Genomic DNA, 144,179 nt, shown 5'->3' on the forward strand with positions numbered 1-144,179 from the left:
TTGGCTTCCCCCACATAGCACCTAAACTCTGGAATTCCCTCCCCAAAGCACTCAGAGCAGAACCTTCCTTGCTAGCCTTTCGCAAATCCCTCAAAACCACGCTATTCATGTAACCCACATTACACCCTAGCGCCCTAGCTCTCCACGCCCGACAAATTCATAGGCTGCACTGTATATGCTATCTTCTATGTACTATGTAACTACAAGATGAACCGTAAATGCAAATATTAATGTAACTACTAAGCCTTCCTTTGTAACCCGCAAAGTATATCTGTAATAGCGTCGCGATGCCCGTGGGCTGATGTGCGCTTTAAAAATACGGATACAAATAAAATGGCGAACATTGGCATAAAGATTGTTTAATCAGCTTGTGCCAGTGAGATCCCTGGATGGCTTGCTTCCGGTTCAGTATTTGATGAGCAAGCCCTTCGAGCCATGCTTGAACTGAATCAGGCCTTTTGTAAATTGGCTTGCAAGACATTGCAATGGCGGCTCGACTAAATCAATCTGATGCTGGCCATTTGTTTAAAGTGATCACACTACAAAAGAGTTCAATACTTTAAGGCTCACCGATTCCTATCTCATAACATTACCATCTTGCTCAACTCTTCTTCCTACTTAACTGCATTATCTCTTTCCCAAATGTCCAAAGCCTGAATCCACAAAACTCTCTTGCCTCTCTGTACGCTGCCCATTCTGCATGAAGTACAACCATATGGCCCCTTCTAAAACAAGCAGGTGCAAACTTTTGGATCAAAGCTTTCAATCTTGATTCTAACAATTTGTATCACCTGAACATCGGTGTTTCAAAGCCAACACTAGTGAATGGTCTTGAGGAAACTATTAGAGATATAGCTGAAACACTTTGCAGGCTCTTTTGGATAAAAGCCATGAGAAACTCAGAATTTGAACTGTTGACTCTGACCTATAAAACTGTGCACTGGCAAACTTGTTAATACAATACAACCAAACCAGTCTGCACGCCTAAAACCAGCTCAGAATGCTAACTCAAGTAAAATAAGGAATGTTTTAGTCCTAGAGTTGCACATATGAGAAGGCCAAAAAGCAACCTCCTCCATTACTGAAAAATCTTTCATCTGGTTTTCAGAAAGGAACTTATTAACTGGCAGTTTGTGGAGGGCATCATTTGTTCCAACAATATATTGACTGCGGCTTGTGACCAGGATAGTGACTGCTTGCTTCTGAGTGGCGAAGAGCACGATTCATAAAAGGTTTTTCACTCTGCAAAAGCATTTTGTGATGAAAAAGTGTACTTTGTGGTGCAGAAAACGTAAGTTGCAGATTCATGGATTGGACTTTGCGTGGGTCCTTCACTACTTTGCGTGGTGCTGAGAACTTCGTGCGACACACACTGCACAAAGTGTGGGAAGGGCCAGTGCACAGAAACAAATAGGGGGCGGAACATGTTTATTCCCCATTCCTTGAGCAAACCGAGGAAGAATGATGAATAACATAGCCATGTTGCAGGATGTTCCACATAAAAAAACTAACATGCCCATTCAAGCGCAAACATGACTCAATTCATGGATTACTACCAACCACTTCCCGGATAGAAAAGGCACATGCAAACCTTGTGATCTTACCGCCACATTATACACAATGCAACGTACAAAGCCCAAAGGGAACTTAAATAAGCATGCAATGCACACCATTTAAAAGTTTCACTTCCAGGATGAATCCTGCTGTAGTGGCAGCAATCATACAGGTTCATGGAAGAAGGAGGAGGTAGAGGATGGTGAGGGATAGGATTTTTCATCCTCGCACAACACTTTTTGGGATGCCAGTTGTATGCAAGGTACAGATTCCCTCCCCATGTCATCCTAGCCGTGGTCGGTGAGTGGGAGGAAGACCTTGCATCGCCCACCATCTGCTGCCATGAACTCACACTCCTGGAGAGGGTGCTGACAGTCCTAGATGTTTAGGCTATGGGTTAAGTCCAGCACACCTCTGCCATTGCTTGGGGCATATCGCAGACCACGCAATCCTGGTGCCTACACTAGGTATTGCTCTGCATTACATTGCATGTTCATAGGCCCATATACATGCCACGTATACCGCAGGCCAGGCAGTGAGTGAGCCAGGAATTTTATGCCATAGGACACTCCCCAGGCACTGGGAGACATTGATTGCACGCATGATGCGTTACAGCCCCCCGAGCAATGGATAACATGTACCGCAACCGGAAGCATTGGCATTCAATCAATGCACAGGTCATCTGTGATGCAAAGGGAGTTATCATGCATGTGAATGCAAATTTCCCTGGAAGCACACATGATAGTTTCATTTACCGCTGTTCACCACTTGACCAGGCCATGGCATTGGGAACCTTTGGCAACACCTGGCTCATCAGTGAGTAACATCCATCATGCACATGCAAGCAGTCACATGACACACATAATTACAGCCCATGACAATCAATGCTAACAGCAAACATTTCCACATTTGCAGGGCACAGTGCCTACTAGTTCTCACAATTCCTGCTCACGCCATTCAGGAATCCTGCCACCTCAGATGAGCGGAGGTATAACACAGCCCACATAGCCACTAGAGTCATAGAGAAGTGCACATTTGGGGTGCTCAAGTCATGCTTCTGCTCCCTTAACCAATCTGACAGTGTGTTGCTATATGCCCCCGCCCCCAGTAGTATGGAAGATCATTGTGGCATCTTGTGTCCTGCACAATGTTTCCACACGGCATGGCATACCATTAGTATTGCAGGAGGGATATCGCCCTCAACCTCAGGCAATACCCATCCCCTTAGCAGGCCAAAGGGCACAGAGACAGGATGCACACAATCAGGTTGTGTAAACCTACTTCACCTAAATAGCAGCTGCACACACAGAAAAGCCACATCCTTGGTGCTCTTCAGTGATGAATCAGGGCCAATCCACCTTGCCCATAACAACACCATGAGAATGTGAGTCTGGAAGAGGCAAACTGTGTGTGTCCATAGCCATCAAATCAAGTGCACAAACCACTGACACAGTCATGGCAAGTGGAAACCACAGTATACGTGTCACTCGCACAAAAGCGTACAATAAAATCAATGACATCTGTAATCACTTTCACATGCTCACCACCAACAATTGTGCACTTAGACACCCACAAACACACAGGAGAACACAAGTCTCGGGAGGATAGCTCAGGGGCAACATGCTCGCCTTGGAAGCAAGACGACACGGAGCACCACAGGTTCGATCTCCGGGCCCGCGCTTAGAAACCTCTGGGTATTAAGCATGTTATAAATAACCTATCATATCATATCATATCATATCAATTATAAAGGAGCAGTATATAATGTAAGCAGGAACAAATACTTGTGAGGAATGTGCTAGCCACCCTAGGCATGTCTCATCCCACCATACAGGTGGAGTGGTTACTTCATTCCCTGCCAACAATACAGCACATAAAACACATCTACATAAAAATAGTCATACAGACTGAGAAAAGTGCAAGTTCAGTTCAAGAAAGAATCCCATCTCACCTCAGTTATTTTCCCTTGAGAGTCTGTATTAGCTGTCCTCAGTCATGTAGGAATGCACTTCTCTTTGGTGCTGAAATGTGCCTTGACTGTTCAGGTGTGGTGTGCCGGTCAGCCCTGTGTCCTTTCAAATCACTCAACACAGTGACAGCATCCCTGCCAACACTGACAAAGGGTGGGGTAGCACCCCTGTCCATCCATGTATCCATCCATGTATCCACAGTTCCCTCTGCATACCTGGTGTGTGCCCCTGGCCCTCCAAATCTACAATGCATGTAGAAACTGCCTGCCCTGCCAAGGTACCTGCAGCCATCCACCTGCACCATAAACCCACTCCTGGTGCATTGCAGAGGGTTTGTGCTGTGTCAGGATGTCTGGGGCTGTGTCTGCTGATCAGGCTGATTGGAATAGCTATCTTGTGCCCTGGCCTACGCTCCATGATGGCTGGGGGTGCCGCCCCTCGCCAAAGCACCTGCCTCATATGTGGGTCCTCCATTTGTTTGGCCAGAAGTGGACCTGGGGAATCCTGCTGGGGTCTGTGTCCATCCCTGGTGGGAAAAGCAGAAATCTGCCCTTGCCAGAGCACCACTTCTGCACCTCCTCACTCCCGAACTATGTGACCCTGGAATGCATAAAGGTCCACTGTGACCCATGACCAGCAAGCCCGTCTGTCCCTTGGGTAGGGGGCCACATGGACCTTCCTGCCCAGATCCACTGGAATTCATTGTACTACCAGATGGCTGGCCTCCTCTGGAAATCCAGATTGCTGTCAATTGTCAAAATTCCATTTCAATTTGGGTCGAGAAGGAAGAAAGAACTTTATGGCCAGAACTCCCCCTCTGTCGTGTGTACCTGATACAGGATAGCTAAGTCACCTTCCTCTGGATTACTGTGCACAGTGTTAAAGGGACCTGTCCAATCCCCACTTCGGTCTCGCTGCCCCACCTGTTCTTTGTGGTGGAAACACTGCGCTGGTAGACAGTACCAGCCCAACACAATCCATGTGGTGTGCCCTGAACAAAAGGACGTGGGCTCCCTGAGTGATGCTGTGGAGCTTGTATTCTGTACCCTGCACACATTTTCTTAATACGCTGCTGAACGTGTAGGCAGTGCTGAGATCTTTCCTCCCCAAGTGCTGTTACTGACGGAATCCTGGTCAGTTACCTCATCCCTGCTTAGCTAGATGGTCACATTTGGCATCTACCCACATCTGTTCTGAGGCCATATTGGGTGAGCAGAAACTCGTGTGAGTTGGCCTGACCCTGGTCCTGTCTGGGTGTTGCCCCAGCATGGTACCTCTTACACTGTCAAATGTGTGGTGTTTTGATCTGCCACAAACACCACCAGGGGAGTGCCTGTTGGATGAATGTGGTTGTGAGGCCTGTGCCCCAGACCCATCCCATGCTGGCAGCTGAGGAACACCACAGACAGCCACATGTGCCCCAGCCAGCTGCCTATGGGTAGGAGAATGTGCGTGTCAGGATTCAGCCACCAAAACCAGGTGCATGCTGTGGGCGTGCCTTACCTGACCCCATGAGGTGTGAAACTGGGAGGCCAGGAGGCCCCAGAAACAAGTAACTGCACCAGGTCCATAGATCCACTCATGATGCTGATCTGGTTTGGAGCTTAGTGGGATAAAGGCAATGGGGAAACTGACAGCCACAGTTACACCCTAGGGAGGACCACGGGGCAATTGATGTTAAAGAGACCTTCTGACCGGTGTAGCCTTAGGGGGAACACAGAGCTGCAAGTTGAGATTAAAGTGATGATGATCAACTTGTTCTGCAGATCACACATGCAAATTGCAGCTACCTGCATTTTTTATTGATGCGTGAGCTGAGACATCTACCAACAAGAGTCACAGACAACTTTCATCCATCCAGATGTTGGACAGAACCTGCTGGTGCAGGAGAGGTTGGGGGGAGGAAATGCCAGACATCCTGCCTGCATGGTGATATGGACCCATGCTCTTCTCAGCATCCATATTTGGGAGTCCAACAAGACCATTGTGGAACACACCAAATGTGTTCCTTGTGCACTGCCCACTAAGTCTGCTTGCTGGCCTCTGTGGCAGCATGACTGGCCTTCAAATGGTGATGGTGGTCAGGGCTGCGACAGGAATGTGTGTGCCTTGTGCAAGACCACCAGCACCATCACAAGATCCAAAAAAGGCCAATTACAAGTGCAGCAACTGTAACATATACATGTCGACCTGTACTCAACATGGCTGCTGCCACCAGACCTTCCCTCAATGATTCCCCACTAAAGGATGTGAAGTGAACACATGCCATTCCTGTGGAATCATAAGAATCCTGTAACATTGATTCAAGTCACTACCTCCCTCAATTGGGATTGTCCAATTAGCATGCCTGCTGTTTTCCCTGGATGTGTTGGCTGTTTGTCAGGCTTACTCACTTGAACTTAAACATAATTCACCCTTACCTGTGAACACCATGGTCGGCACAGGAAGTTGACTGGCCAGACACCACTGTGTATGTCTGCCATCCTGAGGAGGTTCAAACTGACCAGGTGCAGCTACAGTCACTGAAGCGGGCATGATATGCCATATTGTTCAAGTTCTGATTAATGCATGCTTCCCAGGAGATCAGCATCTGATGGCAGTTATTAGCTGGCATTCAACATGGAAATCTACATAACTGAGCCATCATCACTAACTCAATGGGCCTCATTACGACCCAGGCGGTCCGGAAATAACGGTGGCGGTAATCCCGCCGCCACTGTTGTTTCCGGACCGCCTGAGTCCAACCCCTGCAGGCAGGAGGTGATGTTCCCACCAGGTCTGACCTGGCGGGTTTAACACCTCCCGCATGCAGGCGGACGAGGAAACACCGGCAGCATTACGAGATGCTGCCGGTGTTTCCATGATCCCCATTTCCATCGAGTCCCATAGGACTCAATGGGAATGGGGATTTACACCATTCCGCCTCCGTGATTCCCGGAAAACCGGGGTTGTAATGCCCCGGTAATTCCCGGAATCACGGAGGCGGAATGGTAATACGAGTCCGGCGTTAACCAGGCGGTTTTACCGCCTCGGTTAACGCCAGACTCGTAATGAGGCCCAATGAGTCTTTAGCACCCTCCGCGTACTAGCCATTTGTACAAACATGTGTTTGGCTCACTCATTGTAACAAGCACATGCATATGCCACTGGCAGGATGCTCACAGTAGCTACACATGCCTGAGCAAAGCAACAGAGTTGTCTTGCACCCACCCTGGCTGACCTGCACGGCCACTGAAACTTCTGTGAGACAGAAGCAAGAGAGCATGCAAAGCCCCAACACTTGGGGTGTGGACAGGTCAACACACATGTGCCTACAAGCCAGCCTGCATCGGGGTGGTGGTGGAAGGAGGGAGGCCAGCTGCAAGCACAAGTGAAGTAGGAGGAGTCATGCCACCCGCCACCACCAGTGTGGCGACAGGAGGGTTAAGCGCCTCACAGAACTGTCATGCTGAACTGCTGCCCATACGTCCTCAGTGCAAAGGCCTAACAGCATGGCCGAGAGGGCCTGCACTGGGGCAAACAACACCCAACCCTGTCCACTCTGAACTGTCCACCAGTGAGCTTCCAGGATGCTCAGTCTCTGCTCTGCCTATATTCGGAACACTCGCATGTGAGGGGTGCCACCTGAAGGGGAAGACACTTTGCACAGTCCAAAGGCGGGTGGATTCCATTTCCTAAACCTGTGGCCATGAATGTGGGAGGTGCACTAACATGGGGAAGGCTGTGTGCGTGCCCCCAGGTAGAGCCACAGTGCAGGACCAGAGATCAACCAAGATGATGAGGGTGCGTTGCATGCACAGATGGAATGGATCCCCTTCTGGCAACAATATTGAGCACCAATGAATGCATCAAAATCAGAAATCAGGAACAGAGTAATCACTGGCAGTGAAGTAAACAAATTGCCATCAGAGTACGTTATGCACTTTGGACACAGGGGTTAGTCTGCCCTGGGATGTGGGCTCAAGGTGTGACATTATTGGCAGGCATACAAGTTGCGAATACCCACTGTCAGTTTGCCCTGTACTATGGTGTAGTCTTAAATACATGGAAGGGAAAGGGACACAAAGGGAGGAATGGAAGGGCTGTCAGGTGTCAACATGTGCGAAGCAGCACAAATCGAGGTGGTGCAATTGAGCTAGAACGATCCTGTGAGGTGCAGGGAGAAATAAGGGCAGGCTGCCCTGCCATCTGTGTGAAAGTCAACTGATGTACTCCTTTTGGCCAGGCACCCTGCTGGCCAACAAAGCTGTACTCCTGAAATCCACCACAGGCATGGCAAGCAGTACAAGATTGCCATGGGTGACAGGGTGCCCCCAGCAGGGCAATTTGTGCTGGGACATTGCATGGGGTGCGTCCTTTGTTCGTCTTGGGGAAGGAAAGAGCTAGGTTTTGAGTGCTTTCCGAAAGATAAGGTGGTCCTCCACTTGGCCGATGCTGAGTGGGAGTTTCAGAGTGTGGGAGCCTGGCTAGAGAAAGAGGTACATTCAATTCTAATTGAATTGAAGGAAGGGATAACAAGGTTGAAGAGTAGGGTGGATAGGGAGAACCCCAGCTGGACCCCGTTGGAAACAGGGTGGGGGGGAAGAGTGGCTGGAAGAAGATTTGCAAACCGCCTTTAATGTAAGTGGAGAACCATCTTAATACAGAGTCCATGAAGCTTAGAGATTTGATTTGTTGATGCGGATGCTGTTGTTGATTGTGTCAGAGGCTGCCAATGGGTCAAGGAAGATAAGTGCAGCACAGCCTTCTGGGTCTGATGTCCCTTGTGGAAGTGCAACCAGAGACCCAAAGCACATGCATGGATGATCAAGGGGATGTGCACAGACAGACATCTTACACAACTCACATCTTTAGTGACAGTCACCATCAGCAAATCACATGATCCATGAAAACCCTATGTGTAGAAATCTGCACCTGTATGTGTGAGGCTGTTGAAGTCCACTTACCCATAGCAGTTGACTCCACTGCGCATGGCTGCATGTCCAGTCGTCCATTCAGGAAGGCCTCGATTGGGAAATGGCACATCACTCAAGGTGACAAAACGATAAATGAAAAAGAGTCCATCCTGAGGGGCAGAGGGGGTGATGAACGGGGGAGGGGAAAAACATAAAAATCATACTCTTGGGTGAAACACATCAGGGCACAGGTGGTATAGGTGGCATGGGTGGTCTGGGACTGCCATCCTGTGGTTGATCCTCAGATGGTGGTGGGAGTGGTGGTGATAGTGCATCTTGTCCACATAGTGCCAAAGCTTACTATTCCTTGGCTATGGCCACTCTTGACACAGAGGCATGAATGAGTAACCCAGTGGCAGAGAGGTCACAATTAACTTCCTCCCAAATGGTTACAGAGTCTGCATGTGTGATCACTCGTGATGCATCAGAGTGTTGGAAGAGCATCTGCCACAGGATGTCCATCTCCTGGTTGAGGTGGTGCCTTGTAGCCAAAAGCTCATCATCATGCAATAAAGCCCACAAGCTCACCATCTCACGGCAATGGGCGGTTTGAGATGCTACCATCTCCAGCTGCAGGCCTTTTCTTTGTGCCGATGCAGGGAATCCCGCAGAGACATCAGATCATTCTGCTGGCTTTTGATGTTGGCCTCCATGCCCAGATTGCAGGAGAGACTTGAGGACTGTATCTCAGCGTGCAGTGTCCTCCATCAACCGCTGATTCTGTACATCTCGTGCAGCTGGTGAGGAGATGTTCTCAGCGAGGCAATGAATGTCCCTGGCCCTCTCCTGCATGACCTCGCCATGTCGGATGGTCACACACAGCATCTGCTGCTCCCACTCCCACTGTCCCCCATGCACACATCCATCATGTGTGCAGGGATGATGGTGGTGGGATGCTAGGGTCCATGCCCATTGCAGTTGGACCCTTTTTACTTGGCTGTAGGTCTACAACCCTCCATTGGACAACTGCACCTGCTGGTGTTTCCAACACAGGTGAAAGCGATCTTGCAGCCATAACCACCGTTGATGCAGGACTTCCCACTGACCGGACCATTGACTCCTGGCTCACCTCCTCAGACTCAACTGCCCCATCCAGACTGCCCATTGAGGAGCCCTCCATGTCCCCCTGTGAGTCCTCCACATCTGATTCAGGAGCTTCATGTGAAGAGTCAGGAGAAGCATGTGCATCCCTACCAAGGACTGCCTTGCAGCACCAGGGGATTCTTACGGAGCACTAAACCTTTGCCCCCACTGGTGGTCTGTCATGCGGCCCCCTCCTCTTCCTCCACCTCTTCATCTGCTGCACCATCACCTGCACAAAGACAGACAACAGCATTCTGAAGGATGAGCATCTGGCAGAACATGCAAATGCACAATACAATGCATACAGATACCAAATGGCCAGCCACAAATACATCATACATTGTGACTGAGCACACTGTGACCTGTACGGCACAGATGAATGGCATTTGGTGACTTGTGCAATCATGGCTGGGCATATCAGGCTGTGCAACATGGCATGGTTTTTGGGAACAAGAGTACATACATACATACAGACATAATTGAGAGTGATTTGGAGGTCTGTGCATCACCAGTGAGCCCCTACTCTACTCCCACCTTTTCTTGTTGCAAAATATCATGCAGGCATATCTGTTGTCATGATATCCACAACCAATATTGCAACATTTCCCTCCGCAAGATACGTGGTTGGTCCCAATAACATGCATTGCAACCATGTGTGAGGAGACTGCGACATGGAACATACCAAGGCACACTTGCAGGGCCACTGCCCCACTGACTCTCCGAATGTTGAATGTACTACACTGAATCTATTGGCCATTCACATCTCATCCCGCCTCATTTAGAAGACGGCTTCTATGCACAGACATTGTTGCTCATCCATGTCCACCGGCAGCCAGGACTAGGGAATGGATGACTTTAACATCACAAGCACATTGCTGTGATTCCACGTGAGTCCTGATTGGCATTCACAATAGACGACACGCATGCATGACAACTGTAAATGTGAAAAATGTGATGTGCGTTTCATGCCATTGCCACATATACAAGTACTGGCACAGCAATGACAGCCAGCAGACAGTGATGTGTACTATGACACCAACATGTACCACACACAGAAACCACACAACCACCTCCCTGAATGCAGGTCAGATGATGGAAGTGTACACAGTAGCCTTCATTCAATGCCCAAGGATGGCTTCCAACTGCAACCAACTGTACTCCAACACATGTCATTCAAAATGTCACCACATACGGTACGCAAAAGCCACTCACCATATGTGTCGAAATAGACGTCCATGCCTCCCACACCATGCACCTGCTGACTGCTGATCATTTAATTTGCAACCTCTTCGAAAGGAGTCAGATCGTCCACCTCTGGTGGCCCACCTCCAGTGGCCTGGGCAGAGGCCAGGTTGACACTGAGTCCTTCCTTCCTCCTTCAACTGAGGTCCTCTATCCACTTGCAGACCTTTTTAGCAGTGTGCCTCTCCACAACACAAGCATTGATCCTCATTCTCTGAGCAGGAGTATGGGTGCTGCCAGCCGAGGGCTAGAGGTCCACATGGGCCGGGAGGATAGCTCAGGGGCAACGCGTGTGTCTTGCAAGCAAGACAACGCATAGCAACACAGGTTCAAATCCCAGGCTTGCACTTAGAGACTGGTCTCCGTCATTAAGTGCGTTATAGAAGAACAATTATAATTATAATGGTGCTCCTGCGCATAGTCCATGGGGATTCCCAGCTCCTCATTGGTAAAGTGCTTCTTCTTCAGTGTGCCTTTCTCGTTCACCTGTGCCTAATCATGGGGTGGTGCCTCTTCGTGCTCTGCAGGGTATCTTCTCTTGGCCCTAGTGACCGTTGGTGGTGCTGGGCCACCTGTGGGCATCAACCATGTCCTTGTACTGATTCCTGGTAACGTGTGGGCTGAGGGTCACCATGTCCTGGGGCTAGTGCATGTGTCAATAATCACCATGTCTTCCTCCCTGGACAAGGTCATATGTGTCCAACCAAAATCCTCCTCCTGGGGCAGGGTCATGTTTGTACTCACCACGCCCCTGTCCTCTCCCTTTTAGAGCCTTCCCACTCATGGTGCCAGCAAATGGAGAAGCACACCCCAAGCCCTTTACAGGCTATGTGATGGACTAACTAGAGTGGTCCTGCAATATCTATGAGGCACCCCACCAAAAATGTATGTTTTTTGCAATGCGGGGAGGGCACCTGAGCCAAGCAAATGTGTATGCAATGCCATAGAGACACCCCAAAACCAAGAAATGCATTACACAACGTGTAGACTGCCGTAGAGACAACCTAAACCCAAAAAAGCACATGGGATGCGTACAAGCACCCCCCAAACAAAACAATGCAGTACGTGTAACATGAAGGCAATGGCTTGCGAACCGCCCACAAAAATGTGCAGTGCTAGAAAGTCCTCTGTACCTTGTCATGCACAACTGCGAATGCATGTCGCTCTTCTTAAATTGCCCCATCACAGCTGTGGGCCACAGAGGTATATTGCATGTAGTGTGTAGCATGTAATTTACACGTTGAGGCCCTTTACTCTCATCTCCACTCTGCCTTGTGAGTCGATGACACATCGTTTTCCTCCTACCTTTGTGCCATTTACTTTGCCTCCTCCTACCCTGTATTGCTTCCAAACCCCACCATATGCTACTGTTTAGTGCTTGTGAGTGTCTACTGCCGACCAGCACTGTATTGGAGTGCCTGCTGTTCCTCCATTGCCTGTTCTCCTGTGGCTCACCTGTGAGGCTCTGGGACCACCTATACTGCTGACAAGAGATTTCCACCTCTCTGTTCTACCACCACAGGGAGCAACAGAGCATTATAACAAACTCGAGAGGCTCACCTGAGGTACAGGAGCCCGGGAAACCCTTGGGGTTCAGTGCAACTAATAAAGTTACTGATATTGATAGGCATGGCGAGCAGAGGTTGCCATGTTAGAGAGCCACTGAGGAGTCAGTAAGGGAGGATGCCGCCAAGATCGTCTTGCATTTTGGAAAAAAAACTAACAAGGGTGGACAGATTGACAGAATCGAGGGAGGCTGATGAACCTATGGACTCAGAGATGCAGGAAGGTGGGGGGAACCTGGGAGTGACATAGCCGGGAGTTAATGAAAATAATGGAACAACCAACTTCCCTGGGCCTGAGGGGCATGTTACATTATCTGCCCCACCAGAGTGTGGGACCCAGGGGACATCTGAAGAGACCCTAACCCAGATATTGACCTCAGATATGCAACGCATAAACTATCTCCAATGGGCGAAGAGGGCGAAATGTATGCCCGATGCCTCAAAAGCACCAATATTTCAGAAAGTGATCAAGAGTTGGAACAAGGGATGGAAAGGAGAATGAAACAAGGGTAACTATATTTGAGACCTGTTATAGCAGAATCCCTGCTAGAGAAGGCGGTTGATGGATCAGAGGATTCTTCAGAGTCAACAAATGTGGGGGAAGAGAGGTTATAAAGCCCTGGTTACGGGCCACCAAGGAGAATACCTAGATTTGTAAGAAACAGATATGATCCCTACAAGCAGGGAAGTAGTAATGTAATGACAGCTCTAACAAGCACTGTTGTCCCTTTCATTTTATATGATTATATTAATGACAATCTCAAGGATCATGCAACATTATTAACAATATTGCATTCAAAAACGATATGTATTATGGGGTTAATTACTGAAAAGAATGAGAGGTGGAACATGACCTGCCCACAAATAGAACATATATCACACTATGATAGACGCATACAGCACTGCCTGTGAATGGTAAATAAAGATAATGCAGAGACGATGAATAATCCCCAGGAAACTACTATGGAGATTTCACACCCTGAAGATCGGAGGGAAAGGGGGAAAAGTTGCGATAAAAATATCAAAAGACAGAAGAAAAGAAGTTTAAAGGATCTAAATCATACCACAGATACTCATCCAGGGGGATGGATATAACCGGGAGGAAGAAGAAGGAGACAGAGAAGCAGAGGGTTATGGAGAAGCCCCAAAGGAGGGGCAACATGATCCAGTGAACTTGGCAAATAAGGGCATTCTAACTCAGAAAAATAAGCAAAATGAATTTGAAATTCAACAACAGGAGTAATATCCCATATTTGAATGTATTGGACATTTGTATGGCACCTATACACAGGTGTTTCCCAGCGCCACAAGACATGAATGTGGGGTAGGGAGACAAGGGAATCAAAAAGTAAAGCAAACAAAAAATGGTTATATTGGCCTTATGACAAGGCTCCCGTGCACTTGCATGAAAGGAGGTAAGTGCAATGATGGGGGGGTGAGGGAGCAGAGCAGGCTTGGGGTGCCTCCAAGGGTGGGGGACTGGCAAGTGCTAGGAGGGCCAAGGCAGCAAGAGCCAGGTGAGAGGGGAGTGGAGGGGAGGAGAGTGCGGTGGAAAGGGAGCACCAAGTTGGCCTACTCTGGGAAAGGGGGCCCAGGGCAAGTACTGAGAAGGGATGCTTGAGGGACTGGTAGGGGGTGGTCTGACCCCTGTATAGCTCAGAAGAGACCAGGCCCCAGTTGCAGCGGAAGATGCAGAGTTAGCATGGGAGGGGGTGAGGGAAGGAAAAGGTGAAAAGGAAAGTCTTGAGAAGTTTTCAGAACTTAAGAAGATCCAGCTCAAGTATGAGGGGCAGGGAGGCTGTTAGAGAGGGAGGAGCCAGCAGAAGAAAGGGATCAACCTCCCATTCTCTGCTTGGAGAATCGTTTGATCTGCAGAGATTTGGATCCAGAAGACCCAAGGACTGTGGCCGGGAGATAATTAGGGAGGGAAAGCTGGATGTAAAGAGGTCCAATGCCCCAGACAGCCTTGTGGGTGATGCAAAGGGTCTTGAATCTGATCCTTGCAGTCACCTGGAGCCAGTGGAGAGATTTTAGGGCTGGTGAGATGGGGTCCCTGCGCTTGAGGCCAAGGATAAGTCTCACTGTCCTATTCTGGATTAGTTGAAGGGGGCGAAGGGAGGAAAGAGGCAGGTTGAGGAAGAGGCTGATGAAGTAGTCTAGCCTAGATGTTGAGCTTCTGGGGGAAGGTGAGGAAAGGTAGAATGCACATGAGGAGATGCAACTGGAAATTGGACTTCTTGACAAGGTCCTTGCTGTGAGGAGAGAAAGTAAGAGGATTCAAAGATGGCACCAAGGTTTTTTGACTCACAAGTGGGTGAGGGGAAAGATCCAGGGAGACTGACTAGTGAGAAGGGGGAACATATTGTTGGAATTGAAATAATATTATGCCTCCTATCGCAGTATTTGAATGTGTATTGGCCTACGCCAAGTTGTCTAAAAATATCATGTAAATAGACTCCGCGGCAAGGTTTTGACCTTAACGAAAAGTTATGTAAGTCACCATCTTGGATTTAGCCGCCATTTTAGGTTCTCTTGTAATGTGGAAGTCACCCTGAACATCAAAATGGAGGCAAATTGACATTCTGAGTGAGAATCTGGCCGTTGTGACCTCCACACACACGAAATAATTAATATGCCTGCAGGCCACTTGTCGGGGTCGCGAACTGAGACCTTGTCCTATCCCTGACCTATGTGTAAATGAACAACTGTATCAGCGGAACTGATCAAAATGCATACATTATGGGATTGACCTGGCAAGGAACCCTAGGCCTGGTCTCGAGAATGGTTAACCCGTGAGGGGGTTGGCCAAGGGCTGGATAAAGGATATAAAAGCCCACGTATTCCAATGTACGGTCTCTCTACTAATGCATCGAACCTTCGTTGAAGTTCGTTACATTACTCTGAGAGCCGAATAGCTATCCGTTTGTCAATTGACTTTGGTAACTGTTGTATCTTTTAAATAAAGCACTTTGTATGTCCTTTGTAACCTGTGTTGGTGTGTTTCCTTTGGGCTTCCCATCCTCATATCATTTTTCATGTTTTCACAGTTGGCGCCCGAATAGGGACCCTCAAGATTGATGCCGGATCATTGAAGGTTGACGCAGACTATCGAACCGGGATCGGGCGGTGTGATTCTGCGGGCCCGACCAAACGAGACACGATACCTCGGCAGCGCTGCACGATCCGATCCTTGGACGATAGTCGTGTGGTCTGACACGGCATCTTGACGAGGGTCAATTTTTGAGGCGGGCAGATTTGTCGAAACCACCAAACACAAGGTAAAATTCGTTAGGTAAGTTCTTTGATAAACCGTACGGTCCTCCTTAGGTTTGGTCAGGTGCAGTCGTGACCCGGCTCTTAATTTAACCCTGACAATTTGAATTTGGCGTATTGTATCTGCAGACACAATTATTGACCAGGTAACACCAATTTCTTTGTGAAATGCCTGGGAAATTGTCTAGCTGCTTTAGGGCTCTGTTCTGCAGTGATCGACAATCTTTGGAATTTAGCCGCCCGGCACCACAGGAGGGGTCGCCGGCATGTACTATGTATTGTAAGTATGGCATTGGTAGTATAGTATTTAATGATATTTGGCACAGACAGACCAGAAATGCCTCCGAATTTCAGTGGCCAATCAACGGCAGTTTTGAGATCCCCCGGATTGAATACCTAGAATCAGTCTTTCTAAAAAAGAAGGCTAGACCTGCAGCCTTCGATGTTTTACAGAATTGGAAAAAGAAAGCGTTACAGCATCTTAAAAGTAGGGACAAACATGCACGCCGTCATAAAACAAACGCCGAAAAAGCGTTGTTGTATGATAAAGAAAAACATTCAGAATCAGTTAAAAATATGGATAGGGCTTTTTCACTTGGAATCCAGAAAATTTACCCCTCTAAAGATTTCCATGTTTCCGAAGAATTTATTGAGAAATTGTTAAACGAACGCAGGCCTGGTGCCTCTGCGCCATCTCCGTATGTTCCTATTTTGGGCGCTCTGCCCATTCCTGCTGTTGTTCCTGCTGTTATTCCTGTTCCCCCTGTACAACCTATTGTTCCTAGTCCTCTAGTTGTTGTTCCTCCACCTATCGCACCGCCCCTTCCTTCTGCACCGATAGTTGCACCTTTATTAAATTTACCTGCACCTCCGCTCTCGAGTGGCCCCGTATTGACTGAAGTTGATCCAGGTGCAGGATCAAAGATCGTCACTCGTAATACTGTTTCTGCAGATAAGAAACAGGAATTGTTTGCATGGGCTAAGCACTGTATGGAGAAAGGTGATCAAGTTAATGTTTTTTCCACATTATCTAATTTGAATAGTTTTCCCGAGAAAAATGTTTTTATCGGAGGTTTGGGGACTCATTTATGTGTGATGTGGGGTAGATTACAAAATTCAGATCTTCCACAAGGAGTGAGAGATCTGAATGCTTTGGCACTTTCGAGGGACACAGAGCAGAAAGTATATGGACATGTTGAAAAATTGTTTGAGTATAGGAAGGACTTTGAAAAGTCACGAGATGAGGATGACAAAGACGATAGTATGTATATACAGAAACAGTTCCTTCCGTGTCGTAGATCGGCACCTGAGGAAATACGAATTTGTACCAAAGATGCGATTCGATGGATCTCGGATTCATCGATTCCGCCAGATGAAGTATATGACACGTATAGTCAGTATACAGTAGAAATGCAAAGACAGGTAATTCAGGTAATGGTACAGTACCTGCAAGAAGAATGTGTAAGAAAGAAGGTTAGTTGCCCCATAGAATTATTGGGGATTTGTAAAAGGGCTTTTTCGCCCGACACTTCTTCGGCTGCCTTAGCGCTTGACCTGGCTCTGTTGCTTAGTAAGCGGCCGGAGGTACCTATATCTCAGTTGCCTATGAGAGAGGTTCCTCCGACCTTTGTCCTAAAAGTTGAGATTCCAGCCAAAGCTGGGACTGGTTCCCCCGCTGTGGATATCCCTGCACATTAAGTATCACAATTCGTTCACGTCCCGTTTTCACGACAGGAAGTGAACACTATTCGACAAACAGTTCCCGATATCAGGAAAAACCCGACGGGGTTTTACAAAGAAATAGAGTCCATCTTGCAGTCCTCTGTGTTCACCTTAAGTGATATTGACTTGCTTTTTCCTGTACTCCTACCCGTAGATGTATGGAAGCAGGTTCGGACAATAGACGATGTGCCAGGGTTGGGAGATACGTGGGCTAATATGATTAGGATTGATGGGGAAAGACCAGCAGGTGAGAAACCACCACAGGTAATACTTACTTTGCCTGATAGAATTGTCGCAAAATTAAAAACTATAATTCCAGAGAAAAGAATTATTTGGGACAAGCTTACGGCCTGTGTTCAAGGGAAAACGAAGGCGCCACCGAATTCTTTAACAGATTCGAGCAGGTATTTTCTGACTTCAGTGGACAGGATTTGGGTACAGAGTCTGGGAAAAGGTTGTTTGTGGACATATTTGTACGTGGATTGTTGCCTGACATCCAGTCACAGATTATGTCCTCTGAGAGCACTTGGCAGGCAAAATCTCAATCTGAGGTTTTGCACATGGCTCACTATTATAAGAACCGTGTTAATAATGAGAAGGACAAAATTGAAAAGAGGAAAGGAGATTTGAAAACCAAAGTATTATTACAACAAATTGTTAGAAACCCCAGAGGAGGCACGACACAGACCAGAGGTCAGTATTTCCCAAAAGGAAATGCACCTTTGGGTCCTGTGAATATTAATCAATGTGCTTATTGCCGCCAGGAAGGTCATTGGCGAGCACAGTGCCCCGTCCTTCGACAAAGGTCAAACAGTGTGTTTGGGAGTATGGGTAGACGACCTAGGGGCCGCCCTGGAGCAGGGGGCTGTCACGCTCACCTGATTCCCACAGAGGCGCAGGTCTGGCTTCGAGTGCTGATGCTTCTTCAATGGTGAAGCGCAGGACTCTGAAGATGGACAGGTAGGGCCCCTCTACTCTGGCTTCTCTGGCTCGTAGGAATATTCCCCTGTGCGTGAAAAGGGAGTATTACCTACTGACGGAATAATGCTCAAGCCTCCCACTTCCTTCCAACCCTCCACGATACCCTTCCACGATTCCCTGTGAAGTCTCACCTTAGGGTCTGGAAGGATGAGTTCTCCATCCTGCTTCTGATGCAGGGGCACGTTGAAACCCAGTTACTTCACTGGATTGAGGTTTGATGGAAGTTCAAATAAGCTTGACTATTCAGGTAAGGCGCTGTAAGAGTTCTGTTGCAAGTTCAAAAGTTCAAGCTTAATAATAATGTTCATAGTCTTATTGCAGCAAGCGCTAACGCTTATGTCTTTTTCCCCTTAGGGGCCGGGGTCCGGAATGCCAGGAAGCGGCAGGACCCGAAATGAAATGGGAATGACCCAACTGGTAAGTCGTAGAAGGAAACTGAGCTTTTCCTATTCTCTTCCTTCTCTCACCTTGTGTTCTTATCTTTTTCTCTCTAGGCACTGGGAAGTGGCTGCGGATCCGGATGATCGCTGCTGAAGATGGAGGTGCCCAGGAAAGGTGAGTGAAATGCAGCGCTGCAGCGATCGAAACGAAATGCTTTTAAAAATGATGTCTTCCCTTTCAGGATCGTCGGTGTAATGTCTCTGTGGTACAGCTTTAGCAGGTAAGGTCTTCTTTCTATCCAATTCTCTCTTATCTCCCTTTGTAGGTGACCCAGGATGCTGACAGGCGTGGCTGAAGTCCAGATGCAGGAGCTGACACAGTGAGCGTCCAGCTGCGAGGAGCAGAACAACGCGAAGCAAGAGTTGCTGATCGGGTGTGGTTTAAATAGCTTTGGAAGAAGTTCCAGGTACGTATCCTTCCACCGATCAGGTATGTATCCTTCCGGACAACACCCAGGTGGAAAGTAGTCCCACAGGTAAAGTAGTTCCATTCAGGCCTCAAGAGGGCCTGGATGTAGCAGCATGGTCTGCATCAGGTAAGTGCACATTGAAGCACTTGAACACATGTCTAGCTTTATGAGCCTGGCGCCTAAGGCGCCAGGACAGGGGTCCAACATGAGCCTGGCGCCTAAGGCACCAGGACTGTGTCCAAAGGGCCCCAGCTTGGATCCGCTGGCACTTCCCTGGGCGGAATGATGCCTGCCTCTGGGGTTGCTGGGTCGGACTCGGCTCCTTGGAGGTAGGCATCATGACAGGGGCCCTGATAGAGGTCAGTTTTTACAAGATCCTCAGCAACCTTTTTCACTGAAAAATCAGACCTCGAGTGTGGACTCGAGGAACATATTTGATCACCCTTCTGCTGCCTACCTCTCTGAAGAGCTTCTTTCTGACGATACTCTATTTCATTAGGACTGCCCGAAGCAGGGTTTGGAACTTTACCTATTCCCGTTAATCAGAAAGGCCCCTACGTTGAATTATTAGTTGGGAATAGGAAACACCAGTTTTTGGTAGACACTGGAGCACAGAAGTACTCCATTGATCATTCTCGGGTTCCAAACATTCCACTGTCAGGGCAAACAAATGTTTCCGTAGGGTTTTCTGGTATACCAATTGTCTGTCCGGTTTCTTCACCGGTGTCCATTTCTTTGGGTCACTTTACGGACCATTGCCCTTTTCTTCTCACTTCGAACTGTGGAGAGAATTTGCTGGGGTTGAATTTGTTAAAGAAATTGAACGCAGTAATTCATTGTTCCTCTGATGGAGTACGGCTGATGGTTTCACCACAGCAACTTCCTAATTCTCAGTTCCTGATTCGACCTTTACCTCCTGAGTTTAGCATTGTCCCGGAATGTTTATGGGCGGTTGACGACAATGATGTCAGGGTATTACAGATTGAGCCCGTTAAAATAGTTTTGAAACATGGAGTGAAACTAACACGCATTCCGCAGTATAAAATATCAGTTGAGGGCGAGCGTGCTTTGAAATGCATTGTCTCCGATTTTGTGCATCGTGGGGTGATCGAGGAGATTACAGGTAGTTTGTGTAACAGTCCGATCTTGCCTGTATATAAGAAAGGCGACAATGCAATTCCATACCGGTTCATAATTGATCTTCGTGCTATTAACAGAGTTGTCGCCCCACAATTTCCAATCGTGCCTGATGTGACAACGATATTGACAATGATCCCTGCTACGGCTACGCACTTCAGCGTTGTGGATTTAAAAAACGCTTTCTTTAGCATTCCTATACATAAGGAAAGTAGATATTTGTTTGCGTTCACCTTGGGGGGAGGCTCATTTACATTTACCAGGGCACCTCAAGGGTATACTGAAAGTCCAAGCATTTATAGTAGAGCTTTGAAAGAGCAGCTCGACACCCTTGAATTGCCACCTACTTGTACGCTGCTTCAATATGTTGATGATTTGCTTTTGGCTGCAGACTCTGAGAGTGCTTGTAAAGAAGGCACTGTACTGTTGCTTGTTCATATAGCTAGAAATGGTCATAAAGCTTCGCTCAAAAAATGTCAATATTGTTGTCAGGAGGTCGCCTATTTAGGCTACCTCCTGTCAAAGGAGGGGAGAAGATTGACACCTGAAAGAATAAAACACATTTCTGGCATGTCTGTACCAAATACACAGAAGGAAGTCAGAGCCTTAATAGGTATGGCTTCTTACTGTAGGTTGTGGATCCCAAACTTTTCGCTAGTGATAAAACCGATGTTGGCTTTGACGAAGAAGGGCATTTCTCTGCCACTGCCATGGAAATCGGAACATCAACGATCATTTGAGCTTCTCAAAACCGCGTTATGCTCTGCACCGGTTCTGGGTACTCCAAATCATGACAAGGCATTTGTGTTGTTTGTGCATGAATGTGATGGATGTGCTTTGGCTGTGTTAACACAGGAACACGGAGGGAAGAATAGGCCGTGCGGCTACTACTCCTCCGCCCTTCTCCTGTCGCATGCGCTTTGCCAAGATGTTTGCGAGCTGTCGCTGCTGCTGCCGCGTCTGTAAAACAGAGTGAGGGAATGGTCCTAGGCCATGATTTGATTTTGATGGTACGTCACTCTGTAGATATCCTATTGAATAAAACCCAAACGCAACACCTCACCTCTGCGCGGTTAACAAGGTATGAATTAATTCTGTTTGCCCCTCACATTCAAATTAAGAGGTGTTGTGTTCTTAATCCGGCTGAACTCTTACCTTTCCTGCAAAACAATGTTTGCGGTGACGAAGAATTACATGATTGCCTGTATACCACTGAACAAGAAACGAAGGGCAGGATAGATCTTATAGATACTCCTTTGGACAATGCAGAAGGGGAGCTGTTTTGTGATGGCTCCTGTTTCAAACTTTCAGATGGTACATCTACAGCTGCTTATGCAGTTACTACATTGAGTAAAGTTGTTGAAACTAAGAGAATTTTGCATAACTCTGCGCAGGCCGCAGAGATTATAGCATTGACCCGAGCTTGTGAACTCTCCCAAGGGCGCATAGTAAATATATATACTGATAGCCAGTACACCTTTGAGTGGCTCATAACTTTGGGAGGCTTTGGTCGGAAAGAGGGTTCCTGACCTCACATGGGACCAAGATCCAGCATGGCCCCTTGATAGTGCAATTACTCTCGGCACTCTCACTCCCTAAACAGTTAGCAATCATGAAATGTGCAGCACATCGTAAGGTCATAGATGATGTGGGGAAAGGGAACGCTTTTGCAGACCTGATAGCCAGACAAACGGCCACAGACCTTAGCATGGACATGTATGCTTTGAGGGAAATGAAAGATGCTTATATAATGGATGAAGGTATTGGGTCTGTGCGAGATATTCAAACTGATGCCACAGCAGAAGAATCCAAAAGGTGGGCCGAAGGAATGGGGAAACTAGATGATGATGGGTGTTGGGTGGATACATCTGAAGGAAAATGGTTGCTCCCTGATTCATATGTACTGGCAATGGTTACGATGGCACACGGTCCTACACATGTGTGTGCTCAGCAGATCACGAAAATGTTAGAACAAGTTTGGGTGAATAACAAGATTCCGGAGACTGCCAGACATCATGTCCGAAATTGCATGATCTGCTTACAGCACAATGTGGGTAAGGGGACAGTAACTCCAAGGGGAAGCTTTGGGCCCCCTTCTGTTCCCTTCGAGGTCATTCACTTTGATTTTATTGAGATGGAACGGTGTAACAATTTGAAATATGTTCTTGTAATTATTTGTACCTTCAGTAAATGGGTCGAGGCTTTCCCGTTAAAGATGCTACTGCCATGACCACTGCAAAGATTATGGTAAAATAAATCTTTCCTCGATTTGGGCTCCCAAGGGTAATTTGGTCGGATAAGGGTCCTCATTTTGTTGCAGCAGTAATTTTGCAGATATGCACAGCCTTACGTATTGAGAAACGATTTCACTCAGCTAGACATCCTCAAAGTGCTGGGTTGGTGGAAAGACACAATGGTATCTTAAAGAATAAGCTTGCAAAAACATGTGCCGATACCAAACTGAAATGGCCAGATGCCTTACCTATTGTATTATTGGCTATGCGTACCACACCTCAAACTAAGACTGGGCTTTCTCCATTTGAGGTAGTGATGGGGAGACCTGCTAACATTTGGGGTCTCCCAAAACCTAAAGCACTGAGAGAGGTGGAACATGTATTGCTTGTAGACTACTGTAACCAGTTAACTAAAAACCTGTATTTCATTTATCACCAGGTGCACTCAGCTTTACCTGTACGGTTCACGGGCCCAGAACACGATATACAGCCTGGAAGTTGGGTCCTAGTGAAGGCCTACGAAAGGTCTTCCTGTCTCGCGCCTCGCTGGCGGGGACCCTACCAGGTGCTGTTGGTCACCCGGACAGCAGTGTGGGTGGCTGGAAAGAAACACTGGATTCACGCGACGCATGTCAAGAAACTTCCTCACCCGACGCCACACGTTACAGAAGAAGCAGAACCCCTCGCTGATGCTACAGTCCCTGATCCTGGAGTAGCAAACAGCGCTGTGAGTGCGTCAGAGAATTTCTCTGAGCCCGTGCAGCTTGGGGAACAGTCCATTTCGTCTCCGCACTCTCTTGAAAAATCACTTCCGGAAAATTCTGTTTCAAGCTCTGCGACTTCCGTCGCCTCCGATACGTCGCTTCCCTCAGGAAGTGACGACACCTTATTTTTGGACCAAACAATCTTGGGTACCACCAGGTACAACCTTCGACGAAGAAAATAGAACTACGGCACAGGTTTTTCGTGCATCTGGAAAAGGGAAGTGATTGGAAGTTTTCTTTTGTATAAGAAAGTTCTGTTGAACAAAAGCGATTCTGCTGGCTAGGTTTGGGAAGGACTAAGAAATCGCGCGACCGTAGCGTCGCCAGCAACGAACTTTGGGGTCGTCGATTGAGGAACTACAATGCCTGCCACCTCCACTGCTGCTCCCCGCACTGGACTTGTGAATAAAGGGGTGACCAACTTGGACAATGAACAATGTGCCTGGGCCCCGAAAACGTACTGCTGTGTTTTGATAATGATAATTGTTATTTTTGCAATTACTGCTGTAGGACTTTGGTACTTTGAAGAAATCTATCCTCTAAAACCTTTACTACCGACCGAGATTGTACCAACTGTTTTGACTCCCTCTGTACACCTTCACACTCTGTCCCCTAGAGACTCCCAACATAGACAAAAATATCATAATAACACTCTAATGATAGTAATGAATGCAACGCATGCCATTTTTAATAAGAGTAATTGTTGGATTTGTACTCATTTACCGCAACATGGGAACAAGGGACTGGGATGGTATATTCATCCTTTACCTTTAACGACTGCTTGCTATGCCTCTCTTAGAGCACTATTCTTTGCCCGTGGAATGATAGCATCTCAGGGAACTTTGATGGAACTAATTTGAATGATTTCGAGAAACGTGAATTAACTCCCCTGGGATGCTCGCTATTTGCAAATAGAAGTAAACCTAATGGCCCTCATTACGACCCTTGCGGAAAGCGACTGACCGGAGCGCCACAGCGTAAATAGCGTTTCCGCCATTGTACGAAGGAGCAAAGTGCGGCCCATTCCGACCCATCGGGCACGAGCACCACGCCACGGCGGAAGTGCAAAGTCCGCGATGGCGGAAATGACCCCAAAACGGCCCACACCGCCGCCGTACGGCGCCCTAGGTGCAATACCGCCACCCCTCTTAGCGGTCAACGCAGCGTGCGCCTACCGGAAAGTACGGTGCCCGGAAATATACGGAAACGGAAGTTAAAACATGGGCCCGGAACGGGAAACATCCCGGCGTACACCTATAAAAACACCAAAACCACACAACCACTAAAATCACTACCCTGAAACACACCCCAACCCGTCAACCACCCTAGCGAAACCAAGAAAAATGGGAAAAGTAGCGAAGAAAGCGTGCGACCGCAAGCGGCAGGTCCACTTCTCCCGTGAGGAACTCACCGTGCTAACAGAGACCCTCCAGGAGAATGCTGCCGTCGTCTTCTCCACGCAAATGACCAGGACGGCACTTGCAAACAAGAAGGCCATATGGGCTCTGGTGGCACAGCGGGTAAGTGCGGTGGGGACCGCACCCCGCACCCCACAGCAATGCCGCAAGCGATGGGACGACCTGCGGATACGCGTCCGCAGCATACTCTCTGCCAACCGCAACATTGCCACAGCCACCGGGGGAGGTCCTGAATCACCCATCAAGTTGACCCCCTGGGAAGAAATCTGTGCCTCCACCATCGGAATGGAGAGCATAGAGGGAGTCGGAGGGATGGAGAAAGGAGTGCAGACATCCGAAGATTCAGGTAGGTGGGCCAGATAAAACAATGCCAAATCCACAAAGTCCAACCATGTGAAGTACCATGCGTCCACATAGTGCAACAGAAACACATGTCCAGGAGAACGTCCACACACATCGGCCTGAAAGCGCACGTCAAAACCCACAATAAATACATAAATAATTAAAAACCCCTAATACACGCACTACACGTGCAGCAGGCACACCCTAACTGCAGGCTGCCAAACAACTGCACCCTCACTCCACACACAAATCAAAGCACCTCCAAGACCCCGACCCAAATCACCCTCAGGTACCACCCCAATGCATGTGATACAATGCCATTCCAATTCCCACTGACCCATCAATAACCCTCGCCCTCCTTTACTCCACCACAGGGTCCAATCCAAACGACGAGCTACAGGACACCCCTACCAGCACACCTGCAAAGAGGGCCAAGACCAACGGCCAGAGACCCTCCACCTCAGCTGCACGCATCAAGACACGGCAGCAGCACAAATCAGGTGGCAGCACAGAGGAGGGAACATCAACAGGCACCCCAGCAGCCAGCATGGCCACAACACCACCACCACAGGTCCCCCCAATGGATGCCACAGAAGGCACTGCCTCTGGTGGCAGCAGCACCATAGGTGACACCCCATTGATGGCAGCATGCTCGGACACAGAAGACGGGGATGTCGAGGTCAGATCCATCCATGACCTGTCCCAATCCCCCTGTCTGTCCCATCCCGTACAACATGAGGATACCACGCAGGTGCAGCCACAAGACGACGACTGGCCATCCCCCACAAGCCCTGTGGCAAGGCAACATGAGGACAACAGCCCCTCTGTGACACCACCGCAAATGGCCATGGCCCAGCAGAGGCAACAGTCCCTCGACAAGTTAATCGTCCAACAGCAGAAAATGGCCACACTCCTCAAGGGCCATGCCGATGAATGTGGGGGCACCAAGGCAGACATAGAAACATCAACAGAGACACTTAGGGCAGAAATGGAGAGAGGTACAGAGACGCTAAGGGCACAAATTGAGAGTAGCACCGAGAGCCTGAGAGTCCAAATGGAGAGTAGCAGCGAGAGCCTGAGGGGGGAACTGCATGCGACGTCCAAAGACGTATGTGCCGAACTTGCCGCAGTGCGCCGTGTGCTCACTGAGCTCTCGCAAACCCTTAGGGACATGCATGGACGTGAGCAGGCAGACACATCATCCGTTGCAAGTTCCGTCCAGGGCAGCCCCCAACGTAGATCTGGAAGGAACCTGCGCTCCACAGGCAGGGGTGCCCCTGATACCCGCAGAGGGGGCATGCAATAGCGACAGCCCACTGACAATGAGCATCTTTGGACACTGGTGTTCGGGGGGGAGGTAGGAGGGTGGAGGGGGTGTGTTGGGCTCACTTGGGTGGCGGGTCGATAGGGTGTTCAACATGATATCACATATGCCATAAAAAGTGCACGATCAACCAATGAGAAGTGTGGACATTGATCTTTGTGTACTAGGCCATCATAGGCGTACAGTCCATATTGTGCATGTCCCAGACACACGCAGTGCCACGAGTCCCGTGTCCATGTATCAGCCACCAGGCGTGAGTGCTAGAAGCATACATCAATGAGATGCTGACGAATGTCACGGCCCTCCGGTGCCTCGCAGACTCCATGAGGTGCTGCCACATCCCCACCCTCATCATGACCATCATCAGGTGCTTGCAGTTCTGCGTCAGGGGGCATGGGCACATTTCTACGTACGCACATGTTGTGGAGCATGACACATGCCATCACCATCTTTGCAACCTTCTCATGGCGGTACAGGAGTGCCCCGCCAGACCTGCTGAGGCAGCGGAAACGGGTCTTCAGTAGGCCGAATGCCTGTTCAATGACTACACGGGTACGTGAGTGGGCATGGTTGTAGTCCTCCTCATGCTGGTCCCGTGGGTTCCGGACTGGTGTGAGGAGCCATCTCTTCAGTGGATATCCAGCATCACCTGTATGTGGACGAGAAACGTATGATGTGGAATGCCATTGATACGTACGCACACCCCCCCCCCTTCCTGGCAGGTCATTGACAATTCACATACCCCACATCATCATGCATGTAATGAGACTCACCGAGTAGCCAGGATCTGTTCCCTGCGTGTCGCTCCATGTAGCGTGGTATTGTAGAGTTCCTCAAGACCATAGAATCATGGGTTGATCCAGGGAATCGGGCACAACAATGTGTAATGATCCTGTTGGAGTCACACACCATCTGTACATTCAGGGAATGGAATTGTTTTCGGTTGCGGTACTGGGCCTCCATGGCATGTGGGACGACCAATTCAACATGGGTGCAGTCGATGGCACCAATGCAACCCGGTATGCCGGCAAGTGCATGGAATCCCACTTTTGTGTTGGTTATTTCCTGCTCCGAGCGTGGTAGAGAGATGTAGTCGTCTGCGTGCTGCAGGAGGGCATCGAGCACTTGCAATAGTGTCCGTGAGAACAGTGGCTGAGAAATGCCATGCAACTGTCCGACTGTGTGCTGGTAGGTGCCTGTGGCCAGGAAGTGGAGTACAGACACCACCCTCAGTAGGGGTGGGATGGCGGTTGGGCTATCTATCATGCTGACAAGGTCAGCCTGTGTCATGTCCACAATGGCGGCTATGGTGTCCCGGTCCAGACGGTAGAGGGTGTGGATCTGCTCATCAGTGAGGTTGAACGGATGTGCTCGGAGGCGTTGAATTGCGGGCTGCCTGCGTGGTGGTAGTGGCTGTGCTGGTGGGCCTTGCTGGCCCTGCCTCCCCCTCCTGCGTCTCCTCCGTGCGGCTGGTTGTAGTTGGTGTTCGTCTACTTCTTGGAGTCGGAGCACTTGCAGTGCTATCAGGTCCCCCAGGGCCAACATCGCGAGTCCTGCCGGTAGCATTTCGGTGTGGTTGTGGGAGGAGACTGGCTGTGCAATTTATGTGTTTTCAGGCTGTATGGCCTCCACCTGTGGTGATTGATTCCACCTGTGCAAACTGCTCTCCCCTTTGGCCGAGCACGTCCCGCGCACAACGCTGCAATTCGGGGAATTGTATCTTGCTATTGCAATCATGTATTTGTACCCGATGGCCGTGTAAGATTGGTTGATATGTTCATTCTGCTGTGGTCCCATTGTTTCACATACTATCTGTGCAGTCGCGAACAGACTTGTGAGGGGTCAGTGGGACGTAGTACTCGAGTAACGGTGGGCCCTCATGCATCACTGTACCGAGTTGCAACGACGGGCGGGGCGTCCCATTCGTGGGTGAAGGCAGTTGCCATTTTCACACACAGCCGCACTCGATGGAATAATTAGTGATTTCAAACGGCCACAGATGCCTTTTCGACGTGATGTTGCAAATGAGGAATTCGAAGGGCGGCGCTTTCGGTTTCCAGCTAGCGGCGAGGAGATGCCCACAGGTCTGACTGCAAATGTAACGTTCTATTGTTCTATGTCCTTGAGACAGGGCCCATGGCGAGGGAGCAATGATTGATATGAATAGTTTGGGATGCGCAATAGCTACGTGGGCGATGAGGCCGTCCGTTCCCAAATACATGTTACTTCACAACACTGGAATTACGGGCTGGGGCACTGTGGATTTAGCAGGCTGCATAACGCACAGACTCAATGGATGTTTCTAATGTTATGTGAGTAATTATTCAGGCATTTTGATCCCGGGATGAGGGAATGATGGATGGATGCATGGGCAGGTGATTTGATACAGAGTTTGCCATGTACAGGGCTTCTTGGGATCTATCCGCCTCCCCTACGCTATGTGATGCAGGGCTGCCATAGTGGGACCATCGTCCATCTGGCCTTGTTGAGCCCTCCCTGTCTCGAGGCGCCCTCAGACACTTGTTTGTGATGGTGTTTGCACCTCGATATAGATGGTTATGAGTCGCAAGTGGTTTTGGGGTGGTGATGTTCCTTTGGAGTGGGCTAGCATGCATATGGCTGTGGATTTCGTGTGATCATTGAAGTGAGTTGTTGGTATGTAGTTCTGATGGCCATTCTGTTCTTTTTCTTTTCTTTTGGTTGACAGGTATCTCCTCCCCTTTTGCCACTGCCATCTGTATGCCACTCCTGCAGATGGATTTTACTCCCGACACCTGCTGCTTCGTGTTAATCAGTGGAGCAGCATTACGATCTTATGGGACGATCGCCAATGGGCCACATGCCCTTACGCAGTACTGGTGGCTCGGAGCAACATTTCGGCCTTTCAGCTGGACTAGTGCCTCCCCATTGGGACGGCCCTGCGGTTCTGTGCGCTTCCATGTTGCCTTTTCGTACGTGAATGTGGCTCTGTGTACCATGGGGGAACAGGGCGACACACAGGTAGTGGCTGGTCATTTCTTGCGGAAGCAGCCCACAATGGTGATTAGTGTTTTGGAGTTCATGGCCTGATGGCTGTATGTGCTTGGTGATTTTGATGTGCATAAAATTTCTATTCTGATTTGGCCCGTGTAGCGTTTTTCTTTGCAAGTGATGTGGCATATGCCTATTTGGGGGGCGATGTATTGTGAGGAGATCTGCATTGGGTTCCAGCTTCGGGGTTTAGTTGCGTGGTACTGTGCTGTGCGCGTTTGCCTACGAAGCCCAGTGAGGTCAGGGATGGGGGCTGCCAATATGCCAGTTTGAATGTTGTCATGCTCAGGGGCGGGGGATTGGGTTTTGTGTAACAGATGCCGGTCAGCCAGGTGGACTGGTTGAATGATGTGGTTTTCGGAATATTGCTGGTCACAGGTGCCTGTGTTTGCGTGCGTTTCTTGGTGGGGGACTGTGGTCATGTCCATTGGGATGGCTTCTGTATTCGTGCCATCTGTGCCCTGCAGCTCCCATTGGCCCCTCTTGTGTTTCTTTTGTTCGTTGGCATGCATGGGTGACTTGTACATTTCAATGGTTGCATTGTGGCTTCATTGCACCTACGGGGAGTTGTACTTTGTGGGCAGGGAGCGGTGTACAGGCACTCAGTGGGGCCGTTTACGGTTGATTCGCGATGCCGTACTTCTCGCCATGGCGGAATGGTACATTCCGCCATGCCTGATGGCGTTAGGTACATGTCCGCTAGGGTCGGAATTGGCGTACCGTTGCACCATGGTGGTGTTTGCGGTTTGGCATGGCGCGCGCGCGCGTGCTTGGTGCAGTTAGCGTTGGCGTTCACTACGGTGTCGCTAATGGCTTCGTACTTTGCGGTGACGGGTCATAGTCGCACCGAGCGCTATTCGATGGCGGTATTGCATTTCCGCCATCGTTTTTCGATTTCCGCCAGGGTCGTAATGAGGGCCAATGTCGCTTCTATTAGGCCGTCTGATAAACTATCTCTTCCTTTTCAAACTCTAATTTCCTTTAAAATGGCTCCGATAGGCAATAAGGACGCCGTGCCTCCTTCTTACTCTATAAATCATAGCCCCGACTCGGTCCCCTTTTGTGTACAAAGAAATGGCACTCGGCCAATGGGAGATTTTGAAGGTTGTAAGAACATTGTAAATTTGACTGGAGAAAACAGGCCTTTGTATGTAGGGGGGGCCTGTTTATTTTGTTTGTGGTAGTTTAGCATATCCCTGGTTACCCAAGGATTGGCAGAGAACCTGTTATTTAGGAATACTATTACCCGGGGTATTTATAGCTAGTACATTGGAGGTTTCTAAGGTTCGCCCACGGCGGGACAAGAACGGAGATACCCCTGGGCAAGTATTGGGAGATATAGCGAAATCAGTTGTGCCCTTTTGGGGACAAATAACAAACTCTGAGAACATTAGGGGATTAGCAAGGGTACTGGAGAGAACGATCAACCGGCCCACGGACATACTCTACAATATGACCTTAGAACAAAAAGCAATAAGATTGGTAGCACTCCAAAATCGGATGGCATTAGATGTTATTCTGGCAGAACGAGGTGGAGTATGCAAATTAGTGGGGTCCGCTTGCTGTGTTTTCGTACCAGATTCCTCGCCGACAATTTTTAAAGCAATACAGAACTTGCATACTCTTAGTTCTGAAGTGCATATCCCTGTAGGAGATTGGAATCTTAGCACCTGGTTCTGGGATTCTTTACGATCTTGGGGTTGGAAGGTGCTTTCTGTTATTCTAGTTATTTCGGGGATCCTGCTATTCCTTTGTTGCTGTTTTCAATGTCTTCCAAGTATATGTGGAATGCTAGGGGGATGTTGTGCCCAAGCAGTGAGCACAATAGGGCATAGAATATATGCCCCAGATACAGCATCTAAAGAGTTTGTGTTGCAAGAGGTTCTGATGAACGACCTAATGGCTATAGATGTTACAGACAATGATTCGGGATGTATGGATGACAACACATGGGGTTATTTGCAAAAGTATTAGAAATGATGTTAGCACTTGGAATAGGCCAAAAGGAGCATCTGTTGGAATTGAAATAATATTATGCCTCCTATCGCAGTATTTGAATGTGTATTGCCCTACGCCAAGTTGTCTAAAAATATCATGTAAATAGACTCCGCGGGAAGGTTTTGACCTTAACGAAAAGTTATGTAAGTCGCCATCTTGGATTTAGCCACCATTTTAGGTTCTCTTGTAATGTGGAAGTCACCCTGAACATCGAAATGGAGGCCGATTGACATTCTGAGTGAGAATCTGGCCGTTGTGACCTCCACACACACGAAATAATTAATATGCCTGCAGGCCACTTGTCGGGGTCGCGAACTGAGACCTTGTCCTATCCCTGACCGATGTGTAAATGAACAACTGTATCAGCGGAACTGATCAAAATGCATACATTATGGGATTGACCTGGCAAGGAACCCTAGGCCTGGTCTCGAGAATGGTTAACCCCCGAGGGGGTTGGCCAAGGGCTGGATAAAGGATATAAAAGCCCAAGTATTCCAATGTACGGTCTCTCTACTAATGCATCGAACCTTCGTTGAAGTTCGTTACGTTACTCCGAGAGCTGAATAGCTATCCGTTTGTCAATTGACTTTGGTAACTGTTGTAGCTTTTAAATAAAGCACTTTGTATGTCCTTTGTAACCTGTGTTGGTGTGTTTCCTTTGGGCTTCCCAGCCTCATATCATTTTTTATGTTTTCACAATATGGGGCAGGCAAACCAAAATGCGAAGGATCTCTGTCTTACTGGCATTCAGGCAGAGATCATTGGCAGAGCACCATGCCTGAATAGCAGTCAGGTGTAAGCCAGGAAGAGGAGGAGGAGGTAGGGGAGGGCAGCTTGAAGGAGACCTGTGTGTCACCTGTGTAACACTGGAAATGAGGAGAGAAAGTGGAGATCAGGTGGGCCAGATGGGCCAGGTAGATATTGAAGAGACATGCCAATAGGATAGAGCCCTGAGGAACGCTACGGGCAGAAAGTGAGTTGGAGGAGAGAAAAGGACCCATTTGCACTTGGGAAGGTCTGTTTCAGAGGAAGGTGGTCAGCCATGCCTGTGACCTGTCCATGATGCCTAGGGTATAATGCAGATGGTTTACGAGGATGGAGTGGTTGACTCTGTCAGAAGCAGAAGAAAGATCGAGGAGCATCATGACAGAGTCAGCAAGAGAATCCAGGTTAGAGAGTATGTCTTTGCGGGTGTTCAGTAGAGTGGTTTACGTGCTTCTGGATGCCCTGAAACCAGACTGGTGGCCATGGAGGCCGCTGGCCAACTCGGTGTGGACCCACATTTCCCATGAGTTTGCCCAAAAAAAGGGTGATATAGATAGGGCGTTAGCCGGAACAGAAGGGTCAGCAGACTGCTATGTTAGGAGAGGGTGCACAAGAGAGCGCTTAAGGGGTTGAGGCAAGGAGCCAGTGGCAAATGGGTGATTGCAGAGGTCAGCCAAGGCTGGAGAGAGAGAGGCAATGTTGTCCTTGATGGTTCTGGAGGAGAAGGATAGCACCTGTTTAAATGAGACTTTCATAGAGCGGGCCACTCTAGAGATCCCATGAGGTGCAATGAGAGAGAAAGAGAAGAGTAAAGGGGGCAGGGGCAAGGGAGACAAGAGAAGGGCAGGGGCTTAGGGAGGAGCAGAAGACAGAGAGGACAGGATGTCCAGAGTTTTTGAGGGGAAGGATTTCACCAAAGAACTAAGAGAAAACAAAGAAATAAGAGCAGTAGTCAGAGGAATAAATGAAAGAACATGAAGCAGGTCGCAAAGGTTGAGATCTAATGGATCATGTATATTTCTGTACATTCAAAAGCAACCCCTTACACCAGTAAAAAGGAATAAAAAAAGATGAAAAAGAAGTGCCAGACTCAAGAGCAATAAGATCCGGATGATAATATGCCAGAGGAATGAATTAATCCCTCTATATATTCAGATGTGAGGAAGGGAATGTAGAAGATTGAAGAAATAACAGAGGGCCCAGATAAAGATAAAAAGGTGAAAGAAACAAAATGATTTGAGATTAATGACTGTTTGAGTATCGAAGAGGCAGTACGGGATCCTCCTACATTGCTTTGATGCCTTATATTCTGGACATTGGAAGCGTAATCGAGAAAGGAAGACTGAAGTTTCAAGGGGAATCAAGGTTCCCAACTACTATGACCTTGAAGGTCTGACAAAAGACTAATCACAAGGGAGATGGGAACAAGGGTAGAGTGGAATTGGATAAGTGTGTATGGTTAGAAATTCAGTTGAGAACAGATGAGGAACTGATATGGAATTGATGTAACGCACTAAATTTAATACATATGGTGCGGAAACGTAGATTCATTGAGTCTAGAAATATAAGATTGCCAATAAAAAATAACAGATTGGGTACTGTTACATCTGGAATCGTGCATGGTGAAACAGGCAATTCCAGAGGTGGCAGTGTGTTTCTTACTATTAGGCTTTGACCTCACTAATGCTACAGATATATGAGGTGATATATGGCATTTATAACACGCCTATACACAAGTGTTTCAAGGCGCAATGAGGCAAGGGAGGATCGACAGAGCGAGGACAGAAAACAACAATCTTACTAAGCCTTGTGATGTTGAGATTGTGCAAGTGCAGGTGAGCGGGGAGGGGAGAAGTGCTGGGGGGGAGGAGGGATGTACAAGTGCAGGTCATGGAATGAATACAACAAATATTGCAGCCAACAGGTGACAAGTGCGAGTGTTAAAAGTGCAGACAACAGGTGTCAATAAGTGCAGGAAAGGGACTGTAGGGTTACAGATACAAACCACAGCAAACCACAGGGATTCCAGGAGGCCGTGCGTGTGTGTAACTGGACAAGCAGGGAACTGGGCACAAGTTCAGAGGGTAGCCAGGTGACCAGTGCAGTATTAGCCAGGAGAACAGCAGGGTAGAGGAAGAGAGAAGGCAGAAGCAAAGAGGACATCTTGAGATACTTCAGGAACCGGAAATGGTTCTGCTTAAGTTTCAGAGAGGCAGGGAGGCTGTTGCATAGGGAAGCGCCAGCTGAAGAAAGAGATCTGCCCCCAACTTGTTGCTTGGAGAAGCGACTGGCCCTCAAGACGTTGGAGGTGGAGGAGTGAAGAACTAGAGTAGGAAGATATTTACAAAGTTAGAGTTGGAGGTATTGTGGTCTCAGGTGGGAGCAGGAATAGGGCCCAGGGTGCACAAGCCTAGAGAGGAAAGAGAGATTGAGGCACGAAGGTTGATGCAGTTTGAAAGGAGGGAAAAGGGTGATAGGGGAAAGGACAACAGTGATGGTGTTCGTATTAAGGAGAGGGCTTCGGAAGAAGATTAGATTATGTTACAGAAGGACAGAAGCGTTCATGTCAAAGTCACCTGTGGGGGTATAAACACAATGGAGAGAAAGGTGGCTGTGAACAATGAGACTGTGTCTTTATCTACAGAGAAATATTCATAGGCCTGGCTACCAAAGCTCTGACAATAAATAAGGTGTTAGGGAGAATTCTCAAAAATGTGCTGATTCCCTTCACCTTATAGACCCCCATCAACTTTGCTGGATTTTGATGACTTGATTTTGTTACCTGGAGAGAGTGTGACCCTTTTTCCCAATATCTCATGTGTTTTAAAATGTGTTTACTCTTGCGTTTTCTTTGGTTTTGGAGTCTAACCAACTCCATTGGCATCATCTTTTCATTTGTGTCACACAGCACCCTCAGTGCAGTGGCACAGGGAAACGTGTTCAGGCTTTCCCAATACTTTCTCTGCGATTAACTACTTTTTCCCAGAGTAAGTAAAGTGAAATTGACTTTAAATTCCTAGACCCAGCACACCCAATCTTACAATAGAGTGCTGGAGGGGTTACTTAGTATCCCCTGTGTCTAGATACTCTTGCGGCAGTCAAATGTTACCCTTTCCTCTCAGAATAGCTGCCTGGCAGTGGTTTTACAACAAACTACCATGATTTTTTCTGACCGCGAACACCGGTAGAGTTAAATCGCGGGAGCCATTTTTTTCAAGATAGCGTCTGAGCCCCCTTTGTTTAAACAGGTCCCGGTCTTCTTATTTCGCCATTTCTTTGTGGAATGGTCCTTCTAGAGTATTGCTCTGCCCACCAAACCAGGTTTGGTTCCTTTGTTCATTCGCCTTTGGCGGGCTTCAGGACTGAAGACCGCCTCTGGCACCTGAGTGTCTGGGGTGGTCAGGAAGAGAGGGAGGTGCCCGAAACTCCCTGTGCTTAGTCTCCTACGAGACGCAAATGCACTATGGTATGATTGGCTGGCTGACTGTCCGACAAGGACAGCCACCCTACAGGGTGAGTGACAGCTAGGCTGGAATTAATGGGAGAGAACTGAATAAAAGGCGAGTCTCTTGGCTTGGAACGCAGAGTCGACCACTGGAACGAAAGAACCAAATACGAGCTTGAAGAGGATGGCTGCTGCAACTCATGGAACATTGGTTTGCCCGGTGAAGCTCTGCTGCAGGTCTGAGTCACCAAGTTCACCTCGACAAAGAAGCCCTTCAAGGTCGACTTCTCCATTTGAGTTGGTGGGACCAATCAACTCGTACCCTAACCCACCTGGACACCTTATCTCGGAGCTGCAGTGCTGCAGGAAACCGTATAACCAGGGAGAGGGACACCAGTGTGCGTGCTTTACTACAGTTACCGGAATTGAAGATTTGCCAAGTGCCAGCTTTGTGACCAGTCCCAGTGCAGTGCAGAAGTCCTCCGACGTCCTCCCTTTGTCCCCATGACTGAGGCTCAGGAACAGCGAGATCTGCAGGAGAAAGCAAGGAACATAAGTCTTCATCTGCATCTTTTTTGTCATGTGTAAGGTACTGTGAAACGAGACTGAGAGTACTTACCTCTGGCGGTTAAAGTCCTTGAAACTTTTGCAACTCACAGGCCTAATCAGCTTGTGACCCAACATATAATTCTTCTTTTTACAAACTACTTCTAAGAGCTTCTACAGAGACTTTACTGTTTACTTACCAGAACCATTTTATCCTATCCAAGCCTTTAGCCCATTGACTTTGGCCTAGCCTATTGAATTGAATTGACTCTTCTGGTGAACTCAAAATATCTGCACTGTCTAAGAAATTGTAATCCTTTTATGTTCTGAACCTATTTCTTTTTGCTCCTCCTTCAAAGTATTCTGAATGCCATTTTGCTCCTTCTTTAAAGTAGCTTGACTGCTTCAGAAACTTAATGAGTATACTACTGAAGTATATTTGTGTGTGATATCTAACTGCCTCCTTCTAGTGAATGTTTTATAACTGACTGTTGAATAAATTAGTAAGTGTTTAACTAAGAAACTTTGAGTCTATGAGTTTATTTGAACACATGTGAATGTTACCTCTGTGTAACATCATTACTGCTCACATTCCCCTCTTGATATAAGCCTAGCTGCTCAACCCCGTTACCAAACACTGGTTGGTTTGCTTACACCTGTAGTCTTAGTTGTGTGTAGTGGTCCCAAAGGGTACTGCATACAAACTCTGCCTGACATAAGGTAAAGGTGCAAGGAAAAAAGGCTGGGAGCCAGGATACGACATTAGGAGTGTGGAATACACAGGAATTTATGCATCTTTTTAGTGAGGGAGGAATGAAGTTTGGTCAATACGATACAGTGTGTCTGCAGGAAGCCCAGCACCATTATCTGCTTAGTCTAGACAGTTACACAACTCTATTAAATCCAGCAATGGAAAGAGACAAGGGACGACCAATGTCAGCACTACTGACACTAATAGAAAATGGGATAGGTATCTACATATTGGAAAATAAAAATCGGAACACATTTATTCAAATTGTACAGCTGAGGTGGAACAAAGAGAAACGTATAGGGCGAGATGGCACACTGGTGCTTAATCTATGCTGGAATCCAGAAGCCATTGCAGGGATAGTGTTTGTGAGTGCAGTGATGAATTTAATTGACGATTTTATGCTGGGTAAGAATGCCTCGGGCCTAGTAATTTGTGGGGATCTAAATAGCATGTGTTTTAATAAAAAAGAGACCGGTTATGAACGAGATATCAGTGTGTCCTTGCGCTTCAGAAAAAAATGGGGATCAGTGGTTTAGGGAAACGGAGTTGAGCGATCTGCTCATAGTGAATCGCCAAGTAAAAGGAGATATACCGGCTAGTTCAACATGGAGGAGTGGGACACAGAGTTTAATTATAGATTACGTGTTTGTTAACAGAAGGACATTTGTAGAGATAGCGCTCCTCGAGATTACGTTTACAACGTTGAGTCACCACACAATTCTATAAATGAAGTGGGACAATCCACATGAGAAAGTAATGGAAGTGTATATATGAGCCTGACTTAAGAGTGGCGAAATGGAGAAACATGTTTATATCCATTCCTGAAAAAGTTGGGAATTTTGTGGAGAAGTTTAAAAATGGATTATCCTGTGCTTTAGAATCTCAATCTAATTGTGAATTATGCTTCAGTATTATAGATCTCTCTGAAATTAAAGAATGCATGTCGAATAAATTAACATTTTGACTTAGATATGTATATGAGTAAGAGGTACAAGGGGAAAAGGGGCGTAAAAGAGGGGTAAAGGCTTTACAATTAGTTAAGACGTACGGTAACCAGACAAATTGAGAAAAAGAAGACAAGAACTTAAAAAATGGCTGAGGTCTCGAAAGATAATGCTACAGAATGATGCAGAGAATGTTGAAAGCAGCAGGGAAAAGGAATATGGGTGATATCTGGCAATCACTGAGTAATGTGGAGTAATGTGGATGCTCCACAAATGGCTCTACAGATCAACCCTATCCCTATCTCGAAAGATCATAATTCTACAGAATGATGCAGAAAGTATGTTGAGATCAGTAGGGGAAAGGAATATGGGTGATATCTGGCAATCACTGAATAATGTGGATGCTCCACAAATGGCTCTACAGATCAACCCTACCCAGAAGAGGTTTAGTTGGAGCATTTTGAGACCTTATTCACTAATGTAAAGCTCTGAAGGGAGTAGGAAAGCAATCAAAAGGGGGGAAGACTGGGAGCTCCCATATGATTTAGAAATGATGGTGGAGATGATAAAAACATCAAGTGACTCCAGAGCACCGCGCCCTGATGGCCTGTCAAAATGTACTAAAGGAGCAGCCAGAATTATAGACGATTTTCTTGTGCATGCTGTGTGACCAGGTTAAGAAAATCTGTGAGATTCCGAATTCATGGAAATATGTTTAAAATGTTTACTTATAATGACTACACAACACACTCTTTTGTTCTTCTTAAAAACTCATTCTGAAACTTAGAACTGCATGAGAACAACATGGAGATTCCTGAGCAGCATGATGGGTGACATGATGCAATGTGCCAACAACTATGGACATAAAGTTAAATATTTCCAAAGTACATGTTCATTGTAAGACCTGAACACACAACATATAACTTTCCGTGGGAGAAACATGGAGATTCCAAGTTGATACCAGTGCACTTGATTGACTAGCCTTGTACCTTGTTGATCATGATACCGATTCCAGCCTGACCAGGTACTGAATGGGATGTCTGTCAGAATGAGTAGAATATGCAGGGGATGAATACATCTTGTATTTTTCCCTTCCCTTCAACACTGTCGCTTCAAATAAGTTGGGCAGAAATGTTTTAACGCACAGCCTTGTTCCATTACATAGCCTAGGTGGGTCGGGATTGCAAAGCAGCATGACGGGTGACCCAACTTTCAGTCGAAGGTGCGGTGGTGGCATTCCCGGGCGGTCGAGTGAGTTGAGGAATTATGTTGGATATTTTTCAGCTTCGTCAGCATCCACCCCTGTAGCGATAGATTTGTACTCAGTAACTGAGCCTGATTATGAATTTCATTGACACAACATTTCTTTGCAGCAAAGGTGGCTCATTCATTTTAGCACTATTCGTAAGAGAGTAACAGAAATGCCTGTTGCACCTCTTTATATAGAAACAATTTGGTAACTTCTGGAATGCTACGGGCCTACACCTTCGCTTCTCAGCTACATTCACCTCCCATACACCTCGCCTTCACCCTTCATATGCCTTCGCCTTTCAGCTCTCATACACCTTCGCTCCCCATATGCCAATCCTTTGCCAAGGCACAAACAAACCATTTTGACTTTTATGCCTTGTAGTTATGGTTAAGTTGCTAAACCCATAGGAAGAACAGTTTTCGGGAGGCTTATTATCCCTCCCAGACTAATCCTCACAAAACTTTCCAATAGAAGTATATACTCCCATCATATTGATTCTGTGCAGTTTGCTGAGGTTTCGTGGAGGGGGCAAAGTTCTGGGGGTGGTCCCAAGTGTGTGGTTTTTCCCATAGACGCAATGGAAAAAAACTGTGCTGGTGCCTACTGTCCAAAGCACTGGACAAATGTGCGCAGGATTGGCGACATGGTCCCGAAAGCCTGCTTTTGTAAATTTGGAGTAAATCCGTCCAGTATTTTTTTTAGAACAGGCAAAAAGTTATTACAGATAAATTAGTGATATCTGGGTTCGGTCCGCGGATGGGCCTCCGATTGGTCCAGAGGGTGGCTTGATGTTCGTGGACATTGGACCTGCCTGCTGATTGGATGGTGAAAAGTGTGAGGTACGTCACATTTTCGGAAATGGCCGTCATGTTGGATTTGCAGGCAGCGACCGTTATCCACGAACATCATAGTAAAAACATTGAAAAAAACACAACATTGCACTTGTCTAACTAATGAAACAATCTCTGGGGAGGTGAGGGGTGATGATGATGGGATGGGATATGGCCATAAAAAGCCCAAGAATTGTTGGTTTTCCACCTTCGAAGTCAGCATTTGGGAACAGCCCAATACATATTTTTCATTAGAGGGTTGGTGAAAAGCAGTTTTTGGATGGCGTATAACTGTGGCGACCCTCAATGAAACTGTATGAAGATGTGTTATATTATTCCAGACATGACCTTTAATGGTTCTACAAAGTTGGGTGCTGTTTTCCCAAGAGGGAACAAAATTAGAGGAGGGGGTCACAAAATATTTGAAAGGCTTATATATTTGGTGCTGTTTCACAAATCTGCACAAAAGTGTGCAAATAGTTTTAAGACCCAGATTTTAATGTCTTTGCAAAGTTTGGTGGGAGTTTGTGGAGGGGGGACAAAATTACAGGGTGGGTGTTTAACATTTTTAGATGGGTTATAACTTTGTGACCATTGGATGAATGTGCATAAAACCTTTTAGAAATATTATAGACCCAACCTTGACATTTTTTGCAAAGTCTGATTGGATTTTGTCAACTGGGAGCTAAGTTATATGACTAATGTATGTATGTACATGTTGACACTTTTCAAAAAATAAAACATGGGTGGATTTGCAGGAAAGTTGTGCAAGGAGCAGTGGCTCAAATTCTGTCCATGGCTACAGCCCAAAATTTCGCTGCATACACTCTGAGACAATGCTAATCAGCAGATAATTACCAAACATGCCGAATCAGGTGCCCACCTGGTCACCAGGCTACCCCTTGAAATCATTACCCACCCTTATTTGCGGCCATAGTGGGACAAGATATTGGGATTGGATGCTGAACTTGTTTCCACAACCATGCAGCAAGCACTGGCCCACAATCCATATGCCTCGAGAAAGGCTCTAAAGATTTGGATTACGTGTCGGCTGAGTTATAACAATACATATAGCAAATAGTTCCTTAGCTTACCATAACTGGAGAATTTCCTGGGTTTCGGCTTTAATTGTAACCATAATGTCCCTTTAACAAAGTTATTTAATTGAATTTCATAGCTTTTTGTTAGTCGAACTTAACCATAACATCCCTTTAACAAAGTTTTGTCATTGAATATACAGATATAGAGAAGAAATTATGACTTCTGAATTGTGTTATGTATTTTTGCAATGGGAAATGCAATGGTGTTGACTTCGTATGATGTGAGAGCAAAAAGGTTTACATTAGCCAAAATTGTTTTAAAAAATGCTTGAGTCACTGGCATGAACTTTGCCACCCCTACCTACCTGCCTATGTACAAGCTGAAATGCACACAGGTATTCTTAATAGCTCAGACCAATCAGTGATTCCGCAGACTTGGGTACCCCAGCGCATTCTGCTACAGCACTGTGAGGCCATTGCAATGCCACAACAACACTATACAAATTTCAAATTGCTTTTCATTGCATTACTATGTCACATGTACATGGAGTATTGGAAGTGTAGGTGGCGCAACAGTATGCTTTCCTGTTAATGGGAAGCTGAGTGTGGTGTACAAGGGAGTCTTCGAAGAAGCTACAGTCTTGGATTCAACATCAGTGCTACCAGTTGATCGTGTTGGTGGAGGATAGGTGGTAGGTTTACATCATGGTGGAGGCAAGCCTGAGATGTTGTGGTAGGCTGTTGCTCCACATTTGATTAGTAGGTGTGTGGATGAGCAGGAGACTGCTTGGGATTGGGGTGGAGGTGAGTGGGGGTGGTGGGAGTAGGGCGGTTTAGCAGGGGGCTGCCTATGGTTGAAGTGGGGGTGAGTAGGGGTGGTGGGAGTGGGGTGAGCCCAGCAAGCTGATGCCTGTGTTTTGCACAGAGGACGGTGAGGTTTGTGGGAGTAGGGTGGACTAGCAAGGGGCTATCTGGGTTTGGGACGGAGGTGAGTAGGCATAGTGGGAGGTGTCAGGACTTGAGGGGGCTGCCTGGGTTTGGGGTAGAGGTGAGTGGAGGTAGTGGGAGGTATCTGGACTTGAGAAGGCTGGCAGGGGTGGTGGGCATGCATTAGTGGGGGTAGTGGGAGCTGTCAGGAATAGCAGGGGTTTGTGACTGGGGTTGGGCCAGAGGTGAGTGTGGGTAGTGGTAGGTGTAGTGACTTTAGGTGGATGCTATGACTTAGTGGTGACCATCCACAGTTTTGCTATGGTGCTACTTTGACGGTCCACATTTTCGTTGGGGTGCTGGTTTCAGTTAAAAGGGATGGTCTGCAGTTTTGCTGGCGTGCTGCTTTCAGTTACAGTGGACAGTTTGCAGTATCGCTGAGGTGCTGCAATACATTACGTGTGATGGTCTGCAGTTTCACTGGGGTACTGCCTTACGTTATGGGGGATGTTATGCATTTTCACGGGGGTGGTGATTTACGTTATGTGTGATGCTTCGCAGTTTTGCTTGGGTGCTGTCTTGAATTACAGGGGATGTTCTGCAATTTCGCTGGGGTGCTTTCTTGAGTTACAGGGGACATTTTGCAGTTTCACTGGGGTGGTGGCTTGAGTAACAGGGGACAGTCCACCATTTTTACGCAGTGGTGGATGCTGGTGCAAGGGCAGATGCAAATGTTGTTGGTGCTAGTTTACATTATTTATAGGAGCATGTTGTGGGCGTTTCAGGCCCAACACTGCGGTTTACTTTGGAATCCATGAATCAGCGAACATTGCTAAACTTTTCGCACGTGCAAGATGGTGCAATATCCTTTATGGCGCAAAGTAGTTTGCATCGACTTTTTCTATGAATTTGGCCCAAAGAGCGGTATAGTGGGGAGCTCCACTTGAATAGGATTGGATTGAATTTCTCTATAGAATCTCTGGAAATATGCGTTGATATCCAGTGTCATATTTTATCACTTAATAATCATATTGATTTTGTCATTACGTTTTACATGTTTATATGATTTCAACTTTATGGAATTAGAAACATGAATACAGAATAAAAGTACCTGCCATAGGTGAAAAGCTGGGATAGGCACCAATGCCCCATTGAGGAATGGCTCATCCACTGCCCTGGCAGAAATGAAGTCATGAAAAGCCCAAGCAATGGCATAAACTGCGTTGTAGACATTGGCAGCAATTCGTGTGTCAGATACATCATTGTAGTCACTATGCAAGGTGTCAAGTCGTTCTTCACCTGTGCACCAATTTGATGTGTTATCCCAAATGCCCATTTTGCTTTTCGGATCCCTCCACTTGCATCCAAATGCTTCTTCCCAGAAAAGTGGCAGGAAGCCATTCTCAGCTGATCTTGAGTAATGGAGACTGTTGACATGTTCTTCAAATCCCGGTACCTTTCCATTGTAGCTTGCAAACCCAATAGTGCCTAGCAGCACTTCAGAGTACATGTCCATGGCTAAGGGTGACGATATAGACCAACCTTCGGAGGCAATCCATATCTTCCCAGTAACATTGTGTTGTACCATCTCACCTACTAATGGGCCCAGTCCAGCATCACTAGAGAAGACAACAATCACATTGGCTGTTGACTTTTTGATTACCTGGATGATGTGGAAGGCATTCCTGTCAGCCCGGCTCAGGATGATGTTCTCGGTGAAGGCAATACAAGCCCCAGCATCTTCCAGTTCTTGCTTTAAAATGTGGGCACCCTGTTCACCATAGTCATTGTCTTCTGCCAGCAGACCTACCCAGATCCAGCCAAAATACACCAGTAAGTGGGCAAGGCCTTTGGCCTGGAAATCATCATTAGGGATGGTGCGGAAAAAGGATGGAAAATGGATCCGGTCACTGAGAAGCGGACTCGTTGACACAAAGCTGATCTGCAAAAGAGCACTATGAAAATTACAAATAATGTATTATCTATGGAGAGGACATTTTTGTACACTAGTGTAGTGCTTGCATACATTTTTGTAATTAAATGTTTCATCCTAAATCAGTGCAGTTTGTTGCTTTAGCATTTCCCTACCCTATGCTCTCTTTAACAATGGTGATTGTCTTTGTGAACCATTTCTAATCCATTCAAACAGCTTTCCACAATGAAAACCATGTCTCTCTGCATTGTTCAAAAATCAAAATGAATTAGCTACTATGTCTCTCTGCGTTGTTACAAAAAAATGAATGAGTTGCTTAGAAACCTACCTGGGGGAGTCCATAGAGGCCGAGTATCCGTGCCATGACAATGGAGCATGATGAGCCAGCATCACCAATCACGCCAACGAGAGGATTTTTAGGATGGCAACCAAAGTTTGGGATGGGCTCTATTTGCCCAGTTAGTATTGCAAGAGTCCCTTCGAGGGACCGCTGCATCATCCTGCAGGAGTCATAGATCCGGAATCCCAGCGAAATGTTGGGCAAGAGGTCGGGGTCCTTGTTAATTTCCTCTACGGCAAACACCATTGCCTGTAGGGATTGGTAATTCTGTAGCTGGAAACTGAAATATTAATGTGTCACTCATAGGCGTTACATTTCTTTCATCATTTCAATGGAATAAGAAAATACATTATATATTCATATGTGCATGTCCAACTATACATAGAATGGTAGAATACATAGTAACACAAGTACAACAATCAGCAATCAACTATTGTGGAAGTGTAATGAGACAAACACTATTGTCTGTGAAAAGAAATAATGGAGCTCATTTCGAGTATGCCGGTATAGTTACCTTTACCGGCACTCGGTCCAGAGGCATTGCTGCCAGTTTACGAGTGCCAGTGGGATGGGGTTCGTCCCCATTCATGATGTTCCATAGGACACCATGAGGGGATTTGCCATCATTACCGCCACTGGCAAAGCCGGTGGTGGTAATGACGTCTTTTATTGCCCGTACGGCACCTGGCTAGCCTCCAACTTTTAGCTGGAGGTAACCCCAGGTGCCCCACTGGCAAACCCATAGTCGGGCGGTCCGGTATAATGCCGCATCCATGGATACCAGCACTTTTCTACCTGACCCCCGAACTGCAATGAGACCCAATTTCCTGCAGTGGTGGGGTGACTATATTGCTCTTAAAATCCACGGCCTTGTTTGAATTGTAGGAATTAAATGCATCTAGAGGAGGTAGTGCTTGAGGCAAGCTTTGGATATGTTGATGGAGGTGGTCGCCTATTGGGCAAGTAGTGGAGCATCCAGTTGAAATGGTGCCAAAGGAGGAACGGTCACAACAGAGCAAGTGTCGGGAGTGAGGGTGTAGACACCTTACAAGCAAAAGGGGGTGGTGATGGTTTAGAGCACTGATTATCATTATCAGGCCTGGGGGATAATACACACCACTGGAACATTTTGACTTTGTTGACTAAGATGGGTGTTAGGGAGAATTCTCCAGAATGGCTAATTTCCCTTAAGTACTGAATCCATCAGCAGCTTTGCTGGATTTCTAGGATTCATTTTTTTCACCTCGTACCCTGGTAAGAGTGTGAGCCTTTTTTCCCACTCTTACATGGGTTTTGTTGTGTTCGTTTTAACATTCTTGTGTTCATAGACTGTGGAGCCTCACCTACTCCATAGGCATCATCTTTTTACTGTGTGTTACACAGCACCGTCAGTGCAGTGACTCATGGTTGTCTTTTAGACTTCCCAACTCAGACACATTTTCTGGGACTGACTACTGTCTCCCAGAACATCTAAAGTCGCCATCGACTTTATTAGTCTCTTTAAAAGCCACAGACCCAGTGCAAACTATCTTACATAGAGTACTGGAAAGGGTTAATACATATCCCTTTTTGTCTGTTTCTCTTGGAGCCTTGTTTTGCTCCCTTTTCATCAAGACTTGGCTGGTGGCAGTGGTAACTACCCTATTTTTCCTACCGTGGTTATCTTAAATAACCTTGGATTTGTTTTAGGCTATCTTGGTAGCCTCGAACTTAAACTTGCTGGACCATATACGTTTTTATACGGTTCTGGCTGGGTTTATTTGCCATTTCTTTTTGAAAATGTCTTTCTTTTGTTTTACTCCGCGCGCCAAATCAGGTTTGCTTCCTTTGTCCACCGTATTTTCGTGGGCTTCTCCGCAGAAGCCCTCCTTAGGCGCCTGAAAGTCTGGGTAGGCAGGATGTGACAGAGGGGTTTTAGGACCCCTGCCATGGGTTCCGTTGGTAACCCAGGTCACACTCCTGTTTGATTGGCTAGGTGACTTTCCCGCCAGGACAGCCACCCTGATGTGTCATTGATAGCCAGGCTGTGTGAATGGGGGAAAACTGCATAAAAAGCAGGTGTCTGGGATTGGAAAGGCAGAGTCGCCACTGGAACTAAAGAGAAGGAAAGATAGATCGAGAAAATAGAGCTGGAAAAATATAGGCAGATGGCAAAATGAAAATATGAGAAGGAATCACATTGCTATTAATTAAATGTAAGTCATTGTAAAAAGTAGAACGATGATATATGATATTTTATTTGTATCACACTCATACCCAGGTGATTCACAGTGCGACAAGGCAAGGGAAGGGAAAGAAGGGAAGACAAAACAACGATCTTACTAGGCCCAGTGAAAATGAGAAAGTGCAAGTGCAGGGGAGAGGGAAAGGGGAAAGTGCATGGGGCAATGGGAGTGGAAAGTGCTGAACACGTGATATAACAATAACAGGTAGTGCGGCCAACAGGTGGAAAGTGCGAGAATAGGGTTTGGACAAGAGTTGTCTGATAAGTGCCGGAAGGGGACCGTTGGGTTGCAGATACAGACCCAAGTGCAGCAGCTGCCAGGAGGTGTCCGGTGCCAAAGTAGGCAGATTAGCTTGGGAGAAGAAGAGCGAAGGCAGAAGCAAAGAGGAAGGTTTTGAGGTGCTTCCTGAACCATCCGAAGATGGTTCTCCTCAAGAGAAGAAAAAAGTGAGTACTTTAACAAATATGTACTGTAGCACTTGCTAGCACAGTTGCAATTAACGTATCAACCAGGTATCTACACAGCGAACACAGATTTCAACATCGAGTGCGTAACTCACTGAGCTATCTGACCAGCCAGGAGGAGGTGCAGTAGAGATAAGCAGACATTTAAAAAGTGAAACATGTATGCAGAGGTTTAGGAACAAAGAAAGACAGCAACCCAATTGTTATGTAAAAGAAAGGATGGGTGTGATAATCTCGGTGTGCATAGAAATAAGACTTACACGACTTTGCCAGCGCGGCCTACAACTAACTTGACACAATGGAAACTAGGAGTTCATGTGAAGGGGAGATGTCCATAGCTGTTTGTGGGAGTATGGAGGCTTGTCATACACATTTCTGAGTTTGGGGGATGGGGGGCTCCATAACAGTTAGCGGACATGAGGAAGCTGCCCGTGGCAGTGGCAGTTTGCAGATGCCGAGCATAACTGTTACCATGCATACGGATACTGTACGTTCCTGACACTGCAATTATGGAGACTGGTACTAACATGAAGTTGAAATGTGAAAGCTGGTCGTGGCTTCTGCAAGCTATTTGGAGGTTGGACATGTTAGGTAGTGGGAACGTGTTGTCTCGTCGCTCCTGGTGTAGAGCGTGGGGAGGGTACACATGCCTGATGTTAGGGATGAGGCATGAACCATTGGTGTGGATTTGGAGGTTGGCGTTAACGGTTGCTGGCCATGCGAACGCTGGCCAAAACTGTTGACAAGCATGTGAAGGATGGGCAAACCTAATGTTGGGATTGTTGGAACTGCCCTTAACAGTCAGAGGACGTGTGGAGGATGACCGTGCCTTTATCTGGGCATATGGAGTGGCGCTCAGCAGTTGTTGCTGGGCATTTGTAGACTGTGTATGCCTAGTGTTGACTATGTTAACTGACCTTTCAGTCTCGGGGAGGATGCCCAGGGGCAACGCGCTCGGCTTGGAACCAAGACGATGCAGAGCAACACAGGTTCGATCCCCGTGTCCATGCTTAGAAACTTCTGGGTATTAGGCGAGTTATAAATAACCAATTAAAATAAAATAAAATACAATACATTCCTGCTAGTTCAGCAGCTCTGAAATCTCTTTATGGAAATTGCAGCAGTGGCCTCTTCGTGGACATATGGAGCGGTGCCATTATGGTACTCTGTAGGCTGTCTGTACTTGTTCCTAGGTAAGTGATGGCAGATCATTGTCACCATGGGCATGTCAAGGCTGGCATACCTGCTGCTGCAAAGGTTCACCCTGGAAATAGCAATTTGCTGGAATATAGAAACTGGACTCATATCCTAGGGAACATATCAACTGTGGTCATGCCAGATACATGAATTGGGGAGGGTAGACACACCAGATTCTGAAAATGACAAGGCAGGTACATTCTTTGCTAGGCACGTGGGGACTGGTTGTTTCTGGCTTTGTGACTGCTGGTCACATCTGGTTCTGGGCATGGGAGGCTGGCTATTCTTAATGCTGGTCAGGCTAAGAATGGCAATGTGTGCTACTAGGCATACAGATATTACCAATAGCTGTTGTATCTGCAATTATTTCACTGGCCCAATGTTCTTGAAGTAATGCATGATTTTACAATTATTTTCTAAAAATTACTTTGTGGACATCCCCAGAAGAAGTTATTTGTGTTATGTTCCTAAAATGATAAGGGCACCAATGTGCCATAAGAGGAACCAATTGCATTAGTATTCCAACAATTACATTGAGGAGTACCCTAACGCCCTATGCCAAGATTTCTTGGAATGCCCGCTTGCTTTTCTATTTAATAATAGCAAACCATTTTCTAGCAATCTAAAAAAGCAAAAGAAAAGCAATGCTTGTACTTTTATTGGCAGAGACAGGCCAATAAGCAGTCATGATTGTGAAATTTGGTCAAATACAAAAAAATGCATATTTAGCAAACCCCTAGGGTTTGCAAACCCCTAGGAGTAGGTTACCGTACAACTGGATTAGAGAATGATGCTTTGGTAAAGGTAGGTGGGCACAAGGGCATCATTTAGCTTGAAATCTAGGGTTAGGAATCAGAAGAAGGCTCTGTTTGCACTGATTAACAGACTGTCATATGGTTATAGGTGGATGTGATGCTTTATTTGTGAGGGTGCGCAAAATTTGCTAATTTGTTGGGAACTTTTTTTGACAACTTCGTGAAATAACTTTTGAACAGAATTTAACAGAATTTAAAAAAAACTTTGTGGAAGTCGAGGAATCTAATCAGTCAATATGAGAAAAACTAAATCTGTAAGACTGTTTTTTTTTTCTTTAACTTTTCAAATCATAAACTATCCATGCAAAAATGGCAGCAAAAGGACTGGTGCTGGAGATTTTGCAGCCAACGTAATGCAAACTCACTATATGTAGCACAGATGGAATACAAATTTCGCACACCCCTAGCTGCAAGGTATATAGGTTTTGAGGCTGACAATGTTTTAAGGCTTCTGAAGGGTATAGGGGAATGGCTAGAGGAAGACTCCTCTGTTACCACTAGTTATATCTGATTTACTGACCCAAATTTCAGAGTGGTACATTTCATTGCGGCCATAATACCGAAAAAGACCAAATTTCTTTTGTGTTTTAAAATTGGGCGGTCTTCCCCCTTTCTGTTATTCTACCCTTGCAACGCCACCCCTTCCGACTCATTTAAACCCCTTGCCCCACGACCCCATATATATTTAATTCATATTTTCAGTGTTTTTCGGTATTATATTTTCGGTAAAATGACTGGGTACCTTGCCACCTTGGGTGAATGTCATGGTGGGGAGAGGGTCAGATGGCAGATGCATCACCTCAGCGTTTTAAGGATCAGGTGTTCCAGTTTTGGATAACGGAGGTGAGATCCTGGATGGCAGCCTGGGTTTGGGATTGTGGGAATGGAATATGAGAACTATCCAGATGTCAAAGAGGTCATGGGAGAAGCTGATTAATCAACTAAGAGCCTCATCAGGGGGTTTGGCTGCAATCTGGTGGGAAATCTGCAGAATAACCACTAAATTCAGTTACTGTTACTATGTATCGGTCCCATGGCATTACCACGAGACTACAATTGGTGGTAAGTCAGAATACATCAAAATGTTGGGAGCCTGTAGGACTCTGTGGGAATTTAAAATAGATCTACTGAGAGTGGTCATACTGCATGATAAATCCACCAAGATATTTGGGTAACGGGGAGGATTCACCTCCAGCAAAATGCATTGTAGTAGTGTGGTGTGGTAACGGCATGGTAAAGTGGCGTTGAAGAAATGACCACCACTTTGCTGCCATTTTTACCACACCACCATCCTTGTAATGAGGCCCTTAGTAGAATGGACAGCCGGAATAGATCCTTTGAGGAACTTTACTGCACTTTCACCTGGAGATCTGGAGCATCTGAGAAAACTCTTATTGTATGCAGTATAATTTGCATATTTTTCCCTCAAAGTTATCGATGCAATGAAGCCCATATACTGCACTTCCGTCCTGCAGAAACAACCAGAACCTTTCAATATCACAGTCCTAATCGTCCGCACCTGTTGCCACTCTGTTACAGGACTATCAAGACTCTGTACACCACCTCTGACACAAAGGAAACAAAGCTGATTCCAAAGGGGAACTCAAGATGTTTGGGGCGCAGCATTGGCAAAGAACCTCAATCATGACCTGCGGCATCACCATACTTCATTGGTGCTATGACCCCCACACAGCATCAATTCTGCATCACCCCTGCTTGCTCAACACCTTACCCTGAATGCACATATTTCATAAGAATTGATGCACAGTAGCAAAATCGATTTTCCAAGATCAGGGGGTCACACTGTACTCTCTAATCATGATCTGCATGACCACCTGCCATTCAAGTACCTTGACCGCAACAGCTCTGCCAATTCACCATAGTTGTGTACTGCAATAACCCCTGCTACTAAAATACTAGGATCCGCATACCGTAGACCATGCACCTCATCAATGACACGTTGAACCCCGAAACTCATGCACGTTGACCCACCGAGCCCACTGCTAAGGCACCTCAGCCTGGAGCTGCAGCACTCCCTGATACTCTAGCATATAACGGACAGATACGTCTTCCACGTCACTATATCCTGACCTGCAGTATCCGTTGATGGTACGGTCTATCAATGCGACGGTTGCCAGTTCACCTCAAATGAGAACTGTACCCCTTTGTACACAATTTCTGTGGCCCCAAGAGATCTGTGCTAACGCACTTCATCCTTCATCTTCAACACCACATGCTCCTCCAGTCATGCGGCCAATGCAAGCATTAGCTAAGTTCCAGCACAGCAGAGTGCATGCTATCCCAATACAGGGAGTCCCAGAGAGCGCTTCCACTGCCTGCACCTCATCGGCTATGGTATGCAATGCCCTCGGGTGAACTGGTCTTTCAAACCACTGCATTGCTCTAACAAATGCATGCCTGACACACAGCATTTGGCCAACTTCTCTCCAGAGTGTGGGGGCTTAACTGAAGCTGAGAAGCCCCATCCCACACCATGCCTTATCATTCTCTTTATGGTGCCGCCCGAGGTATGGGCTGAACTTGATGTGTATTGTCGGTACACTCAGAGTAATGCTCCTCACAACCCTCAACAAAAAAAATACTCATTATGTTAGGGAGCCACCCATTGTTATTTTTCTAGGATGTATTGAAGGATAGCAGTTCTAAATTAATTCATGAGCCAGTGAAAGCAATCAATACAGGAACCAGTATATGGCAACTACAGAAATCCAAGTCATGTATGCAGTCTGGGGAAATCATGGTAGCAAAATTGGGAACACGTTTGCATTCCTAAATGAATAATTTAACTCTTCCTTAAGTCTTTGTGTCACACAAGTATCTGTGGGGAGAGAAACCATCTAACACTATTTAACAGTAATTACCTCTGGCAGGACATGGGTGCAGGTTTCATAGTGAAGGTGCTCTTCTCGAATTCGACGTCGTCGTGGAGTGGGAACACCCCCCCTAGCAAGACATCTCCTTCCCTGGAGAGTCCAACAGCCTGAGAAATGGGAAGGCGGCAGGACATGTCCGCCTTCTCAGCTGTGGATGGCGGCATCAGACGGTAAAGCAGCAGGCACAGGTGGACCGTCTCAGCGATGGACTGGCCGAGGTATCTTCTTAAAGCAATGCTGCCTGTGATATGGGGCTGTACACTACACATCATGCAGGCTCTGAACTTCTTTCTTTGGAGAAGGAAAACTACTTATGCTCCTGCTCAGAGAATATGGGCTGCATAGTCTTTGCTGTCTGTGTCTCAGGAATGCAGGTGCTTGTTATCTATTCCTGCTGACTTCCCAAGCTCCCTTTAAGAGCACCTGAACCCATCAAGAAAAATCCTGCCTAAACCCACTCTCACGATAATTGTTTGACACAGAGAGAAATAGTATTGCTGAAATGAGCACAAGTTGGTCAACATCAGGCAAGATTAGAACCTAGATCCGTAGGTGGCAATTAATCCAGGACGTCACTACTTCCTATGACTATGCTTTCACCCATGCAATACTCTACCAGAGTAATGAAGCAGCTTAGGCTGGGTATCAGGTGTGGGGACCACTCCTGATACCAGAGCCTCTATCCAAGACCGAATAACTTTCCCTCTGCTGCTGCAACACCGATTATCTAAGATTGCCCTTATTTGTTAAAGGTGGAACGTACAAGATCTCGTGGTACGCTCTCGGTGTCAGTGGCAATTTCCGAAGAGCGTAGAGATTCATTGTCTATATATACATTTTTTTCTTGGTGGTGTGATGAGAAGGGGTCCTTTGGAGACACTAAATTAGGAGGAGAGCATCTGCTGTTTGTAATGAAGAATAAACAACTAGATTATTTTAATTGCATTGAATGGGGCAATACTTTCACAATTCCAAGAGGAAATAGGACCAGCAACCCAAGAGGGACCGCAGATAAACTACTCCCTACCTGTATTATACATCAAAGAAACCTAAGAGGGAGTATTGCCGCTGCTCACAACCCTTAGTGATAGAAGTGTACCAAAAAAAGTAGTGGAACTGTGGCTCCGGCAGGGGACAGAGTAAGAAGGAAAGGACAACTTGACACACATTTGTCAAGGTTTGCAGTCTGATGGTAAAGCAGAGAAGTGTTCTTTACCTTCATAAAGAACAGTTTCGGATTAGTGAAAATGGTTGCAAAAAGCAGTGTAGCTGTTAACAGTAAAAAATAAAAGTAGTGGAACACCGCTCCCGACCGTTCCCACTCACTTCGAACACTGACAACCCCACATTATCATGTAGGGGTCTGCCATGACATGGAAGGAAAGTGGACCATGTTATTGGACACTTTTGCGAATGACAGCAGTCTGCCCTAACTCAAAGGGGCCTCACCTTTTAACCCAAGTGAACTTGAACTTTTCTGTACAAATCTCTGGAAAAATCCTGAAAATGTGTGGCCCTTTTTTTTTTTGTTTTGACCCAACTACCTTCCACATCGCCCACCTACCCCCGTGTAATTAGGCTCCCCTTTACTGGACCCTGATACAGTCCATTGCATGCAGGCATTTGTAAGCCCCCATTGTGGCATGCCAAGAGGGTGGGACAGATGTGACCATGTGGCCACAGTAAAATAATCCACTGCTCTAGGAGGTATATTTGAGTCATGAATAAAGTGGCAAGCACAGTTTTTTCTCTCGCAGACATAACACTCCAAGATGGCTGACTTGTGATATATGTGAGGGCACACATGTAGAGACAGACGCATGCATATACGTGAATAATGAAACGCACGCGATCACAGACATGATGGACGTACAGTGTTGATAATGTCACCTCCTGTGATTCTTCATAACGTACATCCATTCTTACCACTTTTAACTGAAACGTCAAGTTGCAGGAAACGTCGTAGATGGACACGTTAAGACTGCTGTCTCTCCAGCGTTAGAGAACCCTCTCATTTCTGAATTGCATTTTTCCTGCATCCGGTGCTATCTAAAGAGCCCATTGGTGGCCCTGAACGCAGCTTATAGGAACATCCCTGCTCGTACACCCTAGTTCTGAACAATTCAAGGTTGGTTGAAAAGAAGGCAAATAAATGAGCAGATTTGTCAAATTGCAGCATCTCTGTCAAACACAGCCGTTAAGGGTGGTTCTGCAGTGTTGGGTGAACTGCAGGTGAAATCAGTGCTTAATTTGTGGGGGTGGTTGCTGGTGCCCAACACCGGCACTCTTTTTTAGGCACCGGAACTCATGCGGGGCCAGCGTATGTGCCATTGCTTTGTTTGTTCTTCTACTTCGCTAAGCTTCGATTATAAATCATTGTGATTTATCATTCAGATCTCGATCTCTCTCATGCTTGCAGGTTGCAGGCCATGGCTGGCTGGGCCTGAGAGGGGCCAGTAATAGCAATGAACAACAAACTGTTATAAACAGCCAATGAAAACTACCATTCTGTTGTTACTATGCAGTATTTGATACATTCCGTATAGTAACACAGAATGTGCAGTTTTTATTGGCTGTTCTTCTGAGCCAGTGAAATTACATGGTGATGTGTTGTTGTTGCCACAGGAGGCAGCGCAGCGCCACCTTCATTTCAGGAGTTACTGTGAAGTGAAGGTGTCGAGGCGTGGTGTCGTCGGTCCTGACTTGTGAGAGAGAGAGCCTGCACTGCGTGGTGTGGTGTTGGGTGTCCTGACCCACGTTTGAGCTATCATGCTGCAACATTTGGTGCTGTGGGCTTAGAAAATCCAAGATGACCAAAAAGCCCACATGTGCGCCAGAATCCAGGAGAACCACGCAGTTTGTGCGCACACCAAAATGGTTACCTAACTTGCCACCCACCAGTGTAAAGAAAGATCTTTGTTAACAAAATCCACTGTTACTGATGTCAAAAAGTTGCTGAAATCGTGGCTCATCGGACCACTTTAAAGATTCAACCCTTTTGTGGGGTTCCACATAACCATTTTACTGTAAGGAGCCCCATCAAAACAATGTTAAGCAAGGATTATTTACTACCATGTAAGAACCATTCCTGTTTGGAATGCATTAATCCAAGAAACATCCCAAAAATGGATGCAGTACCAACAAAATCCTCAAGGCGGCACTAGCGGTCTAAAATGTGACAGGAGAACTGAGTGCAGTTGCTGACAAAGGAATTTGACTCAACTGACTTCAAAGGCCACATTTTAATAAAAAAATAGCCACCTGCTGTTCCCAGAGGCCAGAAGCCTGGGATACCCTCTCACCTCAAGAGCTTCACACCACAGCCCAGGATATCACATGGTTATAATAACCAAATGCAAAGTGACCCCCTGATCTGCTGACCTCAGCCTCCTGGAGACCACACAATAGGCTCTTGCACTTGAATAGAATATGTTGATTTTGACTGTCTCCTGTCAACAAAGACCTGCCGGCCAGGAGACACATGTGATCACTGACCCACCCAAGTTTTGGAGGCGGACTCCAACACTCTGAGAACTGAATTGAAAGCAAAATATATATTTTACGGAAACACTGATAACTCTTTGTAATCAAATGACAGGAATGTATAACTTTGTGAGCCTTAATTTAAAAAATGTACCTTCGATTCAAGTCCAAACTCCAATTTGTGTGATGTTCTGGGGCAAAACCCCGCTATTTATTGACACCACATACTCTGTGTTTAAGCTAGAGATATGGGAATTTACTGGAGTAGGTATGGACAGCATGTGTATATGTGTATAACTTTTAATGAAGAACCAAGGTTGCATAACCCACTAAAATCGAAAATAAGTTGCCATTTTTGAATGCAAGCCCTCAGGAAGAGCAGAGTTTGAACAGAGTATACCTCATGTGATATGTGATGGGTGCATGTAATTTTAAACAACTGTGTATCTGGGCAATATGTATTTGAATCAAATATAGATTTGTGGGCAAACTGACCAGGGGAGGATCCTCTGACCCATAAAACCTACAGCATCACTCTGACTCACATTTCCTTCCCCCAATCATGGGAGAGGGGAGAATTGGGCCAATGACAAGTAGAAAGGGGCAGGCTTAGCTAGGCCCAGGCACACACCAACTTTCAAAACACATAAAAAGAGACTGCTGGGACAGGTAGAGAGATTTTTACTTTTTTCTTTGAAAACCTGACCTTCCGTGGGGCTGGTGGCCGGAGCCCCACCCCACGGAAGGTAGGTTTTAAAAGAAATAACTTATTTTGAGTGGCGGCTATGCCCCATCACTTTAAAAGTGATGGGCCCCATCCGCCCAAATATATGTTTTTTCTTTTAAAATCCTACCTTCCGTTGGGCCGCTGCGCCGTGCACCTATTTTTGTCATCATCAGGCTTAGCATGGCCGTGGTGGCCCCACGGAAGGTAGCCTAAGTGATTGAGGCAGGGCAGGGCAAAGCCCAGGACCGGACGGGGCACGGGCGGCTGCGTGGTCCCACTAGTGCCTATCACAAAAGGAATGAATTGTTGTTTGCAACTTGCCACTTTTTCATTCGTGCCGAGCCCGACTCGAGACAATTGTATGCCCCAGTATGGCCTTAGATAGCATTCATCTAAGCGAAACATGAACTGTGAATTTTTGCCTGGGTGTTTCCGTTCTTCCTTTTAATGTTACTGGCCTCATTAGTTCACAAACGACCTTCAGCGAGGGGACCCGGAACGGTGCACGTATTGGACCAAAACCGAACCGGCTGCCCTTCGTGAGAAAAGCCCATGCAAAGACAAACTTCTGAAATGCCATTTCAGGCAAAGATACACACATGGAAACTAGACGGGGATAAACATGGTGCATGTGCCCAGTAATCTGTCATCATAAATAAAAGCACTAGTTGTTTAGTTGTGTATAATTCTCACCCGTCTTTTGCTGTCATTTTTTTACATAATTCCAACGCATGTTTTCTATCCTGATGTGTGGTTTAAACACCAGATGTGGCCCCTTAACCTGGGTACAATACACTCCGAGAATGTGCTCCGAATGAGAGCAGATGCAATCCTCAGATAGGAATCCTCAGATAGAGATGGGTGTCTGTTACACCCCGCAATAGCGAAGTATGTCAAGGACATGTCAGTGGGAAGGAGATATCGGAATATGCATTCTCTGGCTCCTGAATATTGGGTGACAAAACATATTTAGTTTTTTAATATGTGTTAAGGTAGAAAGAAGCCCTAAAGCAGAAGTAGCACAGGCCGTTGATTTCACAACAATGTCTTGCAGAAATTACTTTTACAAGTTATACAACACCATGCTCACACTTGAAGGAAGGGTGAAGGGGGATGCATTCATGAGATGTGATGACTAATAAGGGCTTGAGAGTAAATTGATTACACAAAACACTTGGATGAGATGACTGAAGAACGGGATGAGGGGAGGATGCTCTTCCTGGAGGTAAACGATTAACAAAACTTGGTGTACTTTAACAGACTGTCAGATGGGGCAGAAGGAGTAGAGACAAATACAGTGCAACAGTGACTGAAACAGAATGGTTTTTTATTTATTTGCATTTTTAAAGCGCTCACACAGCCCAGGGGCATCGAGGCGCATGTTACAGGAGGAGCATGTTTTAGTTGCGTATTTACTACTAGCCTGTGCCAGAAGTTGCTGCAGCGCCAAACATGTGACAATGAGCAGCAGCAGTGTGATGGGCTGGTGGTGGGGCGATCTAGATAGGTCTAGCAGTGAACTGGCACGGCCGGTGCGCCCGCGCTGAGGGCGGCGCCGCACCCGGCATCATGGGGCCAATATTTTTTGGGCACTGGCACTTATTTTTTTACAAATTAAGCACTGGGTGAAATGCAACTTACCATCTGGCCGATGTCCTGTGTTCTTACTTTGTATGTTGCGACAAGACTCATAATTATACATTTAAAACTAATACCGAGACAAAGGAAGAATACAAACGCATGCCCTATTTGACTCCTGGACATACAATAATCGACAAAGATATCGAGAGACATATTTATGTAATTACAGGGAGAGTGCGGGCTACAGCTGTGAATGAGTTGTCATTAAGAAATCTGAAGGTCATGGAAAGAGCATACATGATGTGGTGCTGGCAGCACACAGAGTGGCACTGCCTATATCTGTGTGAGATAACATAGTGACTTGATGTTCTTACACTATAAGTCTTTGCACAACAATCATGTCAAAGGTTTGAATCTGGGCAGCCTCACCTCAGCTTTGTATCCTTCACAGGGTGGCCAACTCCCAGGGTAAGAATGTGGCTTAAATGTGATATGATAGTGATATCAGGATATTCTACAGTCCTTATTTCTAAACACTTCTTGCTTGCAAGTACAGTAATACTAGCTGGTAGTATTACTTGTTTGAACGGTACTCAATGTAGTCACCATCAAAAGAAGGAAGGACTAATTTGCCCCTGCAATGATCAGAAACTTAAAATGGCTGCAAATTGTCAGATATGAGTGCTGGACTGGGCAGCCGTCCGAGGTGCTAAACGCTAGAGATCTTTTGCTGGCAGAATGATAGACATTGTTTCGCAAGACTGTATTGGCTATGTGTCTGCAATAAAGTGGGGCCACTATAGTGGAACGACATGGCTACATCCAATGGGAAAATGTCAGTGGCTTTCAAGCTTAACAACCCTCTTTATGCTTTTGCGCCCGAATACCTCCGGGTCTGGTGCGCAATATAAATAATAAAACAAACAAACAAGGCTGCATAAGCCATGTATCTGAGATAAATATATGACAACACAGGGAGATCTACCTTTAAGCCACTAAAGAAGAATGATATGGATGATATCAGACATAATCAGGCCCTACCTTTAATGAATAAACATTATCCCTAACAATCAGTATTGTGTTGGAGACAGTGCAGAGAGTAGGAGACATTTTATCACATTTTATGGGATTTTTCCTGAACTCTGAGATTTTTGTATGGAATTTAGATCTGTCATAAACAAGAGTATGGCTCAAACCATCTCATATGAACCCCTATGGTTCTACTGGAACAGTGCACTCAGGGAGTGCAAGCGAGAGGCTGTTCAGAAAACAGACTTATTTCTCAGCTCCTATGTCAGCAAAATGGTGCATTCCCACATTATGATTGAAAAACAACCCTCCTGTAAAATCGATGTGGCTAACACAACTCTGGGGTCTACTAGTGCTGAAAAAGATTTATAGATTATATAGGCAAGAGAATGTGTACATTTTATGCAACCTGGTCACCCTTATTAAGTTATGCGGCTGACCACTGGATGATTCCACAATGTCCCTAGAGAAGGTGTTTTCAGCCTTTGGCTCTTCCGATGCTTTGGGGTACAACAACCATTAACCGTAGCCTGAAACGTCAATGATGAGGGATAATTGGAGTCCTAGTCCAAAGCTTCTGTGGAGCCGAAGATTGCAGACACCTGATCTAGACTTGGGGCTCTCAGTTGGTTTGAGGTTTTACAGTCTTTTAAATGTGTTAAGTGCACATTCGTTCAATGCGAAATGGTGTGGTTAACGGGAGAGACGGGATTTCGAATGATTGACGAGAAATTGTCATTTTTCTAAGAAAATTTGCTATGTGAACTGTTCATGAATGATGGCTTGTAACATGCCACGACAAATCTTGAATAGAGTTCATTGGAGCGATTGTGCAAATGTTGCTGTTATGTACAATGTATTGACAATAACTGGGTATAGCATTTATACAACCCTTTAACCCTGGACAAAATCCTTACATTTTTGGTAAAGCTTGGAGTTGTATTACATGGCATGGCATTGCAAATGTTCACAGTTGCACGCTGGTCATTCATGCTTCTTCTCAAGAACATCCAATAGAGGCTATTCAAATAGTGCATGTTTCGAGAAGTGATCATATCTCTCTAGCCCTAACCTGCTTGCACTGACTGAGACTGAAGGATCATGTGAAAAGTAGGCCTTGTGAATTCCTACCAAGGCCATTGATTACAAATCCCCCACTTTCCGAAATGTAGGTTTAAAACATGTAATCTTATTTATCTATAATTTTCCAAGAAATCCAATCTTCTACTTATTCAAAGATACACAGAGATGAATATGTAGAAGGACCTTCTCAAAAGTGGTAACCCATCTTTATAAATCTATCCCAAAAGGTCTTAGAACAATCATAGATCATATCCCTTTGGACAAAACCTTGAAAACGCATAACTCTATACAAGTATAGTAGGTCTCTGGCTTTCAGTGTTAAGGTTGTTGGTGTTGTGAGGTCTCCATGGAGGCAAAACAGTGTTCTATAAGCATGCTGTAACATAACTACCAGGAATCAGCTCAGGTTCTCAAGCAGACCGCTGACCCCACCAGCATCCTTGCTTATTAGAGACACTAGAAGAGTTAACTTTGTCTGATGCTTATGCTTATTTACTGTTATCCAGATCTCATTAGTCGACAGTTTTTGTAAACGACCAACTTTGATATCTGGCACCATGCCAACAACATTCTCCTCTGAATTTCATTGGTGTCTTATTAGCTGTCATGTAACGATACCAGTCAAGGCCCTCTTTAAAACATGTTTGTCTTCGTAGCTGGTACCTAGTGATATTTCTTTACCAAGCTCTAATTGTTTCTATTAAGTTCATTCCCCTGTGGTGGCCACCTCCAGGAGCATTCGCCTTGGTCAGTGTGGGGTTCTGAAGGTGGTCAGTAGGGATATCTCTGAATAAATCTAGGTACTAATTACACTTCCCTTCTCTTACAGACCCACTGGCATTCCACTGCACAGTTATTTGTCTCAGCCTGTCCTAGCTCTGCTCCAAAAACTCCAGTTAAGATGCCTGCTACTATCTCACCCAGATGGTCTCAGCCCACCTGTCTTCTTAATGCATCTCTTTATCTAATGAGGGTGTGTTTGGGAGGCCAAATGTTCATGCAAGATGACATACAATACCTATTTGATACTGTAGAGTTCAAAGACTGCCAATTTGTGAGACCAACCTATTTCTGTAGCAGAACTGATGGACCTTTCTCTGTGTTCCAACAATTAATGGCCAACCTGGGTCTAGTTCAAAAAGTGGTTGCAGCCAGTCACTATGATACCGCTGTCATGTATGAATTACTGAAGACCCTGAAGGAAAAGGTTTTGCTGGCAAAAGGTATGTTTCTCATTATCCTTGGTGCCCAGCCTCAATACAGTGCAACATATAAATATTGTGCCTCCCATATCCAAATATATATTTGTGAAAGTGTGTTTGTATGTTCGGGATTCACTCCAGCCCCATAGCAGTTGGTGGGCTGAAATATTGGCCCATGGTTGATATACCAGTCAGGGTTGTACTGGTGATGGTGATATTTGACCAACCCCACCCATTCACCCTGCACAGAGCTGGGTGGCCCTTTGCTATCAGTATAGGCGATTCGGGAGATGGCCGATTTTGCGATTGTTGGCTCCAGCCACACGACAGTGACTGGGCTAAAGTTTTGGCCCGAGGTCCGCATACCAGTCTGTTGCGCTGGCGTTGGTGAAATTTAACAAACCCCACCCATTTGGCCTGTGCTATCAGTATAGGCAATTTCAGGAGATTGACGATTTTGTGACTTTTCCAAAAATAGGAAGTGAGGACATGAGATCGGTGTACCAGTCTGGGTGTATGGAAGATAGTGAAATTTGACCACCTTCACCCATTCATCCTGCACAGGGGTGGAGTGGGGACCAGCCCTGTGCTATCAGTATAGGTGATTTTGGAAGATTGCCGATTTTGTTGTTTCAAAAATAGCTAGTTATGGCACAATAAAACATACCCAAGGCTATCGAATACCACCGCGTGCATGTCAGCTACAGACCCGTACAACGCCGGGTGATACCGCTAGTCATGCTATCATTTTCCTGGTGCCTTACCATATGTCAGCTATAACCTTGCAGATATACCAAGTGCAGCCTCAAATGCCCCAATAATGTCGGGTACATATCCAGATGTAAACTATACCATCACATTTGAGATTGCTACCCCAATAATACAATTGTGTGCATGCTAAGTCAACAAATGTAAGGAATGACATCACATGTGAACATAACGCATTTGCACATTGTGAGTTTTTGTGTGAGATTTCAAATGGTTTGATGCAATTAATTTTTCAAAATGTATGCATGTGCTTAGTCTAAATTCCACATTACCGTACCTTTGATGCAAAAAAATGAAAGCAAAAGGCCCATTATGAGGCAGTATTGGGGACAATAGGGTACAGCATGTGTTTTTAAGGCTAAGGGTTTGTCCTTGTTATCTCCACACCAAAACAATTAAACAGTGATGGTGCAGATCATGTATGGCACACACTTCATCACGCAATTCAGATGATTAGCCTGTTATGATATTTTATGTTTATTAGTATATATTTACGAAACTAAAGATTGATTGTTGGAAGGTTTTGAATTTGTCCTAGGCTCTACTCTGGGCAAACCTGTAAACCATTGTTTTGCAGCCTGCCATGCCAATACAGAAGTGGAACATCGATTTGATTGCATCTGAAATGGGCAGTTCGGGCCAAACTGATTGGTCACATCTCTATTGCAGGAAACCTCAAGCAATCTCAGACATGTTACGTCCTGTTTGGGCATCACCTATTGCATGTAGCTTGGGTCTCTAGTCATAGCCAACCCGTGGCCCACGCATGGGCATTTCCTACCCCCTTGTGTTGATGCTAATGAGCCCCAACAAGGACAACACATGTATATGGTTTCTTGTGTTTCCTTCCAACCGGGGATATGGCCGGGTAGAATACTACAGTTATAATAATTGTTCTTGTTTTATAATTGTTCTTTTATAATGCACCTGAGTGCGGGATCTGAATTCAAATCTGTGTTGCGCCGCATTGTCTTGCTTCTGTTAGTGCCCACCCTGTCTAACACGTGTAAAATGAATAAGACAGACACTCCCTGGACAGGGACTAAGGCACAGGACTGACCACATCAAAGTTGCAACACATTTATATAGTACATCTACATTTTTTGACATATGATGCTACGTTGGACCAGGATTGGTCAGCCGTGGGGGTGACTTAGGCGTGGGCATCATCTCTTCCTACGGGTTGGTTGGTTGGCGGGAGGATTGACGTCAGACATTGTGCTGCGGATGGGTGAAGGTCAGGTCGCTGTGAAACACAGTGGTCACGCTAAACTAAGAAAATACATTCTGAATAATGCATGCACTAAATAACAGTTGATAAAAAGACTCTTAGTAGTGTATCATGTCCTTATACAAGGGCTTACACCATCCACACATTTGGGTTACACAGGTCACAGGCTTAAGAGCCTTGACCACTATAATACTGTAATTGAACTATAGGATTAGTCTCACAAGAATCTCAGGTATGTGGCATTTGTTAGTACTGGGCACGATATACTGCACCGGGGTCTAATGTTAGCTGGGGGGTCTGTTGGGTGGGCTTCCTAGCGAGGTTGGCAGTCTGGCACATGAAAGGGATGCCTTGCAAGGACACAGGGTTAGAATGGTAATAAGTTTCAACTGGCGAGGGTAAGAGGGCAAGGACACTTTTGTGGAGATGGACGAGCTCTGTGCTTGGCTCATGTCGGTTCACATGCAGGACAGTGATCTCACAGGAAAAGGGATGTGTTACATTCATTATTTGTTGCAAGCAGCTCCGTCCTCAGCGTGAGAATGGAGCCGCAGAGTTTTCCAGTTGGTGTGGGGACGAGGGTGGGGGCTATGTGCTCCGAGCTGCGGCGGCGGCAAAGGGGAGAGATGCGTTTTGTACTATCGCAGTGAGGCCTAGTTACCAAGATGGAGTCGAAAGGGGAAACAGAAAATGGATGCCTTGTGTCCTGCTCGGTGGTCCCATCTACGCGAATATAACTAAAAGTTAGTATCGCATAAGGGCAAGGGGCGTACCCACCACTTAGAGGCACTTGGTCCAAGTTCGGTACTGAGAAGTGACAGTATGGAGGGGCCCATTGGCCCCTCGCTCCCACACATTCCCCCCTTTCGTTACATCTAAAGTAACAAATTCTTCTACTTTTTATTCTTTTCATTTTCCCTTCGGTAGCACTCAACCTCTGCCACCGCCTCGTCCCACGCAGTGGTACCTTTTATGGGCATCCAAGCTCTGCAGACGCTTCTTAGGCTGTTCCCTCTTCTGGCATATTCATCTGGGGTACACATTAAGTAAATACCTCCATCTCCATCTAGATCTACCCATACTTCTTGGTACCACTGCAACTCTCTTGGCTCCTTTATTGTCGTGTAATGCAAATTATCCACTATGTCCCCATACTGCCTGTAAATTCCTGTCATTCTGTACTGTGGTGTGGTGTACTCCCCTGTTTGCATTTGTGCATCTATCATGGTAGTTACCGTTGTCGGTCGGCCCATTGTCACCATCATCATAGCCGAGGTTGGCATGCTTTTCTCAAAACACTGCAGTCCCAGTTGGCACACACAAAAGTACAAGAGCACAAAGACGATGATGGGGACCAGTATATTCATTGCCACATTTACCCATGATGGTATCCAGCTGAACAAATTATCGAACCATGTACTTTCCTCTGCTCCTCCTTCCGCTCTCATCCTCTCCCCTAGGTTGTGTACTGCGCTTATCACATGGGAGAGTGTCCCGTTATCAGCATCTTCAGTTGACACGAATGTGCAACACGCCCCCCCCCCAATTTTTTGCCAAACACCACCATCCATCGCTGTGAGGAGATCAAGGACATATCGATTTTTCATTGTCATTAGGCACAACGCACGGCGTTCTATCTTTATCACGTTGAACCCCTCCTCAGTGTCGTTAGCCAATTGAATGAGCTCCCAGCGCACGATCTGCAACCATTTGTCGTTTGCTCGTGCTTGTAGTCCAGGGGCGAGAATTGAGGCAAAGAATGTCTCTGCTGATGAGAAGAGCTTGTATTTCTGTGGGATCTCAGCAAGTAGTTTCCATGATTCGGATGAGATGTAATTGGAGGATCTTTTACTTCGTGTCAATCTTTTCTTTAGTTCATATTCTGATAATAGTTCATATGCTGGAGCTTCTGTACGCGTTAGTTGGGGCGCTGCCGATATGTGAGCCAATTGCCCTTTTGCCGGTATGCCAGCCGATTGTCCTGCTGCCGATATGCCAGCCGATTACTCTGTTGCCCCTTGGATGTGGCTCTCCGGTATTACCATCAGGGCTGTGTGGAGGGTCGCTAAAGCACAAGTTCCTTTCCTTTCCACGATGCGGGGAGGTGCAGGTAAGCTTGTTTACCACAAACCCAATACATGTCCATTAGTGCAGCTGTGCATTTCTTCATATCGGGGATTATTACCGTCTTGTTACATTTCCTTGCTTCACCCACGTTTACCTTTCCTTCCCCGCTGAAACACAGTTCATGTGGCACTTCTTTTTGTATTTTCTAGTGCTGTGACCCATGTTAGCTTTGCGACGTGTTGCGACCAGATGTGGTTACATGCCCCTTATATCCATTGCAAAGTGTCATTTGGTAGGCCTCGAAATGCTTCTGCTTTGCATTGCATTGTTTCGTCGTGCCATTTATTGTCTGCAAATCGTGTCTACTTGATGACAAGAAATGGTTCTTCGAGGCATACTACTCCTTGGCATCGGCTTGTGCATGTTTTCTCGTTCTCCAGCTTTTCCAGTGTGGCAGTGTGTGCCTGGAATGTGCTCCTTATTCGGCATAGAACCAGATGAATCAAACATTGGGCCTCCGACAAGGGCACTTCCTGCGGTACTAACATTTTCGGTGTTCCTGATGCGTGCGGGATGAGTGAACAGACGTAGCAGCTCTCATTTGTTGCTTGCTTCGCCGTGGCACTCATGTCAGAATACCATTTATTTGATTGATCAGGGTGGCGGGGATCTTCTATTTCATCTAATCCCAGGTTGTGATAGATGTCGTACCTTTTCCCTCCCGCACCCCTTTTCCTCCTCCTGTTCCCTTCCTGATCATTGTTTTTCACCCTTTTGTAATGTATCGGAAACATCCCAGTCCATGTTGTATCATTACTATTCAATATGGCATATGTATCATCATCAGTAGCAGCAATTTTGTGCGAGGTAGAGTGGTTGTTTGTGCATTAATACTAGTGTTAATTAAATCATTTGTCTAATAATAATCTCCATCATATTCGTTATCGCCATGAGCATCACTCGTATTTACATTGAAACGTAACATTGACACACTTGTTGATTCCATAGTAATGTACTCCGAGGGGTGCATTCCATCTGTTTGGTTGACATTAAGTCCATGTGACTCCTGCCATATTGTCTTTACCCCAGTCCATATCATTTGTGATCCTTCTCTTATAAAGTTAGCCCCGCTCCCTCCCCTTTGCATGTCATCAACAAGAGATAAAAGGGTGTAATACCATGCTGCAAAAAACACCATTACCGATATAAAAATTTCAGCACACTTCAAAATGCATTCAACATCACTGAACCTTTTAGCCTTAATGGCGACCCTATCGCTATCTAACATTAATTCGCTCTCTCCAATCGTGGGTCGTTGGGCCATTGTTCACCTGGAGGGGCGATATAAATTCGTAAGTCATCATAATATATACAATTATTTACAGTCTTGTTCAACTTCACATTTAATCATTATTTTCAGTCAGGCTTGTTCTGTTACTCTTTTGTTCATGTTCTTTTACTGTAGAGACAGCCATAAAAAAAAAAAATGAAGGTGGGAGACAGAGGGGGAGAGATAGGTGAGGTATAGATAATATGCTTGGCTAATTGAAGAAGACAGTGGGGAAGAGGCAGTAAAGAAGGAAGCAGGAAACAGGTTGTGCAGAACAAAATACATATCATTTTTATCTCTGCAGGTTCTTTTACTGACTCTTTTGTTATTTTCCTACGACCTTGTTTGTGGTCCCAATGGCGCTGTCTTGCTCCTCTGGGGGGATTGTACTACTGTGTGCCCTCCTCACATCGGATAAGTGCACCCAATACTTCAATCCCTTCACTTTCACCACGGTGGAGGTACTATAAATGACTTCGTAGGGGCCATGAAACCTGGGTGAATTCCACCTTCTCACAAAGCTGAGGACATACACATGTGCCCCCGGCATTAGTGGCCCGCTCAAACTGTCTGCGGCCGGTGTAGTAGTATCAGTCGTCACATTTTCAGTAAAAGGCAGTGCTATTTGTCGAGCTATGCTACGTACTGCACGTGTTAACTGAGTTAGGTATTCCTTGAACTCTTCCCCCAGCACTGTGGCAGCCCTGTGCGCATCTGAGGCTCTTCTGATTGGGGATAGTGGTGTGTGTATTCGCCTCCCAGTCAAAATTTCATGGGGGCTTAGGTGGTGGTCTTTGCACGGCTGCGTCCTGAGTTGGAACAGTGTTAGGGGCAAGCAATAAACCCATTTCTTCTTCAATGTGTTACACAATTTAGACAACTTACTCTTCAGTAACCCGTTGATATTTTCTACCATCCTATTCGCCATTGGGTGATAAATCAAGCATAATTTGTGCTTCACTCCCAAAAGTGATGTTACTTCCTTAAAGAGGTCATTCACAAAATGCGTGCCATTATCTGATCTAATGACGTTGCATATCCCCCATCGCGAAAACACCTCCCGCACGCGGAATTTGGCCACACATTTCGCGTCTGGGTGGAGACATGGGGAGGTTGATGGCACTATAATTCCTTGTTTCAGGAGTGCATTTATCGTTTCTTTAATTCCCTCCTCTGCTTCCTTTGATATGGGATACTGTTTTACTCTTGGCAGCATTGCACCTGGTTTGAGTTTTATTTTTATTGGTGTCACCTCATGCAGCAGCCCTACATCGTGGGGCCCGGTAGTCAAAATTTCAGGTGCTACCTTTGTCATGTCTTCCTCAAATATAGTCAGTGGTGCTTTAACGCTAGCCATCAATGGGTTATGTACCTCTCTGTATTGGACCATAATATCACATGGTATGCTTATTTCCATTATTATTTCTCCATCATCCTCACCATCAGTGAACAATTCCTCATCTGTTATGTCTCGTAGCATTACATTTGGGTCTATGCTTAACACAGTCCTCCACTCACACCCCTGCGCGTCCAGTCCTACGACCACAATACGTTTACTGGATACTTGAACTGCCTCAATGTCTATGGACATTATCGTGCCTGGTAGAATGTCTGTGTGTGCTATTGGGCGAAATATGAAATCTGATGGTGTTCTCCATTCCTTTCTCGTTATCTCTGGCACTACCCGTGCCAACACCTTGATACCATATATGAACATGCTTATATCAATGGGTATCCCTCGCACCACAACTTCATTCATCACTGTGCTGATCATCAACATTGCTCGTACTGGGCACACTCCCGGTGTTGAGCACACTATTCCTCGTCTGTAAAAGAGATCGTCATATTCAATTTGCTTAACAAATCTCTACCCAGCAGGTTTATTGGCACGTCTTCGTGGTACAGTAAGGGTGCGCGCACAGTTTTACCCCCCACCGTTATATCAAGATCTTTAGTGTAAGGAACTTTTAAAATAGCCCCAGAGAACGCCTGTGCCTCTAAATTCCTGCCTGAGAGCGAAAACCGCCCTTCCATAAGGCATGATATCTCTGCTCCAGAGTCTACCAGGAAGATAAACTGCTTATTTCCAATCTCTGCCCCCACTAGTGGTTCCTCTTCTGCACATAGGGTGGCGGATAGGACTCGACACGCAAGTGTTCCCTGTGGGCTGTCCTAATCTGAATGTCTTTCTTGCCCTGGCACGGAGAGGACATTATCTCCGATCACTGTCACGCCGCGGTACGGTGCAGGTGCACCGTTCGCAGATGTTGCATAACAATTACTGGTCGCGCTTCCCACTGCATTTTGCATTACCATTGGTTGGGGTGGTGGTTGCTGTCCTTGCTGTACCTGAGGTTCGTTATAGCAGTAGTCTTGTTGTCTCCCACTTCCCATTGGGAGCCCGTAGGGGCTACCTGGGAGCGGACACCCCCAACCTTGTTCGTTCTCCATGGGCTGTTGCCCCTGGAAATATCCTGAAGGCCGCATTCTACAATCTGTAGAGTAGTGTCCCCATCTCCCACAGTTGCAGCATGACCCTTGTGGTCCGCCTCTCATTCCTTGGCTGCCAAAATTCCCTATTTCCCATACCTCCAAACCCCCCTCTCTGGCCACAGTACCCACCTCTTCCTCTTGCCGGTCGGTCTTGCCACTGTTGTCCACCGTATTGCTCTTCTCCGTTCCACTGTCCTGGCCCTCCTGTAGCCCGTAGTGCTGCTATTGTTGCTGGCGTGTTCCCTGCTCCTTCGTCCCCTTGTTTTCTCGGTCTGTGGGTGCACTGGTGTTGACGGCGGCGACCTTCACTAATTTGTTCTGTACCAGCTTCGCCTCGTCTGCCAACCTTTTTTGTGCTATCTCCTTTTCTCTCTCTTTGATCCTCCTGCAGTGGTGCACAATTATACTCTGTATTTCAGGCCAGCCCTTGGCTTCTATCCCAGCTATTTTGTCCAAGGCCTTCTGCACCTCCTTCGGGAGCCCCTTCTTGTTGATAAAATAAAACAAGGCGGTGGACTGGTTCCACGCCGCACCAGTTTCACTTCTCCATAAATCCTGCACCCGTAGTATGAATTGCGCAGGATTGTTCTCTTCCATTGTACACTGCATCACTAAATGTAAATCTGGAATATCTGGGAATGTGCGCCTCAATGCATCCCAGACCTGTGCTCGAACATTATTGAACACCGATCCATCGTGGCGATCACAACTCATCGTTACTCCAGGGAATCCGGCTCTTTCCCACACTGCGTCTGCTTGGTCACCGATTGCTGACATTAATAAACTCTTCACATCCCCTATTGCTAGCAGCTCTCCTGCTGTGTTTTTCTCGAAGGCTTGTATCCATTTCCCGGCCCCTCCCGACAGTGGGGGGGAGGACCTTTAGCAAGTTGTTTTTGTCCATTTGCGCCCACGGAATGTAATGGGGCCTACCTGCTCCTTTATGTATCAATGGAATTTGCAACTTGTGTGTCTTCCCTTTCTTACTTACCGCACCTTTCTTTGTCTTACTTACCATCATATTTCCCTCTCGCTGTCTTAACCTACCCTGCCATAGTGGTGGCAATGGTGTGTCTGGGTACCGGCGGTTTGGCAGTGGGGACCCTCTCTCGGCATCTGCTTCTTCATATTCATCTAAGTCACTCCACACTTCTTCTATTTCTGATTCTTGCTCATTGTTCCCTTCACATCCTTCTCCTCTCTCATTGTCTGGGGTAGGGGGCCGTATAATCCTAACGGGTTTGTCATTTAGATGGAATAGGAACTCCACTGCCCGCCACTCCTTCTCTTGCCCTTGTGGTATGTGTGTTCCTTGTGATGATACTGACCGTGCTGGCTCTGAGATTGCTTGCGCCACTTCTCCTGCTGTGCTTAATGTTGGTGTTAGGTCTGCGATAGATAATGGTGGCACCTCTCCTCCTCCTGGCAGCATCTGGCTCCTATCGCACAATGCTCGTAGCCGCGTTATCTCCATCTGTGCATGCGGTAGCTGGCTGTCTAATTCTCCAGTGATATGTGCTAAATTCACGGGGTGTGCGCTTGTTGGGCCATACAAACCTCCTTTATCATAAGGGGGTGGTGCTGTGGCAACTGCTCCTGTTGTAGGTGTAGGAGTTGGACATGCTGGCACGTACATGGGCTCACTATATTCTACTGCTGGTCTGGACATTAGAGGGTATATTTTCGTTGTATCGCCTTCAGCTGTAGTGGTTGTGCACTCGCCCTTTGCTGTTCCACTTACCTCTTCCTGTGTTTTCTGTGTTTCATTCCCCTTCTCCTTGCTTACCTCTGTTGCAGGTGCAACTTCCTCAAACATTCACCATAGGTCTAGTACTTCCCTTCTGTTTTGCAGTTGTTTCCCCTTATACCGTGCTAATAGTGTAGATACTAGATCCAATGCTCTCTTGTCGAATGACCCATCCTGGCCAGATTGGCATCTCACTGTCCCCTTTTATCTCTGTCAACCATTGATCGTGGTATTTATTGACAAATATGTGCTAGTGGTGTTATTCCTCCATTGGTGATGTGTTTCTTTCGCTTCCTCTGTCTTTACTTACCTTTTGACCTCCTTTTCCACTTAATCACTTCTTCACCAGTTGGACAATGTATCACGAACTTTGTCAATTACTTGTAATTTGTATGTATATATATGGGATACATTACTCACCGTAATCGTATTTCTGATGCTTGTATCTGCTTAGATTCACATGCTGTGCATAGGCCGACATCTAGTGGAAGTTGCAGAGTATTACAGTTTGTTTTTCGAAACTCGAAAATGGGTGTCGACACAGGGCGTGCCAGTAATACTATCCCCAGTGTGACGTCCACTGTACCCACGATCCCTCACGCGTGTAGGACCCTCAGATTGTATTTTTTCTGACATGAGGTAGCATGAGGAGTAGCGTGAGTACAGATAATCCAAGCAGATAGAAAGAAAGGTAAGACGACAAGTATCCATGCGCCTTCTCTCAGAGGGGAGGAAGGGTGGGTCGCATGTGAATCTAAGCAGATACAAACATCAAAAATACGATTACGGTGAGTAATGTATCCCTTCCTAGGCTTGTGGAATCTGCTTAGATCACATGCTGTGCATAGATTAGCGAATAGTACCTGAAGAAGGAGGTGGGATGTGAGAAGGGTCATGAGCAAATAAATGTCTTAGAACCACTTGTCACACTTGTGTATCTGTCTTGGAATGGGTGTCAATGCAGTAGTGCTGAGTAAAAGTGTGAATAGAGCTCCAAGTAGCTGCTTTGCAAATGGTGTCAAGGGGTACATTTGCAATGAAAGCCAGAGTGGCCCCAATGCCTCTTGCAGAGTGGGCTCTTGGCGTGAAAGGCAGATTTTTTTCAGAAAGGGAGTAACACAGCTGGATACAGTTAATAATCCACTTAGAGATGGTGCCTTTAGAGACGCGATCCCCCTCTCTGCCTGTAGCTACGGAGACAAACAGTTGGTCTGTTTTCCTTAGCGGTCTGGTCTTGTTTACATAGTAGAGGACCGCCCTATGCACATCTAGGATGTGTAGTTTCATCTCAGCCGAGCTTTGTGGGTTTTGGAAGAAAGCCTGAAGCTCGATGGACTGGTTCACATGGAATTTGGAAATAAACTTAGGTGAGAACCTAGGGTGTGTACGTAAAACCAGCTTATCCTTGTGGCCTGTAAAGAAAGGATCCTGCACTGACAGAGCCTGAATTTTACTAACCCTTCTTATGGATGTAATAGCTACTAAGAAGGCTGTTTTATAAGTCAGGTGTTTGAGACTGCTTCTATGCATGGGTTCGAATGGGGGGCCCATGAGTTTAGCTAGCACCACATTAAGGTCCCACCCTGGTGGTGGGTTTGAAATAGAAGGGTGAAGTCTCTTTACTCCTTCCATGAAGGCTTTAACCACTGGAACTTTCCACCACGACACCTTGTTATGGGAGGTGGTGTATGCTGACAGAGCTGCCAGATGCACCTTCAGTGTGTTAAAAACCAGTCCTGCATCCAGCAGGTGGAACATGAATGTAACAATAGTTGAAGGAGTGCAATCAACTGGGTTGATTTGTCTATTCTGGCACCAGATAACGAATCTCGTCCACTTGTCAAAGTAGCAGTGCCTCGTGTTAGGCTTCCTAGATTCTTTTAGGATGTCCATACATCTTTGAGGTAAATTGAGATGTCCAAACTCTATGACCTCAGGAGCCATGCTGCTAGGTTCATTGAGCTGGGTAGAGGATGTACTTTTTGACCCTGATGCTGGGACAGTAGGTTGTACCAGCCCGGGAGTTTGATGGGTTCGCACGTCGCTAGTCTGCATAAGTGTGGGAACCGCGGTTGTCTCACCCACATGGGAGCAACTAGGACGAGCATCATCGATTCCCTGTTCATCTTCCTGATGAGAGGAGTTGGTGGAAAAGCGTATGCAAACATTCCTGACCAGTTCATCCACAGGGCGTTCCCCTGGGAGCCTGGTTGTGGGAATCTGGACGCAAATCTTGGGCATTGTCTGTTTTCGCTTGTAAACCCCACTGAGAGAAGAGATCTTCTACGATTTCTCTGTGTAGACACCATTCGTGCTCCTCTGGGAGGGGATCTCTGCTTAGTGCATCTGCTAGAGAATTGAGATCCCCTGGAACATGTTGCCATGATAGGAAGATGTTCCGTTTGAGTGCGCATGTCCAAATTCTCTGGGCAAGTTTGGACAGATTTGGCGAACGAGTCCCTCCCTGCTTGTTTATGTAAAACATGGCTGTAGTGCTGCACTGACAGATTCAGGAGGTAGTGCTCGAACACTTGAAGCGCTCTGAATACTGCCAGAAGCTCTAGCAGGTTGATGTGATTCTTGGCCACTGAATGAGACCAGAGACCCTGAACTGTGTGGTGTTGGAGGTGAGCTCCCCACCCTGTCAGGCATGCATCGGTTGTGACTACCGCCTGTATCTCGGGATCGTAAAAAGGTTTCCCCATGGACAGATTTTCTCTTGTCCACCAGTGAAGGCTTTGTACCAGTGTTGGTGAAACGACCACTAGATCGTCCCACTGACCACTTGCCTAAGACCACTGTTTCGTCAACCATTCCTGCATGGGAGGCATGCGCAGGCGCGCGTGGGGGACCAGGTAAATACATGATGCCATTATGCCTAGCAAACGCATTGCTTTGCATACCGTTATCTGACGACCGGCCTGATATTGAGGAATTTTCAGTAGTATATTCCAAATTATCTCCTCTGATGCAAAGGTCAACTCCTCTTGTGTGTCTAGGATAGTTTCTAGGAACTGTTTGGAGGTGCTTGGCACCAGACTTGACTTTTTCTCGTTTATTGAGAAACCCAATTTGAAGAGGAGGTTGATTGTTCTTTGAATGTTCGTTCTGCAAATCGCTGGGGTTTCCCCCGTGATGAGCCAGTTATCCAGGTAAGGGTACACTGGGATTGCCTCCCTGCGTAGGTGTGCTGCCGCCACCGCCAGTACCTTGGTGAATACCCTTGGAGCCGAGGCTATTCCGAAGGGCAGTACCTTGAACTGGTAGTGCCGACTGTCCACCTTGAAGCGCAAGTACTTTCTGTGCGCTGGGAACATGGAAATATGAAAATAGGCATCTTTCATGTCCAATGTTGCCATGTAGTCCCCCTTTTTTAGGAGGGGGATTACCTCTTGGAGAGTTGTCATGCGAAACTTTTGGGGCTTAACATATTTGTTTGCAGGTCGTAAGACTAATACTGGGCGCATTGTTAAATCTTTCTTTGGTACAAGGAAGTAAGTTGAATAAATAGCCTTGTTTACCTGGTCTCCCGGGACGAGTTTGATCGCGTCCTTTGCTAGCAGATTGGCGATCTCCTTGAGGAGGATCTTTGGTGGTCCAAAGAATGTGTTCTTTGTCGTGGAGGGTGGTTTCGGGGATGCTCTAACAGTTAGATGCAGTATCCTGCTGACACTGTGGACAGCACCAATCTGTCTGATGTGATCCCTTCCCAAGCTTGGGTGAAGTTGGAAATGCGTCCTCCTACTGGGGATGCGTGAGAAGAGACCCTGAGCAGAGCATCACTGTTTTGGTGGAGGCGTGCCGCCGCCTCTACTGGGGCTGCCTCTCCCTTTACCCCGTCCTCTCTTATTCCCCCTGCTATAACCTTGGGTAGACTGTTGGTTATTGTTCCAATGCGTAACCTGGCCCTGGGAATAGTTTGACCCTCTTTGGGAATTTTGTCCGCGTGTGCGGTGAAAATTGCTATTACCCCTTTGATTAGGGTGTTTGGTGGTTAGTTGACCTAGGGACTTGAGTGTTTCATATTCGTCCTTGGCATTTTTCAGCGTGTCCTCATCCGCCTTACCGAACAATAGATCTGGCTCCACCGGTTTGTCTAACAATGATGCTTGGGTTTCAGCCTTGAATTCAGACTGCCGTAACCAAGCATGTCTCTTGTTAACAGTACCCTCTGCTATCAATCTACTGCCATTATCGGCGGCATCAAAGGTTGCCTTTAAAATGCAACTGGATACGGCCCTTCCTTCCGCTGAGACTCGTGCCAATTGGCTCTTTAGGGGCTCTGGGGCAGAATCTATGAGTGCCGCGACTTCCTCCCATTGGTGGCAGTTATAACTCACCAGCAGGGTGGTGGAGTTGGCGATTCTTGCTTGGTAGGCGGAAGTGGAGGCAACCCTTCTACCGAACCCATACATTTTCTTGCTCTCCTTGTCGGGAGGAGCTTCTGATGATGACAAGGGTGTTCATGCCCTCTTCCGGGTGTTTGTAATGACTAGGGAGTCCAGTTTCAGATGCCCTCTTATATACAGTGGGTCTGATTGGGCTGTCTTCTTTGGATCAACCTAAGGATAGGGATGGCTTGCGCAACAGGTCTCCTTTCTCCAACCAACTCTTCGGCAAAATCTCTTTCCTCTTTAGCACCCTGGGTGTCAGTGTGGAAGTGGTTTGCTTCTCTAGATAGGACTTCATTTAGGAGGGGCTGGTTGTCAACAGGGGAGTAGGTAACCGGTGGTTCTTTACCTACTGGGGAATCTACCCTGTATATTTCTGGGTCGTCTTCTTCCTCCTCTTGTTCCTCATCGTCCCCATAGTAGCCTGTCCCAGTCTGTTCTTCCAACATGCCCAAATCTGTATCCTCACAAAGGGAAGGATCTTCTTGTTCTTGAGAATAAGGGTGAATGTGGAAGGGATCTGAAGACCGTGTTGTTTCGAACCGGGACTTTTTACTTGGGGGGATTGGATCCTTGGAGCCTGAGGGTGCTGACCCATCAGGGTTATAAATTATAAGAAAATGTTCGGGATTTTTAGCATAGAAATCTGCCAATGAAGACATTCTTGACATGACTCTATCTATGTCCTCACTAGACCATTCTATTGAACTGGGAATGACTCTGCCTGGGGGGAGTTTCCCTGTCTTATCTATAATAGAGGTGTGAGACCTGTCTGTCTGTTTGAGTGGAGTGTAATGTTTCTGCGGTGTGGAAGTAGGCTGGGACTGCTTCCTCTGTTGTTTTCCCCCTTCCCCGTGGCTGGAAGAGTGTTTACCCAGCTTCTTTGGGCCTTCGGAGCTTTTCAACGCCTGGCATCGAGCTTCTGTAAGTGGTGGTACTATCCTTCGACCGTGTAGGTTGGGATTCGGGAATTGGCGTTACTTGGACTGCTGACGCCGACTCCTGGAGTGCGGTCTGGGGATAGAGGTTGGTTTCATCTTCCGACGATCGAACCTCGGTTACCTTGGGGAGCGAGGAACTCTTGGCAATAGTGGATGATTGCCTGGCATTATGCGGTGATCTAGATCGCGAACGCCCAGAGGACACTGATTCGGAGCGTTCCCTATGTGCCTCTTTCCGAGAGCTCGACTTGTGAGTCGAGTCTCAGTGGGACTTTGTGTGTTTGGAAGTGCTGTGGGTTGCGCTTACGTCGCCGGGGGTCTTCCCCATAGCCATCCTGCCGGACGACCTTCCGTGGTCGGGGACCTGCGCCTGGCTGTCTTTCGACGCCGTGTTGCCCTCGCCGTCCGAAGGTACGGTGTCGCTGCCGTCGCTGAAGGCACCCTCCACGGCCATGGCCTCTTGACGCCTGGCGTGGTGGGCCCAACGCTTGGTGGAACGGTCTTTTAGTGTTTTAGGTTTGAACCTACTACACGCTATGCAATTTGCCTCGGGGTGATCACTTGGCAAGCAGAGATTGCACGTGGCGTGTCTGTCAACCCAAGGAATAGATATAAGAAAGTATATAAGAGTGTAGAGTATGTCCACCCCCACTCTCCCTACTTGTAGGGCTGAGGCCAGAGGCCTTCCAAGGCCCGGGCCGAGGCCAGAGGCCTTCATAGGCCCACTATGTCGTGAAGCTCTCGACGGTCGCTTTCTTCTCCGGTTCGGCGTCGAGTGTCGAATTTCGGTGACTCGACGTTAGGGTGGAGAAAAAGGGGAAATATAACAATATTTTTCTGCTAATGCCAGGGAACTCCACTGAATGCTTCTGACCAGTATGGCGGAAATAAACAATCTGAGGGTCCTACACGCGTGAGGTGTCATGGGTACAGTGGACGTCACACTAGGGATAGTATTACTGGCACGCCGGGTGTCGACGCCCATTTTTGAGTTTCGAAAAACAAACTGTAATACTCCCCAACTTCCACTAGATGTCGGCCTATGCACAGCATGTGATCTAAGCAGATTCCACAAGCCTCAGAAATATGTATATCACCCCCCCTTTTTCAACGTTAACCTTTTAGTTATTGCATGTTCAAATTCAACAGCTCATTGTTGCATAATTTGCCACTTTAACCACAAATTAATCACAGTACTTGTATATCTTTGACAAAAACGGACAGAACTTAAAAGCACATATAATACTTATCATGCACATGCACTAACTGCGCGCCTTTTCTTCCCCATTGCTCCCTTTTATTTTTCCTGTTTCACCTACTCTTCTCATTCACTCCCCACCTCTTACACCCTCTTACTCTTTTCCAAGAATCCTTTCGTAACCCAGAAAAAGAATGTTCTAAATAACTACTCCGAGTCTACTCAATATACGAGACTCCTACTATTTTCTCTATAACTTTACTTATTTATTCTGCACTGGACGAGACAATGCTATGCGGCGCCACCTTCTACCCTGTTCGGGCTAGGATACCACTTCTCTTTTTTCTCTTCACTTCTTACCAAAACCTAATGGCCATATAAAGGATAGATCAGAAAAGCCTCATCATCACTCACAGGCCCTACTCTTTCCCTGCTACCCATTACCACCTGTCCCCCTTATTTCCCCCTTACCTTTCCTTCGTAACCTTTGCAACCGGCACTCACGTGTTCAGTCAGGTGACCCGAGGGTCGCCGCTCGCAGTCTGACCCCAGTCAGGCTCACACCCCAACCAAGCCATGGCCCACCTTGGCGAGCAGCTTTTCAGTCGGGTATTCGTCAACCAGGAACCCTTGACCCTTCTCGTACTGCGCGCAGGATGGTCGACCGCAGAGGCGATGGTTTTGCTGGGGGGCAAACCGGATCTCGCTGCTTGGCGCCGGCCTCGAGGCACCTCTCCGATCACGTCGCAGGGGGTCACCAAATGTTAGTGCCCACCCTGTCTAATATGTGCAAAATGAATAATACAGACACTCCCTGGACAGGGAATAAGGCACACAAGCGCAGGCTGCGAGAGTTCCAAGGAAGGTTTATCTAGTACTCTGAGAGCGCTCTGACCACATCAAAGTTACAACACATTTATATAGTACATCTACATTTTTGACATATGATGCTACGTTGGACCAGGATTGGTCAGCCGTGGTGGTGACTTAGGTGTGGGCATCATCTCTTCCTCCGGGTTGGTTGGTTGGTTGGGGGGAGGATTGACATCAGACATTGTGCTCCGGATGGGTGAAGGTCAGGTCGCTGTGAAACACGGTGGTCACTATCTAAGCTAAGAAAATACATTCTAAATAATGCATGCACTAAATAACAGTTGATCAAAAGACTCTTAGTAGTGTATCATGTGGTTATACAGATCACTCAAGGGCTTACACCATCTACACATTTGGGTTACACAGGTCACAGGCTTAAGAGCCCTGACCACTATAATACTGTCATTGAACTATAGGGTTAGTCTCACAAGAATCTCAGGTATGTGGCATTTGTTAGTACTGGGCACGATATACTGCACCCGGGTCTAATATTAGCTTGGGCGTCTGTTGGGTGGGCTTCCTAGCGAGGTTGGCAGTCTGGCACATGAAAGGGATGCCTTGCAAGGACACAGGGTTAGCATGGTAATAAGTTTCAACTGAAGAGGGTAAGAGGGCAAGGACACTTTTGTGAAGATGGACAAGCTCTGTGCTTGGCGCATGTCGGTTCACATGCAGGCCAGTGATCTCACAGGAAAAGGGATGTGTTACATTCATTATTTGTTGCAAGTAGCTCCCGCCTCAGCGTGAGAATGGAGCCGCAGAGTTTTCCAGTTGGTGTGGGGACGAGGGTGGGGCTATGTTCTCCGAGCTGCGTTGGCGGCAAAGGGGAGAGATGCGTTTTGTACTATCGCAGTGAGGCCTAGTTACCAAGATGGAGTCGAAAGAGGGTACAGAAAATGGATGCCCTGTGTCCTGCTCGGTGGTCCCATCTACGCGAATATAACTAAAAGTTAGTATCGCATAAGGGCAAGGGGCGTACCCATCACTTAGAAGCACGTGGTCCAAGTTCTGTACTGCGAAGTGACGGTAGAGAGGGGCCCATTGGCCCCTCGCTCCCACACACTTCCAAGACAAATGGGATGCCCCTGAGCTATTCTTCTTCCCCAGACTGGCTGCACAGCTCAAATTGGTGGCAGTGCCAACACTGATTTGCATATGACTCGTCCAATTCTGAAATGGTGGTATGATCAGTTACCCGGAGCAATGCCATGCGTTAAGATTCATTCCACATTCTGGACATCATATTTTTGGTTTGTAATTAGTATTCAGTGCAATTTATGTATCAAGGGGGCCATTGGTGCTGAGACAGCCTAATAAACTCAACATCTTTGTGATCAATAAATCCACTTATTTTTGCTATTTATGATACTCTGCAACCAGTGGTTGGTAAGGGGTGGTAGATAAGGGACTACGATGAAAAGGATATTGGGTTTAAACAGGTGCGTTCACAACCTAACCAGTTTCTAGGATCCCAGTGGACTGTGGGGGCAGTTCAGGGTTCAACAGTACCTGGATTCAGTTCTTGGTGGGCTGACGCATCACACCCGGTGTCAAATGATGATGATAGCTGTTTAGGCTCAGTGCGTGTTCAGTTAGACTCGTGGAGGCCCTGGCAACAAGCGGGGTGTCGAGTAGGAGTGAATGAACGTGCTCTGTGTGATCAAACGGTGGCAGTCCAAGTGATGCAGGTTGGGGAGGTCCCAAAATGTTTTGTATTTGGCCAGGCTGAGTCAGGCTTTAAACGCTGTGAGAAGCTGGTGAGTGACACTCAAGCGGTTTTAATCATCTGGTGACTGTCGCCGAAGTGGCAATCAAGGGTGCGTTGATGTGCAGCTGTTCTCAGGCTAGCTGGGCTAAGCCGTGGTTGTAACCCCCAGGCAGAGTCAGCGAGAGACCCTCCATAGTTTTGGAGTGGGTTCCAGTATTGAGCAGACACATCAGGCATAACAAGTGAAGGGCTTCGCTAGGCCACAATGCAGTGTCAAGCTGGTTAAGATGCAATGCAACAGTTTGGCTCGTTGGAGGAATGCAGACACCAGCACCAATGCCTTTCCTATTGTTCAGGATGCAGTGAACAAGGAGCGATTAGTTTGGTTTGATAGCACAGGGAGCGTCTCCTGGAATGACCCTCCGGTTGCTGTGAGGCCTTTGCAAAGGACTTGTTAACAGGATGCTCCAGGTTAGGGTCTGCTCTTATGGCACAGAAGATCTGCTGCGTAGTAGCTGGTCCTAGTTTTTTCATAGTACCCTCTAAATTTCCGAATGACTAGCCCAATTTTATATTCAATATAGCAAACTAGGGGTGTGACACATTGACCTAGTCTACCTCAACAGAGAGTTTAGATGATCCTATTCTTAGAGATTATGCCACATTAAGTGCCTTCATTAAGAACATGTTTTCTAGATGCTTCTCACCTGAGGCAAATAGGTAGAAATGATGTCTCTGAAGCATGGTACCTTGGAGTGACTTCTCTATCTTGCACACTAACAGAGATAAGTTACAGAGCTCCACTGATCCAGAACTTTTAGAAGATGTGTTTAGCTTGACATCTGGATTTAATTCAGGATTCCCTAATACACATTCAGCCTGCCCCGGCCACTACCAACATCATACTTTGAATTACTCAACGAATCCAAGTCTGCGAGATCAAATGTTTTAAAATAAATGAAAGTAGCTGACCTTTGCCCCTCCATCCATTCCCATGAGGACTAAAGTTGCAGAATAACCTGTGGAATGTGATGTGCCAATGGGATCCGTAATTTCTCCACTTTTATGCATGACCGCTTGTCAGACCGGTGGGACGTATCCCAGAGCTCTGTTGATCACACCCAGATCATTTTTCACTTAGAGGATTAATATCAAAGTAACATTTCCCATACTCTTACCTTTTGTAGGAAATTTGACAAATGGATGATGCATAATTGTCTTAGGGTAAATCAGAAGAAGGGTAAACATTTTATTTATTTATTTTATATATCTATATATTGGGAGAAACACAAAAGAGTGTACATTAGATTTTAAATCATATTTGATGGGAAGCAGAGAGTGTGCGACTTACAATGCAGTGAGTTTGAATGGAATTCTGACCAGGTAGCCAAGAGGAGTAAATAGAACAATCACCGGGGACAAAACCAAAACATGGATGGACATACATAGATTTAGGACAACCAACATTAGAAATGTTTTAGAGCAGGTAGCTGGTACGGCTAGCTGTGTTAGCGAAGTTACCATGATGGATGAAATGCTAGAGTGGAAGTAGAGAAAGTGAGGGACAGAAGCAGGTTATAGATGAGAGAAAAATGTAAGCGAGTAGGCAGATGAGGGGTAAGTTAAGAGGGTAACTCGGAGGAGAGGCGGTAGGCTTTTTGTTTGGTTTTGAAAAAATCAGTGTGGACAGTTTCTAAGAGGCCTGGAGAAGAGGAGCAAGAAGAGAGAAATGAGGGAAGCAAGAGGAAGCAGAGGGAGACTGAGATGTCACAACACTAGTCGAGGAGGCAGAGTGGCGATTACGAGAAGGCTTGTAGTGTTGGATAGAAGAGGATAGATACAGTGGTGCCTTACGGTGGATAGATGTGTGAACCAGGAGAAGACATTTAAATCTGTCCCTGTTTTGCATCTTCAGCCATCCAGCCTGGTGACAGTACAAGAAGTAGGTGTGAAGTGAGAGACTTTAAAGAGAGTCACGGTAGCAAAGTTAATGATCTTGTCGAGAGAACAGAAAGCGATGTTGAGGAAACCAAAGAGGATTCTGGAACATTATTCAAGTTTAGAGAAGACAAGAGTAGTTAAGAGATGCTTGGTGGTACTGAAAGGATGGAGGTGCCTGATTTTCCTAATATTTAGTATGTTGATGCAAGCCACCATTGCCGTTTTGGAGATGAAAGTAGAAAAAGTGTGAGAAGGGTCATAGGTGTCAAAGAGGTTTCTAGCTTCGGAGGAATAGTTAAGAGTGATGAATTGAATCCTGCTCTGCGGGAGTACAGGGATTAGCAGGGGTAATACGCCCCACTCAGCCCTGACACTTGTACATACCAAAACACAACAAAATCATAAAGATAAAACTGCCATTTAAGAGATGTACCTGCTTAGTCTTTTATGGTAAAGGTGGCCGAAGGAGGGATATGATGTGAAGAGAGCTGTGAAGGTGAACCAGTAGTAGATGAACCAGTAGTGACCCAAACAACACAGTTTCACAGCTCAAAATATATATATTCAGTGAAAATAACTTTGTTAAAGGGACGTTATGGTTCCACGTAAAACCGAAAAACCCTTGAAATTCGCCAGTTATGGTACGCTAAGTAACCATGGCCCTCATTCTGAGTTTGGAGGTAAGTAACGTTCCTTACCGGCATGGCGCAAATAGCGTGTCCGTGCTGTCACCAGTCCGCTAATAGAGGACTATTACGACTTTGCGGGCACAAGCTTTACGCCATGCCAGTAAGGTATTTTGCGCTATTCCGTTAAAGGCTCCCAAAATGCCCATAGCGGCATCAAGCATAGCACAGATAACACTACCGACATTGTTCAATGCGGCATTAGCGGTGACCGTAAATAGCAGTGACTGTATTTAGTGGTCACCGCTATTTACGGTCACCGCTAATAAGCGGAACCGGAAGTAGCGTCATCGCACAGGAATGGGAAGGAGCACGTTGGCCAACTTTAAAAACACAATCCATTGCCATCCTCACCACACAGGATCCCTGGGACTCTGCTTATTTGAGCCAAACATCCACCTCCAAGACCCCTATGCCTAAGGCCCTGAAGAAGGGAGCTGCCCACCAGCGAAAAGAACGGTTCAATGAGGATGAGCTGCAGATGCTGGTAGACACACTGCAGGGGCATGCTGCCATAGTGTTCTCTAGCAACATGAAGAGAGAGGCAGTTCTAAAGAAGAAAGAGATCTGGGCACTTGTTGCCCAAAAGGTCAGTGCTGTGGGGAACAAACCATGCACAGTAAAAGACTGTCGCAAGCGCTGGGACAACCTGCGACTAAGGGTATGCAACATCTTCTCTGAGAACTGCAACCAGGCCATGGGAAGAGGAGGAGGTCCCAGTTCCCCGATAAAGCTCACCCCATGGGAGGACATATGCGCCAGCATGATAGGGATGGAAGGCATCGAAGGTGGAGTGTTGCGCCACAACATCGGGCGATGGAGGTGAGTGTCCAAAGTAAACATTGCTATGCCAAATCTGATGAAATCAACCAATATGTCAGTTCAAAGAGTCAAGCTATGGTCGCACACACACTCCCAGCAAAGTAGGCTGATGCATCACAGACACATGCAGATGCCTGGTGCAAGCCAATATCGTACATGACACATACCACAGAAAGTAGGAAATGACACAAGTCACACAACGTGCATGGCCAAAAGAGTGACGCCGACATATGCCTGCATTAACCACCAATGTATCAAAGAACGTGCTCATCCAAACACAAATGCCCCAATTGTGTGGATGTGCAATTGTCCTAATGTATGTATGATGCCTATCAAAAAATCACTCGTGCCGTCCCTCTCTCCGACCCCCACAGGCACTGACCATGACAGCGATGGGCAGGACACAACCCCTGCACAGGCCACACCCCAGAAGAGGTTCCGAGATGACAGCAACCGTCCTTCAACCTCGAGGGGACAACGCAGGGGGCACTGTGTACCAACATGCAAGCCACCCCAGGCACCCATTGCGCCGGTGCCACCAAGGCCCGTGAAGGGCGAAACACCACCACCACCTCCACCCATTGCCCAGCCTGATGATACATGCGAGGCACCACCATCCGAGGAGTCGAGTTTGGCTGGGGAGGTGGCAGCCACGGCACCCCTGGCTGTGGAGGACACACAGGAGGACATCTGGCTCACCATGGAGGACGAGCTTTTGGATGTGGTCCATACCCCAACTCCACCGGCATCCCCCCAAGTATTGTCGCTCGATACAGAGCACACCACCACCCCGGAGCAGTCTGCTCCTGAGCAGACGGAGGGACACTTCAGTCCAATTTTCAGGGCTCGGGAGGCTGAGCAGGCTGAGCAGGACAGCCAGAGGCCGACTACCTCCACAGGTGCACCCGCAGGACCACAGCGGTCTGACCTGCTAACTACCCTTGTGTGTGAGTTCATTCAGGACAACAGACTGGCCAGTGAGGAGTGGTGTCAGGACTTAGCTGCACTAGGCAGGACCATCACGGACAACACTGCCTCCATGGCGAAATCATTCCGCCTCTGGGAGGAGGTCTCGGCCCTCTGGCAGGTGTTAGGCTGCATAGCAGATGCCATGGAGGCAGGGCATCCCGCTACACATCCACAGCAGGTGGCTACACCGTCTTCCTCCAGTTCAACGCAAACAAGCCCGCTCCGCAGGTCGGCCCGTACCCAGCGCCAGCAAGACATGCCGCCCCCTGGACCAGGGAGTGCCAATTAATTGTCAGGGCTGCCTACTGTAGGCTCTGGAGACTCAATGGGGGGCGGCGGAGGGGGGGAGGGTGTGTGGGGGAGTTGTGGGGGGGAGGTGGAGGGGGTAAGAGTGTGTGGGGGAGTTGTGGGGGGAGGAGAAGAGGGGTGAGGGTGGTGGAGGGATTTTTCACTTACGTTTACTTTGTTACATTTAATACACCGGTTGTGTGAAAAACAAGACCTGAGTGGACATTCATCATTGCGCATGTGTCATTTATTCAGTTACAGTGCATAGTGTAGATGTACCCCCACACCTAGTGCCCTCTGTCCAACCATCATGTCACCCTCTGCTGCCATGTGTGTCACTAATATTGTGCAATCACTGACTTGCGCACAGCACATCTCTCCTGTGCATCGACACCGCGATGATGTCCAGCCACATCTTCTTCTTCCCCTTCATCATCACCAGGTGGTAGCAGTTCAATGTCAGGGTGCAGGGGCACGTTCCGGGCACGTTCCGGTGGATGCACATATCGTGCAGCTTGACACATGCCATGATGATCTTGGCCACCTTCTCATGCCTGTAGAGGAGGCCCCACCCGACCGGCTGAGGCAACGAAACATGCCAAAGGTCTGCTTGATGTCCACATGGGTACGGGTATGGGAACGATTGTAGTCCTCCTAGTGCCTGTTCTGTGGGTGTCGGACAGGGGTGAGGAGCCACGGCTTCAAGAGATAGCCACTATCACCTGCATGAGAGGCAATTAAAGGTAAATGTTAGGCAAAAATGATGGACTAGTCAAACATGCCTGCAGGTTTACATTGGCCACATGCAAATGTCCCTGGATGTATTGACGCCTTTTTCAGTCCTTCAATGTGTACTTTGCCATGGACTGATGGTGTGGGTTGCATCTTCAAGATGATACATGGTGTGCACTGATGTCTTGTTGCACATGCATCTTATACGCATACAGCTGTGTTAGTGAGGTGTTGTGTTCTGCTAGACTTACTTAGAGGGAGCGTTGGCAGTAGTAAGTGCAATATTGGTCAATCAGTGCTGATCATTCCCATGGTGAAATGCAGCACTCCTGTGAGTGTGCCAGCCCTGTGCCAGACAGTGTATTCCCTGGTGGGTTTGTTTTTATCCACTCACAGGGATGCTTGTCCTGTGTGGTGATATGCTGGAAACAGCAACATAGTGCATGTGCAGTGCATGGTGCTGGATGGTGTTACGGAGAGTAAGGACCGCTGATGAGTGGTGCATGTGTTGTGGGATGTGAGGTGGTTTCATGTTAGTCATGTAGTGATAGGTGTCAACCTTACTTCATTCCTATAGGATTTGGGTGTCATGTACAGTTTTTGATGGTTTGGGGCACAGTGTTCGGTGATGTGCACATCGTGCAGTCACCACACCAATGACACCATGGTGGTGTGTGCACCTCTCCCCCCATTTCAATGCCATGTGCCGGTCATGCAATTTACCAAGCAGCCAGGCACGTTGTCCAGCATGTCGCTGCATGAGGCATGGTAGCGTGGAGATCCGAAGGACCAAAGAGTCATGAGTTGATGTTGGATATCGGGAACAACAATGTGTGATGATCTTGCTGCCGTCGCATACCATCTGCACATTGATGGAGTGGTATTGCTTGTGGTTGCGGTACACCGCCTCCATGGCATGCGGAAGCACCAACTCCACGTGGGTGCGGTCGAGAGCACCTACACAATTTGGCTTGCCTGCCAGTGCATGGAAGCCGACTTTTGTATCAAATATCTCCTGGGGAGTCCATGGTAGGGATATGTAGTCCTTTGTGTGCTTGAGAAGGGCATCTAGCACTTGGTTCAGTATCCGGGAATTTAAGGGTTGTGATATGTCATGCATGTGCCCCACTGTGTGCTGGTGGGTGCCTCTGGCAAGGGGGTGGAGCACAGACACCACCTTCAGTAGAGGGGGAATGGCAGTGCATATTTCAATGAGGCTCACTATGTCGTCGTGTATCAGGTCCTCTATGGTGGTGATGGTGTCCCGGTCCAGACGGTACAGGGTGTGGATCTGCTCAGGGGTTAGGTTTGAAGGACTGGCTGTGATACGAGGGATTGGGGGCTGCCGGCGTGGTAACGGTGGCTGCACTGGTTGTGCATGCTGGTCCTGTCTCACTGGCCTTCTCCTCTGTGGTGGCGGCTGTTGTTGTTGTTGTTGATGTGGCAATGCAAGCATGCCCTCCAGCTCCAGTAATGCTACTACTATTGGAATCATCTTGGTGTGGGAGGGGGTGTGGTGTGTGTGTGTGTGTGTGTGTGTGTGTGTGTGTGTGTGCTCCTTTAGTACTGGGCCAGACTCCATTGCCTCCACCTGTGCTGATTGTGTGCACCTGTGGCAGTTGTGAACACTGCTCAGGGCATTTTACAGTAGGTCGAGGATGCCGGTATTTACGGCATGCCGGTAACCACTTTTTCCGCCTTCATGAAGCCGTTATTTGCATGTCCACTTCACTTGTGATCTCCTCCAGTTTACGGCATGCCGCTATTGCCGGCATGGGCGGTCACGTGCCCGCGCCCAGACCGCTATTTACGGCATCATACTTTACGATGCCACTAATAGCGGTCGGGTTGGTCAGAATAGCCTGTAGCGGTAAACGATGCTGGTATTCCTTTACCGGCATTGTTGTTCCCTTAGCACCAAGCTCAGAATGACCCCCCATAACTCGCGCCAACACCGTGCACTGCTAAGACTAACACCCAAGACATCACTGATGACATAACATGTCTGGCTCCCTCTTTTTTCCTTTACTGACATATCTAGGCCAGTAACAGTCAGGAACTAAAAATTCAAATACTCATAATTTATATACAAGTACTATATTTGTAAAGTTATACTTCAAATATGTTCTTACAGTAATTCACTTGGGGTTCACTCACTGCATATGACACATATACATAGGGGAAAACACAGATTTGGAAAACATCAATGCTTTGTGTGTATAAAGATAATCAGTAAGGTTATCAACACTTTCTTATAGTTCTGCCTTTTTTTTATTACTCTAGTTTACTGGATATGCTCATATTTGTATACTTTCTATGCACACTACTCTCCTTAGGGTCCAGTCTTATTATATGATAGTTATGCATAGCGAAGTAGTAGCTTTGTGTGTATAAAGTTAATCAGTTAGGGTATGAAGATTGGCTGGTAATACTGTTGTTTACTTCTGTATATGCTCATATTTGTATGTGTTGTTGTTATTTGTGTTTTATTTCGAATAATGCAATTATGTAGTAAGTGGGTTTTATTAGATAGTTATTAAATGTTGCACAGTAGACACAACAGTAATAACAAGCGTTTATTATTTTACTATTCAACATGATACGATTAAAAATATTGTACATCCATCATGTGTGTTGCACTCAATGCCTATGTTTGTACATGAGTAGCTTAGTATACTGGAAAGAACCTGATAATAGAATGGTATACGTATCAATGCATTACCTAATGCTTTATGTACCTCATGATATTTATTCCAATAATCCTTCACACTTTTTTATCAACATTACTATAAGAATCCCTTGTACAGACATTTCATGAAAAGTAAATGCACATGTGATGTCATCAGTGATGTCATCAATGACATTTGTGATGTCATCTTTGATGTCCTGGCTGTTAGTCTTAGCAGTGGACGGTGGTGGCGCGAGTTATGGTTGCTTAGCGTAGCATAACTGTTGAATTTCAAGGTGTTTCTGTTTTACATGGAACCATAATGTCCCTTTAACAACATTTTTTTAACGGAATTTCATAGGTTTTTAGTAGCACAACTTAACCATAACGTCCCTTTAACAATGTTATTTTCACTGAATTTCATAGGTTTGTAGTAGCACAACTTAACCATAACGTCTCTTTAACAAAGTTTTTTTCACTAAATATAGATATAGATAATGTAAATGGTATAAATGTTTACTAAGACTCCCTTATCTTACATACATATAACATAGAAAATACTGAACCCCCTGCTCTGCTAGTAATTTTGATGTCCACGGACCGTGTGCATGTCCGCAGACGGGCGCGGTCACCATCAACACTATCCAAAAACTCAGGTTTTTTTTTTACATTATTGTATCATACAATAAAAACACCATGTTCAAACAGCACCACATAAAAACATTACATTTAATAATAAATAAGAAGTGGAAACTGTATATGTAAGACACCAACCATCCACTGAAATAGCATTTCCAATATAATGGAATATACCAAAACAAAATAAATATGCCTCCAACAGAATTACCTCACAGAAACAGGGCAGCAAAAAGCAAGAGCATACCTATACAGCAGTAACACCACAAGTTTGTACAAAAGTAGTAAGTACAAAATATTTATTTCATATATTTATAAATTGTCAGTATTATGTACACTAAAACTAATATTATTATTTTTACACAGAAATGTGCAGTACTTTGGAATGGCTGGAAGAAAATTTCCCACGAGATGAAATGAGTGAAGACAGCGATACTAATGGTAGACACAATATTTCTCTATGTAAGCCAATTAATAACCATTACTTTATGTGTAGTTAACATATTTTGTTTATCAGACCATACAGAAAATAAGTGTAACATACCAAGAGAGACATTAGAAGATCCTCTGAAACAAATGGAACTAAAAATGAATATGCTAATGAAACATTTCAATCTTCTGAAACAGTTTATTGAGGACCACATTAAAGAAAAGATAAAATATCACTGTCCCACGTGTACCTGTTCCTCCTCTCCATGTCCCAGCCAAATATCACAAAATCCTCCCCAGCAACAAAAACATAACAATGAGACTTCCATCCTATCCTCCCCACCCATACATCATGTCCAAACCCCTAATTCCCCTGTATTTGTTTCAATTTCTGCTTCCCCCTCTCTTTTGTAATGTTTCTACTGTTAAACAATAATACAATTTTAAGTGTGTTCTTAGTATATGCCTGTGTCTTATTTGTTTTTTTAAAGGCAGTTAGGGTGTCCGCAGACAACGCGGCTCTCCGGGATGTCTGCAATTAACCAAAATGGGGGTGTTCTAAGGACACTGTAGCTGTTCATAATTAAAATGGTGGTGTTCTTAGAACACACAAGATACCCGCTTGTCCACAATTAACCCAAATTGGGGTGTCCTAAAGACAATAAACCTGTTCGTACTGTTCGTAATTGAAATGGAAGTGTCCTTAGAACACACAAGATGTCCACCTGTCCGCAATGACCCAACATGAAGGTGTCCTAAGAACACCCCCCCTGTTTGTAATGTCTGCAACCAGAATGAATATATCCATAGAACACATATCCCGTCCGCCTGTCCGCAAAATTGACGCACATTTATTTTATTCAGGGACTTCAACACTGTTCGTAGAACACCCACGCCCATGCGCACCACATCGTTGGGTCCTACGAACATGTCCATAACTGTCCGCCGCAGGTGTGTCGCACTTTTAATTAGTTCGGAGAGCCGAACACTGTCCATAGAACACCCATACCCATGCGCACAACTGTCCCTGTGCATTTGGTGTCCTGCGGACAGCCGTCCCATTCGTGAACGTGTCCGCGGCCTCATCATGTGACCGCACCCATGCTGCGCGTTTGTCCTGATTTGCGGACACTGTCCGGGCCCCCAAACATTTAAAAAGTGCTTTTTTGAGCAATCCAAGGTATTTTACCGTAAAAGTTCACCATTGCACATGTCCCAGACAATGTCCCTGCCGATCTACATACTTTTTTGAACTTTCTGAGCCCTTTCTTGGTGCTCGATGTGTCCACGAACAGCGTGGGTGTCCGTGAAGCATGCTCCTGCACCCCAATAAAAGACCACACCCCAGAGCTGATCCTCATTCTGCTTTTGGATTTCCAAGATTTACAACAGGACAATTGTGCAGGTTGCTGTTCTTGGTTCCTTGTTATTAACCTTCCAGATGGCATCCCAAATTGCTTCTGCTGCTACTGCCTCTGCATCAGGATCCCCGCCCCCTCCACCACCACCACGTCCCCAAGGGCCTGCAGAGGGGAACAGGCATGAGGATGCAAAGGAGAGGGTTGCAGAGGATGAGGTAGTGGAAATCCCTACTACTATCACTCATTGTGAGTCTTGGGTGTGGCGGTTATTTACCACTGTTGATGAAAAGTCAAAAGCTGATGCGAGCAAGGTGATCTGCACTCAGTGCCGCATGGTGCTCAGTCGTGGCAAGCCTGGTTTGTATAGCTATGGTACTACATCAATGAAGTGACACCTAAAGTCGTTCCACAATGGGGCTATTCGCAAGGTTGCACCTTGCGATAAACGTAGTAGGTTGAGTTCCTCTGCAGCATCCTCCATTTCCGCTCCTGTCACCATAAAAGACACTCCTGTGGGACAGCACATCCCTCCAGCTGCCTCACAGGCCATCCATGATGCTGTTGACCCTTACCTTTCGAAGGTCACAATATTGTGCATGTACTACGACGCAGTACTCTGCAGGGGGGAGAACCTTCGGAGTGCTTTCGAGACTGCGGTCAAGGAACATCAGAAGGTCTGCGACCTACCTCAACAAGCCCCACCCTACATCTTCCTCTCTCCATCTAGCCTTTCTTATGCCCACAGTTGGTGTCCCTTCCTTATCCTCCTTTCCCCTCCTTTGCCCTCCTTTCCTGTGTCGTGTTTAAAATAAATATATACAAAAATAAAAATAAAAAAGGCTGTTTTCAGAGCCGCCTTTCACAGTTTAACAATAGAAGTGAAAAATAAATAGTGCAAGGCCCTGTGCATTTTTAGAAGTCCGCGGACGGTTTGTCAACATCTAAAATGTTGGGAAGCTGCCATATCAGAACCATTGCATTTTTTATAGGGGGAAGTGGTGGCTCTGAAAAGAGCCTTTTTGTGGTGTTTTCTTGTGTTTCAAAAACTTCAAATGGGCAAACACCTACTGCAAAATGGATTGCAGTAATTCCAAAAAAGGTCGTAATGCATTTTGTATATTTCGCAGAAAAATCTGATTGCCGGCATAAGTAAGATGTACTCCCTCTCTGCGAAAAATGTGTCTGCTACAAAACATAATGTTTTCATTCTGAAAAGAGGACATTCCAACAGCTCCCAAAAAGGCACAAACAGCCTTTTTAACATTGCCCCTTGCTTTCTCCATTTGTGGACCAAATGAAAAAGCACACAACCACATTTGTCTCTGCGCAATACGGGAAAAAATTACTCTGGAGTTTGAATACATGTCCAAGACTTTCCCAAGTCCTTCTTTTATTGCAAATTGCTAAAGAGATTCCAGACACATGTCCTAAACCGTTCCCTCCACAATGAATAATAATAATGTCTGGAAGACGCTGTGCACCAAAGAAGCACAGAGAGGTACCAAATCTACCCACTTCATTCCACACACTCCATGCCAGTGCACTTCCACATGAGAAAATCCAAGATGTGCAGCCACTCCACAGCGATCTGCATGCACCTCCAACCTTACCTAACAGACAAAACCGTAGAACGCAACCACTCCGACCTAATCCCGCCACACAACTCAGTAACCCATTACAAAAACCTTCCTACTCGTCACCCTTCCATAACTCCTTCAACCTGGGTACTCCTGAACTCTTACAGGACAAGCGCCATACCACTACCTCAGAAAGGATAGACTCCACACCCAAAAACATAGTTAGTCCTAAGATTAAGGGAGCTCTGATCAACGCCAGATCGTTGGTAGCCCATGCCATAGAAATCGCAGATTTAATACTGTTAGAAGACCTTGACTTCCTCGCCATCACCGAAACCTGGTTACACCCAGCAGCAGGCCCTTTGCTCAAACTCAGATCCAGCAAACCAAAAACACACCTCAATAAATGGTTTACACCATTCCTCAAAGGCCTAAGGCAGCAAAAAAGATGTTGCGAGGCCATTTGGAAAAAATCCCCTTCAGACTTAAACAAACTCAAACTTTCCAAACTAGCTGCACTGTATAAAAAAGAAATATACCTGGCCAAACGTACTTCATTTGACTCCCATATATCCCAAGCCAAATCCAACATGAAAAAACTCTTTTCAATCCTCAAAGAAATAGAAACCCCCATAGCACCCCATGACAATTGCACCAAGGACAAAAGCTGGTGTGCAGACATTCAAAATGCCCTAGCAAATAAGATTGTGATTCTCCAGCAAAAGAGCTTCCCTGAATAACATTCCCAACTCAATAATTCTCGACAAACCCATGCACACCAACCTAGCCCGTTTCCAGTTCGCCAAAGTCAATATTTTGGAAGTGGAAAAAATCATCCTATATCTGAAACCGTCCGACTGCCAGGGAGACCTGAGCCCTGTTCAGCTCATCAAAGATGCTGCCCGAGACCTCTCCCCTTTCATCACAAAATTGATCAATGCCTCCTTCACCACTGGATCCATCCCTACAAACTTAAAACAATCCTGGGTACTCCCATTATTGAAAAAACACACTCTCGACCCTACCATACCCACAAACTACCGACCCATAATGACCATTCCATTTCTCCTAAAAATTCTGGACAAGGTTGCTTATGTACAAATGCAGAAGCACCTAGAAGAACATAACATCCTGGGATCTAGACAGTCTGGGTTCCGGCCCCAACATGGGACTGAAATCATTCTCATTGACTTGAAAGCCCAGATTGATTCGATCAGAGACAATAGGCAAGCTGCCTTACTCCTACTCCTTGACCTATCCGCAGCATTCGACCTGGTCGATCACTCTGTCCTATGCTCACACCTCCACACTGCAGCTCATTTCTCAACAGAGGCCATCACATGGATCACATCCTTCCTCAACGGTAGGACCATGAGGGTGTTCTCTCCCACGGCTGCAGCAGACCCCATACCTCAGGGCTCCTGTGTCTCCCCCACACTATACAACATATTTACCAAGCCCCTTTTCGATGATTTGGATCATCTCGGTATCACCTACTAATTACGCAGATGTTACTCAGATCCTCCTTCCGCTTTCTGGAGATTATGGAAAGGATTTGGCCTTGTTAAATAGGGTGTACATCATCATCCAGGCATGGATGGCCACTCACGGACTATGCCTAAATGATGATAAAACAGAATGATGATAATACGCATTGTCCGCAGACAACCATGGTGTCTGCGGACAGATACAATAATCTGAACGTGAGGAATGAAAATTTAAATAGTGTGCCCCATTTCCCTTTTGAGGTTGGCCTTTTTGGGGGTATTTTTTGCAGATGCTTCAGAAGTACCTTTTATGCTGTATTTTGTTTGTTTTTATTTCTTATTTTCCTCCAAAAATCTTCACATTAGCTTTTCCAAAGCAACCTTTATGTTCCAAAACAGCATGGCATGTCCCATAAAAGATAAAGAAATGCCATCTTCTTTAAAATAAACAACATTAACAGAATCACTGTTCTTATTATTACAAAAGAACATACCAGCTCTAAGCATGAAAGCAAACATGCCTCAGTTGATTGCACACCTAGCAATATTTTGCTGAGGACAAAAAACAAAACTATTGTCCCATACTGCCCTAGGTGTTTATAGTCATCCATTTCAATGCATTCGATGAAGTAGCAGGCCTTGCAAAAGCATTGGTATGTGTCGGAGGTGGCCTCTGTGAGAAATGCGAATGTCAGAGGTGCGGCTTGACACGTTCGACGCGTAGGAGGGTCCTTTCCTCGAATCCTGTATCCCGCTTCGCTCGAGTGTGCGGGCGAGGGAGCGAGGCAGCGAGGACAACAACGCGGGCGAAAGTGAGGGAGAATGAGAAGAGGAAGGAGAGGCCCCGGCCGTTAGGAGTAAAAAAGGTAAGATTGCAGGTGAGAGTCTAGCAGGGAAAGCTTGGGGGCTGGCTGGCTAGTTCCGGCTTGCTAAATACTGCACAGCAAGGCGCAGCGGCCCCCTGAGGCTCCCAGCGGTGCTCGGTCCCCACGGCCCAACTGGTCTCAACATAAAGCCAGCTGTGGTACCGGGTGATTGGCCCCCTCATTAATAGGAGCCTTCCTGAAAGAGGTGGTGCGGCTCCTGCAGCACCCCCTCAGGAATAAGTCTGAGGGAGTGTACATGCCAGCCCCTCTACCCTGACGGACCTCTCCCCTTGATAGGAGGGGGGGCAGGGATTAGAGGAGACGGCGAGTCACCTATAAGTGGTGCAGTGGAGTAGAGAATAAGTATACTCTACCCTGGCCTGATTATCCTCGGAAGGAAGCTAGAGCCTTACCTGTGAAGAAGGGGAACTTGCCAATATCACCCAGAGACTGAGGACCTTGGCCTGAGATTCGGGCTTGATAGCCCCCTGGTTGACCGACAAGGGGGGATCACAGGAAAAGGCGGGAAATCAATTTTGCTTACCAGCGTGGAACGAGGAGAATAATTTCGACACGTAAACATCAGCCCTCTATACAATCACTAGACTGTGAAGTGAAGTGAGCTATAACATAGACATGCAGCGGGGTAGAAGAGCCCCCCACTCGATATACAATCTACGCAAAAATAAGTGTCCACCCAAAAAGGAATCTAAAGAGTGCCCAAAGAAAGGGGGAAAAATTAAAAAGAATGCCAAATATACCTTACCGGTGGTGCAAGGGGCTATAACAGAGTTTTTTCCGGTGAATCCTCCCCCTGCCATCAACTCTAAAGTAAACGAGGATACGTCAGCACCGATACATAATGGTGGCATCTCCTTAAATACCTCTAACTTCGAAGACATAGATAACAACTCCCTCCTAGATCTATGTCTGACTATACAGAGAGGGATGCAGGCACAAACTCCTATGAGGCCAAACAGTGGCATAACGCTCCCTAAAGATAACAGCATGAATAGTGCCACAGGGGAACACAATGCTCCGGAAAGGAGCGGACGATTGTCTGCTTCTCCTAATTTAGTAATGACGTTGATGGAGGACGATCCAGATAATGTGATGGAAGATAACATCGATCTACACCCTAGCTCATCAAAGATAACTGAGCTCCAATCGTCGGTGGCGGCCCTGCAATTTGCCCTCAAGATACTTTTACAGATGTCGGGACGTATCCTGGCTAATACCAATTCTATTATTATGGCATTAGGCGCTAAAGGCCTTCCTCGTGAAGAGGCAGAAATTAATCTATCAGCTGCATTACTTACAGCAGATGAGATCAACGAGCAGGAAGTGGAGATGGAAGAGAGCGAGGGGCCGCACGCACCCAATAGCAACAGTATAATTGAGATATCTCCTGAGGAGGTGGATGAACAGGAGCAGGAGCATAGTCCCCAGTCCCCCCTTACACATAAACAGCGAAGATTTGCAAAAACGGCACTGAAGAATAAGCCAGCGGCAATTGGTACCCAACCTCCTATATCGGGACCTAAATCAGCACCTGAGACACGGTCAAAAAAGGCCAGGAAAAGAATGGTGAGAGCAGCTCAACGGGCGGCTAGGGCAAAGGGTCCTCTGTCAGATTGGCTGATACCTGAAGAGAAGGCAACTGAAGTGGACGAAAATTAAGTATCTGTGCTGTGCGATGAGCCTGACCAGGAAACCAGTATATATACACAGTCGGAGTATGTTCCCAAGATACATGCATTAGAGGAACCTAGTGAGTCTCCATCACTGGAACAGAAGCGAGCAGTGAATGATACAAGTACTAACCGCACTTGCTTCATTAAGAACTTGTACCCCAGTGGTAAAAATCCCTGGTTAGCACGCTCAGAGCTGCTCGCAAGACTATATCACATACCTCGATTGCGTGTTTTAAAATCTGAGGACTTTCTTTTCATTGAACCACTTGGGTGCCCTAATCCCAATGTCCCGGCCATACATTGTATCTTCCCGACTACGGCGCAATTAATCAGAAATTACAAAGAGGATCTGATGGCAGTGGACATTGAGATTGATGTGGACCCTATGGAGAAGGGCCCATTTCCTAAACCAGAAGACATTATGCCTACAGTTCCGGTGGATACTGTGCTTAAGTTGGGGGGGATAACCCTGCTCTGGCTGAAATACAGCAAGCCCTGAAGTCACTGCTAGAATCCATCCCACAAATGTTAAAGAACCACTGATGCTTATCATTACTTTCCTGGAACTGCAGAGGCTTTTCCCACCTACTGAGATCTGAGGGTTCTGTAGACCTACTGTCACAATACAGCTGTATCTGTCTTTAAGAGACATGGTCTCTTGACCCACTATTACTAGACGGTTTTGTTATACATCAAGCGATGGCCAAACGTGGCAGTAAGGGTCGTCCCTATGGGGGGTTACTAACTGGGGTAATGAATTCGATTATGTCTCGTAAGATACAGTGTAAAGCTGAGGAGCAGCTTCTGGCAGTAGAAGTCGAACTTCATGATGAAAGAGGTTTGGGAAGGTGCCTAGTAATCAATCTTTATAACCCCCCAGGAGAACTGACTCGTGATTCGTTACAGGAGGCGATACAGGACCTGTTGTCTTCCTGTTGGCTGAGGGTGGGAAATGTTGCTGTGGTGGTCATGGGCGATTTCAATTGCCATATGACTGATGAAACATTCATATCCTCTAACCCTGACCTTAGTACAAGGTGTGTAATGACCCATGGAAAGAGGGAAGCTGAAGGGCTAGGCTGGCTACAATTGTTTGGAGCTTGGGACATGGCTATGATCAATGGCCGCACCATGGGAGATCGGCCGGGGAAACATACCTGGGCTAATGGAGATTCTACCAGCACACTAGACTATATATTTATGTGCCCGAGCTGCAGACAAGTGTAGTTGATATGGCCGTGAAGCATAATGAATGGAGCGACCATGCGTCGCTACAGTGCACTCTATGCATCCCTATTCCTACATCGGTACCTCCTAATATAGGTAGTGTCCAAACCAACTGTGCAGGATCCAGAATTGTGTGGTCTGAGAGAAATATAAGCTCGGCTATGGAAGCACTCAAATCTATTGCAGCCCTAGATTTCCATGAGTTCGAACACATGTCTATAAATGAGATTGAGGACTGGATATCTAGATTCTCAGGCCAGCATGCCATGGCCAACAAGGGACATATGTTAAAAATAGGGGGGTGCACACTCCCGTTTAACAGGGAAATTAGGGACGCTAAGAGAGGCCTAAGAGCGGCTATTCGAGGTCTGAAACCGATGAATTTACCTGGAGCCATATACCGTGAAAAACTAAGGAAAATCAAAAATCGATACAGAGCAGATATTAAGAACATTAAGAGCACTGAAAAAAATGCCAGGTATCAGAAGCTAGTACAAACTATCTGCACTAGAAATTCTCACAGTATTTGGTCTCTCCTTAATGAGAACAGAGAGAAGGTTAAAGGCCCCTTAATTAATCCAATAAGTAAGGAGGCATGGGAAAAATTCCTATTAGACCGGAACTCAGGAGGTACAGAAACCTTGAATAGTTTTCGGGTGAAGGCTCCCTCTCAGTTGCCTTTTGATGTCTCAGCAGAGGCAATATTGAACAAAATAGTTGCCCTCAAGTCCTCCAGATCCCCTGGACCTAACGGGTTAGCCAATATAGAGCAGGGGATAATTCCCCACTCATGGCAAACTGCCATCCTTATTCCTGTATTTAAAAAAGGCAGCCACTTGGATCCTAATAATTACAGGCTTTTATCCATGTTAGATATCTCTGGTAAGCTGTTTGCCTCACTGTTACTCAGTGAGCTGCAGAAATGGGTAGACAATTCCAAAATACTCAGCAGATTTAAATGCGGGTTAGGCGGGATTTGTCCACCTCACATAACCTTCTGGTTATGGATATACTTCGTACACGGGCACTTAGCAAGGGGCAGCCCCCGTTGTACGCTTTATATATCGACTTTAAGGCTGCATTTGGCTCCATCCCCCGAGGGAGACTATGGTCCAAGCTAGAGAAATTGGGATGCCCGACAGGCTTGTTATATTATTTAAAACTACTCCATCACAATACTACGGCGTGCCTTAGATTGAATCAGGAAGGAAATTTAACTCGCAATGTGATTCAAGACAGTGGAGTAAAGCAGAGATGCGTCACTGCACCCCTTATTTACAATCTGTATGTGTACGACATCCCTGCAGCCCTGGCCGAGGTTGACAATTGCCCGCCTAAAGTTGGCGAAGCATCATGTACATTACTGGCATATGCGGATGATTTGGTTGTCTTTGATAATACCATAGGTGTCTTAAGGCGCTCCGCTACCTCTCTATGGGATTATGCCAAAATAAATGGCTTAACCATCAACCTGGACAAGACAAAAGTACTAAGATTCACGAGAAGAAGAGCCACACGTGTGAATCTGATGGTACATGGAAATTCCATACCCTACGCTCCATCCTACCTCTATTTGGGAGTTGACATTGAGCCCCTAGGCGATTATTTACTCTGTAGACAGGGGCGAATCACAAGAGCTATGCAAGTCACCTCACTTATTTCCTCATTTACAAATAAGCAGGGCGGTTTCACCTTGTGGGGGATGCGTCATCTTTATATCCAAGTGTTTGCACCCATGATTGTATATGGTCTCGAGTCACTGCATACTATGGATCTAGGGTGGTTACAAGTGCTGGAGGGCAAGTTCTGGAGACGGATCTTGGGGTTTCCCCCGGGGGTACCGATGGCACTGATTAGACTAGAACTGGGTCTTCCCTCTTTCAAAGCTATGGTACTGAGGAAAAGAGCTGGCTTTCACCTTAAGATGATAGGTGACTCTGCCAACCCCCTACTATCCGTGATCCACCAGGAGTGACCAACAAATATTCTACCTCACCCCTCTATAAAGATATGGTTAAATTTTTCATTGACTTTGGATGGATACATAGAGGGACTATGGTCACAAAGGAAACCTTACATGCATTAGGTAAAAAAGTAGATATATGGGACTGGCTAGAGAATTTCGCCCACATAAGTAATCTTGAGACATATCACTTTGTTAAATATCGATTGTATAACTTCATGAAGCCTCAAGCTTACTTATCTCTCTGCCCCTCCAGAAGACTTAGACGCTTCATCATTCTGTTCAGATTAGAGCAATTGCCCACCTTGTACAGTAGAGGGGCTTGGGAGAAAATCCCGGAGGATAAGTGCATATGTCGTCTCTGTAAATCCCCAGATTGTCTTGAGACAGCTAGACACCTTCTTACTGAATGCCAGACATTAAGAGACTCAATTTTTCGCCATTTGGGCGACTTTGTACATGATTGTGAAACAATACGTATGTCTTTTGGCTCTATTGCACCAATACCAGCAACATGCGCTTATTTATTGCACTCTATAACATCTGGCAACAAGTGGAACTTGGACTGAAGGGTGGGGTGGAATTATCCCAAGATTGAGGAGTACATGAGAACATATAGCGTTCCTCAGTAGAGATGGAAATTAGTTAGCTACGTAGTCTATGCAATGGTTCTTTTCAGTTGTAGTTTTTAATATTGATATTCATTCATGATTTTATTTGTATGTTTATGTATATTCTTGAATTGAGTATAATGTTTTGTGATCTGAAATATGTAAAAAATTGTATGTGTAAAGTTTGAATTTATTTTCATTCTGTACCACATTAAAAAGTATTATTATACTGCCCTAGGTAACAAAGCATAAAAAATAACCTTGGCATTTGGAAGGACTTTCATGATTGCCTGAACCAAGTTTTGCAGATCTTGCAACAAAGTAGGGGCACTGACATAGCCCAAATGCACAGCACCACAGTGCAGGACAACTACATCTGGACTATTGAGCCTAGCCATATCCTGACAAACTTCCAAAATTGCCTGCAAATGAAAACCAGGCACAGTACTCCACACCACCTCCACTCCTTTTATATCAACATTCTTTCCCACATTCCTACATTTAGCATACTGCTCCAAACTATCAACAAACATATCTCCGAGTACCAACACCTGACTTTCTCCACCTCTGCCACCTTCACTACACACAGCCTCTTTCAACACAAACCACAACCTCAACATCTTATTGGCTGATCTCTATAGTCCCTTTCCCATGCTGGATTTGCTGAGAAACCCCGTATGTGGCACGCCTGTCCATGGACAACCGCAGTGAACGCGGGGTGCGTAACACTGGGTCAGCCCTTCTACCCTTTCCACTTCACTCTCCGCACCATTCCCTCATTGGCTACTGTTAAGCAGTCACACAATCATCCACCAATCACAATCCAAGAACTCTACATCTAACTCTATCATCGCAGAGCAGCACTTTAGATGTACGATTGATCACTATCAGTAAAGTTTGGCTGTGACTGCAAAGGACCTACAGCAACAACTACTATAAAACTCCCCAAGAATTCTACTTGCAGATTCATGCACATCCACATGCATGAACACAGACTACAGGTATGAATATTTTCTACACAGTACATGTACAGCTCTTTTAGGAATACAATACATTCCGGGAGCATTGCTCAGTTGCAACGTACGTGCCTGGCACGCAAGACGACATGAAGCAACACAGGTTCCATCCCCGGGTCCGCGCTTAGAAACCTGTGGGTGATTAAGGGTGTTATAAATATGCAACGAAGATAAAATAATTACGCAACTAAAAAACAAACAATTCCTGTAACAGTGCCTCGATGACCGCGGGCTTTGTGAGCGCTTTAAAAATGTAAAATAAAATAAACAAAATATAAACAGAGTAACTGCCACTTACCCTGTAAAAAAACGTTCTGCTCTCCAAATGTGTGTTTACACACACAACTATATAAATTATTTCATATTATAAGATAGGAGAAATAACAGTATAATTATGAAAACAAAAAATAACAATGTCTAAATTAACAAAAGTGCTATAAACACACATATTCACTAACATCTTTCTTTTACAATTGCAGTGAAGACCACCCTCCTGAAAAGCAGCAGCGTCTGAAGTACAAAAAAGGACTTAGAAGAAACCTACTCTTTCCATACAAAAAAGTAATTCCAATACTAACATTATGTTCTAAATGTTACTCAAACACACTAGCATTTTAGTATTGTAGAACAAACAATTGTATTAACCCTTTACCATTAGATGTAGTATTAGTGCTTCCACTTACCAGTTCCATACTTTATATTGTCACCTCAAGCCCAGTATAGTAACACACAAATACAAGCATAGCCTTCCCAACTTGATGTAGCTGGCCATTGCACAATCATGCACCTCCAGAAACATCCTTACCATCTACTCAGACAATCAGACACTCATGCACAAAGCACGCATACACTGCACAACAGCCGAACCCACATTTTCTTTTTTTTTCCAACAGCCCCAAAGTATGCCTACCAAAAAGTAACAACTCTTTAGAAAGGAACGCAGAAGTAGAGCAAATCACACTAAAAATGTACAAAATAAGCATCCATCTCTAGCAGATTTTGTACAAAAAGTTCAAACAAAACACCTAATACAGTCATTTAGCTAAACAAAACAAGCTTCCAGTACAGAAACTTTCCCTCCTCTATCAAAATGTAAATCGGAACAGAAAGTGATTAACAAGACTTCAGCTACCACTACTGTTAACGCTGCACCTATAAATCTTGATGTAGTGGCAAGTAAGCATACCAAAAAAAATATTTTACAAAAAATGTTCCATCACAGAGTCCTTGAGAACCTTAAAAACAGGAGAGAAATCATGCACAGCCCTTAAAACCTACAGAATGAAACCACTAACAAAACTAACTACTAAACTACAAAAATGACTTCTCAATAAACAGAATATCAACAAAAATAGCTTCTTAAACATCTGTGGAGGTGAATGGAGTCACATGTCGACCACAGAAGCATATTTTAATGAAGAAACATATAAACAAAAGCAAACAAACCCAATTGCCATACCTAGCAGTGGACGAGGGTATGAAAAACTTAATTACACCATTATAGAACAAGAAACTCTGCTTGCAAAAATATCCCCAGAAAACTCAGCATCACCTCTCCATTCTACTGAACCAAAACGTCCAGTCTACAAATGGCTGTGCACATCAATGTGTAACATTGCCAAAAAATCTTTGAAATCTTTACGCCAGTTCCTCAATCAGTATGTAAAAAGCAAAGACAAATTCAAAATGAAACTACTACAAAATATGGATGCCTGTCCAGTGCTCAAATACACAGGACTACAAGGACATTCATTAGCCTGCATTCCAGGACCTATTTGCAAAAGCACATTCCATCATATCATAATGATATCAACACATCATTCAACTATAAGAAATCTGGTCCAAAAACTCTACTATGCTAAAAGTCCTGCTTTAGCACTAGCCAATTTAAAGAACAATCTTCTACATGGTACAGCCAAACAACTACTTGAAGAAATAGAGCATATCCAGAGAACATATTTTGGAATTGAAAGCCACTTACAAAATGCAATAGATGTACAACAAACTAGCAACTACTGTACAAATAACAACCTTCGATTAAACACATACAAAAAAGAAATACTAAAGTTTGAAAGTACCTCCGCTGATGTACCAAACCATGTGTGTGTGTGTTGCCACAGGACTTTTTATAAAAGTAGCACAAAAACTGTATACATAACGTATACTCCAGATTCAGACAAAACGTGGAATACATATTCCACCTTCTTTTTGAAATTGAACTAGCAACTCTATGCTACGGAGTTGCAAACACATTAAAATCAGGTACCCATTTTCAAAATATGTCAGCTACGCAATTATTACAAAAAGTGCAAGAAAAAGTGTTACAAATCTTTTAGCAAACATGCGTGGTACAAAAGAATACTGGTTCTGACATCACAGAGATGTACGCTGTATGATAAGAAACGTTGGCCCACCCACTTGGTTTGTTACATTAAGTTGTGCAGCATATGCATGGGAAGATTTACACGATTTCCTACGCATAGCGAACAAAAATAAAACAAACATAGATATAAATACACCAGGAGATCTCTGCTCTCTAGAACCTGTAAATGTATCAAGATATTTCCATCATCGCTTCATTGCTATGCTACACTTTATTTGTAATAAGACTGTTCCTCCCCTCGGAGAAGTTCAACACTTCTTTGGGAGAAAAGAATACCAAGCCAAAGGAGCACCACACATCCACATGCGATAATGAATTAAAGATGCTCCTAAATTTGGTCAGGACAGTGATGCCACTGTTTTGCAGTTCATCCAAAAATATGTCACTTGTGAAATACCTTCACAAACAACACATAGTGACCTTCATGCACACATTTTACAATTTCAAATGTGGGAAATATTGTTGTCCCAAATATTTAAAAAAAGGGAAATACTACATCAAATGCCGCTTTGGTTTCCCTAGACCAGTTTCAGCAACAGGTCAAGTAAACAACTTCATGTCTTCAGTCAGACATAGAGTCACATATTACATACAAAGAGCAGAAGAATCAAAATACATCAATGATTACAATTCAATGATTGCCCTCCTATGGAATGCAAACATAGATGTGCACTACATTGCAGAAAATTCCACTGCGGTGGGGCGAAATGTCACATCCTACTTAACCAAAGCAGAGAAAACAGAGCTTCAGGACCTCTGGGATGACACATCATCTGGCAATAAATCATGAAAAAACGGAGAAGTGTCGCTGTGCAAGGGGTTAGGAGCTGAAACGGGGGTCATTTGATTCCTGGGGCTCCCCTAAGTAGCTCAATGTTTAAGCAATAAATGCTATAGTCAATTATTTTGAGGAAATAAATCCTCTTGACACAATATATGAGATACAACCGTGAGGCAATTTTCACATAACAAACGTTTTTTTAAAATATATATAATATAATATATGTAAAGCATTCAGCAAGTGATAAATCAACAAGGAACTAACAGTGAAAAAACAACAATAAAAACATATGAGTCTCCAAACATATAAAACAAATTGGTGCGGTGTGACACACACCTAAATTAGATCTATTATTTCATCACAGAACAAGATGCATTTAAGTCAAAACGGTGGTGTCCAAAGAGCAACAGATATGCAGAGAAGTAAAGGAGTGATAAACTGAAAAAGTATAACCGGAAATGCGGTTAATGTTGGCAGCAAAGTGGTAGGACTTGGATATGTCTGTCTGTCCTGCCAGGGTCTCGGGGAAAAATTCCAAGACAAACAACCTTTTGTTATGCTGCTCTAGTCAAGGAGTGTATCCTTAATGTTCCCAGTATAAAGGTCTGGAAGAGTAAAATCAAGACAGAAAAATCTTGATATTATTGTTCAGGTATATCGTCTGTTTCCAAGGTTTTGCCAACACAGTGGGGGAATCTATTCCAATGAATGCGAAAGGATGTGTGGGTAGGAGAAAAGATCCCAGCACTCCCCTCATGTTCTTGCGTTTCGGCGGAGACTGGTCCCTTAAAGGTTGAGGACCAGTTTTAATATTCCGCCTTCTTCAGGGCTGGTGAGTTCTGCAAGGAAAATGAAGTAAAAGAAGAGTTCAGTGTATGGAAGAGAGAGAAGACCGTAACCAAGTGGGGTGTGAGTTCCCCACCATTGGTATCCTGATAGATAAGTAAGAGTTAAAAATGAAGTGTAGTAGTGAAAATGGTGCTTAAAGTAGATGGAAAGCAGGGAGAAACTCCACAGTCAAGAAAAGAAATAAATAAACTAATAGTAAAATCACGTAGCACTTCATCCTGTGTCTGCCTATGGACAGGGAAGTGGTGGAAAAGAAGTGAGCTCATTCTAATCCAGCATGCTCCCCAATGGTGGTGCCCCACAGACCGAGTGCTCCCCGCCTGTACCAGACATGTAGTAATTCGTGATGGGTACCTGGGAATCTGTTGAGGAACAGATCCAATATGTACGGCGATGCCGTGGAACTCCCGTAGCATCTGGCAAAACACTAGCACAAAAATTGTACAGCGTAGGCATAAAAATGCTCTCGCATAGAGAATGTGGCTGCTATTAAGCTGCAGACCATTTAACCGGTACTGCCGTGCATGGAAAATCTGACAATATAGTATGGTTAAGTCTTCGTCCTGCTACATCTAGAAAAAGAGTTACCAAATCATATGAGGACATAGAAACAATAGCCAAAAATGATCTCAACAGCCAAGACATTTTGAAAAACAATTTACTAGACACATACTACCCAAACAGGAGTACCATTTTGGAAACCATGTGTCTCTACTGCGTAGCCCAAAACTTCACATACAAAAATAATGTTAAACCAGATGGAAAGAAAGGTAGATACAGAGTTGTAAATTGTGAAGGCAGCTTAGTGAAACTTACCAAACACAGCTTAATTAATCATATAAAATTATCAGTAAAAACTCCTCAACATAAAGAACTGTATTACATGTCCCTGCTACAACTTTTTAAACCATGGAGAAAAGAAGAGGAGGTACTGGATACATATCACTTCTATGAAGATGCCTTCAAAGCAAATTAAAGCACTATAACAGTTGTAAACTTTAAACAGTACCAAACAATATTGCACAATGAACAGCAACACGAAGAAGAAATCCTGGTGCAACCAGATGTGGACACTCCCGACAGTAGTCACCCTTCTGTAACAGGAAGCCAAGAACGACTTGGACAGCCACTAATAGCAAATGAGGCAGAATTAGCCATGATAGAAGTAGAAAACACCATGGGCCTCATTAGGAGTTTGGAGGTAACCAATGGCGCTATTAGCGCCATGACTGCCTGCAAATCCTTACCTACTCCGCCCTGGTGAATGGAGCTATTACCGCCCAATTCCAAGGTTGGCAGGCAGTAATTCCCCATTCACCAGGGCCCTTTCCCATTCCCATTTGAGCTCCCATAGGGCTCAATGGGAATGGGGAAGGTGCTAATAATGGTACCGCAAATTGCGGTACCGTTATTAGCACCAAAGTCCCTTTGCGGGTCCCATCCTTAACGCCTGGTAAAGCCAGGCGTTAAGGGAGGTCCCGCAAAGGGAACTCGTATTAAGGCGGTAAGGGAGTACTGGTACCGGTGCCCTTACCGGTACCGGTAATCCCTTATTGCCCGGGTCGTAATGAGACCCCATGTGTCAGTATGAACAAGCTACAGAAGACTTTGCGGTACTAAAATCACAACTGAACAATGAGCAGCGTAGCATATTCCAAGAAATAACAAAACAAATTGAACATGGAGTGGAACATGAAAATAAAAACCTGCCAAGACTACAAACCTATACTGCTATATGTTAGTGGTGAAGCTGGTTCAGGCAATACATTCTTAATCAAAATCATCAACAAGTTCCTTAAACAATTGACAAACAACAAACTGTCAGCGATTGTAACTGCCCCCACAGGTTTAGCTACCTACAACATAGGCGGTGTCACTTTACACCGATTACTACTCCTTCCAGTAGAACACCAAAACAAATTAGACTATTACAAACTTTCCACAGAAGCTGCAATGGAACTACGCAGAGTTTTCAAACAAATGAAAATGCTACTAATAGATGAGGGGAGCATGGTCTCTAACCTAATGTTGGCTTTGATTCACCTCAGATTACAAGAGGCCCTCAAAACAGACTACGAAGAGCTCTTTGGAGGAAAAAACATTATTAATTTCTGAGATCTTCTTCAATTGACACTAGTGAAAGCTGAACTTATTTTTAAAACCTTAGGGCAAACACTGTGCCATAAAACTCTTGGCAGCATAGAAAAATGTCAACCTTTGGCAACATTTTCAATACAGAGAATTAACAGAAAACATGCGCCAGTCTGCAGACCTCACATAGGGCAACATTTTAAAAAGTATCAGAGTTGGTGTACTAGCTCAAGAAGCACAATCAATATTAAAAACTAGGCAATCCATGCACTCTATGGCCATAACTCATGGGCTACTGATGTCATGGAACAATTAGCACATAAAAATGTCAATTATATGTCCTTGATGCCAACACTTGCAAGCTGTTCAAAATTCAATGAAACAATGTTGAAAAAAGAAATGCAACCAATAATTGAAATTTGCTCCACAGATAAACTGGACGTACATGGTATGACACTACCCATGTGTCAACAAGCCACAACAAGACTAAATACCTTAGCTGGTTTGGAAAAAATATTAAAAGTATCTTTAAACTGTAGAGTAATGCTTCAACGTAACCTTGACGTGGAACAAGGACTAGTTAATGGAGCACTTAGTACAGTTGTTGGCTTTCAAACATACCCACGTGACAACAACATTCAATTTGTCAATATTCTCTTTGACAAACTATCAGAAGTTAAAAGGATATGACGCTCAACTGCCCGCTTCCTTCTTTTCAAAGACATGTATGTACGCATAGAGCAATTTTCACTAACTCTAGCATACGCAGTTACCATTCACAAATCACAAGGTCTTCCCCTAGATAAAGGATATCGCTGTAATTTCTCCAAAGAAAATAATAGAAACTAATACTTCATCAAGTACCACAACCAAACAAGAATCTACTGGTCAAAGTAACTGAACTACTTCTTCAAAGAAGCAACACACACTCCGAACAAATGACTTCGACACAGAACTGTCAGGTCCATTCAGATTTTCAAATATAACTGCTGTAAATTGCTACGCAAATGTAGCAATAAATATTCTATTCCAAATGCCACCAATTATTGAGCACATTTACTTACACAGTACAGACCGATTGTGTCTGCAAATGTTAGTCCTTCATAGAAATGCAATCAACAATCCTGACCACACTTACAGTGTTCATGGACTAAGACAAGAATTGGACTACTGTGCTGGAATTGTCAAATTCACTACAAACTCACAAGAAGATCCACAAGAATTTCTAATGTACTTACTACAAGTACTTGAAAACAAAAACATACCTATAAATGAAATATTCCTAATTTCATACTTGTGGAAACATACATGCACTCTCCGCAGCCATGTGGCACAGGAACAAGTCCCTAATGAACGCTTTGTGCAAGTATCCATACCTAACTGTGAATCCATTCCATTTCAGCAACTTGTACAAAATGCAAATCATGGCAGATATGTACTACCTGCAAATCGCTCCACCTTACAAATGCAGACACATAGTAAATACGTAATAGTAATTCTTTTACGTTACAATGCAGATGGTACCAAAAACAACTGTAAGCTGACTGGATTCGCACAAGGTCAAGTATCACTTGGTAAGAAAACCTTCATAACAATAGGTATAATCTACCACACAGGAACCAAAACCAATGCAGGCCACTACACTACGTATATAAAAAAGAATTGTGGATGGTTCAAATGTAATGATAGTACCATTGCTCTAAAGCAGATATTAACAGCAAATCTTGTAAACCCTTACTTAATATTCTTAAAACCAAAATTTAACACATAATTGGGCCTCATTATGACCCTGGCGCTAATGGTTTAACGGTGCCGTAAAGAGTGTCGGCGCCGTTAAACCATTAGCGCGTGATTTCAAGGTCCCTTAGCGGGTTGGAGGCTTTAACGCCTGCTTCTTGCAGGTGTTAAAATTCAACCCGCTAAGGGACCTTGGAGCTAATTACGGCAACCGTAATTTACGGTGCCGTGATTAGCGCCTTCCCCATTCCCATTATGCCCTATGGGGCAAAATGGGAATGGGGAAGGGCAAATGGTGAATGGGGAATTACCGCCCTCGCCAACCTTGTGATGGGGGCGGTAATTCCGCCATCCACCATGCCGGAGACCGGCATGGACCATGGTGCAAATAGCACCATGGTCCAGCGCCTGGGTTGTAATGAGGCCCAATCTGTGTGTGTACATAAGCAAAACTTCAACTTCAAAACTATGCACAGTTAGAATACACCAACATGTATCTAACTGTCCCAAGATTCTGCAACAAGCAAACAGATAAATAAATACCACTAAAATCAAACAAGAAATATACAGTTAGAATACGCCAACAGGTATCTAACTGCCCCAAAAAATCTGTAGCAACCCAACAGATAGATGAATAGCATAAAAGTAGAAATAAACAATTAGAATACGCCAACAGGTATTTAATTGCCCCAAAAATCTGCAACAAGCCAACAGATAAAAGATTAGCAAGAAACAAGAAATAAACAGTAAAACAATGAAAGAAATATATTGTACCACAACATGGAAGTTTTTTTTTTTTAATCCAGCATGGATTTTTTTTCACAAAGACCCAATGATTTAGAAAACAAACACAGAAACTGAGCAAATTGTGCAGTACACTGGTTTGAACTATAGTACTTGTAAAGTACTAAATATGAGGGTCAAAAAAATACAGAAATTTCTATTATGAAATGCAATAACTCATTATGAACTACCTACTCTAACATATGATCTTTTCTTTTATCACAGAGATCAAAAAAGGATGTCTGGTCCATTTACCCATGTCATGAACAAACTGCATACAACCACAAAAAACTCACCCAGTAAGTATATAATAAATAGACTCACAAACACTACAGTCCTGGTTACAAACTCTACAATCTTAACTGCATCGCCTAGCCAAAACTTCAAATACAAACTCTACAAATGAAACAGTACACAAACTTTTGGGTTGTGGATATTTGATGGGTGTTTGATTCTATTGGTGTGTTATGCTGCAGTGGTTGTGGCCAGGGCCTAGAGTCTTGGGTGCATGGCCTACGGCCTACGGCCTTCAGCCATGCACCCTAGACTCTAGGCCCTGGCCACAACCACTGCAATATAACACACCAATGCATTTCAAACATTTTGACTATGGTATGTGGGCTACTTACAGGGAATAGTAATTACAATCAATGCTCTACTAACACCCCAAAACCGACATCATACTAAAGTAAAATAGCAGTAGTGTATGTATTATGTCCGCGGACATTGCGAACACATCAGGGGCGCCTGCCACCTCATCCAATACAGTATTTGACCCGTCTGTTACTCCCCAACTCTCCCCAAGCACTCCTGCACACCAACACACTCCCCGAAATTGCATTTTGCCTCTGTTCACCGCTGCGCTGTCAGTGGATCCAAGATGGCGGCCACATCGAAACAATGTGTCGCACCTCACACCTCACTCCATCTAATCGGAGGACACATTGCGTGTCCGTGGACATCACGCAAGCTGATTAGCCAATCGGTGTCCTGTCTGCGGACCGAACAAGGAAGTTTTTCCACGGAGCAGACATTGATATCACAATTTTTTTTGCCTTAAGTTTTGGTCATTTAAAAAAAAAACTACTGGACGGATTTACACCAAATTAACAAAAGCACACTTTTGGGACTAAGCCGCCGCTCCTGCCGCAAATTTTATGGAAATCAGTCTAGCGGTTTGAAATGTAGGCGTAAGCAAAGTTTTTTCCCATTATGTCTATGGGAAAAAAATTAATTTCGGGACCCCCCCATATTTTAATCCCCTCCCCCTCACCCCTGCCCCTGGACCAAACCTCACCAAAATTCTGGTGAGGAATCGTCCAAGGGGAGCGAAGCTATAGGCTGCCCAAAAAGTGCTCTTCCTATGGGATTAGCAATTTAACCATAACTACACAGCCACTACCGTGGGCTGTGTAATATATATATATATATATGTTTACATATATATATATATATATATACTTTAATCAAGCTCACCAGCTGCACGTACAATGAATGGAAGTTACTATACAAAAACCCACCCCAATGGAAGAAGAGAGATGATGCAACAGACTGAAGAACGTAGCACTCTGAGAGTAGTTCCAGGGGTGGTAGGTAATGTACTAGCCACCGTATAGGATACTTTTTTGAAAACAGGAGCAATCGAGGCCTAACCAGTTTCTAGGGTCCAAGTGGACTGAGGGGACAGCTCAGAGATAAACGTACCTTGATTCAGTTCTTCATGGGCTGACGCAGTCAGACCCGAGGTCAAACAAACATGTAAGCTGTTAAGGCTCAGTTCAGGCACATAGGATTTTGGAGACGCGGCAGAAAGCGTTCGATGAGTAGGGGTGAGTGTCGGCGCTGGTTGCGCAAGAAAGGCAGCTCTGCAGGATGCAGCTCGAGGCGGTCCCAGAAATGCTTTGCAGGTGGCCAGGCCGAGTTGGGCTCTAGCGGTTGGGTAGGGTCGCTGTGTGATGCTTCAGCAGTTTCAGTAGGCGGGTGAAGGTTGTCGAAGTGGTGATCTTGAGTGTGTTCATGTGCGATCAATGAGGAAGAAATCCAAGGTCTAGCTGGGCTGAGCTGTAGTTGTAACCCCAGGTTAAAGTCAGCATGTGAATCTCCAATGATTTGGTTCTGACTGCTGCGTTAAGCAGTCACTGACGTGCTCTTCTGATGTCACCCCTAAAATGCTTTGCTCCAGAATTAGTGATGGATACAGTAAAAAGAGTGAGTGAGAGACAGTGAAAATCAAGATGTGGGAAGCCTCCTTCCCTTGACCATAGCTCTCCTGCCTATCATGATCTCACACCTTTCCATTCTCACTTGAACAAAAGACCTTTGGAAATGCAGCACCATGGTGTAAAGCTATTCCTTTTGAATGGGTGTGCTCCCTTGATGCCCGGGATAGTGGCCTGCTGTGGGACTGTCCTGGGTAGAGGGTTGTACCTGCCCTCCCAACGAGATCAAAGAGGAGACCCGGTCCTCCGGGTAATGGCCTGTCATTCGGCAGGCTAGATGACTGACCATAATACATATTACCTTTCACTGCAGAGCTGGGTCACAGGAGCTTACACATGTGCAACTTCATTTGAATGTGTTGGTCATGATCATAAGTAACACTATGCATTATGCCTAATCTAGGTATCGCTTTTATTTAGAGTCTACCCTGCATCCAGCATGGGCGATGCAGCATGGGCGAATCATGATCATCATAGTTTTGGCTACTGGGGGGCATATCTTAAATGTCACCTGTGTACCACAAGGACTTGGCTGTCTCTGCAGATGTCAAGTAGTCATCTCGTGACCTTCAAACATACTCACTGCCACGAGTAGAGCAGGTGCCGTGGATCCGGCTACTGATGTGGCAGGGCATGAGTGCACTATGCTTTTGGCATAGAGTCGATGGAAAAGGAGACGACGGCTTTCTATAGACCGTGCATCATTTTAGCTTCAACATTTTGGAGCAATCTACCAGATGTGACTCCAAGAATTGAAAACCTTTGCTCCTTTAGGAAGAGAATCAACACATTCTTATTCTTATTGAACTTGAATCCCAAATCATGTATGCATAGATTAACAAACACCAATTGCTGTCAAATGTAACCCCTAATTGTAAACTCAAGAAATGAGCAAAGGCGGTAAGTCCAACTGAATTCTGTTGTTATGTCACTGGACTAATTCATTTCGATGTTTACATGTGTTACATGTGTTACTGAGTGACCCTTAACTATTGAAAAGCATTGCAACATGTAAGTGAAACAAAAGTAACTTCTTTAAGTATTATCTAAAGTACCCTATTAATAAATAAGGTTGGTCTTGGTAACAGTGGTGAGATTGACAAAGCTCACTCTTGCCCAAACAACTACACGGGGAAAAGGATATTAGTTGGACTGAAAATAAAGCCCTGGTCAAAACTATACAGCTTGCTCAATGGCAGGGGGAAGAAGACAAGACAAATTAAGAAAAGTATAAGCATTACAAATAAAGTCCTGCAGAAAGCCATGCTAACCGTTGTTTGTGTTCCGAAGGGGCTAGCAACCAGATATGGCTGCAACCACCATGGTGAAGTATTGGTCAACATCAGGTGGGAACATTTCCAACATCGACCTACCTATGGAGGCAGCCATGTGGTAAATAACTATAGCCCGGAACCCACTGATTAAACATCCTGGCTTTGTATCAATGGTTCCTTTAATAAATAAGGTAGCACAATGGATATATACTTGGATAGACAGGTTTCCCATTAAACCAAAAGGTGAGTCAGCGGGATAGGCAATTATAATAGAAAGGTCAATGTCGATTGAAAGGCATAAAATAATCAGTATTGCATAGCAATTTGCTATGCAATTCAGTAGGTTTTCTAATCAAATTGACACTTGTGTAAAAAAGCCAGCTATTTAAGTTGCCATGTTCAATCAAAGCACAGCTAGCCCTGCATTCCTCTCTCACCCTCAGTGCTCTTTTCACTCTCTTTTCTCTGTTCACTTCAAGTGCTAATGGAGAGAAAGTGCAGCAGTGATGATCTCCTCCACTCATAAGTGCCAAAGGGAGTGCTAGGCAAGAATTGCATTTTTATTTTTCAAATAATTGCAAACCAGCTGTAAATCGGGATGATACTTTTAGGGTTACTTATATTAACTATACCCTGTCTGGCACATACCAGTATGTGTTAACTTTATATATTTTTTAAAAGACAGTTATGCAATTCCATTACTAAAAATGTAAGTTGTTACATAATGCATAATTACAGTATTGGCACTGTAAAACAATGCACCATCTCCATGTTTTACCGTACAGTTTAGGTCAATGTATCTAAATCTCATTGTGTCCACTATATTTCATTTTGTTGATGAAGATGCAACATATTGACGAGTGAACACTTTTAAAAATGTACATGATTAAATGCCTTTGTTGGCAAATCTAGTTCTGTGATCTGCTTGTTGCATTCATCTGTGCAACTGGTGCTCAACCCATGAGCTGATCCCATACTCCTTGACATTCTATTTTAACACTCTGTTGCTTTATACCAGCTACCATGAAAGCGAGATGACCACACACTACGATATTTCACCTAGTTTGCCCAGTTATCTGCTTGCCACGCCAGCCACTCTGCGCAGTCTCTTAATTTCTTTCCTCTTACCTAATGAATACACAAAGCTAGCTAGATGTTGACACTAGTTCCAATCAGTTGGCATGTCTACTGTAGTTAGCCCCAAGAGCTCGCTTTTTTTATAATTATTATTCTATTATATATTAGCACATGCAGGAGACCGCTGGCCAAACTGTTTTCAGAGCCTTTTTATCATTTATATTTATTTGTGCAATTCCTATCTGTTCTCACTAATGTTGTTTCAGCGGTATGTGAAAATGCTGTTTAGTTGCTCATTTTAAGTCTTCGGTATACATTTAACTTATGGTGACATTAAAACTATTAGTATAACATTGCTAATCAAATGGGTCTGTTTGCTAATCAATACAATGTTAATTAGCAAACTCTGCTAATCAATTTTGGTAAACTAATTTATGCCCTGGATTGTGTAGTTGTCACCTTGAGGAATACTTGGATAGTTAAGTATCTGCTCAAATCTAATATATCAATATGTGTATCCCACTGTAATCCATTTATTTAACCATGATTGTTGTTGTATCCGAGAAGACACACCTGCAAGATAGCCATTAGTCAGAAATTCCAACCTCTGATGTTAGTTATGGGGATAATGGCTATGCTTGTTAAACTCATCCGAAAGGATATGGATTGACTGTGTGATGAGACACAAGATATAAGGTACCTTAATAGGTTGGATCTGAATGTGGGACATTTACCAGTAGGATTATGCCTGACATCTTCTGCTGAGTTGCCAAAAAATAACATTCAATAGGATATTAAGTGTATTAATTCTAAACATGATACCATGGATCATGTAGGTATCATGTTTTGGAACATACTGTGCCTATGCTGATCAGATAGTTATTTTTTTACATTTGATATAGTCAACAGATATTGTTTTTCTCCAAGAAACATTGATGGTATCTGACTTTAAAAAGATGGGTATGGCTCTGAGTGTCATGACCCGGCGAAATTGCCCCTTCTGGACCTCATGGTCATTGTCACGAAGGGCTTGTACTCCTTGTTCCTCCCAACATGGCCGTACCAAGCTCCGTGCTACGCACTAGCTTTTCACGTCGTGGCACGTACTAAAAATTGGTCACGCCCCTGCGGGTCCGCGCGTCTCAACGCTATCTTCGGTAGTGACCCGACGTGTGCTTACCTTCTACCTTGGTTCCTTTGATCCTCTTACTTCCTTCCTTGCCTTTTATCCTGTTCCTGGATTTCCCCCCCTACTTACTCGTTCATCACTAAATCCTGGATACCCTGGAACCAAGAACTTCCCAGAACTCTGAACGCATCCTGCAACCTGACGAGGCTCGGGCGAGCCTATTCAAGACCCGAACCATCCACAGGAAGAGTCCTGTGGCTGAACAAGGGAGATCCTGATCACAGGTGAGACAGGGGGAGATTTACGACAGTTTGAGACGCCAAACGATCAATACGGATTCTACCATGGAGAATGCTATTCAGGACCTGATGCGCGGAATGCAAGAACTTTCCACAGAGATGCAGAATTTAAAAGCAGAGAATGTGGCGCTAAGAGAGCTTGTCTTGTCACGTGACTCCGCGAACAAGGACAGCTTATTATTGGGAGGAGTGGTTGATAAATACGACGGTTCAACAAAGACCTTACGTGGATTCCTGGATTCTTGTTTGGTACATTTTACCTTCAAGCCCTACTATTTCTCAACTCCTAGGGCTAAGGTGGGCTTCATAATATCGCATCTTTCCGGTAATGCCCTTACATGGGCCACTCCTTTACTCAATTCAGGGGATGCTCTCCTGGATGATTATGAAGGGTTCATCGAGGAACTCAAGATCATGTTCGAACGTCCAGAGCTGGTCCATGGTGCTCAAGAGAAGTTACTTGACTTCCAACAAGGATCCCAAGACATGTTGACCTATGTTACAAGATTCAAACAGCTAGCCAAAGAGGCGGACTGGCCCCTGGAAGGCAGTTTTACCTTGTTTTCGCAGAGGTCTAAATGAAGAGATTAAGGACGAATTAGCCAGAGTGGCATGTCCTAGTTCATTCCAGGCCCTCCTGGACTTGTCTATGCAAATAGACTTCAGAATCCAAGAAAGAAAGGCCGAAAAGAAAAAGAATAAAGTCTCAATTCAAATAAACTCCCCAGAGAATACTACAAGGACCGAATCTGCCAAGAATCCGAGCACTGATTCTGAACCCATGCAACTTGGAGCCTTTCGTGGACCAATTTCCCCGCAGGAAAGGTTACGAAGGATACACACAGGATTATGCATGTATTGTGCCTCAGATAAGCATTTAGTTAAGGAGTGTCCTCTGGCTCCTCCCCGACGCTCGCGAAATGCCAGCTCCCGATCCTAAATGGAGCAAGGTTTCGGGAGAGCGATGTTTGCTCCACATCAATTCCATCCTTGAACTCTCCTGGACGAAACAAACTGGTGATATTACAGGTCTTTTTATCGCCATTCAAGGACAAGGTCTACCCCATGCTGGCCTTGGTGGATTGCGGAGCAATGGGAGTCTTCATTGATCAAGATTGGGTCAGAAGTCATAAATTTCCTTATGAAGCAAGAAGTTTTTCACAGCCAGTGGAAGCAATTGACGGAAGACCTCTTTCCTCAGGACCCATAAGTCTGCAAAAAAGGGAGATCCATCTTTCCATTAATCATCATCAAGAAAGGATTGTGTTTGACATTATGAAATCAGCCCATTACCCCTTGGTTCTGGGCATGCCCTGGTTACAAAAGTACAATCCTTATATCAACTGGACGGCCGGATCCTTATTCCTGGGCTCGGAGTTCTGTATGAACCATTGTTTAAACCTGGATACCTCACTCACAGCTCCCATAAGTCTACCAAGGTGTCCAGAGACACCACTCATGGTTTCCAATATTGTACAAGTTCTAGAGATCTATCAAGGGTATGCTGATGTATTCTCTACTGCCATTGTTCAAGCCTTACCTCCACATAGACCCGAAGACTGTGCCACAGATACTGAACCCTCAGCAGTGATTCCCTTTGGCAGGATGTTTATCCTTTCAGAACCCGAAAAGAGAGCCCTCCGGGAATACCTAGATACTAATCTTGAGAACGGCACCATAAGACCTTCAAAATCACCAGCTGGTGCTTCATTGTTCTTCGTTCCAAAAAAGGATACCAAAGAGCTCAGACCTTGCCTGGACTATCGGGGCCTAAATCAATACACCCTGAAAGACAGATACCCACTACCCTTGATCTCGGATATCCTTGAAGCTGTGAGAGGTGCAGTGATATTCACGAAACTGGATCTCCGAGGTGCTTACCATTTGATCCGTATCTGGGAAGGAGACGAATGGAAAACAGCCTTTAGAACACCCTTTGGTCACTTTGAATACCTAGTCATGCCCTTTGGTCTGACTAATACTCCCGCAGTCTTCCAGCGTTTTATGGATAGGGTGTTCTCTGACATGTTATTTCTCAATGTTATCGTCTACTTGGATGACATATTGATCTTCTCCAAGGACTCCTTGAAACACGAAGAACATGTAAAAGCAGTACTTCAACGTCTCCGTGAAAATCAACTCTTAGCCAAACCAGAAAAATGTTTGTTTCATGTTACATCAGTTCACTATCTGGGATTTGTCCTCAGTTCAGAAGGAATTAGTATGGACCCTTCAAAGGTGAAGGCCATACTGGCTTGGCCCGCCCCGACATCTGTTAAGCAAATACAATCCTTCCTGGGGCTTGCCAACTTCTACCGGAAATTTATTCCCACATTTTCCGAGATTGTTGAACCCATTGTTAATCTGAAGAAAGACGTTCCATTTAACTGGTCTATACCACAAGACAAGGCATTCCAACGCTTGAAAGAAGAATTCACTCAGGCCCCCATCCTGGCCCAACCTGGCATAAATCGTCCTTTTCTAGTGGAAACTGATGCCTCCAATTACGCCATAGGAGCAGTTTTAAAACAAGAATCCGATGATAAGTTGGAACATCCCATTGCTTATCTCTCATGGACCCTGACCACCAGCGAGACCCACTACTCAGTTCTGGAGAAGGAGTTATTGGCTATTCGTCATGCCTTCACTGAATGGAGACATTTACTCCTGGGTGCTAAATATCCAGTTCAAGTCTGTACTGATCACCGAAATCTTTAGGTCCTACAATCCATGGAGTGCAGGAACAGTAGACAAGCTTGATGGGCCTACTTCTTTGCTCAATATCAATTTCAAATTTCACATGTTCTTGGATCGCAAAACTTGATTGCCGGTGCCCTTTCTCGGCGTCGCAACTACGTTCCCTTGGAGGATAAGATCTATCCTAAAATGTTTCCACCCACAATCTTTGTAGCTCAAGCGATCAATCTCCTGGAAGAAATCAGAGCACAGACTCAACTATCTGAACTCTGGAAGGACATATCGAAGAAAAATCCATGGCGTCTGACAATCAAGGAAGGATATTTATTCAAGAACAATTCAGTGGTCATTCCGACAAAAGAACTTCAACAGAAGGTAATGAATCTATGCCACGATACTCTTCACTCCGGCCATCGAGGAGTAACCAACACCTTCCGTCTTATACAAAGACAGTTCTGGTGGCCAGGGATGAAGTCCAGTGTAGTTCAATACATCAAGACCTGTGCTATTTGTAGTCAGAACAAATACAATAATCAGAGGCCGGCGGGTCTGCTTCTACAACCTACGTTGCCAACCAGACCCTGGGAAGTTATTGCCACTGACTTTATTGTTGAATTACCACCTTCACGAGGATATACAACCATCATGGTAACCATTGACTTGTTCACTCATCTAGCTCATTTTACACCATTGTATAAACTACCATCTTCCTCAGAACTTGCTGGAATTTTCCTGGAACATATTTTTCATCTTCATGGCCTTCCTTCCAAGATTATTTCGGATCGGGGACCTCAGTATATTTCATAATTCTGGAAACATCTCTGTCGTGTTCTAGGAATCCAACATGCCCTTTCTTCAGGCTATCATCCACAAACTAATGGGGCAACGGAACGAGTAAATCAAACCCTGGAACAATATCTTCGTTGTTTTGCCACCAAGGTTCAAGACGATTGGTCTCTCCTTATACCTTTAGCCGAATTCTCCTACAATAACTCAGATCATTCAGCTCTCAAGATCAGCCCTTCTATTGCAGTCAAGGTTATCACCCGTCTGTTTTACCATCAGTTCTTCCAGAATCTACTCCGGTACCTACCCTTGACTCTTGGATTCAGACACTGATCGACTTACAAAGAGAGGCAAAGGATCAGTTAGAACAGGCCCAGACTCGAACAAAAAGATATGCGGACTCTAAGAGAAGACCATCACCTTCCTATTCAGTTGACGATCAAGTCTGGTTAGCCTCGAAACTGTTACCTCGACATCTACGACCAAACAAATTAGCTCCTCGCTATTATGGTCCATTTTCTATAAAGGAGATCATCAATCCTGTCTCCTTCCGACTTAAGCTCCCGGATTCCTGGAAGAAGATACATCCAGTCTTCCATACTTCCCTGTTGAAACTCTTAGTTAGTTCTACTCGAAAACCCTTCAAACCCACACCTGTTGTTGTGGACGACCAGTTGGAATATGAGGTGTCCAGGATATGTGATTCCAGGTATAGGAGGGGTCGACTACAATATCTGGTCGAGTGGAAAGGCTACCCCCCTAGTGAGAGAACATGGGAACCAGTTTCTAATTTAAAGACCCCTCGTTTGCTCAGAAGATTCCATCTTATTCACCCAGGCAAGCCTGGAGGAACCAATCTTTGGAGGGGGCATGCTGTCATGACCCGGCGAAATTGCCCCTTCTAGACCTCATGGTCATTGTCACGAAGGGCTTGTACTCCTTGTTCCTCCCAACATGGCCATACCAAGCTCCGTGCTACGCACTAGCTTTTCACGTCGTGGCACGTACTATAAATTGGTCATGCCCCTGCGGGTCTGCGCGTCTCAACGCTATCTTCGGTAGTGACCCGACGTGTTCTTACCTTCTACCTTGGTTCCTTTGATCCTCTTACTTCCTTCCTTGCCTTTTATCCTGTTCCTGGATTTCCCTCCCTACTTACTCATTCATCGCTAAATCATGGATACCCTGGAACCACGAACTTCCCGGAACTCTGAACGCATCCTGCAACCTGACGAGGCTCGGGCGAGCCTATTCAAGACCCAAACCATCCACAGGAAGAGTCCTGCGGCCGAACAAGGGAGATCCCGATCACAGGTGAGACGGGGGGAGATTTACGACACTGAGTCTAAAGCAACAAGGAAGAGCCCATGGTAAGAACATGGGAGGCCTCTGTTGCTTGGTATCATTGTCTTTGTACTCACAGTTAGAAGACATCTGAAAAGTGTGGCAATACAATTTTGGAAATAAAAAAAAAAACAAAGGCACATGTCGTTGTGCCCAGTCAATTGTTATTGGCCTTATTGGAAAGAAGAGAAAGAGAGATTCCTGAAGAATTTAGATAACCAAATTGATTATATTACAGAAATATCTGCTAATGTTAACCCACTTATCTTGTAGAGTAGTGATCTACATTTAAAAATGGAAACCGGGCCCTTCAGAAGAAATGTTTGATTACAATGAAGATGAGTAATGGTATTCCAAAGCCAGCAATGATGGATCCTAGAACACATAAACTATTATGTGGAAAAAAAGTTTACAATCTATCAACAGCATGTAAGACTGGCATGTTTGGCAATTGGATTAGAGCTAATAATAACACTAACATTGAAGATAAATCGAACACATAGCTCCTCTACCTTTCATTCTTATGCCTTCCTGTGCATCATATCTATCCCTTGCCCTCATCTCAATTATCTACCTGACTTTGGTTCTTCCTACCACAACTTACAGGGTAATTCATAGAATCCAGCGCACAAGTAGCGCACGCGGCTGGCGCACAGCGTGCGCCTGCGATAGTCTGCGCCAGCCGCGTGCGCCAAAACCGAATCCGGCGCACAGCGTATTCATGGATTTTAGCTTCCCCAGGCAGCCGTGGCGCACAGTGGCGCAGCGACTCGCTGCAGCGCCAGTTACGCCCCCAGGAACGCCCCTTGCGCTGGGAAATCTCATAAAAATCACAAACCAGCGCAAGGGGCTGCGCTAACACTGGACCATCACGGCAAGCGGCCCATGCGATTTTCAAGGGTGCGCGGGAAGTTTCACACGTCAAATCCCAGGCTACGTCCATTTCAGGGGTGCGCGGGAAGTTTCACACGCGAAAAGCTAGGCTACGGGAATTGCAGGGGTGCGCGGGAAGTCCCACACGCGAATAGCCTGGGCGCGTGTATTTCAGGGGTGCGCGGGAAGTCCCACACGCGATTACAGCAGGGTACGTGTATTTCAGGGGTGCGCGGGAAGTTCCACACGCGAATAGCCTGTCCGCGTGTATTTCAGGGGTGCGCGGGAAGTCCCACACGCGATTACAGCAGGGTACTTGTATTTCAGGGGTGCGCGGGAAGTTCCACACGCGAATAGCCTGTCCGCGTGTATTTCAGGGGTGCGCGGGAAGTCCCACACGCGATTACAGCAGGGTACGTGTATTTCAGGGGTGCGCGGGAAGTTCCACCCGCGAATAGCCTGGCCGCGTGTATTTCAGGGGTGCGTGGGAAGTCCCACACGCGAATAGCCTGGGCGCGTGTATTTCAGGGGTGCGCGGGAAGTCCCACACGCGATTACAGCAGGGTACGTGTATTTCAGGGGTGCGCGGGAAGTTCCACACGCGAATAGCCTGTCCGCGTGTATTTCAGGGGTGCGTGGGAAGTCCCACACGCGAATAGGCTGGGCGCGTGTATTACAGGGGTGCGCGGGAAGTTTTACACGCGACTTCAGCAGGGTACGTGTATTTCAGGGGTGCGTGGGAATTCTCACACGCGAATTGGCTTGGTACGTGTATTACAGGGGTGCGTGCGAAGTTACACACGCGATTAGGCTGGGTGGGCCCTCACAGGTGTACCCTGTACACCCTCCACGGCCCCTGCAGGCAGCCCACAAAACAGGGGACTACCCTGCACACCTGATCATGTCCCCCTGCACCCCCATCCACCAGGGGCACCCTCCACCAGGCCCCCACCCATGTCTCCCACCACCCCCACCCCCCAGCAGTGCAGGGGCACCTGCCATCAGGCCCCCACCCATGTCTCCCACCACCCCCACCCCCCATCCACCAGGGGCACCCTCCACCAGGCCCCCACCCATGTCTCCCACCACCCCCACCCACCAGCACTGTGGGGCACGTGGCCAGCAGGCAGTCAGGCAGCAGCAGATGGCAGGTGGGAGCGTGCTCAGGGCTCTGGGGGACTGTAAATCGGCCTCCTGGCCAGGAGCGTGGTCTTTCGTGTTTGGACGCGTGGACAGCCTGATAGGGAGTGATTTTGCACGTGAAAACCCCACACTCAGCGAATCGCGCGAAAACCCGTCACCAGCATATGTGCGTCTATAGTTACCTGCACGTGCAGTGTCAAAGCGTGTGATTGGTGAAAATGGATCTACACGCAGGAGTGACAAAGCGTGTGATTGGTGAAAATTGAACTACACGCAGGAGTGACAAAGCGTGTGATTGGTGAAAAGTGAGCTACACGCAGGAGTGTCAAAGCGTGTGATTGGTGAAAAAGGATCCACACGCAGAAGTGACAAAGCGTGTGATTGGTGAACATGGGCCAAGCACGTACACGCCGTAAGTGACGCTGTACGTGTGGGCCTGTATATAAGGAAGTGTTGAACACCATTTCCTTGTACGTGCTTTTCGTGGAGAGCGAGTGGGTGAATTCTGTACTTCTTGTCGTTTCACACGCGATTTACTTCACGGCGTTTCCAGTTCGTACTCCCTGTTACCTCTGACAGCTTTTTCTCTTTTTCCTCTTGTACTGGTTTACCTGGGCCTGTTCCCTCAAACAGTGTCCCCTTCTACTGTTGTCCTGTCTCCTCAGACAGCGTACACATCTTCTTTTGGCGGGGGTGTTGCCAACCAAACGCGCTCATTTTTCACGCTCTTTTACCTGGCAGACGGTGAGTCACGCACGTATCTAACTTCTGTGCTTGCCCCGTGTGTAGCCTACCCCTTCAGAGGTCATTCTAGGCTGCGTGTGACACGCATACGTTCATTGTGTTACTGGATGCCACAGCGTAGTGCAGGGTTTTCCATCAGCACACGTGGTCTAGGAGGGGTATTGTGCACGTTCCTTAACTTTTCTGGGGTGCCTGTGCGTTGCGTGACCCGTCATCTTTCCCCAGGGGTGTCATATAGCCTTGCCACTGCACTAGGGTACGAATACCATCTGGTACCCAACCCCTTTGACACCCAATTGCCCAGGACAATTGTGCACACCGACTCCCATACGCACAATAACATCAGTGCCATGGTTGGGAGGCGTGCAAGCCGTAAGGGTGGCAAAGGTGGCCGAGCCACACGTGGTGGCCGTGGAGGATCCACTAGGGGACGTGGTTGTGACTTGCAGGGTGCCCCTGTCCCCCCCAGTCTGGAGGACCAGTCAGGGACACCCATGCCCCCCCCCCCCCAGTTGAGGGTCATGTGGCTGATACCAACCCTGATCAGCCCTTGTTGGACCAGCCCATTGTGGCAGCAGACCTGTCCGAGGGTGATCCCATCGCTGACATCCAGGTCAGCAGGTCCACTGCATGTGCACCGGTGCACATTGGTGTCATCAGGGCACGCGCATCTATGCCAGATAGGTCATCTGCTGGCCCCCGTATCCAGGGTGTGGCTCCATCCACCCCATCTCTCATACACCCTGCCAAGACTGTGTCGGTCCTAGTTCATGCACCTCAGATCAGGCCTGACCCCATCCCACTACCCCCAATGCCTGCACCTACTCCCATGCTGAGTGTGCAATCCCACACACCCAGTACTGAGTCCACCACGGCTCCTGCCACTAGTGTCCACAGCGGCGTAGGACACTCTGGATCCCCACCCCCTTCCAAGCGCAAGAGGAAGAGTGCACGTCCGGCACAGGCTGATTCCCCAGGCACGGCTGCACAGTCCGGCCCATCAAGGAAGCCAAGCTTCACAGACGCCAAACTGAATGCACTTGTTCAGTATGTGTCAGATCATGATAGGGAAATGGTCATCGTTGCAGGGTCCAAGACCACACATGCCAGACGCCAGGCACACTGGCAGACCATTGCTGACAGAATAAGTGCCCTTGGAGTCGTGAGGCGCACAGCTAGTGATTGCCAGAAGCGCTGGAATGACCTTAAGCGCAGGGCAAAGGATAAGCTGGCCTCAAGTCATGCCGCAACCTTGGTGACTGGAGGTGGGTCCCCAGCACAGGAAATAGAACTCACACCACACGAGTCCGTAGCTGGATCCTACGTCACCGAGGGACAACTCCAAGGTGTGGGAGATCTCCCTGATTACGAGGCATCATCCGGTGAGTGCACATGCATGTGTGTATTATCCATGTGCATGGTGTGTGTGTGAAGCATTCATCTTGGGTGCCTGTCAAGGGGGTGTGTGGCAGAGTAGATAGTGGCACCCATGTGCCTCATCCAGTATGTTCAGTGCAACACCATCTGCCCACAGCACTATCCCAACTGGCAACAGTGCACATATGGCCCTACACCATGGAAGTTGCCCTTGAATTGTCATTTTGTCACTACATTGTTGCTCATACTCCCCTGTCTATTCATCTGATGTCTTACATACCATTCCTATACTTTCCCCCAGCCAATCAAGTTTCATCTTCACATGCCTGACATGCAATGATACCACATGCTAATGCGTCCTCTGTATATAAATGCCAACCAACATGCTGTCATACTGTGGATGTTGCCTTGACATCCACCTCCTACCTGTGTGCTTTGGTACCGTCTGGTTTCGAGCCCCATTCCCTCACACTCCATGCTGCTCTTCATGGTCTATCTTCCCTGACTTCTACAGTTCAGACCATCGTGCCCTACTCACGACACCTGCTTGCTAACAGTCAAATGAGGGCACCCTGCCCTCCAATGCGACCCACCCTATTGCTGACAAGTGCATCTGAGCCTACTCAAAGCCAACTCTCACTGACATCTGCTCATACATGCCTTTGCCTGTCCCATAGACCCTTCACATGGTCCCTGTCCTCTCTCCTTGCTCCACTTCCACCATCAATGGTGGGACCCGTTGGGGTGTACTCCTGGCCTCCTTCCAATCCTCAGAGGCCACAATTGATGTGCATGGTAATGGGAGCATCTCAGTCCAAGGCCCTTAGGCCAACCTCATTCTCCTTGAGAAATGCTAGCCACATCTCATCAACTTCCTTACCTCTCCTGCTGTCCCCCCTCCTCTCTCCTCATCAATCCTGCACTGCCTCCCTGCACCCTCCCATGATCCTTCTCCGCCTCCCACTCCAACTCCTACACATGCTGCACCTCTGATCTCTAGCACTCCCCGTAAGTCCTCCAAGGCTGTCAACCTCCTCCACAATTACACTCCTTTCACTGCGGCTGCATCAGGCATTCCTCCGATATCTGTCACTTACATGAGGTTATGCACCTTGACATCCTTGGTCTCATGGAAACATGTCTGACGGCCAGCTCTGTCTGCATCCTTCACACACTCCTACCTGATGTTCAGGAGACCCTCTCCTTTGGCCGCCACTACTGTGCAGGGGGGGTGTGCCCTTGGCTTCCCTGAGGGTATTCCTGCCACTGTCACTCCTACTTAGACCTACTCCACTCTGGAATGGCTTGTGTGACGTCTCTCTCTACCACACCTTGACATTCACAAACTGTGCGTACTGTGTCTGGGAAAACTGGTCAAATGTACTACTTCCTTTCTGAGTGTCCTCACCTCTCCTCCTCACTCATGTCCCCAGACACAGAAATCCTCTTCCTTGTTGCTGTATGCATCCACCTGCATGCTTGTTGACCCCCCCACGTGACCTTTCTGTGACCTCAGCAACTCCCTCTCACCCTCTAGACTCCCGTCTGTCCCTACTCATTCTGCAGGGCACACTCTTGATGCTCTGATCTCATCTGACTTTCCCCTCTCCGTCCATCTCTGCACTCCTCTCTCCTGGAGTGATCACATTCTCCTCTCCTCCCAGCTCACCCTCACCACACCACAGGCAAAGCCACCCTCACCACTGTCACACACCTTCTTGGTATTCCAACCCATGAAGTGTGTGTCAGTCGAGGCTCATGCTGCCAAAATCTCCCCCCCATCCAGCTCCCCCTTAGGCTCACTCCCATCCTGACAGGGCCCACTCCATGCTCCACTCTATGTCAGGTACACTGGATGTCTTTGCCACGGTCATGACCACCTGTCTGAAGCCCCATGCCAATGCAGAGTCCTGGCATGACTCGGATCATGTGAACCCAGACCACAGGTGCCGGGTGGCAGAGAGGGAATGTCCTGCATCATGCACATCCTCTGGCAAACTGGCCTGCCACATGCTCCAAAGGCAATAGCGCCTCACCCTTTTCACCAAGATGAGATCCCCAATCCAAGGGCACATATCTGCGGCATGTGACAACTCTGCAGGACAGATAGAAATCTGCAAGGACCTTGCCGAGCCAGATGCAGTGTGTACCTCCCCTGTCCCCTCCGAGCCCACAGCACTGCATGATTGTCTCTGTACCCCTATAGGCCACCCCCCCCAGCACTTGTCTGCGCCTAACACCATCTGCCCTTGACGTTAAGTCCTACTTACCTTGTACAGCACTTCCAGCCGCCACTTCCCCTTGCACATCATTGTGCCACCCACCCCTGCACTTGCGTGACATGAATGACACCAGCACCAGTAGGATTGTTGACTGGCATCCCCTACTGCCCCACCACCCCTCAGTGCTCCGCTGTACCTTCATACATTTCTGGACCGGTGCTTCACGAATGCCATATGATTCCTTCACAGGTGATGGGGAGGTGGAATCTCATTGTTTACTGCATTTTGTTGATGTAGACAAGGCACTGTGCATCGTGGCCAATTTGGACTAGCAGATCCATGTACAACATGTCAACTTATTGATGTGATGATGCAATGTCAGGACCAGAGTGGTAGAAATCCAAAAAAGTTGCCCTCCTCTCCCTCTTCACTTGGTGGCTATGTCACATGCCATGTGTGTGATGGCATGTGCCTTTGACATGGCAATCACCGGCCAATGTGTGATGGCAGTGCTAGGCAGCATGGTGAGCAGGCGTTGCTCTCCAATCTGTACATTGTATGCCCTGAGCCTCCCCTACAGACCCAGTGATGGTGAATGCATAGGAGGTCTCCCAGTCATGTGGGACATGTGTCGTAGAACTACTGCCTCTGTTGTTCATCAGCCCTTGTTGCATGCCATGGTGCTAATGCCTGTTTCCATTTTTCTCTTTCATGTCTTTGCAGGGGACGAAGCACTTGTTGATGCTGGGGATGTGGTGGTTGAGCCGTCCCAGGAGGGCAACCCGGGCCGACCTTCCACAAGTGAGGGACGTGGTGTGTTTGTGGGTGAAAACCCACAAGTGCTGCAGGTCGTGCTGTCGAGGGGTGTCTCTGGGGGTTCCTCCCCCGAGCAGTATTCAGGTGTAGACTCGGAGGATGACACCTATGTGCAGTCGCAGGTGAGTGTTCTTGGGAGAGAATCTCCTCTGTCCGACCCACCTGCAGCCGGGCCATTGCCCTCAATGGGGATGTCAGTGTCGGCAGCTCAGCCTCCGGTGGTTACGGATGCAGGGCCACACCACACAATCTCTGATCCTGTTCCTGGGGCTGCAGATCAGAGAGGGAATGCAGTCCTGAAGCCTGAGGCCTGGCCGGCACAGCAAGGCGCAGTCCGCCTTGCCCCAGGCAGGTGTGGTGCCCGTCAACGTGGTGGCCGTATGCCACCTGGCAATACCGCTTGGGAGCAATCCATCTACGGTATGGCCAACCAACAGGCAGCATCATCCGAGATGATTGCACAGGCCATGGATAGGGTGGCCACTTCCATTGTCCCCCCAGAAAGGCTGATGGAGCGACTGGAGCAGGCTACAGAGTCCATCAGCCAGGCACACAGGGAGGATATGTTGGCGTCCAACAAGGACAGGCGGGCGGCACTGGCGACATTGCGGGAATCACTTTCCATGGAGTCCCAGCGCCACAGGGAAGGCCTGAGGGAAGAATTCCGTCACCTCAGGTCGACCCTGTTAGAGCTTGAGGCTTCATCCCATAGAAGGACAGAGGAGCAGCTGGAGCGTCTGACACGGACGCTCTCGGCCGAGATGCAGGCAACTCGTGCGGAGGTCAGGTCATCCCGGGAGTTACTGCATGGGGACCTCCGCATGATTATAACCCAGAACCAGAACTACCAGACCCGCCTGCTTGCAGCCATGGAGGAGCAAACTCGTGCTTTGCGTGGGCTGCCTCCCATTGTCACACCATCTTCTGAGGCAGCTCCCCCACCTCCTGAGTCAGCTGCAGGGTCTGGCCAGAGCGATAGCGACTCATCTCCCACAACAGAGTAGCCGTGTGGGCCACGAGCCTATGGGGTGTTTTAGTTTCCCATGATCCACACAGGTGGATTGTGGCGTGCATCCTGTCCTCGGACCTCATAGGTGGCCCCCCCCCCCGCCGGCCCTTTCATGGCCATTTTTTCTCAATTTTCTTTTTTCTTTTCCAAGAGTGTTGCCTTGTGTGGGTACCTGGGCATACACTGTATTGTGGCTGGGCACATGCAGGCTTGTCCTGAGTTTGGTTTAGATGCTTGGGTAGCAGACATCCACACCCCTCCTGCTTCCGTTTCCATGGGCTTGCAAAGGGTGTGCCCAAGTGACAGCAAATTACACGGTGACATTGGACTCCCATGAGCTGTTGGCCAGTCCATAGTCAATACTGTGTAGACATTCATAGTGTACATTGTTGTTGCACCTAACTATGCATGATGGCTTGATATGTGCCTCTACTTACATATGTTGCTCATGTTTTGCAGGTATTTCACATAGTTCTTCACACGGGCATACTCTCTGGAGTCAGACTACATGTCGGTAGATGTGCACTGACACTTTTGCGTGGCGCCATCACTGTACATCTGGACGGTGAGGACATACCAGCAGAATCAGGTAATGAGACTACCATTGATTACATGCATTGTGTCTTGTTTGGGTGGGCTTCAGGGTGGGTTGGTGTGTAATTTGATTGAAATTACTCTTACACAGGTGTGTAGTAGTGGCTCCAGCGCGGTTAGCTGTTCAAGTGCGGCTATGTTCCATTTGGGGCACTGCTATTTGTGACACCGGTGTCATGTTGTGATGGCCAGTTTGTTTGCTCTCACATACCATGACATGGTGTCCTCAGTGGCGGGACTGTGAAGGGAATGGGTGACATGGCAATGTTGTCATGTAGTGAATCGCCTGTGGCAATGCATATTTGATTGATGGAGTTGTGTCTTCTCGTTGTGATGCATTGCTGGTGTATGTGTAGGTAGGGGTGCACACATAGTGACACTTCCATGTTAACAATCTCAGGCTGATGTGTATCTGACAGTTTATTGTCGAGTAATTTTGTGACATTGTCAGGTAGTGTCATCATTGATTGTCAGATGGTATGTGCCAGAGCAGTGTGCACTAGCCAGCACTGTGATTCCTAGGTGAAGAAGTTGGCCACCAGTTGCGTACGGGCTGCCACCCCCCGTGCCCTTTCCCCTCCCATGCGCAGCGGGCGTGCATGTGGTTGTGGATGTGGGGGCACCACCATGTCCACGGGCAGGCCCCGGCGTGTTGCAACGTTGTGCAGGACACATGCTGCCACTATGATCCTGCACACTATTCGGGGAGCATATAACAGCTGCCCGCCAGAACGGTCAAGGGAGCGAAAGCGTGACTTCAGCACTCCGAATGTGCGCTCCACTATGCCCCGTGTTGCAATGTGGGCTGTGTTGTACCTTACCTCGGGTGGCGTGGTGGGGTTCCGGATTGGGGTCATCATGTGGGGGCTGATAGGGTAGGCACTGTCCCCTGCGGAGGTGGTGATGGGTATCATTAGTGGTGTTGTGTCATGACCCAGTATCTGACATGCATGCATGTGCAGTGGCATTCATGCTCACCAAGCAGCCATGTATCTCCATGCTGGCCAGCCTCCAGGTCCCGGCATAGTGTAGACATTCTGTAGATGAAGCTGTCGTGGGTGGACCCGGGATAGTTGGCATATACTGATGTGATTATTCCCTTGGCATTGCATACAACTTGCACGTTGATGGAATGCCAGTGCTTGCGGTTTCTATAGATGTGCTCTGTTGCCCTGGGTGGACGTAGAGCCACATGTGTGCAGTCAATTGCACCAAGCACTTTGGGGAATTGAGCCACACCATAGAATTCCTGGATGCACGTCCGCCTTTCTGCATGAGTCCTGGGGAGATATATGTGCCTGCGGACTGATGGCCGTGCAGTGATGATGTTCAAGACCTGGTGTAGGCAGCGTGACTGCGTGGCCTGTGACACACCACCCACTATGGCACTTGTCCGCTGAAAGGATCCAGTGGCCAAGAAGTGCAGTACATTCAGGACCTTCTGCAGGGGGCTGAGTGCTTGGGAGCACAGGGTGGGTGATGTGAGGTCATCCTCCCACTCACTGACCAGGTCCAGTATGATGTGTGCTGGAAACCTGTACCTCCCATACACCTGGTCATCAGGCACCCCGAATAGGCTGGTTCTGGGTGTGAATATTCTGGCCCTGACTCTCCTCCTCCTCCTCCTTTGGTAGCCCACTGCCACTGCTGCTAGGAACGGTATGTTCATCCTGGCATCTGGCTTGTTTATTGATAAGTGCGCAAATTAATGCCTTGCGCGTGTTCTAGGCAAGCGTGTGACCCTCGCACCCCTGGAATCTAGTTCCCACTCCAATAGCGTGTGGAAATTCCCACGCAGCAGGCATACAGGTGCGCTGACGTACTTGCGTGTGTAAGTGCCCGCGCACCCCTGTAATACACGTACATTGGCCAATCGCGTGTACGCGCACTTTTGGCCAATTACACGCGATGTAATACACGTACATTGGCCAATCGCGTGTACGCGCACTTTTGGCCAATTACACGCGATGACACTCTGACGTGCAGTATTTCCACGTGTGCTCCGTCATCACGTGCTGAGTGGGGAACGCCCGTGCGGATCACGTCAGACGCGCTTACGCGGTGAGGGACTCTGGTCCAATAGAATCGCGTATGCGTGCTGATGCACTTACGCGCTAAGGCCCTTTCCTCGGATTTCACGCTGACGTGCAGGAATTTCACGTGCCAAATCACTCCGTATCAAGCTGGCCACCCGAAAACACACGGAACACCACGCTCCTGCCCAGAAGGCCGAGTTACTGCCCCCCCAGTGCCCTGAGCAGCCTCCCACGTGCTATCTGCTGCTGCCTGCCTGCCTGCCTGCTGCCACCGTGCCCTGCCATTTGGTGCCTGCACATCAGCCATCTGCAGGGGTCCAGTTGCTGTGTCCACCCCTGCTGGAACTGAAGACTCCCAACTGGGATTACATCGCTCCACAGCCCAGCCCCAGGACCCAGTTGCCCACCCACACCTGCCTCTGGGGTTGCCATGTCGGGCACTTCGACATCTGGCACCAGTGGCAACCCCAGGCCAGAGGGGCAGAGGGGCACCAGCTTCACTGCCACCGAAGTTGGTGTCCTGGTGGAGCATGTCCTGGGGCAGTATGATGCCCTCTTTGGATCGTCCCGCGCCAGCAAGGAAGGACGGGAGAGGATCTGGGCCGACTGTGTGGTTGCCATCAACGCGGAGGGGGTGGCAACCCGCAACGTCCAGAAGATCAAGAAGCGCTGGGAGGACTTGAGGTCCAGGACCCTTGTGAAGGCCCGGCGCCTCGTGGAGGGGGGCCGGGGCCGCATGAGTTCCATCCAGAAGAGGGTCCTGGAACGCGTACGCCCAGCGCTCCACGCCCAGGTCCTTGAGAGGGAGGCCCGTCTGGAGTTGAGCGGTAAGTGTGCAAGCATTACTGTGTGAGACAGGGCATGTTGCGGTGTGCTGGTTCTATGATACTTGCCTGTATGTGTGCCATGGGCCATGTATGCATGTATGTGTGCAGGGACATCATGGTAATGCATGTGCGACCAGTGATGTGTGACCCACATGGTTGTTGCATGTGTTGAAATGTGGCATGGGGAGCCCTATGCAGATTTAGGACATGAGAGCATGCCAGTCTCTGTACCTAGACATGGATGGGGGTGAAGGATGGGTGCTGATGCCAGGTACATATATGGTAGCCATGTCTGTGTGCCTGACCTGCGTGTCTGTGACTTGTGCATGCCATGGATGCATGACACATGTGTGTGACAATGCACAGATTCTGTGACGCACCCAACTAACCCTTGTTTCGCCTGTGTTCGTTGTGTTTGGGGCCAGATGGATGTGACTGAGGTGAAGTGTGTGCATGTGATATGCATGAGCCATGATGCATGTGAGTCACATATCATTGAATGTTTCAAGAGTCAATTGGACATGCATGGAAATGTGCATGGCATGCACCATGCCTGTTACTGTGTGTGTTTTGCCTGGACTGACCCATGTGTTGTGGAGGGACATGATGGAAGTGTACTTTGACAGGGGTGCTCATCTGCTATTGCTTCCTGTCTAGGGGACCATTTTACAGTAGCCTGATGCTTGTGTCCTTTGTCTCCCTCTACGCAGCGGCTAGTGAAGAAGAGGGCGGAGACGGCGCTGTGGAGCAAGGCGGCGGGGATGCCCCCACGGCTGCAGCGGAAGGGGTGGGTGAGCCCCCACAGGGGCCTGCTACGGCGGGAGACGGTGAGGAGCCATCCAGGTTGGTGGTTTGCACAGAGGAGGAGGAGGCCGACACTGGTGCACACATGGGGCCTGGTGGGAGCATCCCTGCTGGTGCAAGTGGTGCAGTCCAGGGCCAGGGGCAGGAGGCAGCACAGGTCACCGTGGAGGTGCCTGTGCATGTCGCTGTCCCTGACCCTGTGAGTGCACCACCATGCACCAGCAGGGATGCCCCGTCCCAGGCCCGTCCGCAGGTAGTGGGGGTGTCCATGTCAACTGACTCCCCTCCACCTGCGGCCGTGGGAACCCCTGGCCGCGTGGAGCAGGTCCTGATTGGAGTCGCGATGCGCACGGCTGTGATTCGTGATGACGTGCGTGCTTCCCGGGAGGAGCACGCACGTCATCACGAAGTGCACCGTGCCGACGTGGCCCAATTGGGATCGGCCATGTTCGGGGGGGTTCCTGCATGTGTTGGCCAATCTGACGGCCCTCTCCTCCTCTGTGCAGGCTATCCAACGGTCGTTCTCCTTGCCGTCTTCCGGCCCAGATGCCACCATGGCCCCCTGTGGACCTGCCCCGACCAATGCAGCCAGCTCGGTGGGGATCCCATCCCTGCCACAGTTGGGAGTCGGAGGTCCAGCAGGGGTGGACGACACAGCAAGTGGACCCCAGCAGATGGAAGATGTGCCGGCATCATCGGGCAGGGCACGTGCACGACGGCGTCGGTGGTTACCATCAGCCTGGATGCCGTCGTGCTGGCAGAGGCAGTGGCGTCGGAGGCAGCAGCGGGCTCGACGTGGGAGGCATCATGGCTCAGGGCCATCAAGATCAGAGGGGCAGGCATCGGCCAGAGGGCAGGGCAACCCTGGCATGGCGGTGTGTTCCGTGTGGGAGGAGTTTGGCCAGCGGATAGGTGCGGAGCGGCAGCGGGCGGAAGAGGAGCGGCTCGCCATGGCCAGGGCGGAGATCTCCATGCATCGGGCATTGAGGCGGGCTGAGTGCCTCGAGGAGGCTCGCAGGGATTTTGGTGAGCACATGGGGTTGTCCCTGCGAGACCTCGGGGCCAGGACAGAGTCCCGCCTCCAGGACATTGACATGGAGTTCGAGGATGCCCTGGCCAGCATCACCAAGTGAGCCGCAGGACTAGCCCGCTGCCTTTGTATATAGTTTTTTAGTTAGTTAGTGCTAGGTTTCCTTTATTTATTTTTATTATTTTGGACCGCTCGGACAATGGCCACTTTTTTGTACATATTTATTTTATTAGTTAGTATTAGGTTTCATTTGTGCTGTTGGGCTCATGGACCCTGGAACATTCCTGTATATATTGTTATATTTTGGGAGATACATTTTTTAATTTTTTTATTGTTTACACCATGACGTAATGGTTTTTCTTTGATTTCCTACTACATGGTTTTGCTTTGGACAAATTATATTGATTTTTTAATCCTTTGTTTTTTGGTTTATAATTTTTGTTCTCGGACATGGACCTTTTATTTACTTTGCCACATAGTTGTATGTTTTATTGGTTTACTTGATTTGTGTTTTTAATACATTTTTATATTATCTTACACTTGTGTTATTTTCTCTTTGGTTTCTTACATGTCATGATATGGGTTTTGACATTCACTTGCACCCATTGTGTATGTGTGTGTGACAGACATGTGTTCTTTTGCATACCTGCCTTTGGGGTTGTGTCATGTGATTGCATTCACTATGTGGGTGCATGCAATCCTTGCCTGGGTGTTTGTGCTGGGTATGCTGGCCATTACTGCCATGATTGTGTATCGTCAGGACCTGGGGCCAGGGGGACATGGGTGGGGGCCTGCTGGCAGGTTCCCCACAGTGCTGGGGGTGGTGGGAGACATGGGTGGGGGCCTGGTGGAGGGTGTCCCTGGTGGATGGGGGGTGGGGGTGGTGGGAGACATGGGTTGGACATGGGTGGGGGCCTGCTGGCAGGTTCCCCACAGTGCTGGGGGTGGTGGGAGACATGGGTGGGGGCCTGGTGGAGGGTGTCCCTGGTGGATGGGGGTGGGGGTGGTGGGAGACATGGGTTGGACATGGGTGGGGGCCTGCTGGCAGGTTCCCCACAGTGCTGGGGGTGGGGGTGGTGGGAGACATGGGTTGGACATGGGTGGGGGCCTGCTGGCAGGTTCCCCACAGTGCTGGGGGTGGGGGTGGTGGGAGACATGGGTTGGACATGGGTGGGGGCCTGCTGGCAGGTTCCCCACAGTGCTGAGGGTGGTGGGAGACATGGGTGGGGGCCTGGTGGAGGGTGTCCCTGGTGGATGGGGGGTGGGGGTGGTGGGAGACATGGGTTGGACATGGGTGGGGGCCTGCTGGCAGGTTCCCCACAGTGCTGGGGGTGGTGGGAGACATGGGTGGGGGCCTGGTGGAGGGTGTCCCTGGTGGATGGGGGGTGGGAGTGGTGGGAGGGTTCCTAGGTGAAGAAGTTGGCCACCAGTTGCGTACGGGCTGCCACCCCCCGTGCCCTTTCCCCTCCCATGCGCAGCGGGCGTGCATGTGGTTGTGGATGTGGGGGCACCACCATGTCCACGGGCAGGCCCCGGCGTGTTGCAACGTTGTGCAGGACACATGCTGCCACTATGATCCTGCACACTATTCGGGGAGCATATAACAGCTGCCCGCCAGAACGGTCAAGGGAGCGAAAGCGTGACTTCAGCACTCCGAATGTGCGCTCCACTATGCCCCGTGTTGCAATGTGGGCTGTGTTGTACCTTACCTCGGGTGGCGTGGTGGGGTTCCGGATTGGGGTCATCATGTGGGGGCTGATAGGGTAGGCACTGTCCCCTGCGGAGGTGGTGATGGGTATCATTAGTGGTGTTGTGTCATGACCCAGTATCTGACATGCATGCATGTGCAGTGGCATTCATGCTCACCAAGCAGCCATGTATCTCCATGCTGGCCAGCCTCCAGGTCCCGGCATAGTGTAGACATTCTGTAGATGAAGCTGTCGTGGGTGGACCCGGGATAGTTGGCATATACTGATGTGATTATTCCCTTGGCATTGCATACAACTTGCACGTTGATGGAATGCCAGTGCTTGCGGTTTCTATAGATGTGCTCTGTTGCCCTGGGTGGACGTAGAGCCACATGTGTGCAGTCAATTGCACCAAGCACTTTGGGGAATTGAGCCACACCATAGAATTCCTGGATGCACGTCCGCCTTTCTGCATGAGTCCTGGGGAGATATATGTGCCTGCGGACTGATGGCCGTGCAGTGATGATGTTCAAGACCTGGTGTAGGCAGCGTGACTGCGTGGCCTGTGACACACCACCCACTATGGCACTTGTCCGCTGAAAGGATCCAGTGGCCAAGAAGTGCAGTACATTCAGGACCTTCTGCAGGGGGCTGAGTGCTTGGGAGCACAGGGTGGGTGATGTGAGGTCATCCTCCCACTCACTGACCAGGTCCAGTATGATGTGTGCTGGAAACCTGTACCTCCCATACACCTGGTCATCAGGCACCCCGAATAGGCTGGTTCTGGGTGTGAATATTCTGGCCCTGACTCTCCTCCTCCTCCTCCTTTGGTAGCCCACTGCCACTGCTGCTAGGAACGGTATGTTCATCCTGGCATCTGGCTTGTTTATTGATAAGTGCGCAAATTAATGCCTTGCGCGTGTTCTAGGCAAGCGTGTGACCCTCGCACCCCTGGAATCTAGTTCCCACTCCAATAGCGTGTGGAAATTCCCACGCAGCAGGCATACAGGTGCGCTGACGTACTTGCGTGTGTAAGTGCCCGCGCACCCCTGTAATACACGTACATTGGCCAATCGCGTGTACGCGCACTTTTGGCCAATTACACGCGATGTAATACACGTACATTGGCCAATCGCGTGTACGCGCACTTTTGGCCAATTACACGCGATGACACTCTGACGTGCAGTATTTCCACGTGTGCTCCGTCATCACGTGCTGAGTGGGGAACGCCCGTGCGGATCACGTCAGACGCGCTTACGCGGTGAGGGACTCTGGTCCAATAGAATCGCGTATGCGTGCTGATGCACTTACGCGCTAAGGCCCTTTCCTCGGATTTCACGCTGACGTGCAGGAATTTCACGTGCCAAATCACTCCGTATCAAGCTGGCCACCCGAAAACACACGGAACACCACGCTCCTGCCCAGAAGGCCGAGTTACTGCCCCCCCAGTGCCCTGAGCAGCCTCCCACGTGCTATCTGCTGCTGCCTGCCTGCCTGCCTGCTGCCACCGTGCCCTGCCATTTGGTGCCTGCACATCAGCCATCTGCAGGGGTCCAGTTGCTGTGTCCACCCCTGCTGGAACTGAAGACTCCCAACTGGGATTACATCGCTCCACAGCCCAGCCCCAGGACCCAGTTGCCCACCCACACCTGCCTCTGGGGTTGCCATGTCGGGCACTTCGACATCTGGCACCAGTGGCAACCCCAGGCCAGAGGGGCAGAGGGGCACCAGCTTCACTGCCACCGAAGTTGGTGTCCTGGTGGAGCATGTCCTGGGGCAGTATGATGCCCTCTTTGGATCGTCCCGCGCCAGCAAGGAAGGACGGGAGAGGATCTGGGCCGACTGTGTGGTTGCCATCAACGCGGAGGGGGTGGCAACCCGCAACGTCCAGAAGATCAAGAAGCGCTGGGAGGACTTGAGGTCCAGGACCCTTGTGAAGGCCCGGCGCCTCGTGGAGGGGGGCCGGGGCCGCATGAGTTCCATCCAGAAGAGGGTCCTGGAACGCGTACGCCCAGCGCTCCACGCCCAGGTCCTTGAGAGGGAGGCCCGTCTGGAGTTGAGCGGTAAGTGTGCAAGCATTACTGTGTGAGACAGGGCATGTTGCGGTGTGCTGGTTCTATGATACTTGCCTGTATGTGTGCCATGGGCCATGTATGCATGTATGTGTGCAGGGACATCATGGTAATGCATGTGCGACCAGTGATGTGTGACCCACATGGTTGTTGCATGTGTTGAAATGTGGCATGGGGAGCCCTATGCAGATTTAGGACATGAGAGCATGCCAGTCTCTGTACCTAGACATGGATGGGGGTGAAGGATGGGTGCTGATGCCAGGTACATATATGGTAGCCATGTCTGTGTGCCTGACCTGCGTGTCTGTGACTTGTGCATGCCATGGATGCATGACACATGTGTGTGACAATGCACAGATTCTGTGACGCACCCAACTAACCCTTGTTTCGCCTGTGTTTGTTGTGTTTGGGGCCAGATGGATGTGACTGAGGTGAAGTGTGTGCATGTGATATGCATGAGCCATGATGCATGTGAGTCACATATCATTGAATGTTTCAAGAGTCAATTGGACATGCATGGAAATGTGCATGGCATGCACCATGCCTGTTACTGTGTGTGTTTTGCCTGGACTGACCCATGTGTTGTGGAGGGACATGATGGAAGTGTACTTTGACAGGGGTGCTCATCTGCTATTGCTTCCTGTCTAGGGGACCATTTTACAGTAGCCTGATGCTTGTGTCCTTTGTCTCCCTCTACGCAGCGGCTAGTGAAGAAGAGGGCGGAGACGGCGCTGTGGAGCAAGGCGGCGGGGATGCCCCCACGGCTGCAGCGGAAGGGGTGGGTGAGCCCCCACAGGGGCCTGCTACGGCGGGAGACGGTGAGGAGCCATCCAGGTTGGTGGTTTGCACAGAGGAGGAGGAGGCCGACACTGGTGCACACATGGGGCCTGGTGGGAGCATCCCTGCTGGTGCAAGTGGTTCAGTCCAGGGCCAGGGGCAGGAGGCAGCACAGGTCACCGTGGAGGTGCCTGTGCATGTCGCTGTCCCTGACCCTGTGAGTGCACCACCATGCACCAGCAGGGATGCCCCGTCCCAGGCCCGTCCGCAGGTAGTGGGGGTGTCCATGTCAACTGACTCCCCTCCACCTGCGGCCGTGGGAACCCCTGGCCGCGTGGAGCAGGTCCTGATTGGAGTCGCGATGCGCACGGCTGTGATTCGTGATGACGTGCGTGCTTCCCGGGAGGAGCACGCACGTCATCACGAAGTGCACCGTGCCGACGTGGCCCAATTGGGATCGGCCATGTTCGGGGGGGTTCCTGCATGTGTTGGCCAATCTGACGGCCCTCTCCTCCTCTGTGCAGGCTATCCAACGGTCGTTCTCCTTGCCGTCTTCCGGCCCAGATGCCACCATGGCCCCCTGTGGACCTGCCCCGACCAATGCAGCCAGCTCGGTGGGGATCCCATCCCTGCCACAGTTGGGAGTCGGAGGTCCAGCAGGGGTGGACGACACAGCAAGTGGACCCCAGCAGATGGAAGATGTGCCGGCATCATCGGGCAGGGCACGTGCACGACGGCGTCGGTGGTTACCATCAGCCTGGATGCCGTCGTGCTGGCAGAGGCAGTGGCGTCGGAGGCAGCAGCGGGCTCGACGTGGGAGGCATCATGGCTCAGGGCCATCAAGATCAGAGGGGCAGGCATCGGCCAGAGGGCAGGGCAACCCTGGCATGGCGGTGTGTTCCGTGTGGGAGGAGTTTGGCCAGCGGATAGGTGCGGAGCGGCAGCGGGCGGAAGAGGAGCGGCTCGCCATGGCCAGGGCGGAGATCTCCATGCATCGGGCATTGAGGCGGGCTGAGTGCCTCGAGGAGGCTCGCAGGGATTTTGGTGAGCACATGGGGTTGTCCCTGCGAGACCTCGGGGCCAGGACAGAGTCCCGCCTCCAGGACATTGACATGGAGTTCGAGGATGCCCTGGCCAGCATCACCAAGTGAGCCGCAGGACTAGCCCGCTGCCTTTGTATATAGTTTTTTAGTTAGTTAGTGCTAGGTTTCCTTTATTTATTTTTATTATTTTGGACCGCTCGGACAATGGCCACTTTTTTGTACATATTTATTTTATTAGTTAGTATTAGGTTTCATTTGTGCTGTTGGGCTCATGGACCCTGGAACATTCCTGTATATATTGTTATATTTTGGGAGATACATTTTTTAATTTTTTTATTGTTTACACCATGACGTAATGGTTTTTCTTTGATTTCCTACTACATGGTTTTGCTTTGGACAAATTATATTGATTTTTTAATCCTTTGTTTTTTGGTTTATAATTTTTGTTCTCGGACATGGACCTTTTATTTACTTTGCCACATAGTTGTATGTTTTATTGGTTTACTTGATTTGTGTTTTTAATACATTTTTATATTATCTTACACTTGTGTTATTTTCTCTTTGGTTTCTTACATGTCATGATATGGGTTTTGACATTCACTTGCACCCATTGTGTATGTGTGTGTGACAGACATGTGTTCTTTTGCATACCTGCCTTTGGGGTTGTGTCATGTGATTGCATTCACTATGTGGGTGCATGCAATCCTTGCCTGGGTGTTTGTGCTGGGTATGCTGGCCATTACTGCCATGATTGTGTATCGTCAGGACCTGGGGCCAGGGGGACATGGGTGGGGGCCTGCTGGCAGGTTCCCCACAGTGCTGGGGGTGGTGGGAGACATGGGTGGGGGCCTGGTGGAGGGTGTCCCTGGTGGATGGGGGGTGGGGGTGGTGGGAGACATGGGTTGGACATGGGTGGGGGCCTGCTGGCAGGTTCCCCACAGTGCTGGGGGTGGTGGGAGACATGGGTGGGGGCCTGGTGGAGGGTGTCCCTGGTGGATGGGGGGTGGGGGTGGTGGGAGACATGGGTTGGACATGGGTGGGGGCCTGCTGGCAGGTTCCCCACAGTGCTGGGGGTGGGGGTGGTGGGAGACATGGGTTGGACATGGGTGGGGGCCTGCTGGCAGGTTCCCCACAGTGCTGGGGGTGGGGGTGGTGGGAGACATGGGTTGGACATGGGTGGGGGCCTGCTGGCAGGTTCCCCACAGTGCTGAGGGTGGTGGGAGACATGGGTGGGGGCCTGGTGGAGGGTGTCCCTGGTGGATGGGGGGTGGGGGTGGTGGGAGACATGGGTTGGACATGGGTGGGGGCCTGCTGGCAGGTTCCCCACAGTGCTGGGGGTGGTGGGAGACATGGGTGGGGGCCTGGTGGAGGGTGTCCCTGGTGGATGGGGGGTGGGGGTGGTGGGAGGGTTCCTAGGTGAAGAAGTTGGCCACCAGTTGCGTACGGGCTGCCACCCCCCGTGCCCTTTCCCCTCCCATGCGCAGCGGGCGTGCATGTGGTTGTGGATGTGGGGGCACCACCATGTCCACGGGCAGGCCCCGGCGTGTTGCAACGTTGTGCAGGACACATGCTGCCACTATGATCCTGCACACTATTCGGGGAGCATATAACAGCTGCCCGCCAGAACGGTCAAGGGAGCGAAAGCGTGACTTCAGCACTCCGAATGTGCGCTCCACTATGCCCCGTGTTGCAATGTGGGCTGTGTTGTACCTTACCTCGGGTGGCGTGGTGGGGTTCCGGATTGGGGTCATCATGTGGGGGCTGATAGGGTAGGCACTGTCCCCTGCGGAGGTGGTGATGGGTATCATTAGTGGTGTTGTGTCATGACCCAGTATCTGACATGCATGCATGTGCAGTGGCATTCATGCTCACCAAGCAGCCATGTATCTCCATGCTGGCCAGCCTCCAGGTCCCGGCATAGTGTAGACATTCTGTAGATGAAGCTGTCGTGGGTGGACCCGGGATAGTTGGCATATACTGATGTGATTATTCCCTTGGCATTGCATACAACTTGCACGTTGATGGAATGCCAGTGCTTGCGGTTTCTATAGATGTGCTCTGTTGCCCTGGGTGGACGTAGAGCCACATGTGTGCAGTCAATTGCACCAAGCACTTTGGGGAATTGAGCCACACCATAGAATTCCTGGATGCACGTCCGCCTTTCTGCATGAGTCCTGGGGAGATATATGTGCCTGCGGACTGATGGCCGTGCAGTGATGATGTTCAAGACCTGGTGTAGGCAGCGTGACTGCGTGGCCTGTGACACACCACCCACTATGGCACTTGTCCGCTGAAAGGATCCAGTGGCCAAGAAGTGCAGTACATTCAGGACCTTCTGCAGGGGGCTGAGTGCTTGGGAGCACAGGGTGGGTGATGTGAGGTCATCCTCCCACTCACTGACCAGGTCCAGTATGATGTGTGCTGGAAACCTGTACCTCCCATACACCTGGTCATCAGGCACCCCGAATAGGCTGGTTCTGGGTGTGAATATTCTGGCCCTGACTCTCCTCCTCCTCCTCCTTTGGTAGCCCACTGCCACTGCTGCTAGGAACGGTATGTTCATCCTGGCATCTGGCTTGTTTATTGATAAGTGCGCAAATTAATGCCTTGCGCGTGTTCTAGGCAAGCGTGTGACCCTCGCACCCCTGGAATCTAGTTCCCACTCCAATAGCGTGTGGAAATTCCCACGCAGCAGGCATACAGGTGCGCTGACGTACTTGCGTGTGTAAGTGCCCGCGCACCCCTGTAATACATGTACATTGGCCAATCGCGTGTACGCGCACTTTTGGCCAATTACACGCGATGTAATACACGTACATTGGCCAATCGCGTGTACGCGCACTTTTGGCCAATTACACGCGATGACACTCTGACGTGCAGTATTTCCACGTGTGCTCCGTCATCACGTGCTGAGTGGGGAACGCCCGTGCGGATCACGTCAGACGCGCTTACGCGGTGAGGGACTCTGGTCCAATAGAATCGCGTATGCGTGCTGATGCACTTACGCGCTAAGGCCCTTTCCTCGGATTTCACGCTGACGTGCAGGAATTTCACGTGCCAAATCACTCCGTATCAAGCTGGCCACCCGAAAACACACGGAACACCACGCTCCTGCCCAGAAGGCCGAGTTACTGCCCCCCCAGTGCCCTGAGCAGCCTCCCACGTGCTATCTGCTGCTGCCTGCCTGCCTGCCTGCTGCCACCGTGCCCTGCCATTTGGTGCCTGCACATCAGCCATCTGCAGGGGTCCAGTTGCTGTGTCCACCCCTGCTGGAACTGAAGACTCCCAACTGGGATTACATCGCTCCACAGCCCAGCCCCAGGACCCAGTTGCCCACCCACACCTGCCTCTGGGGTTGCCATGTCGGGCACTTCGACATCTGGCACCAGTGGCAACCCCAGGCCAGAGGGGCAGAGGGGCACCAGCTTCACTGCCACCGAAGTTGGTGTCCTGGTGGAGCATGTCCTGGGGCAGTATGATGCCCTCTTTGGATCGTCCCGCGCCAGCAAGGAAGGACGGGAGAGGATCTGGGCCGACTGTGTGGTTGCCATCAACGCGGAGGGGGTGGCAACCCGCAACGTCCAGAAGATCAAGAAGCGCTGGGAGGACTTGAGGTCCAGGACCCTTGTGAAGGCCCGGCGCCTCGTGGAGGGGGGCCGGGGCCGCATGAGTTCCATCCAGAAGAGGGTCCTGGAACGCGTACGCCCAGCGCTCCACGCCCAGGTCCTTGAGAGGGAGGCCCGTCTGGAGTTGAGCGGTAAGTGTGCAAGCATTACTGTGTGAGACAGGGCATGTTGCGGTGTGCTGGTTCTATGATACTTGCCTGTATGTGTGCCATGGGCCATGTATGCATGTATGTGTGCAGGGACATCATGGTAATGCATGTGCGACCAGTGATGTGTGACCCACATGGTTGTTGCATGTGTTGAAATGTGGCATGGGGAGCCCTATGCAGATTTAGGACATGAGAGCATGCCAGTCTCTGTACCTAGACATGGATGGGGGTGAAGGATGGGTGCTGATGCCAGGTACATATATGGTAGCCATGTCTGTGTGCCTGACCTGCGTGTCTGTGACTTGTGCATGCCATGGATGCATGACACATGTGTGTGACAATGCACAGATTCTGTGACGCACCCAACTAACCCTTGTTTCGCCTGTGTTCGTTGTGTTTGGGGCCAGATGGATGTGACTGAGGTGAAGTGTGTGCATGTGATATGCATGAGCCATGATGCATGTGAGTCACATATCATTGAATGTTTCAAGAGTCAATTGGACATGCATGGAAATGTGCATGGCATGCACCATGCCTGTTACTGTGTGTGTTTTGCCTGGACTGACCCATGTGTTGTGGAGGGACATGATGGAAGTGTACTTTGACAGGGGTTCTCATCTGCTATTGCTTCCTGTCTAGGGGACCATTTTACAGTAGCCTGATGCTTGTGTCCTTTGTCTCCCTCTACGCAGCGGCTAGTGAAGAAGAGGGCGGAGACGGCGCTGTGGAGCAAGGCGGCGGGGATGCCCCAACGGCTGCAGCGGAAGGGGTGGGTGAGCCCCCACAGGGGCCTGCTACGGCGGGAGACGGTGAGGAGCCATCCAGGTTGGTGGTTTGCACAGAGGAGGAGGAGGCCGACACTGGTGCACACATGGGGCCTGGTGGGAGCATCCCTGCTGGTGCAAGTGGTGCAGTCCAGGGCCAGGGGCAGGAGGCAGCACAGGTCACCGTGGAGGTGCCTGTGCATGTCGCTGTCCCTGACCCTGTGAGTGCACCACCATGCACCAGCAGGGATGCCCCGTCCCAGGCCCGTCCGCAGGTAGTGGGGGTGTCCATGTCAACTGACTCCCCTCCACCTGCGGCCGTGGGAACCCCTGGCCGCGTGGAGCAGGTCCTGATTGGAGTCGCGATGCGCACGGCTGTGATTCGTGATGACGTGCGTGCTTCCCGGGAGGAGCACGCACGTCATCACGAAGTGCACCGTGCCGACGTGGCCCAATTGGGATCGGCCATGTTCGGGGGGGTTCCTGCATGTGTTGGCCAAT

The 144,179-nt window shown here is 47.4% G+C and overlaps 1 protein-coding gene across 1 annotated transcript; it reads right to left on the reverse strand.

Annotated features, from left to right (window-relative positions):
* Positions 1-9,741: 9,741 nt before the first annotated feature.
* Positions 9,742-70,620, reverse strand: LOC138468293 (extracellular calcium-sensing receptor-like). Its single transcript, XM_069608819.1, has 5 exons — positions 69,887-70,620; positions 44,204-44,495; positions 43,054-43,884; positions 36,073-36,183; positions 9,742-9,831 (listed from the first exon to the last, which is right to left on the reverse strand). Exons 1-5 carry the CDS (start codon positions 70,618-70,620, stop codon positions 9,742-9,744), a joined length of 2,058 nt encoding a protein of 685 aa, XP_069464920.1.
* Between the last annotated feature and the right edge of the window lie 73,559 nt (positions 70,621-144,179).

Source organism: Ambystoma mexicanum, chromosome 1p, assembly GCF_040938575.1.
Source record: "Ambystoma mexicanum isolate Mex_15411 chromosome 1p, UKY_AmexF1_1, whole genome shotgun sequence".
Taxonomy (NCBI): domain Eukaryota; kingdom Metazoa; phylum Chordata; class Amphibia; order Caudata; family Ambystomatidae; genus Ambystoma; species Ambystoma mexicanum.

Excerpts from the sequence above, each read along its gene's own strand:
- LOC138468293 (XM_069608819.1), bottom strand. The coding sequence starts at position 70,620 with ATGTTTGAGGAAGTTGCACCTGCAACAGAGGTAAGCAAGGAGAAGGGG. Across the intron at positions 43,885-44,203 it reads GCCTCTATGGACTCCCCCAG|ATCAGCTTTGTGTCAACGAG; the intron begins GTAGGTTTCTAA and ends GCTCTTTTGCAG. Across the intron at positions 9,832-36,072 it reads TTGGCAAATCTTCAATTCCG|ATGCTCATCCTTCAGAATGC; the intron begins GTAACTGTAGTA and ends ATGTTCTGCCAG.